The following is a 144,179-nucleotide window of genomic DNA, read 5'->3' as shown; positions in this document are numbered from 1 at the left end:
TATAGCATTGATACATTTTCCAGCTCCCCAATCACAGCCCAGTCCCTCTTCCAGCTCCGCTCCTCACGTCTGTCCCAAGCCTTCTGCCTGCACGAATGCCTCAGCCGCCTCCGCTGTCTCGAAATAAAAGTCTTTGGCATCATACGTCACCCTCAGCTTCGCACCGCCTTTTTGTACAGTGCCGCTTTCACTCGCCAGAACGCCGCTCGTCTTTTTGCCAACTCCACCGTCACGTCCTGGTAGATCCAAACTCCAGCAGCATCCCACTGCACCTTGCGCTTCTCCTTCGGCCAGCTTAACACCTTCTCCTTCATGCAGTACTTATGGAAGCAGATAATTACTGCTCTTGGCGGCTCATTCAGTTTGGGCTTCGGCCTTAATGACCGATGAGCTCGGTCCAGCTCGTACCGGGAGGGGTTCTCACCCTCCCCCATCAACTCCGCCAGCTTCTTAGTGAAGTACTCTGCTGGCCTTGGACCCTCTGTCCCTTCGGGCAAGCCCACAATTCTCAGATTGTGCCGCCTCGAGCGGTTCTCCAAGTCCTCGAGCTTTGCTCGGAGTCCTCTGTTGACCTCCACCACCCTCCGCAGCTCGTCCCCCATCGAGCTGAGCTGGTCGATGTGCTGCGACACGCCCTCCTCCACTTCCTTCATCTTCTCGCCCTGCTCTCTCACCTCGGCCGATGTCTTTGCCACAGCTACCCTCAATGACTTCAATGCGACCACCGTCTCCTTCCTCAACGCCTCCATGTGCCTCACAAACTGCTTTTCCAGCTCCACCACCATCACCTCGGTCATCTTCTCCACCGTAAGTAGTGCTGACCCACCACACGGTCCGGCATCCGCCATCTTGTCAGCACTTTTGCTCGTCTTCTCATTCAACGGCGAGCCATGTTTCCAACCTTTCTCAATGCTGCTTTTCACATCCTTTAATGGCTTATTATTTTTCCTTTTTTTTCCACCTTCTTCAATCCTTTCTTTTTTTTTTAATAGAAAAAACAAAAACATTTTCGTCCTTCAAAAAAAAAAAGGGAGAAAAAATTTTTCACCAAATTTCTTTAAAACATCTTTCTCTTCTTTTTTGTATTCCTCCAGAATTTCCCTGGGGCCGGGCTTCAGTCTTCTTACCACATTCTAGGCGGGACATCCGATGTGGGACATCTCACCGACATCACGCCCTGGCTTTGGGCCTGCCGCCTCGGCCTGTATGGCTCCGCCCCCGCTGCTCCTTTCAAATTTTCAGGTCCGGCTTTCAGGTTGTCCCATTCCTCCTCCATGTGCAGCCGCTCCACCGAACCCACCAAGACCAGTCTCTTCCCCCACCCCTCACCCTCCCAACCCTCCGGCTCCCTGAAACGGAGCTTTGACACTTGGGCGAGGGAGGCAGGGCTGACCCCGGAGAAGTTTAATTTTTTTTTTTTTTTTAAAAACAGCGGGGAGCCCCCCGAAAAAGACCGCGATATTGTGGACCAGCAGGAGCTTCTCCTCATCGCGGCCGCTCCGCTCGCGAACGCCACCGTCTCTCCCAGTATGAATTCGCTGGTGTTTCCGCAGGTTGGATGAATCACTGAATCCCTTCTCACACTCTGAGCAGGTGAATGGTCTCTCCCGTGTGAATTCGCTGGTGTGTGGACAGAGCGGATGACTGAGTGAATCTCTTCCCACACTTGGGGCAGGTGAATGGTCTCTCCCCTGTGTGAACTCGCTGGTGTGTGGACAGAGTGGATAACCGAGTGAATCCCTACCCACACTTGGAGCAGGTGAATGGTCTCTGCCCAGTGTGACTGCATTGATGAGTTTCCAGCTGGGATGGAGAAATGGCTGATGAAATTCAACGTGGGCAAGTGTGAGGTCTTGCACTTTGGAAAAAAGAATAGAGGCATGGACTATTTTCTAAACGGTGACAAAATTCATAATGCTGAAGTGCAAAGGGACTTGGGAGTCCTAGTCCAGGATTCTCTAAAGGTAAACTTGCAGGTTGAGTCCGTAATTAAGAAAGCAAATGCAATGTTGTCATTTATCTCAAGAGGCTTGGAATATAAAAGCAGGGATGTACTTCTGAAGCTTTATAAAGCATTAGTTCGGCCCCATTTAGAATACTGTGAGCAATTTTGGGCCCTACACCTCAGGAAGGACATACTGGCACTGGAGCGGGTCCAGCGGAGATTCACACGGATGATCCCAGGAATGGTAGGCCTAACATACGGTGAACGTCTGAGGATCCTGGGATTATATTCATTGGAGTTTAGGAGGTTGAGGGGAATCTAATAGAAACTTACAAGATAATGAATGGCTTAGATAGGGTGGACGGAGGGAAGTTGTTTCCATTAGCAGGGGAGACTAGGACCCGGGGGCACAGCCTTAGAATAAAAGGGAGTCACTTTAGAACAGAGATGAGGAGAAATTTCTTCAGCCAGAGAGTGGTGGGTCTGTGGAATTCATTTCCACAGAGGTCAGTGGAGGCCGGGACGTTGAGTGTCTTTAAGACAGAAGTTGATAATTCCTTGAGAAATCAAGAATTTAAGGGCTATGGAGAGAGAGCGGGTAAATGGAGTTGAAATCAGCCATGATTGAATGGTGGAGTTGACTCGATGGGCCGAATGGCCTTACTTCCGCTCCTATGTCTTATTGTCTTAAGTCAATTTATTTGACTTTCAGCCAGAATATTAGCCCCTGTAAATGGGCTGGAGTTTGTTATCAGCAGAAAGAGACCCAAATGAATATGGTTCAGTCCTGAATGTGAGAAACAGCAAAATCCAATCACTGTGGTTACTTGTGGCCTCGTTGTGTTGATCTCCTATTTTCTTTCTCTGTCAGTCTGGCCTCAATAAAAGTTGAGACGGATTCGCACGTAAACAGAAGTTATTTATTTAGCTTGCAAGCTTAATCATCTTACAGAATGTAACAGGACGTCCTGCCTCTTACACTCCAGAAAACGACTGACCTAACAGACAAAGGAATCTCTGCAAAATCAGTTCAAATGGTATCAAGTTTCACATACTCGACGGACATAGGTCAGCCTAGGTCCCTCCTGACCTGTTTAATCCATTCTGATTGGCTCACTTCCAATCCCTTTCTCTGGCCCTTATCAATGCATCCTCACTCTTATAGACACACCTCTTCCTGCTTTTTCCATGCGGTCCCAAATTCCTTTGTCCCTAACTAAAAGAATCAAAGTGGCTTATTTCTACATTACATTAACTAGTGTCTCTAAAGTAACTATTTTATATCACATTCGTCATTCCCTCCTTTTATCATTCCATGATAACCGAACTATCCAATCTATAGCTACGGTTCCTCATCTAAAAAGATTCGTCGCTGCATTTCCAATTCCTGTCTTAGCCCCCCTTCATCTGCTTCACCCTCATGGATTTTAACAGTTAAAATCTTTTTCTCGGTGATTGGGGCGGTGATCTGATCCAGTGCACCCCGCATTTTACCCATCACACATTTAAGGATGGCCAGGCCCACAAAGATGCAGCCGATAGCTACCACTAGATACATGGCCATATTTATCAACCAGTCCTTCCATCCCCCAAATCCCCAGTTACCCCAAGAGCCAGGATCCTGCATCCCGTCCAAGTGATCCCGTATGCGATCCATAAATTTAGTGATGTTAGCGGTCAAGTCTTGAACACCCCGACGACTTCCGGGTGCGGCTATGCAGAGCTAGGTCGCATATTCGGCAGCTCCTGCTTGGAACGGACTTTTGGGCTCTTTTACAGGGCCCCCACGGCATTTGTTTGACATTTCCCGGTGTGGGAAGAAGGCGGCAATATTCCCCCGACAGTGTCCCCCAGGAAGGGTATGTCTCTTGGTTGCCAGACACACGCAGAAACAGTGAAAGATTTGGCTGCAACTACAGGATAAACAGGGCCTCTTCCAGCATGCAGGCGGGGGAAGGGCAAGCTTAAAGCTGCAAGCTGACCTGAGGGCCTGTATCAAAGGTGAATTCTAGCAGCAGAGGGAACAACTGTGAAAAGACCTCATCAAGGCCACTGAAGGGACTTCCGGTTGCGGTGATGCCTAGCTAGCCGCACGCTTCGGCGGCTCCAGCTCCGACGGACCTTCGGGCTCTTTTAAGAGCCTCAACGGGGAATTTTTCGACGACGCAACCCGGTGTGGGGCGTGTGAGAAGGGAGTCCCCCCCAAACGAAGGAGGAAAAAACCGGCGGCGGCGGCTGCAGTGCGAGGAATCGTCGACCAAAGGGTCAGAAAGAGAGAAGTACAAGATGGCGGCGGAGAAAGCGCAGGCGACATGGGGGCCTGAGCATGAAATTGTGAGACGGTGCGTGGAGCTGCTGAAGAGGGAGGTGCTGACCCCGTTGCTACAGGCAATTGAGGGGCTCAAGGAGACATTAAAGACCCAGGAGACAGAGCTCCGTGTGGTGGAGCAGAAGGTGACAGATATTGAGGACGAGATCCTGGGCCTGGCGGTTAAGACACAGACGCACGAGGCACTTCATAAAAAGTGTACTGAAAGGATCGAAGCCCTAGAAAATGGAGCGCGAAGGAAGAACCTTCGGATACTGGGTCTCCCTGAGGGTGTGGAAGGAGTGGACTGTGGAGCGTACGCAAGTACGATGCTGAGCTCACTGATGGGTGCTGAGGCCCCTACGGGCCCCTTGGAGGTGGAGTGGGCAAATCGGATTCCGGCGAGAAGACCAAAAGCGGGAGAACCACCCAGGGCGATAATCGTGCGATTTTACCGCCTTAAGGATAGAGAAGAGGTCCTGAGATGGGCTAAAAAGGTGCGGAGTAGCAGATGGGAGAATGCAGTGGTACGGGTATACCAGGATTGGAGTGCGGAGGTGGCGAGAAGGAGGGCGAGCTTCAACCGAGCCAAAGAGGTGTTGCATAAAAGGAAGGTGAAGTTCGGGATGCTGCAGCCGGCAAGACTATGGGTCACGTATCAGGAGAGACACCATTATTTCGAGACGGCGGAGGAAGCATGGACCTTCATCAAAGAAGAGAAATTGGATCGGAACTGAGGGACTGATGCTGCAGGAAATGTTATTGTTAATGTTACGGTGGAAGTTAATTGAGAAGTAAACAGGGAAGGGGGGAGACATTGGGGAAATGTGGGCGCCGGTGAGGGGGGAAAGACGGGACATAGTTGGAGAATGGGGAAGGGGAGGGGGAGGGGAAAGGGAGCTGCGCCATAAGAGGCGGGTCAGGTAAAGGGATGTTCCCGCACCAGAAAGAATAAGGCGGGAAGACAGGCGCAAGGCGGATGGGAGTTCCCCACATGGGGGGGGTCGAGGAGTGAGCAGGAGTAGCCGGGGTCAGTTGAAGTCAGCTGACTTACGGAAGTAATATGGGGGGAGCAATCAAGCTAGAAAGAGATCTAGCGGGGAGGGGAGGAGGGAGGGAGAAGGGGGGGGGGACAACTGGGTTGCTGCTGCGGAAATCCAAAAGGAAATGGCTAAAGAGTGGGTGGGCGGGGATGGTGTGCGACGCTGGGGGAGCGAGCGGGAGCGTGGAGGCGGGATATGGGACTGGCCTAGAGAAGGTAATGGCTAGTCGACACGGGAGGGGGGCAGGTAGCCCCCTAGTGAGGCTGATCACGTGGAACGTGAGAGGCCTGAACGGACCGATAAAAAGGGCCCGAGTGCTCGCGCATTTGAAAGGACTAAGGGCAGACGTGGTTATGCTCCAAGAGACGCACCTAAAGGTGGCGGACCAAGTTAGGCTAAGGAAAGGATGGGTGGGACAGGTGTTCCACTCAGGACTGGACGCAAAGAATAGAGGGGTGGCCATTTTGGTGGGGAAACAGGTCGCATTTGAAGCAAAGAACATCGTAGCAGATAGCGGAGGTAGATATGTAATGGTGAGTGGCAGGCTGGAGGGAATGGAGGTCGTGTTGGTTAACGTGTATGCCCCAAACTGGGACGATGCGGGATTTATGAGACGGATGCTGGGGCGTATACCGGACCTGGAGGTAGGAAACTTGATTTTAGGAGGGGACTTTAATACGGTGCTGGACCCGGGGCTAGATAGATCCAGCTCAAGGACCGGAAGAAGGCCGGCAGCGGCCAAGGTACTTAAGGGGTTTATGGACCAAATGGGGGGAGTGGATCCATGGCGATTTCTTAGACCTAGGGCTAGGGAGTATTCCTTCTTCTCCCATGTCCATAAAGTGTACTCCCGGATAGATTTTTTTGTTTTGGGAAGGTCGTTGATCTCTAGGGTGGAAGAAGCTGAGTACTCAGCCATAGCGGTTTCGGATCATGCCCCACATTGGGTGGACCTGGAATTAGGAGAGGAAAGGGAGCAGAGAACACTCTGGCGATTAGATGTGGGACTGATGGCGGATGAGGGAGTGTGTGCAAGAGTGCGGGGGTGTATTGAGAGATACCTGGAGGTCAATGACGACGGCGAGGTCCCTGTGGGAGTGGTATGGGAAGCACTAAAAGCGGTGGTCAGAGGAGAGCTGATCTCCATTGGGGCCCACAAAAGGAAAACAGAGGCCAAGGAAAGGGAAAGATTACTGGGGGAGATTTTAAGGGTGGATAGGGAATTTGCAGAGACCCCGGAGGAGGAATTGTACAGGGAGAGGAGACGACTCCAGACGGAATTTGACCTTCTGACCACCAGAAAGGCGGAGGTACTGTGGAGGAAGGCACAGGGGAGGAGGTATGAATATGGGGAAAAGGCGAGTCGCCTGTTGGCTCATCAATTGCGAAAGAGGGCAGCAGCGAGGGAAATAGGAGGAATTAGAGACGAAAGGGGAGACACGGTGCGAAGGGCAGGAAAGATAAATGAGGTGTTCAAGACCTTCTATGAGGAACTGTATAGGTCTCAACCCCCAGAGGGAGAGGAGGGGATGCGGCAGTTCCTGGACCAATTGAGGTTCCCGAAAGTGGAGGAGCGGGGGGTGGTAGGCCTGGGGGCACCGATTGGGGTGGACGAGGTTATTAAGGGACTGGGAAGCATGCAAGCAGGGAAGGCCCCAGGACCAGACGGGTTCCCGGTGGAGTATTACAGAAAATATGTGGACTTGTTGGCCCCGTTGATGGTGAGGACGTTCAATGAGGCCAGGAAAGGGGGGACTCTACCCCCGACGATGTCGGAGGCGACGATATCGTTAATTTTGAAGAGGGATAAAGATCCGTTGCAGTGCGGGTCCTATAGACCCATTTCATTGTTGAACGTGGACGCCAAATTGTTGGCAAAGGTACTGGCATCGAGGATAGAGGACTGTGTCCCGGGGGTGGTGCACGAAGACCAGACAGGGTTCGTAAAAGGGAGACAACTGAATGTTAACGTGCGACGACTATTAGGGGTGATAATGATGCCCCCAGTGGAGGGGGAGGCAGAGATAGTGGCGGCAATGGACGCAGAGAAGGCATTTGATAGGGTGGAGTGGGAGTATTTATGGGAAGTGTTAAGGAGGTTTGGGTTTGGGAACGGGTTTATTAGCTGGGTTAGACTTCTTTATGGGGCTCCAACGGCAAGCGTAGTTACAGGTCGACATAGATCGGAGTATTTCCGACTATATAGGGGAACAAGACAGGGATGCCCGCTGTCTCCATTGTTGTTCGCGTTGGCAATTGAACCTCTGGCCATGGCGTTGAGAGACTCCAGGAAATGGAGAGGGGTGATTAGAGGGGGAGAAGAACACCGAGTCTCGTTATATGCGGATGACCTATTGTTATACGTGTCGGACCCAGCGGGGGGAATGATAGAGGTTATGCGAATTTTGAGGGGGTTCGGGGATTTCTCGGGGTATAGGCTAAACATGGGGAAGAGTGAATTATTTGTGATACATCCAGGGGACCAGAGTAGAGAGATAGAAGGCTTGCCTCTAAGGAAAGTGGAAAGAAACTTCCGATACCTGGGGATTCAGATCGCTAGGAGCTGGGGAACCTTGCACAGACTTAATCTGACACGGTTGGTAGAACAAATGGAGGAGGACTTCAAGAGGTGGGACATGCAGCCTCTTATCGCTGGCGGGCAGGGTGCAAGCAATTAAGATGATGGTCCTCCCGAGGTTCTTATTTGTATTTCAATGTCTCCCTATACTAATCACTAAGACCTTTTTTAATAAAATAGACAGGAGCATCACGAGCTTCGTGTGGGCAGGGAAAGTTCCGAGAGTAAGGAGGGGGTTCCTTCAGCGTAGTAGGGACAGAGGAGGATTGGCACTACCGAACTTGGGCGATTACTATTGGGCCGCCAATGTGGCAATGATACGTAAATGGATGATGGAGGGTGAGGGAGCGGCGTGGGAAAGACTGGAGAGAAAGTCCTGTAAAGGGACGAGTTTAGAGGCGCTGGTGACGGCGCCGCTACCGATCTCACCTAAAAAGTTTACCACGAACCCGGTGGTGGCGGCATCATTGAATATCTGGGGACAGTGGAGGCGACAGAGAGGGGTGCGGGGAGCCCTGGTGGGGTCCCCAATCAGGAACAACCATAGGTTCGCCCCAGGAAGAATGGATGGAGGATTTCAGAGCTGGTTCCAGTTGGGAATTAGGAGGGTGGGAGATTTATTTATAGATGGGACTTTTGCGAGCTTGGGAGCATTGGAGGAAAAGTATAAGTTGCCCCGGGGAAATTTCTTGAGATATATGCAGGTGAGGGCATTTACTAGACAACAGGTGAGGGAATTTCCATTGCTCCCGACACAGGGGATACAGGACAGGGTGCTTTCAGGGGTGTGGGTCGGAGAGGGCAAGGTGTCAGAGATTTACCGAGAGATGAGGGAAGAGGGGGAGGAGTCGGTGGGCGAACTAAAAGGAAAGTGGGAAGAAGAACTAGGGGAGGAGATAGAGGAGGGTATGTGGGCTGATGCCCTAAGCAGGGTAAATTCCTCTTCCTCATGCGCCAGGCTTAGCCTGATTCAATTTAAGGTGCTACATAGAGCACACATAACGGGAGCAAGATTGAACAGGTTCTTTGGAGTGGAGGACAAATGTGGGAGGTGTGGCGGGAGCCCGGCAAACCACGCACATATGTTTTGGGCATGCCCGGCACTGGAAGGGTATTGGGAGTGACGGGAGTGATTTCGCGGGTGGTGAGGGCCCGGGTCAAACCAGGCTGGGGGTTAGCTCTATTTGGAGTTGCGGAAGAGTCGGGAGTGCAGGAGGCGAAAGAGGCCGACGTTGTGGCCTTTGCGTCCCTAGTAGCCCGGCGCAGGATCCTACTCATGTGGAAGGAGGCGAAACCCCCCGGACTGGAGGCCTGGGTAAATGATATGGCGGGGTTCATTAAACTGGAGCAGATAAAGTTTGCCCTGAGAGGATCGGCTCAAGGGTTCACCAGGCGGTGGCAGCCATTTCTCGACTACCTAGGGGAACGTTAGAGGGAAGACAGATGACCAGCAGCAGCAACCCAGGGGGAGGGGGGGGGGGAGGGGGGGTTTAGTTTAGGTCAAAGATAAAGGGGTTTTGTTACTTGTGTATTGTTTAAAATTTCTGTATTGTTATTGTTGCGTTTGCTTTGTAAGAGGGGAAAAATTGTTGTTTGGGAAAAAAATTTCAATAAAACATTTATTAAAAAAAAAAATAAAAAAAAAAAAAGTCTTGAACACCCATAATACACTTGCCCTGTACTATGGCGCATACCCCACCCTCACGGGCCAGAAGATAGTCAAGAGCATACCGGTTCTGCATTGCAAACAACCGTAGCTGAGACAACTCCTTAGTTATTGCCCCGAGGGCTCCCAAGGTTTCATTTCCCAAAAGGGTAAGGCCGCAAATAAAATAATTCCGATCACTAACAGCCAAGGAACCCCCCACACCTCCCAGTGTCAATACGCTCAGAATGCCCCACCCGGCTGAGTGGCCCCGGTTGGGTGCAAGAACCTGAGGTTTTTTCCAGTTCTCGCAAAATTCAGCAGAGACTGCCCGGCGTGCTAACTGATTATGCAGGTTCCACGCCGAAGGGCAGGGGACTGTGGTAGGGACTAGAGTCCCTATAGCAATTCGGCGGGGAAATGGGGGTGACAAAACGTTGGTCGCCGTACCATTAAATAAAAAGTAGTATCCTTGTTCCGTGTGGAGACTAGCATCACAATCAGTATATCGGTTGCGTAAGGACCTCCCAGTAGCCCAGTTTATCCAATTTTGAAATGCCCATTCGGGCCGCCCAGCAATGCGGAAAGCCCTATTCCCGACAGTGATATGAGAGACATTCGCCCAGCCACAAAGGAGCTGGAGGCCAGCGTTCAATGGAACGCAAGTGGTGCTATAACAAACGCATTGGCCAGACGCCTGGGTGATATGGCACCTCCTGTCCGTACAGGTGGGAAACAGACATGTTATATTTGTGTCCACCTCTACCAGCAAACAGCCATATCCTTCACTGCTGAAGCAATTCTCGTACGACCGGGAATCCCTATTGGGAGTGAAGTGGCTAGGTATGTACGCCCTCCACCGTCGCAGCCTATCGTACTGTGAATGGGAATTATCCCGAGGGAGGGGAAGGCAAATAGCCGGTGGTGCTGAATCCGGATCGTAAGGAAGAGTGACGTGCTCGGGCAATGGCTCGGAACGCTGACAATGAACCACCGTTTGGGGAGTGCCCCAAAGCGGTGAAACAGAAAATAACCGAGACACCGCTGCGGGGTTTGGGTAGCAGACAACCCGTCCCTGGCCATACAGACGGTGGTAAATCTGGTAGAAGAGATTCATACTACCCGGGTTTTCCTCAGTTTGGCCTTTAATTAACTTAAGTGTATCTCCCGGTAACCTACGTTCTAGCTGTACTTCCCTTCTCACACGCCCCGCCCTCTCTCTAGTCCCTTTCTCTTTCTCATGATCTCTTCCTACACTCTTCTGACAGCTTGATGTTACCTTTATTGTACCACTTTTAACACATCCAAAATCAAATTTACATGTATTCCAAAAACAAGGCAATGTCCATATAATGTTCCCTTCCCATCGCCGGGACCGGTGCAGCTGCTTCATGACTCCCGCATTCTCCTTAACTTTGATGACCTTCCATGAGTCGATACCATGTCCTCGTATATGGGGGCAGTGAAGAACATCACCTGTGCATAGGTGATGTATCCTTGTAGATTGGTTGGGGCTACACAGATACATAATATTCCCCTTTTCCATGTCCATCGCCAATAACACGCCAAGCGAAGTGAGGCCAAATATCAGACAGACGATGCGTAGCCACTCCATCATGCTCCACACCTGTAAAATAGCACTGGAGAAGGGAGGCAGGTTAGTATCCGACCTTTTACAGTAGTGGAGATGGGCTCAATTTACAGTGATGTAGGTGGACCCAAGCACTTCGCCCCTCCACTTTAACTGCTGTGGGGGTGGCAAGGAGAACTTGGAAGGGCCCGTCCCATCGCGGCTCCGACCCCTTCCTAGTCCAATTTTTGACCATTACATAACTACCGGGCTGGACTGAAAGTGAGCTAGGTACTGGGGGCAATGGCTGGTGAGCCGCGCGGACCTGGCCATGGAGTTCCTTGAGCACTTGCGTAAGGGCCAGAACATAGGTGGTCATTTCCTCAGTCATCTGATGAAACTGAACCCGTCTGGGAACCTGCAGGCTCCAAGGAGTTCTAAGAGGCCTGCCATAAAGAATCTCGGCGGGAGAGAGCCGGGCTGGTCCCGCAGGTGTAACCCGCAGCTGGAAGAGGGCAACGGGGAGCAACTTAAGCCATGTCAGTCCCGTGTCTGCTCTTAATTTAGCCAATTTAGTTTTGAGGGTCTGATTGTGTCTTTCAACCAACCCGGCTGCCTGCGGTCTGTAAGCACAGTGTAACTGCTGGCGTATGCCCAACTGGGAGCAAAACTCCTTGTTAATTTGTCCAATAAAATGAGGCCCATTATCAGAACTTAACTGAGCTGGTATACCGTACCGGGGAATGATTTCCCTCATCAAGACTTTAACCACAGTAGCAGCTTTATTATCGATAGTCGGATACGCCTCGACCCATCTGCTGAACACATCCACAATGACCAAAACATATTTGTAACATTGACACCTTTCCAACTCAATGTAATCCATTTGGAGCGTCTCAAAGGGACCACTGGGCAACGGGGTTTGCCCCTTCCCACAAGGGATACCTTTTCCGGTGTTATATTGCTGACAAATCAAACACCGATTACTGATACTTTGGGCCAACCCCTGCATTTTAGGGTGCCACCAAGTGTCCAGCAACAAATCACTAGTCCCCCGAGCCCCACAATGAGTTGCAAAGTGTACACATTCGATGACCCATAAAGCCAGCACATCAGACATACAAGTCTGATGTGCAGGCGTGGTCCATAAAGAGGAAACAGAATCATATGTACAACCTAACCGTTTCCACATTTGTTTATCACTCTCAGGAGCGTCCTCCTGTAACCTTATGACGTCTTGGATGGTTGGCATTGGCTTGTCAGAAGCAGACACATTCATAGTAGATCGTTTAGTCTGACTTAACATTTTAGGCACCATCACTTGCTGAATTTGTGCGGCTGTGCGCGCTGCACGATCTGCTCGTTCATTACCAACGTCAACTGGGGTTGTACCATTCGTGTGGGCAGCGCATTTAATAACGGAAATCTGCGCTGGCTGAAGGAGGGCCTGCAGTAGGTCATTAACTAAACCCCGGTTGGATATTTCTGTACCAGCCGAGGTAAGGAATCCCCTATTCTTCCAGAGTTGTCCGAAGTCATGAACTACCCCGAAAGCATATCGGGAGTCAGTGTAGATATTTACCCGGCGATCTCCCCCAAGTATACATGCACGGGTGAGGGCAAAAAGTTCAGCTTGTTGTGCTGAGTAAGGGGTCTGGAAAGCTGCTGCTTCTAAAATCAGACCATCCTGATCTACGATTGCGTAACCGGACAGTCTCCGGCCAGTGGGGCTTACTAATGCACTGCCATCAACATACATAATCATGTCAGGTTGTTCTAACGGAATATCACTCAGATCGTCCCTTATTGTTGTAGTTTCCTGAATCAAGGCTAAACAGTCGTGACCAGGCGCATCCTCATGGACCGGGGGACCGCTAAGAAAACAGGCTGGATTGATAGTGGTACAATATTTAAATGTCAGACGTGGATTGTTCAAAAGGTATATTTCATACCTATTCTGACGAGCTGCGGTAAGATGCTGAGTCTGCAGTTGCCCCAATAGTGCGATTACCGAGTGGGAGCTATACACCATAATATCCTGTTGTAGAGTGATGTTGGCAGCAGCTTGCAAACTATTGTATATCGCTGCCAGGATCTGGGTGCAAACAGGGTGACCCAACGCCACTGGGTCGAGGTTGGAAGAGTAATATGCTACGGGCCGGTGCTTGTCCCCATGTTTCTGAGTGAGTACCGCTGTTGAACATCCTTCCAGAACGGTACAGTATATCTGGAATGGTCGGTCGTATAGGGGCCTACCGAGGGCCGGTGCTTGTAGCAAGGCCTGCTTCAGGCAACGGAAGGCCTCGACTGCCTCGGTGGTGAGAGTAAAGTTTCCCTCTTTACTCGTATAAGGTGTCAGCAGCTTTGTATAGACAGCGATGTTTGGTATCCACTGCCGACAATAATTCACCATACCCAGCCAATGACGAACCTCTTTGGCTATTGTAGGGGCAGGGAATTGGCATATTGGTTCAATCCTACTGGGGTCGAGACTTCTTTCTGTGGCTGTAAGTAAAACTCCTAAGAACTTAACTTTTCTCTGAGCCACCAAGACCTTTGCTTGTGAAACAACATAACCCAACGAGGATAGGTGGTTCAGTAATTGGATCACATCATCCCTGTTACTGGGCTCGTCAGGACTTGCCACCAATATGTCATCTACATACTGCACTAGAGTGGAACCATGCTCCAATGTCAAGGCCTGGAGTTGGGTCTGCAAACATCTGGAGAAGAGTGTAGGGGAATTGACAAACCCCTGTGGCAGTCGGGTCCAGGTATACTGCTGCCCATTGTAAGTGAAGGCAAACAAATATTGACTTTCAGTCGCAAGTGGGAGGGCAAAGAAGGCGTGCTGAAGGTCAATTACGGCGAAGACCCGGGCTTGTGCTGGAATTTGAGCCAGTATGTGGGCAGGGTTAGGGACGAGAGCATGTAACGGCTGTGCGATGGCATTGATTGAACGTAAATCCTGTACTAATCGGTACTGGTCTGGTTTGGCTGGTTTAGGCACAGCAAGTATGGGGGTGTTACATTCTGATTGGCAAGGGACCAAAATACCCTGTTTCAATAGTTCTTGAATTAATTTATCTATTGATGGAGCAGCTTGAGATTTGAGGGGGTATTGCCGAATGGAAGGTAGCTTTGCATGATCCTTAATCATTACCTTGATAGGTGTAACATTTGTCTTTCCCACTTGTGATGGGTATTCCGCCCAGACCTGTGGATTGACATATTCCAACACATCATGTCCCCTGTGATGCTGCAGTCGAGTGTTAATCGTTTCAGGGACCTCAAAATATTTTATGGTAGTGCCGTCTGGCATGGCTTGAAGTGCGTAGTCTGTTGGATCTGAATGATCCACTGCCCTCCTGACCATTCGTCCCATATCCCTGGCATGGTACGGGTCATAGACCTGACGTGTAATGTGAGGGCTTACCGAAGCTGACTGTGGCCATAAATGTGGTGATATTGTAACAAAATCGGCTGTACCTTCTTTTCCCGTGACTGTGGCTGTAACCTTGACTGGCCATTCGGTCTCAAGTAATGGCCGGTATTTGTCCTCCAACTCCCTGTTTCGTCCAGTTCTGTCATAGGCCAGGGTAACGTGATGCAGTGACTGTTCAATGTCTAACGTCCACCACTGGGGGGTGATAGAAATATAGCACTGTTGTCTCATCCTCCATGATGTAACCGTTACCCCCTCATCTCCGCATTCTAGCTGTAGCTGGAAGATACACAGTAAATCTCGGGCCAACAAGTTACAGTCCAATCCAGTAGTCACTACAAACTGATGTTCTGCAGACGTATTCTCGTAAGTGACTGTCACAGGTTCAGAAATAGGATACTCACACACCTGTCCTTGGAACCCTGATAATTGCTGCGTGTGGCCGGATATTGGTAATTTAAGTGTTGATTGCACAGAAGACATCGCTGCCCCTGTGTCGATGACAAATGAGTGATGTTGATCTCCTATCTGCAGAGAGATAATAGGTTCCCTGTCGGATTGGAGAGTCCTGATGGCTAAATTAGCTAGTCAATCCTGTGTTGGGAAAGGGTTTTCCTGGGAGAAGTCAGTGTATCTCATCTGTCCTCCCCTTTGTGGGTACCCTCTCCTTTGGGTCGGATAATCTCCTTCTACTGTCTGTCTTTTAAAGGGGCATTCCTGTTGCCAGTGATCTATACGGCCGCAATTAAAACATCCATTGTTCCCTCTATATCTGCCCCGGCCTCGTCTTCCAGTAGACCAATGGCCCCTCAGAGGGGGCTGCGGTTGTAGAGCTGTTGATTCATTCAGTGGACCATAAAAATGGGGTGAGGGTCCTTTTGGGTGGGTTTGGTATCCCCCTCTTCGCTGATCCGCCCACCCAAAGTCACTATATTGGGGCTCCTGCTGGTAAACTACCATTTCTGCCCCTTGTTGGGGTCGCAGATCATCCTTTTTCATTACATACTCAGTCTTAACCTTTGTAACTGAGCCTCCTTCTGGGCCTACACCCTCCTTCCAGTAAAATCTGACTGCCCTTGCCATCTGGGAAGGGTCGTTCTCCGTCCAATTCATGTTATTACATTTCACAGCAGTAACCACAGAAGGTGGTAGGCAATGCATTAACATAGCACAGTATTGAGGGGAATTCTGACCATTTTGATACAGCAAATCGCCTGACTGCCCCCGGTAGATTTCATTAAAACGCCCCAGAAATTCCTCTGGGTCTTCATTCTTCTTAGGTTTTAGGTCTAAGATAACAGAAAGATTTATGGGCCTTTGAAATGTGCTATTCAATGCATTTAAGATCTGTGTCCTTCTATCGTCGTCTAACGCATAGGCCTGCTGGAGTGCGGCATGACTAGCATAATTCAGGTGGTTAAGACAAGTGCGGTACTCTGCTGGGGTTAAAATCTGCTGAACTAGGGCCCAGAGGTCCCTTGAATCAGCTTGATAAATTGAGATAGTAGTTCTCAATGAATCCACAAAGGCAGCAGGAGATTTTTTTCTATCTGGGATTGTAGTCATAATAGCCATCATCTCACTGGGTGTCCATGGGAAGTAAACGTCTATTGTGGGGTTTGCAGCCGCCGTCCCTGGATCGGGGTTTCTCATCTTCCTAATCGGTAACTGTCTCCGAATGTCACCAGGGGGCACTCTAGGTATTTCCCCTGGTTGTTCCAAGACTTCAACGTCTCTCCCTGTCACTAGGGGGAGTTCTTTCTCTTCAACCGAAGTTGTTTCAGCTTTCTTTGTTCCCAACTCTTGTGATTTCTCCTTAGTTTGGGGAGACTGAGGTGATATGCTTAATTGTTTCTGGTGAGCTTCAAGCCCCTCTCTTGCTGTCCGAGATCTTGTCCTAGAGCTAACTGGGCTTGTGGGACAAAGTTCCTTTTGCTCTTTCGGTTGTGAAGTTGGTAAAACAGGACCCACACTATCACCCAAAAGGGCTTGAGTTTCTGGCATATTTGAAATCTGGGGAGCAATGGCTGGGTATATATTATTGTACTCTGGTGGTTCTGGAATGAGCGCAGACCATACTATGGGTGCAGACGGAATTTCTACTGACTTTTCCGACTTATTGAATTTTTCTTCTTCCGACAATTCAAGGCCAGCCATTGAACTACGTAGTTCACCTCTTGTGTGACCCGGGTCCTTCTTGTCTCTATTTGCTCTTTTTTTAAATGCACATTCCTTTTTCAAGATTTGTAATGTTTTTAGGTTACCCTGTTCACTAATTGAAATCCCCATTTTAAGTGCATTATCCTGCCAGCTGGACAACATAATCTTATCTTTTTCCTCTTGACAATATTGCCTCCATAATCCAATTAATTCTTTAGTTTTCATACTTTGATTTTTTTTCCATATCAGTCCCTGGATTTTCTTAACCATTTCTAGGTCTTTGGTTCCCCCTAGTGGCCATTCATCTCCCATTTTAGTTCTTAACTGTGCTGACAATTTTCTAAAGTCTTTAGCTTTGTCCGGATACTTATCACATAATATTTGCAGTGGCATGCCTGGATCATTTGTGCTATCCAAGGAATTTCCCATAATCTCAACTAGTCCTTGGAACTGCGTTTTTTCGCCACTACAGTCCAAGGAAAATTCTTTAACTTAATCAACTATATTTTTAACACACAGACATATAGAGGTGAACCATTTGTTTCAATTTCAAATGTTACATCTACCCCTCATAACATAACCCAGCCAAATTAACTCTCAATTAAAGTTGAACCATTTATCTTAAATGTTACATCAACAATATAGCCTTCCCCAGCCGAATTAACTCACAATTAAAGTTGAACCATTTATCTTAAATGTTACATCAACAATATAGCCTTCCCCAGCCGAATTAACTCACAATTAAAGTTGAACCATTTATCTTAAATGTTACATCAACAATATAGCCTTCCCCAGCCGAATTAACTCACAATTAAAGTGCTTATCCCCAGACTGACCTGTGATTTCGTCGAGGCGGTCTTTCTGTGCCAACCGCGAGTGACCAGACTAATCAGACGATGAGAAGAGGGGAACAATCAATGCTGGTCGTTTTCCATTTCTACATTGAGGGCCCTTTGTTCCCCGTCCTCCTGTTCATAATCAGTCTAATTCTGATTTCGCAGTTGGAACAGGATCGCCCTGAGAAATCCCGGGTTTCGGCACCAAATGTTGATCTCCTATTTTCTTTCTCTGTCAGTCTGGCCTCAATAAAAGTTGAGACGGATTCGCACGTAAACAGAAGTTATTTATTTAGCTTGCAAGCTTAATCATCTTACAGAATGTAACAGGACGTCCTGCCTCTTACACTCCAGAAAACGACTGACCTAACAGACAAAGGAATCTCTGCAAAATCAGTTCAAATGGTATCAAGTTTCACATACTCGACGGACATAGGTCAGCCTAGGTCCCTCCTGACCTGTTTAATCCATTCTGATTGGCTCACTTCCAATCCCTTTCTCTGGCCCTTATCAATGCATCCTCACTCTTATAGACACACCTCTTCCTGCTTTTTCCATGCGGTCCCAAATTCCTTTGTCCCTAACTAAAAGAATCAAAGTGGCTTATTTCTACATTACATTAACTAGTATCTCTAAAGTAACTATTTTATATCACATTCGTCATTTGGTGTCTCAGCAACTTGGGTGAAGTAGTGAATCCCTTCCCACACTCGGAGCAGGTGAATGGTCTCTCCCCCGTGTGAACTCGCTGGTGTGTGGACAGAGCGGATGACTGAGTGAATCCCTTCCCACACTCGGCGCAGGCGAATGGCGTCTCCCCAGTGTGAATTCTCTGGTGTGTGGACAGGTTGGATGACTGAGTGAATCCCTTCCCACACTCGGCGCAGGTGAATGGCCTCTCCTCAGTGTGAATTCGCTGATGTGCAGTGAGGTCACATGATCGTCTAAACCCAGTCCCGCAGTGAGAGCACCTGAACGGTCTCTCGTCAGTGTGAATACGTTGATGGCTCATCAGATTCCCAGAACTTTTATAGCACTTCCCGCAGTCTGGACATTTAAACGGTCTCTCATCAGTGTGAACTTTCTGGTGTCTCAGCAAGTGGTCTGAAATAGCAAATCCCTTCCCACACTGAGAGCAGGTGAACGGCCTCTCCCCAGTGTGAATTCGCTGGTGTTTCCGCAGGTTGGATGAATCACTGAATCCCTTCTCACACTCTGAGCAGGTGAATGGTCTCTCCCCAGTGTGAATTCGCTGGTGTCTGGACAGAGCGGATGACTCAGTGAATCCCTTCCCACACTTGGGGCAGGTGAATGGTCTCTCCCCAGTGTGAACTCGTTGGTGTGTGGACAGAGTGGATAACCGAGTGAATCCCTTCCCACACTCAGCGCAGGCGAATGGTCTCTGCCCAGTGTGACTGCGTCGATGAGTTTCCAGCTGGGATGGGGAAGTGAATCCTTTCCCACAGTCCGCACATTTCCATGGTTTCTCCTCAGTGTGACTGCATTTGTGGCTTGTGAGGCCTGATGATCGACTGAATCCTCGTCCACACACACAACACGTGTACGGTTTCTCCCCACTGTGAACGATGCTTTTTCCTTCCATGTTCAAAGTACGTTGATATTCAGGATATGATAAATTGAGGAGTCTGTCAGAGCCTTATGTGATGCTTGGTTTGAGTTTCCGGACTTCGAAGCCTCTCCTTCGAACACCCTGTGAAACTGATTGAAAACAGAAAATAGGGAGTGAGAGAGAACCCACAGAAACACAAAGGCAGGTTGTGAAATTGATCTGAATGAATCTGGTCATTTGTGGGGCCGACACTGGGAAAAAGTGAGCATGAAAACTGCTGGATTGTCATAAAAACCCAACTGGCCTCTTTGGGAGGAGAGAGAAAGAGGTGAAGAGGGATTTTGTATATCTACAGACACACTAAGAGAGCAGTTGGCAAAGCAAATTCGATCTTCAGCTTCATAAACAGTAATATTGATACCAAAACTATGCTTCTGGTGGCACAGTGGTTAGCACTGCTGCCTCACAGTGCCAGGGACCCGGGTTCAATTCCGGCCTTGGTGACGGTCTGAGGGGGGTCTGCACTTCCTCCCCGTGTCGGCGTGGGTTTCCACCCGGTGCTCAGGTTTCCTCCAACAGTCCAATGAAGGGAAAGTTAGGTGGATTGGCCTTGATAAATTGCCCCTTAGTGTCCAGGGATGCGCAGGTTATGTGGGGCTATGGAGTTACAGGGACAGGGTGGGGGTGTGGACCGAGGCAGGGTGTCCTTTCAGCGAATCAGTGCAGACTCGATGGGCTGAGTGGCCTCCTGCACTGTAGGAATTCTATGATTCCAATTCTATTCGATGAATCTTTCTAAAGCTCTGGTCACCACTTTTCAGGAAGGATCTGAAGGTTCTTGGAGAAGGTGCAGAGGAGATTTAGCAGAATGGTTCCAGCAAAGAAGGTTGAGGGGAGATTTGATTCAGGAACTCAAGATTATGCCAGGTTTCTATCAGGTGGATAAAGAAACTCTGTTTCCATTCACTAATCGTCCAGGGACAAAGATTAAAAGTTTTGGGTAAAACCTGGATTGATCTATATAAGATCCTGAGGGGTTTTGACAGGGTGGATGTGGAGAGGATGTTTCCTCTTGTGGGGGAATCGAGAACGAGGGCACCACTGTTGCAAAATAATGGGTCACCCATTTCAGATGGAGATGAGGATTTTGTATTCTTTTGAGGGCTGTAAGACTTTGGAACTCACGTCCTCAAAAGGCAGTGGAAGCAGAGACCTTGAATATTTTTAAGGCAGAGCTGGATAGATTCTTGATGAGCAAGGGGGTGAAAGGTCATCAGGGGTAGGCAGGAATGTGGAGTTAACGTTAGAATGAGATCAGCTGCAATCTTATTGAATGCTGAGCAGGCTCGAGGGGCCGAGTGGCCTGTTCTGAGTTTGTATGTCAAAGGTACAGGAGATATGAGGTGATATGAGATTTATGTTTTTACACAGCGAGCGGCAATGACCTGAAACTTGCTGCCTATGAGGGAGTTTGAAAATAGACACAATGAATGATTTGATTTCAAAAAGAAATTGGATAGACATCTGAGGGAAATAAAACTGTGAGGATACAGGGATAGAGCAGGAGAATGGCACTGACTGGATTGCCCCAGTGAGCTAGCATGGTCTCAATGGGCCGAATGCCCTTTGTGCCATAATGTCTCTGACTCCTTTGTGTAATCTAGTTTTGTAATTTAACCCCAGGGGGTTCAGATATCACTCAGGTAAATCTGTGCTACACTCCCTCCGAGGCCATTCTATCCTTCCTCAGGTTTATTGCCCAGAACTGAACACAGTTCTCCAGGTTTGGTCGAACCAGGGTTTGTGAATCTCGGGGCTTTTGCAGTCACACTGAGACCTGAAATCTTCCCTCACAGACAGAACAGACAAACCTTTTACCTTCCACACCCAGATGCTGCTGAAATTCAGTTTCTAATGAACCAAGTGACTCTGTCAGATCGCGATGTGACGTTTGGTTTGCAGTTCCCGTCTGTTAAACCTCTACTTCCAGTATCCTGTAAATTTACAGAAACCTCACTGTCAGTTTAGGATAGAAATTCACAACATTCTCTCCTTGCCAACTTTGATTAAATGTATTCCTGGAGGTTTGATCACATGACCTGCCCCCATCCTCCAGCCATTAATCGGTCAACACATCCATCCTTGTGACACACTGCCTTCCTCGGCCAATTGGGAAGCAAAATGACTCATTACCTTACAGGACAGTTACTGTCCTAACGATTTTCCAGACACCCAGGTGTGAACCTCGCCAACGCAGGGAGTGGAGTTGGTGCGAACTCAGGCAGGAGCAGCTTCGGAACAGTAAATATAAATAACTTACCTCAGGGATCCACGGCCTATTCGGCAGGGAGCGGATTTGGCCCGAATCCGGGGAGGAGAAGCTTTGAACAGTAAATATAAATAACTTACCTCAGAGTAAAGCTGATTGGCTGATTGGGAATCTGTTCTAAATTTGAGAAACTGGAGTAATTAACTAAATAGGGAGTAACTCGGAGATCAGTAACTAGGAGATTGCTGTTTATATCTATAATCAACGATTTGGATGAGAATGTACAAGACATGATCAGTAAGTTTGCAGATGACACTAAAATAGGTGGTCTTGGCGGCAGTGAGGAAGGTTATCAAAAATTGCAGCAGGCACTTGATCAGCTGGGGAAGTGGGCCGAGAAATGGCAAATGGAATTCAATACAGATAAGTGTGAGGAGTTGCATTTCAGAAATCAAGGTAGGACTTTCACAGTGAATGGTAAGGCCTGAGGGTGTATCATGGAACAGAAGGATCTTGGAGTTGAGGTGCACGGTTCTCTAAAGGTGGAGTCACAGGTAGATAGGGCAGCACGGTAGCACAGTGGTTAGCACAGTTGCTTCACAGCTCCAGGGACCCCCGTTCGATTCCCAGCTGGGTCACTGTCTGTGCGGAGTATGCACGTTCTCCCCGTGTCTGCGTGTGTTCCCTGGTTTCCTCCAACAGTCTAAAGATGTGCGGGTTCGGTGGACTGGCCATGCTAAATTGCCCTTAGTGTCCAAAAGAAAGGTTAAGTGGGAGTTACTGGGTTACGGGGATAGGGTAGATAAGTGGGCTTGAGTAGGGTGCTTTTTGTAAGGGCCGGTGCAGGCTCGATGGGCCGACTAGCCTCCTTCTGCACTATAAATTCTCTGAAGAAGGCTTTTGGAATGCTGACCTTCATCAGTCAGGGCACTGAGTATACAAGTTGGGAAATTATGTTGCAGTTGTACAGGACATTGGTGAGGTCGCACCTGGAGTATTGTGTTCAGTTTTGGCTGCTTTGCTATGGGAAAGATGTTATTAAACTGGAGAGAGTGAAGAAGAGATTTACAAGGATGTTGCCAGGACTCAAGAGACTGAGTGAAAGGGAGAGATTCGACAGGCCAGGACCTTTATCTTTGGAGCGTAGGAGACTGAGGGGTGATCTTATCGAGATGTATCAGATCATGAGAGGCGTGGACAGGGTGAATACACTCAGTCTTTTTCTCAGGGTTGGGGAATCGAGAACTAGAGGGCTTTGGTTTAAGTTCAGAGAGGAAAGAATTAATGGGAACCTAAGGAGCAATGGTTTTACACAGAGGATGGTACGGAATGAGCTGCCGGAGGAAGTAGTTGAGGCAGGGACATTGACAAGATTGTAAAGGCATTTGGACAGATACATGGTTAGGAAAGGTTCAGAGGGATATGGGCCAAATGCAGGCAAATGGGATTGACCTAGATGAGCTTTTTGGTTGGCATGGACCGGTTTGGGCCGAAGGGCCGGTCTCCGTGCCATAGATTCTATGAACCCCAAATCTCTTTGGACATCCACTGTACTTAACCTCTTTCCATTTAGAAAGTACTCAGTTCTATCCTTTTTTGGTTCCAAACAGATAACCTCACACATGTTTACATTACCACAATCTTGCCCATTGACCTTGTCTGTCAATATCTTCTTGCAATATAATGCAATCATCTATGCTGTCTGTGATGCCACCGAACCTTGTATCATCAGCAACACAGAGGGGCTGGTTTAGCACACTGGGCAGGCCAGCAGCACGGTTCAATTCCCGTACCAGCCTCCCCAAACAAGCGCCAGAATGTGGCGAATAGGGGCTTTTCACAGTAACTTCATTTGAAGCCTACTTGTGACAATCAGCAATTTTCATTTCATTTATTTCCCAGTACAGGAGAGGCCCTTCGGTCCATCGAGTTTGCACTAACACATGATAAACTTGACCCACCTACCTAATCCCATTTGCCAGCACTTGGCTCATAGCCTTTAATGTTAGGACGTGCCAGTCTTCATCCAGGTACTTTTTTAGAGGATGTGAGACAACCGTCTCTCCCACCCTCCTCGGCAGTGCATTCCAGACCCTCGCCACCCTCTGGGTAAAAACATTTTTCTTCAGTACATGTGTCAATAAATCTAACCCCACTCTCTGTTGTCTGTTGGTTAGCCAATCCTCTAACCAAGCTAATATCTCTCAACCCCGTGGGATTTTACCTTTATTATTACCTTTTATGTGACACTTTATCAAATGTATTCTGGGAGTCAAAATACATCGACAGGACCCCATTATCCACTTGGCTTGTTACATCTTCCAAGAACTGCAAGAAATGAGTCAAACACGATTTACCCTTCACAAAACCACGCTGACTCTGATGGATTGCAGTTTGACTTTCCAAATGTCCAGTTATTACTTCCTCAATCATGGATTCCAACAGTTTCCCAACAACAGGCTTTAAAATAACTAGTTTCCTCCGTTCTGCCTTTTTGACCTAATCCAATTACATTGCAGATTTTCTCAGTAACCCTCAGTCACCATCACTGAAACGAACTTTAAATTCCAGATTTTATTAATGTAATGTCCCCAGAACATTCTCCTGTCTCTCTGGGTGACTAATGCAGTGACATTGTCACTGGGTCAGTGTCTCCCCTCTGGTGTCTGTGAGGTTGTTTGTGGAGAGAAGCCGGAAGTGGCGGACAGTGAGAGTGGAGAATGTTCATTGTTCAGCTCTGGGGCCGCACTCGGGATTTGTAAACCCCACCCCCAACACTGACCTCTCACCTGACCCCTCATAATTCCCGGACAATGATTGACGGCATCGCGCGACCAATAGAAGAGTGGACGGGTCCTGGAAGGGGGGGGGGGGGGGGTTGGAAGTGACTGGTTCTCCAGCCAATCGGAGTGAATCAGGGGCGGGACTGGGCCGAGTGAAGCATGCGCAGTGTGATTAATGGCGACGCAGAAAAGTTTTTCTCGGATCCACAATCCGTGAAGGTGGGAATGGCGGGACGGAGGGAGAGCTGGATCATGCGGGTTGTTAGGCACGCTTCGTAAACATGTTATATGAACTGAACATCTGACAAAATAAACCACCGGTACCTGGGGATCTGGGCGGAGGCTGCAGCTTTGTTACAGACGAACCTGTGCACCCGCCATCTTTATTTGGTACTGGCAGCGGTGCGCATGCGCCCTCGTTATTTGGCTCACTGGCAGAAGTGCGCACGCGCACCCGCACCCACCATCTTTATTGGGGCACGAGCAGCAGAGCGCAGGCTCAGTCGCCATCATTGTTGGGGACAACATTTTTGTAATGTGTCTTCATGACAGACTTTCACTCGGAGTTACAAATTCTTATTTATGGGGCAGAATATATGCCGAGGGCAGTGACAATAACTCGAATTTATATTGTGACTTGAACAGAATATAACTTTTAAGACTTTCAGAGAAACGTTCCAAAATAACAATTGACACTGAGCCGCATGAGGAGATATTAGATTTGAAGGAGAATCTTAATGGAATAAATTGAGTCAGAGAGTCGGAGAGTTTTAAGGAGGAAATTCCTGAAATTGAGGCCTTGGCAACTCAGTAATGGTGGAGAGATTAAAATCAAGAATTCTCAAGTGGCTGGAATTAAATGAGTGCAGCGATCTCAAAGGGGTGTGTGTGGAGGAGATTACAGTGATCAGGATGATCATTATCATGGAGGAAAAGAATGAGAAATGTAAACTTCTGTGTGCCTTTTAAAAGGAAGCATTTGCAGACCAGTGGGCACAGGGGCTGGTGTGAGTAAGCACATGGGTAGCAGAGTTTGGGATGGGATGGAGGGGGTTGTTTAATGTTGCAGTCCGGCTGCGAGTGTGTTGGAATAATTTGGTTAAGTGGTAACAGAAGAATGGATGATGGTTTCTGCAGCAGATGAACAGAGACAAAGGTGGAGTCGAGCTGTGTTCCTGAGGTGGAAATCGGCAATCTTGGTGACGATGTAGATCTGTGGTCAAGAGCTCATCTAGGGGTGAAATATTTCACCATGGTTGTGAACAGTCCGCTTCAGCCTCAGACATTGGACAGGGATGGAATTAGTGGCAAGGGACTGGAGTTTGTAGCAGGGATGAAAGGGAATGGGTTCAGTCTTGTCAATATTTAAATGGAGGAAAGTTCTGCTCATCGAGCCCTGGATGTCAGACAAGTTCAACAGTGTGTGTCTTGGAAAGGAACTTGCAGGTGGTGATGTTCACATACATCTGCTGTCCTGCTCCATCCAGGTGGTGGAGGTTAAGGGTTCAGGAGATTCTGTCAAATTGTGATTCAGTTGTTGGTCCATTGCTTGCTGTTACCCTCACTCCTTTCTCACTCTCTCCCTTTCCATCAATCTTTTTGATTTTCTCTCTCCCCCACTACTCACTCTCTTTCTCTCTCACTCTCTTTCTCATATTAAATTCTCTAGCCCAGAGGGTTGAGGATGTTAATAATCATTATTGTCACAAGTAGGCTTACATTAACACTGCAATGAAGTTACTGTGACCATCAGTGAATATATATAAGGCTGAGATGGTGAGACTTTTGGTCTCTCAGGAAGTCAAAGGACATAGAGAGCTAACGGGAAAGTGGAATGGAAGACTGAGATCAGCCACAAATGTGTTCAATGGCAGAGCAGGTTCGAAGGGCCGAATGGTCTACTTCTGCTCCTATTTCTTGTGTTCTTGCAAAGGCCCGAGTCTTGTGTGGGCTCAGACCGGGTGGTAGGTTCCCTTCCCTGAAGGACATTAACAAACTAGTTCACTTTTCACAAAAGGTTCAACAGTTTTCGTGGTCACTTTTTCCCAGTGCCGGCCCCACAAGTTACCAGATTCATTCAGCTCCATTTCACAACCTGCCTTTGTGTTTTTGTGGGATCTCTCTCACTCCCTTTTTTCTGTTTTAACTCAATTTCACAGGGTATCAGCAGGGAAGGATGTGCAATTGGGAAACTCCAACCAAGCACCACATCAAAATCTGACAGTCATGTAACTGATCGTAACCTAAATATCATCAGATTTTGAACATGGAAGGAAAAAGCACAGTTCACAGTCAGGAGAAACCATGGAAATGTGGGGACTGTGGCAAAGCGTTCAATTACCCATCTGACCTGGCAACCCATCGACACATTCACACTGGGGAGAAGCCGGTCACCTGCCCCGAGTGTGGGAAGGGATTCACTCATTCATCCCAACTGCTGACACACCAGCAGATTCACAATGATGAGAGACCTTTAAAATGCAGGAAGTGCTTTAAATGTTCTCGGGATTAGGTGTCCCATCAAAGAGTTCACATTGACGCGAGACCGTTTAAATGCTGCCACAAGGTGACATCATCCAAAAGCACCGTGTTAGTTTTCACATGTACACTGACAACACTCAGCTCTACCTCACCCCTCTCCATTCCTCCACTGTTACTGAATGATCAAACTGCTTATTCCACATCCGGTACTGGATGAGCAGAAATTTCCTCCAATTAAAAATTGGGAAGACCAAAGCCATTGCCTTCAGTCACCATTAGAAATTCCGTTCCCGAACTCCCGAGTCCATCCCTCTCCCTGGGAACTGTCTGAGGCTGAAGCACACTCTGCACAATCTCCGTGTCAGATTTGACCCCAAGATGAGTTTCTGACCCCATATCCACACCATCACTAATACCAGATACTTCAGTCTCCATAATGTCACCTGTCCACTCCCACACCAGCTGCTGCTGAAACCTCATCCATGCCCCTGTTACCTTTAGACTTGATTCCAATACATTCCTGTCCAGCCTCTCCCATTCACCCCACATGGAAATGGGAGATCATCCAAAACTCTGCTGACTGTGTGTTTTCTCACACCAAGTCCTGTTCACCATCACCCCTGTGCTCACTGACCTACACTGGCTCTGACTGAGCAATGCCTCCATTATAAAATTTGCATTCATGTTGTCAAATCCCTCCATGGCCATGAACATCATCAGCCTTTAACCATGGAAGCAAAGAGCCCTGTTCAATGTGTGGAGAAATAGTTCACGTGGTCTGAATGTAGATGACGTTTTAGCTGATTATCTGACCTTTCGAACGATATGTAGTCACACTGGGGAGAAATCTTGGAAATCTGGGGATTGTGGAATGGATTTAATCAGACCTGGAGATTCATGAACCTGTTCACACTGAGGAGTGACCGTTAATGTTCTCCGTGTGTGGGAAGGGAGTCACTCAGTTCACCAGCCTCACTTCATCATGGTCAATCTGTACTGGACTGTTACCAAGTGCAATGTATCTTCCTGAGGTTTGGGGCCAGTACGGAACACAGTTGATGCAGCAAGTGAGGAAAAGACAGCAGGAATTTCTCTAATCTGTGATTTACAAGGACACATTCTCTGGTTCCCAGCAGTTAAGTTTCTTTAGTTATTTCCTCATTCTCCCTAAACTACCCTGCCTGTTAATTCTATTATTTCTGATAATTCCATTACTGAAGCTATAAACATCACACATTAGAATTTAATCTGTTCCATTATTCACTCTGGTTTAGGTTTATGGTGAGGTTAATAACAGACAACTCTGTCCTCCTCGCCGCCCCCCCCCCCCCCCCCCCCCCCCGCCCCCACCCGATCCGAGTTTCCAATGAGTCGATTCTGTGGAATGGAATGTCTGATCAGCATTTCCACGGTGACCTGTCTGCAGCGAAGAGCCTGCTTGAGTTTCTAATTCAGATTAAACTTCTCTGTCCCATAACACACATTATATCAGACATTGGATGTCAATGTATTTCAGCCATGTTATGTTAATGTCTCCAAAACCCTAAAAGGAGTTTCAGATACACAAACTTTCAAGTGTGGGAGGACAAATTGATAAAGTGTTTAAAATTCACAATGGATCCAAAGTTTTATAATTCTGGGTGTGGAGTACAAAAAGGACAGAGGTCATGTAAATCTGTACAAATCATTGGTGAGGCTGCAGTTGGAATATTAGGTCAGGTTTTGGGGATCTTACACCAGGAAGAATGTCAAGGCCATGGAGAGGTGTAGAAGAGATTCACTGAGATGATCCCAGGGAATAGAGGCTTTAGTTACCAGGAGAGATTAGAGAAACTGGGGCTCTTTCCATTCGAAGAGAGGCTGACTGGAGATCTAAGGGAGGGGGTTCGATTCCGGCCTTGGGTGACTGTGTGGAGTTTGCACTTCCTCCGCGTGTCTACGTGGGTTCCTTCCGGGTTCCGGTTTTCTCCCATAGTCCAAAGACGTCCAGGTTAGGTGGATTGGCCATTCTAAAAGATTTCCCCTGAGTGTCCAAACGTTAGATCGGGTTACGGGGATAGGGTGGAGGAGTGGTCCTGAGTGGGGTGCCGTTTTGGAGGGTCTGTGCAGACTCGATGGGCCGAATGGCCTCCTTCTGCACTGTAGGAATTCTATGGTTCTAATTCTATTCTACGAATCTTTATAAAGCTCTGGTCACCACTCTTCAGGAAGCAAAGGAGGTTGAGGGGAGATTTGATTCAGGGACACAGGATTATGCCAGGTTTCGATCAGGTGGACAAAGAAACTCTGTTTCCATTCACTGATCGTACAAGCAGTCGAGACACAGAATTAAAGTTTTGGGTAAAACCTGGATTGGACGATATAAGATCCTGAGGGGTTTTGACAGGGTGGATGTGGAGAGGATGTTTCCTCTTGTAGGAGAATCTGGAACAAGGGGGTCACTGTTGCAAAATAAGGGGTCACCCATTTCAGATGGGTGACAGTGCGGAGACTGCACGTTCTCCCCGTGTCTGTTTGGGTTTCCTCCGGGTGCTCCGGTTTCCTCACACAGTTCAAAGACGTGCAGGTTAGGTGGATCGGCCATGCTAAATTGCCCCTTCATCTCCAAGGATGTGCACGTTGGGTGGGGTGGAGCTGAGTGGGGTGTTCTTTCACAGGGTTGAGTCCGCTCCAGTCACAGCCGGACTCTGCGCATGTGCGAAGTTGTGTAATGTGGATCGCGCACATTCTCAGCTGCAGTGCATGTTGGGTGATTAACCCGTCATTGAAATCTATATTGGGATATAAATCATGCTTTGTGAACCGATTGTGACTGGTAATATTGGGCCAACGTAACAAATATATGAAGTCAATTGATACAGCACCTAAATAGTACGGGCCCTCCACCACAGTTCTGTCCTGGGTGTGATTGACAACAGTGACGACAGTGAGATGTGAACTCATTGGGGTCTCAACAGGTTAGGGTGAACAAGTGATTTTTGTCCCCATAGACCAAACTGTTCAAACCTGTTGGACTTTAACCTGGTGTCGTAAGATTTCTTACTGTGCTCACCCCAGTCCAACGCCGGCATCGCCACATCATTACTGCTTAACAGTTGACTTTTTCACTCTTAACCTGTCCGTGATGACATTAAGAATAATGTGTCAGAGAAAGACTGGATTTCAGCTCGGTGACACGAGACTAGACTAAAGTTTACTTCATAGGATTGTTGAGCTAATGTCTCCATATTATAAGATGGATCGAGAAGGCCCGGAGAAGCAGGAGAGTATGCCAGAATGATGTCTGAAAGGGCAGGTTACACCCAGCAAGAAATGCTGAGGCCTGATGAGCCAATCTAATCGGGATTTGATGAGAAACCTCTTCAGCCAGTGAGTGGTGAGAAGGTGGAACTCTGAGCCTGGCCAAATTGGCCATTAACAGGTTTAGGCAGGGGGGGGGGGGGGGGTGTCGCCGCTCTTCCACGGCTATGTTCACAGCCGGGTGTCCCTGGAGAGAGCACGTGGTGTCTCCCAGCACAACTGAGAATTTCCATGATCGGTGGGCACCGCGGGGGTTGCAGCTCTTCATTTCCCCCCAGAACCACAGCATGATTTGAAGTTTGTAACTATCCTTCGGGGGGTTTAGATTTTTGGTGTCCCTTTAAAGGGCTTCTCCAACTCACTTAATTCAATTGTTTGATTTGTTACTTTGACCCATAGTCTGTTGCTCAAAAGGGGAAATGTATTATGTATTGTTGACATTGTGTTGCATAAATACTGATACAGACCAATTGCTCTGACCAGCCTGGCCCTGTGCTGTAGACTCAATGGAACAGAGACAAATGTATTTATTTGAGATCTGCCTGTAATGGTAGAAACAGAGTCTACCAAATAAATTCAGGCCAGAACTAAGGGCCATGGTGTTATGATCTCATATAAAGAGTGTGGAGCAGTCGCAGCATCTGGGTTACAATGAACATTCATCTTCTGAAAGCCCTTGTGTGGCCTGTGACAATGTGCGGCTGTGAAAGCTTGAGTATAAGAATTGGCAAGTCATGTTGCAACTTTACAGAACCTTAGTTAGGCCACACTTGGAGTATCGTGTTCAATTCTGGTCGCCACACTACCAGAAGGATGTGGAGGCTTTAGAGAGGGTGCAGAAGAGATTTACCAGAATGTTGCCTGGTATGGAGGGCATTAGCTATGAGGAGAGGTTGAATAAACTCAGTTTGTTTTCACTGGAATGACAGAGGTTGAGGGGTGACCTGATAGAAGTATACAAAAGTATGAGGGGTATAGACAGAGTGGATAGTCAGAGGCTTTTTCCCCAGGGTAGAGGGGTCAATTACTAGGGGGCATAGGTTTAAAGTGCGAGGGGCAAGGTTTAGAGGAGATGTACGAGGCAAGTTTTTTTACGCAGAGGGTAGTGGGTGCCTGAAACTTGCTGCCGGAGGAGGTGGTGGAAACAGGGACGATAGTGACATTTAAGGGGCATCTTGACAAATACATGAATAGGATGGGAATAGAGGGATACGGACCCAGGAAGTGTAGAAGATTCTAGTTTAGTCGGGCAGCATGGTCGGCACAGGCTTGGAGGGCCGACGGGCCTGTTCCTGTGCTGTACATTTCTTTGTTCATTGAAATCTGCATCGTCAAGAAGAGCGATGAGGCTCCAATAAAAGTGTTTGAAATGTAAGGACTCAAACGGATATTCCGTGTGTCACGGACGGCAAAGTGGGCGAATGAGTGGGTGCTGGAGAAAGCTGGTGTTCAGAGGAACCTGTTTGAGGCAATGATATCGAGGAAGCTCACGGATTTTGGGCATGTGTTGTGAATAGGAAGGGAGTGTTTGGAAAAAGAGGTAATGCCAGGCACCTGGAAACTGTGTACAAGCAAGGCCCAAGATGGCCTGGGTGGATAATAGCAGAATGTGGACTGGCACCGAGGTCCCAGGTTCAATCCCGGCTCTGCGTCACTGTCCGTGTGGATGTTGCACATTCTCCTCGTGTCTGCGTGGGTTTCACCCCACAAGCCGAAGATGTGCAGGGTAGATGGATTGGCCATGCTAAATTGCCCCTTAATTGGAAAAAATTAATCGGGTACTCTAAATTTATTTTAAAAATTAAAAAAAAAAGAATGTAGACTGGCCTCTCGATGGGACAGGGAAGTGAGAGCAGCGGAGAAATCAGTGGAGAAAGATTGTTCAGTGTGTGACCAACACTCGGAATGAGGATGGATGAAAAACAAGACAAGGCACCTGTAGTGGTAGGAAAAAGACTATTTACTAAACAGGATAAAATTAATGTACCATATCTGCCTTTGCAGACCATTGCAGTGGAAATGTGCCTTCGCTCGAAGAGAATCAGTCCACTGGAATGGAAATTGGAAGACCGGCCAGTCCAGAGGGAAACCCTCCGACCTCCCACTTCACCCACTGTCAGACTGAACATGGTTCAGTAAAAACGGCAGAATCCAACCCCAACTTGTGAACTCGCTGGGGTCTCAGCAGGTGGGATGACTGAGTGAATCCCTTCCCACAGTTAGAACAGGTAAATGATCTCTCCCCATTGTGAACTCACCGGTGTGTGAGCAGGCTGGATGAATCTCTGAATCCTTTCCCACACACAGAGCACAGTAAATGGTCTCTCCCACGAGTGAACTCCCCTGTGAGTCAGCTGGTTGGATGAAGCTCTGATTCCTTTCCCAGACATGGAGCAGGTGCATGAAATTTCCCCGGTGTGAAATCACTGGTGAGAGAGCAGGTGGGATGAATCTCAGAATCCTTTCCCAGACATGGAGCAGTAAATGGCTTCTCCCCGATGTGAACTTGCTGGTGTGTTCGCAGGTCGGATGCATCTCCGAATCCTTTCCTACACACTGAACAGGTAAACGGCTTGTCCCCGGTGTGAACGCGCTGGTGAGTCAGCAGGCTGTATGAATCTCTGAATCCTTTCCCACACATGGAGCAGGTGAATGGCTTCTCTCCAGTGTGAACTCGCTGGTGTCTCAACAAGTCAGATGAAGTAGTGAATCCCTCCCCACACACACAGCAGGTAAACGGCTTCTCCCCGGTGTGAACTCGCTGGTGCCTCAGCAGGCAGAATGAATCTCTGAATCCTTTCCCACACTTGGAGCAGGTGAATGGTCTCTCCCCAGAGTGAACTCGCTGGTGTCTCAACAAGTCAGATGAATTAGTAAATCTCTTCCCACACACTGAGCAGGTAAATGGCTTCTCTCCGGTGTGAACGCGCTGGTGTGCCAGCAGGCAGGATGAATCTCTGAATCCTTTCTCACACTTGGAGCAGGTGAATGGTCTCTCCCCAGTGTGAACTTGCTGGTGTGTCTGCAGGTTGGATGAAGATCTAAATCTCTTCCCACACACTGAGCAGGTGAACGGTCTCTCCCCGGTGTGAGTGCGTCGATGAGTTTCCAGCGCAGATGGAAAAGTGAATTCCTTTCCACAATCCCCACATTTCCACGGTTTCCCCATGGTGCTGGTGTCCGTGACTCGGTGCTTTTCCCGTCACACTGATGGTAAAATAGCCAATGGTTTTCCCCGTCCTAACGAATCGAGTGACTGTCAGATCTCGATGTGAAATTTGGTTTGAGATTTCTTGCTGCAAGTCCTCCCCTTTGAATACCCTGTTAAAGGAGTTTACAAATCTCCTCACTGTCAGTACAGCTCAGAAATTCAGAACTAACAATTCTAGTTGCTGTGGAACATGCTTTCCTCTCTCGTTCCCCCAAAACTATACATTTCCTTTTTAAAAAAAATATCTTCATTGGAATTTTGCATTTAATATCAAAACATTGCAGAACAACATAAAAACAATAATACTAACCAAACCGATAACAATGTCAATACAGGTATCACATGCTGCCACCGTGTCTGTGACAGTCATCCCAGTGCTATCATTCCCTACCTTTGTTACATTAGTGTGTTTTAACCAGTTTTTTTTAAAGGTGTTCTTATTGGGACTTTTAGTGTTTAATAATAAGAATTATACACAACTTTACATCGGTATTTAAAGTTACTGCCAGGATTGTTTGCGTTATTTCCGATTACTTTCATTTTGCTGGGGGTGGAGGGACACGGGTGGAGGGAGTGGGTCCTATTTCTCCCCTTGAGTTTTGGACGGTCCACCTATCCGGTTTGACTTGTGTGAGAGGGATGTGTGACCCCTCCTGTGAGTGGCCTTCCTCCCCGTTTCTTACCTGCCCCACGCTTCCTGCCACCCCTTCCTATCCCCCCCCCCCCCCCCCCCCTCCCCCTCAAGTTAGTTGCTGGTTGTGAACAGGTCTGCGAAGAGGTTTGTGAACTTCTTCCACTTGTCGTGGAATCTCTCCTTGGACCCCCTTATCGAGAATATTTTTGTTCCAGTTTCAGGAACTCGATCAGGTCTGAGAGCCACTCGGAGGCCCTGGGCAGCATTGCCAACTTTCAGCCTCGCAGAAGTCTCCACCTGGCAGTCAGTGAGGCGTAGGCCAGTGTGTCCGACCACTTTCCTGTCCAAAGCTGTTCATTTCCACACATGCACACACTCACTCTACCTCCCTCCGTTCTCACTCTGCTCTATCTAATATACACACTCCCTATCCTTCTGAAGGTGCTAATTCATGCTGGTCGACAGATTAATACTCACTGTTTCCTGTTCTCAACCAAGAGATCATAACATCCGAAGAAATAGGAGAAGTAGGCCATTTGTCCCATCAATCCTGCTCTTCTATTTTATAAGATCATGGCTGATCGGATTGTGATCTTAACTTCATTTTCTTCCTGTCACCCATAACTCTCGACTCCCTTTTCGACCAAAAATCTAACTGGACCTTGTATATATTTAATGATGCAGCCTCCACTGCTCTCTTGGGAAGAGAATTGCAAAGACCAACAACCCTCTGAGGGAAGACATTTCTCATCATCTCCACCAGAAATGGGGACCCTTTATTTTGACAATCTGCCCACTCGCTCCTGAATCCCCCATCAGGGGAAACATCCTCTCTCCATCTCCCCAATCATGTTACCTCAGAATCTTATATGTTTCAATATGATCACCTCTAAACTCCAATGAGTCCAGACCCTTTCCTCACAACACAACACCTTCATCCCAGGAATCAGCCTGTGATCCTTCTCTGAACTGCTCCCAATGCAAGAATCACCCTCCTCAGTTAAGGAGACTAAAAGTGTGCACCGTACTCCAGGTACTGTGATGATAGCCATTACAGAGACACGGCTGCAAGATGACAAAGGCTGGGACCTGAAGATTTAAGATTCCATCACTTTTGAGAAGGACAGGAAGCTGGAAATATGTCAGAGGCTTTTTCCCCAGGGTAGAGGGGTCAATTACTAGGGGGCATAGGTTTAAAGTGCGAGGGGCAAGGTTTAGAGGAGATGTACGAGGCAAGTTTTTTTTACGCAGAGGGTAGTGGGTGCCTGAAACTTGCTGCCGGAGGAGGTGGTGGAAACAGGGACGATAGTGACATTTAAGGGGCATCTTGACAAATACATGAATAGGATGGGAATAGAGGGATACGGACCCAGGAAGTGTAGAAGATTCTAGTTTAGTCGGGCAGCATGGTCGGCACAGGCTTGGAGGGCCGACGGGCCTGTTCCTGTGCTGTACATTTCTTTGTTCATTGAAATCTGCATCATCAAGAAGAGCGATGAGGCTCCAATAAAAGTGTTTGAAATGTAAGGACTCAAACGGATATTCCGTGTGTCACGGACGGCAAAGTGGGCGAATGAGTGGGTGCTGGAGAAAGCTGGTGTTCAGAGGAACCTGTTTGAGGCAATGATATCGAGGAAGCTCACGGATTTTGGGCATGTGTTGTGAATAGGAAGGGAGTGTTTGGAAAAAGAGGTAATGCCAGGCACCTGGAAACTGTGTACAAGCAAGGCCCAAGATGGCCTGGGTGGATAATAGCAGAATGTGGACTGGCACCGAGGTCCCAGGTTCAATCCCGGCTCTGCGTCACTGTCCGTGTGGATGTTGCACATTCTCCTCGTGTCTGCGTGGGTTTCACCCCACAAGCCGAAGATGTGCAGGGTAGATGGATTGGCCATGCTAAATTGCCCCTTAATTGGAAAAAATTAATCGGGTACTCTAAATTTATTTTAAAAATTAAAAAAAAAAGAATGTAGACTGGCCTCTCGATGGGACAGGGAAGTGAGAGCAGCGGAGAAATCAGTGGAGAAAGATTGTTCAGTGTGTGACCAACACTCGGAATGAGGATGGATGAAAAACAAGACAAGGCACCTGTAGTGGTAGGAAAAAGACTATTTACTAAACAGGATAAAATTAATGTACCATATCTGCCTTTGCAGACCATTGCAGTGGAAATGTGCCTTCGCTCGAAGAGAATCAGTCCACTGGAATGGAAATTGGAAGACCGGCCAGTCCAGAGGGAAACCCTCCGACCTCCCACTTCACCCACTGTCAGACTGAACATGGTTCAGTAAAAACGGCAGAATCCAACCCCAACTTGTGAACTCGCTGGGGTCTCAGCAGGTGGGATGACTGAGTGAATCCCTTCCCACAGTTAGAACAGGTAAATGATCTCTCCCCATTGTGAACTCACCGGTGTGTGAGCAGGCTGGATGAATCTCTGAATCCTTTCCCACACACAGAGCACAGTAAATGGTCTCTCCCACGAGTGAACTCCCCTGTGAGTCAGCTGGTTGGATGAAGCTCTGATTCCTTTCCCAGACATGGAGCAGGTGCATGAAATTTCCCCGGTGTGAAATCACTGGTGAGAGAGCAGGTGGGATGAATCTCAGAATCCTTTCCCAGACATGGAGCAGTAAATGGCTTCTCCCCGATGTGAACTTGCTGGTGTGTTCGCAGGTCGGATGCATCTCCGAATCCTTTCCTACACACTGAACAGGTAAACGGCTTGTCCCCGGTGTGAACGCGCTGGTGAGTCAGCAGGCTGTATGAATCTCTGAATCCTTTCCCACACATGGAGCAGGTGAATGGCTTCTCTCCAGTGTGAACTCGCTGGTGTCTCAACAAGTCAGATGAAGTAGTGAATCCCTCCCCACACACACAGCAGGTAAACGGCTTCTCCCCGGTGTGAACTCGCTGGTGCCTCAGCAGGCAGAATGAATCTCTGAATCCTTTCCCACACTTGGAGCAGGTGAATGGTCTCTCCCCAGAGTGAACTCGCTGGTGTCTCAACAAGTCAGATGAATTAGTAAATCTCTTCCCACACACTGAGCAGGTAAATGGCTTCTCTCCGGTGTGAACGCGCTGGTGTGCCAGCAGGCAGGATGAATCTCTGAATCCTTTCTCACACTTGGAGCAGGTGAATGGTCTCTCCCCAGTGTGAACTTGCTGGTGTGTCTGCAGGTTGGATGAAGATCTAAATCTCTTCCCACACACTGAGCAGGTGAACGGTCTCTCCCCGGTGTGAGTGCGTCGATGAGTTTCCAGCGCAGATGGAAAAGTGAATTCCTTTCCACAATCCCCACATTTCCACGGTTTCCCCATGGTGCTGGTGTCCGTGACTCGGTGCTTTTCCCGTCACACTGATGGTAAAATAGCCAATGGTTTTCCCCGTCCTAACGAATCGAGTGACTGTCAGATCTCGATGTGAAATTTGGTTTGAGATTTCTTGCTGCAAGTCCTCCCCTTTGAATACCCTGTTAAAGGAGTTTACAAATCTCCTCACTGTCAGTACAGCTCAGAAATTCAGAACTAACAATTCTAGTTGCTGTGGAACATGCTTTCCTCTCTCGTTCCCCCAAAACTATACATTTCCTTTTTAAAAAAAATATCTTCATTGGAATTTTGCATTTAATATCAAAACATTGCAGAACAACATAAAAACAATAATACTAACCAAACCGATAACAATGTCAATACAGGTATCACATGCTGCCACCGTGTCTGTGACAGTCATCCCAGTGCTATCATTCCCTACCTTTGTTACATTAGTGTGTTTTAACCAGTTTTTTTTAAAGGTGTTCTTATTGGGACTTTTAGTGTTTAATAATAAGAATTATACACAACTTTACATCGGTATTTAAAGTTACTGCCAGGATTGTTTGCGTTATTTCCGATTACTTTCATTTTGCTGGGGGTGGAGGGACACGGGTGGAGGGAGTGGGTCCTATTTCTCCCCTTGAGTTTTGGACGGTCCACCTATCCGGTTTGACTTGTGTGAGAGGGATGTGTGACCCCTCCTGTGAGTGGCCTTCCTCCCCGTTTCTTACCTGCCCCACGCTTCCTGCCACCCCTTCCTATCCCCTCCCCCCCCCCCCTCCCCCTCAAGTTAGTTGCTGGTTGTGAACAGGTCTGCGAAGAGGTTTGTGAACTTCTTCCACTTGTCGTGGAATCTCTCCTTGGACCCCCTTATCGAGAATATTTTTGTTCCAGTTTCAGGAACTCGATCAGGTCTGAGAGCCACTCGGAGGCCCTGGGCAGCATTGCCAACTTTCAGCCTCGCAGAAGTCTCCACCTGGCAGTCAGTGAGGCGTAGGCCAGTGTGTCCGACCACTTTCCTGTCCAAAGCTGTTCATTTCCACACATGCACACACTCACTCTACCTCCCTCCGTTCTCACTCTGCTCTATCTAATATACACACTCCCTATCCTTCTGAAGGTGCTAATTCATGCTGGTCGACAGATTAATACTCACTGTTTCCTGTTCTCAACCAAGAGATCATAACATCCGAAGAAATAGGAGAAGTAGGCCATTTGTCCCATCAATCCTGCTCTTCTATTTTATAAGATCATGGCTGATCGGATTGTGATCTTAACTTCATTTTCTTCCTGTCACCCATAACTCTCGACTCCCTTTTCGACCAAAAATCTAACTGGACCTTGTATATATTTAATGATGCAGCCTCCACTGCTCTCTTGGGAAGAGAATTGCAAAGACCAACAACCCTCTGAGGGAAGACATTTCTCATCATCTCCACCAGAAATGGGGACCCTTTATTTTGACAATCTGCCCACTCGCTCCTGAATCCCCCATCAGGGGAAACATCCTCTCTTCATCTCCCCAATCATGTTACCTCAGAATCTTATATGTTTCAATATGATCACCTCTAAACTCCAATGAGTCCAGACCCTTTCCTCACAACACAACACCTTCATCCCAGGAATCAGCCTGTGATCCTTCTCTGAACTGCTCCCAATGCAAGAATCACCCTCCTCAGTTAAGGAGACTAAAAGTGTGCACCGTACTCCAGGTACTGTGATGATAGCCATTACAGAGACACGGCTGCAAGATGACAAAGGCTGGGACCTGAAGATTTAAGATTCCATCACTTTTGAGAAGGACAGGAAGCTGGAAATATGCAGAGGGGCAGTTCTGTTAATTAAGGATGACATTAGTACAATAGAGGCAGATGACAGTTATAGAGATCAAGATGTACAATCACATTGGGTAACGATAAGAAATGATAAAGATAGGAAGTCACTTGTGGGCGTAGATTCTAGGCCCCCCCTAACAGTAACTACTGTCATGGGAATGTCCCTTTAAGAACGGTTTGTCTTCTCAAATGGCTGCAGTGATGTCATTGCGTGGGTGGAGCTGGGCTGTGGCTCTAGTTTTTACTTTTGTTTTGAGCTGGAAGCTGTTTGTGGCTCTGAGTTTTACTTTCTTAGACAGTTGGAAGCTGCATTCAGACAAAAGAAGGCGTCTCTGGTCTCTCCATGTTAAAAATGAGTCTCCAGATCACTTGATAACTTCAAAGTAATAACTGTTCTGGAAGGAATTCAAACCTACTATTTTGTGGTGAAAGGGATTGTCTGATTTATGGAGGTTGTTACTTGAGTGAAACAGTAAAGGGAAATTATTAAGGTTAAATATAGAGTACTGTAGCTGTGTGGAGTATTTAGGTTTGATAAAAATGCTGACTATGTGTGTTTATAGAAATGTTAACTGATTTGCAGAATAAACTTTGTTTTTGATTTAAAGTGCTTAAGGCTGTTGCATAACACCTGAAATGTAGGCCCTTGTGCTCCTCATAACCAAAATCTATAAACAGTTGTAGGTCAGGTGAACTCCATGATATATTTTAGTGTTCTCTAGACTCTGCCCATAACACTACACTGTAGGATGGAGAGTACAGAGAGGAATAATGGCTCTGAGAAAAGTACGACAATATCATGGGTGATTTTAATCTACATGTAGATTGGGCAAATCAGATTGGCAAAGGTAGCCAGACAGATGAGCTCGCAGAGTCTTTTTGGGACAGTTTTTAACAGCAGCACATGCTAGAGCTGACCAGAGAGCTGACTATTCTAGATCACCCCAATTACTGAATTGTTAGGGTACAGAAGGCCCATCGTGTCTGCACCGACTCTCCAAACGAGGATGATGACTTAGTGCCATTCCCCGTACCTCCCTTGATAACTTCACATCTGAAATTATTGCTCAATACTGGGTTACAAAGTCCTCGGGGTTAAACCCAGCAGCTTCTCCTGCAATTCCACTCCAGTCAAACTGATACAACAAACCAAAGGGAATTGGACAAGACCTTGGAAAGAAAAATCGCTGGAAGGAAGTGAAGAAAGATCAGGGGAGTGGGATGAGCCAGTATGATGGGCTGAATGGCCTCCATCTGTATTGTAATCATTCAATGATTATGTGAAAAAGGACTGTAACTGGAGGCCAGAGACCAACCTCCACAACCAACACCCTCCACAATACAAATCCGTTCTTAATTGGTCTATCTCTGCTTCTAGACTCGCTTCTGTGAGAAACGCCTGCAACAAAATAATAGCAAAATACTGTGGTTACTGAAAATCTGAAATAAAAAGAGCAAATACTCAACATGTCAGCGAGTAACTGCGGCAAGAGAAACAGAGTTAACATCTCCGGGTGACAGAATCAATAAACATATGAACAAGGAGCAGGAGTCGCCATTCAGCCCCTCAAGCCTGCTCTACCATTTAATAAGGTCATGGCTGGTCTGATAGTAATCTGAAATCTTCAATTGCACGGAAAACATTTGGTGCAGAATTTGATGGTTAATATCAGCTGATGAACAGAAGAGAAATGATCTCTTGTGTAGGAAAAACAATTCCTGACCACGGGAAGATAAAGGTGGTATATCAGCAGCACACAGCCAAGGGATGGGCAGCAGTGAAATCTTCATTCAGACACATTGAAAGAAACAACAGTAAAATACCAAACCTGGTTAAAATAAATCCACTGTTAGGGGCAGAAGTTAAACAATGGCAGAGAGGTGATGAGAGAGGGCAGAGCGGAAACAGAGCAATGGGTGAAGATGGATTCAGATCCACAGTAAAGGAGCCAAATCTTCCCCAGAGCCCTGGAACCAGAGCACAGATAACAAAACACAACACTGAAAACTCTAAATTATAGATGAATGCTCAATAATACTCACCTCTGGAACTATTTCACTGTTTTCAAATTTCAAACCTTCTGCTGGAACTACAGCTTGAAATAATTCAGCAACACTCGAATCAGAGAAAAATTGCTGTCTTCAAATCTTCTAACTCACTGTCAAGGGCGATTACAAGAGCCATGTGTCAATAGTGGTTATAAATCAAGAGATGAACATTTTTTCTTGATTTACGATTGCTATGTAAATACTCTCCCTCTAACCTCCTGTAAAAGGAGTTTGCAAAATCCATCAGTCAGTCCAGGATGCAAATTTATAACATTCTCTCCTCTTTCCTGCTGTAGGATTACTTAAAATGGGATATACCTAATTGGAAGTAGTTCAGACAAAATTCACTGAGCTGATTCCTGGCTAGAAGGAGTTAGTTTCAAGAGCAAATGTTGGGCAAGGTGGTTAGCACTGTTGCTTCACAGCGCCAGGGTCCCATGTTTAATTCCAGGCTTGGGCCACTGTCTGTGCGGAGTCTGCATGTTCTCCCCGTGTCTGCGTGAGTTTCCTCCGGGTGCTCCGGTTTCCTCACAAGTCCCAAAAGACGAGTTTGTTAGGTGAATTGGGCACTCTGAATTCTCCCTCTGTGTACCTCGAACAGTTGCCGGAGTGTGGCGACAAGGGGATTTTCACAGTAACTTCATTGCAGTGTTAATGTAAGCCTACTTGTGACAAAAACAAATATTATTATTGTGTCCCCTGCAGCACCTTCTCCCTCTAAGGAGGGTGCCCGTAAACCGGACCTTTCAATCAATGAGTCATACATTTTCTCTCCTGGTTACTGGAACCCCGGCACAGTGGCAGAGTGGTTTGCATTGCTGCCACACAGCACCAGGGACCGCCGATCAATTACGGCCTTGGGTGACTGTGTGGAGTTTGCACATTCTCCCTGTTTCTGCGTGGGTTTCCTCCGGGTGCTCTGGTTTCTTTTCACAGGTCAGGTTGGGATAGGGTGAACAGTGGGCCGAGGTAGGGTGCTCTTTCGAAGGGTCGGTGGAGTCTTGATGGGGCCGAATGGCCTCCTTCTGCACTCCAGGGATTCTCTGATCAAAGATGCTAGGATAGCCGCGCATGCGCCCTACTCCCCGCTGAACGAAGATGGCGGCGGTGGAACTGGGCCCGATACGGATAAAAGCCTCGCAGTTGCAAACTCGGGACCTGAAGGGTTTTATTGCGGCTTTGGGCCTTCACAAGGTGTTGATCAAGCAGCCTCTCCCTACCCACCCCCCGGTTCCCGGCTATCGGCTCCGTTCCTCCCACCGACTCACCCGCCCAAAAAGCCGCTTCCGCACTCGCAGAGGTCCGAACGAAGTGGCACTGCGCATGCTCCAGATACAGCACAACGCCTGCGCACTGGGCTCATGTGGAGTGAATAGAGCACCTTCACAGCCGCGGGGGATGCTGGGTAATACCCGAACCATGAAAGGACAATACAATATAACTTTGTTACCATTTGAGATAAGTTAATCTAAAAATGTAATAAATTGTGAATTGGTGATCTGCTATGTTCCATTTCTCAAAGTTCTCCTGTGCGACCATGCAGAGTTTTTAAAGCTTTCGGACTATTTCCTCTCTCTCATCCCTCCTCTCATGTTGCTGACTCTGACTAGGATCAATCGCATCACTGGTTCTTCTCTCTTTCCTTCTCCAACCCTGATTCTGAATATTCACTGTTTTACAGAATAATACTGTACAAATAAAAGTTATTCGGTCCATTATACCTGTACTGGCTCTTTGGAAGATCTATCCAATTAATCCCATAGCCCTGCTGGCAGAGTCAGAACAATGTATAACTGCTGTAGTAATCCGAGTGATTAATGGAAATAGTTTTCCAGTTGGATAGTTCACAGTCATATTCACCACTGTGGAAAAATTGATTGTCCAATTTATTGTCCAATTAAGTGTCCACCGTTAGTTATGCACACAGCACATTATTGAATAATCCAACAATCGACAGACCGCACAAACCACAGTGACATTATTAACAAAGGGTCAAGTTAAGGGAGAATCCTGTTGTGATAGAGTAGATGAAACATGGGGTGACAAAATAAAGGCATTAATATCCTGCAACTTCACAATTGGCTGGAATGTTGCAGTATGAAAGGGCCCCACATTCCTGTCAGGGGGAAGAGGCCGAGTCCAATAAACCTATTAAAGCCACACCACTGTTAGACTGCCTGGGGTCTGTGAATAAATCTGGGTATTATGATCATTAGTATGGATGTGTATTTGATTCCCAACAACATATGTAGTATCCTCATTAAATACCCATGACAGTATTTAGCCCAGAAATCACAGGACATCATCATAATCACAGCCCTTGAAATCGTTCCTGATAAAATTACCAACTATTCTGAAATCTCCATTAGGTATAACTCCCTCACTGAAAACATACTTCTCTGGCAAAAAAAAAAACGCACACAGCTTCTGCACAGCAGAAAGGAAATCACTCATCCTGCACTCCAAACTCTGAATGATTTGGGATGTTGCTGATAAGAGTCCAGGACAAATTGTTATTTGTAAGGTGAAGGTACATCAGCAGCTGGAGTTAGTGAAGAGGGTAATGGTAATAACTAGACAGACTGACCCAAAGGATAAAACACAATCATTGGCATCGGTATGACAGACTCCAGTTAGACCTGATTTTAAAACTTTTCAGGACCCTGACCCTGATCTGATGGTGCAGAGGTGGGACACCATCGCAAAGACGTTTCCTCGTCCCTCACAGCAAATAATTATCATAGAATTTACAGTGCAGAAGGAGGCCACCCGGCCCATCGAGTCTGCACCGGCTCTTGGAAAGAGCACCCGACCCAAGGTCAACACCTCCACCCAATCCCCATAACCCAGTAACCCCACCCAACACTAAGGGCATATTTGGACACTAAGAGCAATTTATCACGGCCAATCCACCCAACCTGCACATCTTTGGACTGTGGGAGGAAACCGGAGCACGCGGAGGAAACCCACACGCACACAGGGAGGATGTGCAGACTCCGCACAGACAGTGACCCATGCTGGAATCGAACCTGGGACCCTGGAGCTGTGAAGCAATTGTGCTATCCACAATGCTACCATGCTGCCCCCTAAGTAAGGTCTCACCCATCCTACATGATGAGGTTTTCTATCACAAAGTGGCTCTAATTTGACATGCATTACATCTTGATGGCTTGCAAAAGAATTAATTTTGTTTAGGGATCAGATTGGGGGAGTGTTGCTCTTTCATGTCCTCCACATGATGATCTGGATAAATTGGGAGGAACAAGTCATTTATTGGCTATTCACAAATGAGTGAAGGAAGCACAGTATCTGTGTTACCATGGAGATAAATGTGTCAGGTACAAAATGAAAAGAAAAATGTCCGATAACTAGATTGTGAATAAATACTGTGCTTGATTTTTTTCCAACAGGGACGAGATGTAGATGTAGACGTGCTTGTGGACTGTGTCCAGGCTGAAATTCGGTTCTTGATCCCCACCCCCTGCCCCACCCACTCCAGCCAGGTAATATTAACATTTAATTGGGAAAGCCAAAGAGTATCAGGGGAAGGTGCTAGTCCAGAGCTTTCTCTATGATAGTTCTCTCAATGCTTGAATTATGATTAAACTGTTATTACCTATCCCTGGGTCTCCTCTCGTTAGTTGGAAGCGGTCAGGCGTCCAGAACTGTATACAATATTCCAGCTAAGGTCCAACTAGTGTCTTGTGCACGTTCAACACAATCAGCTTGTTCCTGTAGTCCATGGCTGTGAAAGGGAAATTAATGAGTTGCCAACTTAGAAGCATGCTGAGAAATGCTTGACTATAGTTCAACACTGCTTTTGAACGAAAATAAGTAAGACAGGTAACATAAACGAAATACTGCTTAATATTCTGGTCTCGGCCTTATTATGAAAACACATTGTCCTCCGAAAGATAACAAAATGTGTACTCGAGTTGTTTTTAGCCAAGGGCAAGAACATACGTACTACGTATTTCATCTTACGTACTACGTATTTCATCTTACGTACTTTCCAAGGTCTATTTAATATAAAGATGGCTGTTTACTTCAAGTTGTTATTTCAGACTATAAAAATATGCTTTCTTGGGTCGCATCTCAGAGTGCAGTGCCCTGGCTTTTCAGCTGGAACACTCTCTCTCCGCAAATATATTTGTGTAAATAAATTTCCTTAAATCGAACCTCAAGGAATTTGTCTTTATTATAATTTCCACGACAATGGCCTTATAAATCAATCTCAGAATATATTATGCTTTAACTGCTCTCTTCATCTATCCTGTCACATTTAATGACTTCTGCACATATACACCCAGGTCCCACTGCTTCTGCCCCTTAAGAATTTTATCCATTATTTTATATTGTCTCTCTATGTTCTTCCTTCCAAAATGTATCACCTCACACTTCTCCACATTGAATTCAATCTGTCGACCATCTGCTCAGTCCGCCAGCCTGTCTTTGTCCAATTTGAAGCTCTACACTATACTCTTCACAGTTTGTAACACTTCCAAGTTTTGTGTCATCTACAAACATTGAAATTGTCCCCTGCAAACCATCAATCTAGATCATTAATAAAAACCAGGAAAAGCAAGAGTCCAAATACAGACACTGGGGAACACCACTACAAACATTCCTCCAGCCTGAAAAATATTCATTGACTGTTACTCTCTGCTTCCTCGTATTCAACCACTTTTGTATCTACATTGCTACTGTCCCTTTCATTCCTCGCACTATAATTTTTCTCACAAGCCTGTTGTGTTGCATTATATTGAATGCCTACTGAAAGGCCGTGTACATGACATCAACAGAATTCCCTCATCAATCCTTTCGGTTACCTTCATAAAAACTCCAGCAAATTAATTAAACATAATTTTCTCTTTAGAAATCCATGCTGGTTCTTCCACATAAGCACTCATTTTTCATGTGGCGATTAATTCTATCTGGAATAATTGATTCATGAAGCATACCTAACAACTGGTGTTAAACTAACTGGTCTATATGCTGGAGCTATCATGACAACCCTTTTTGAATAAAGGTGTAAGATATGTAATTCTCCAGTCTGGCACCTCCTGGAAAGACTGGCGAATCATTTCAGCACCCCTGAAATATACATTTTCACTTCAACAGTTCCTCCTTATCAATTTTAAACCTATTTATGGACAGGGCTTTCTAGTCTGCCTACATGGCCTGGGTAGCGTCCATCTCCTTCGTAGAGACAACCAGTTATTTTTGTATCATTTTGAACAGGGTGGGATTCTCCGTTGGCCGACAGCAGAATCGCGAAACCCGATTGGGCGGAGAATCGGTTCCGCCTCTGAAATTGTGACAAGCACCGAATTCAAGGGAAATCGCAATTCTCAGGGTAGCACGGTGGCGCAGTGGTTAGCACTCCTGTCTCACGGCGCCGAGGTCCCAGGTTCGATCCCGGCTCTGGGTCTCTGTCCATATGGAGTTTGCCCGTGTCTGCGTGGGTTTTGCCCCACATCCCAAAGATGTGCAGGATAGGTGAATTGGCCATGCTAAATTGCTCCTTATTTGGAAAAAATGAATTGGGTACTCGAAATTTATATTTTTAAAAATTGCAATTCTCTGTCGCCTTGACAGTGGCGTCAATGCATTCCGAAATGCAGATACAGTTAAAATTGTTTGCAGATCATTAGCAGGGCCAACCCGGTATTCTCAGGGGCCTCCGTGATTCACCTCCAATGGGCTGAATTCTCGACGGTGAGGTTCATTTGTGCTTTTAAAAATCGTGAAACAGGCTCTATGGCTGATGAGCGAGAGGGGGTATGGAAAGTGTCCAACATCGCCATAGTTTGCTGACAGTTGTGTTGCTGGCCAGGGGACTTCTGCCAGAGTTGGGGGGAGTAGTAGGGGATGGCCAGGAGGTGCGCTGTGGGGTGAGGGTGGATGGGCACAGAGCACTATTGCTGCAGCCTGAAAAGTAACCATGCAGCTGCGCTCGCTGGTGACTGCCCACTGTGAAATTAAGGCCACAGATTGTATGGGTGTCCCCCAGGAGACTCCCATAGGTGCCCTCTGGACTTAGCTGACCCATCAGTGGGATGGGGGCACTCCAGTGCAACCAATGCCATCTTGTTGGCTGGGATGAGTGTGTATGGGGAGTGTAATGTGTATATGCGACCGCAGCTTGTCAGCCTCCCGTGAGTCAATCACAGACCCGGTGAATCCCGCACCGTTTTAATTCGAATTAATTGTGTTCCATGTGGCTCCGGTCCTAGCCCCTCCAAAGTCACTGAATCAGTACTCCCTCTCTGCCCTGTTCTTTTCTAAAGTCAGCCCTTGAATTGTGTGAATATAGTTTCATATTTCCACACTTCAGTAACAAATGTTGAAATGTTTGCTCCACACCCATAGGGTTTCATCTGTTTAAAGCCACAAACACAAAGGTCCAGTTTTCTCCTGGGGTTTGAGACATATCAGCTTTCAAAATGATGCAGAGTTTCAGCCAATAAGGGAGATCCGGGCTCAGCACCGCCCTCCATTCACTCCGATTGGTTGGAAGACCAGTGCCGCCCCGTCTTCCTATTGGTCCAGACCCTCCGTCAATCAGTTGGGCATTGTCATACAGAGCATGCGCAATCCATGCTGTAGTTGGACACCAGTGCGCAGGCGTAGAGACGGAGTTAGGAGCATGCGCAATTCCAGTGTTGGCCTGGGCAGCGGGTTTTTTGTCCTGGAGAAGCGGAGTCAGCGTCAGGCAGTGGGTGGGAGGATATGAAAACACTTTGTGGATCCGCAAACCCTTCACAATCATCGTCAGCTCCCTGGTTTGCAGCTGCGGTGCTTCTCCCTCCCTCCCGGGAACAGGCCCAGGTTAACGGGCACCATCCTGCTTCAGACACTGGAGGATGGTTCACATCAGAAGATGGGGGAAGGAGGGATAATAAATAAGAGCTTCCACGTTGCACACACTCTGATCTCTGGCAAGGAAGGAAACCCTGGCAGGTGGGCGGGAAGGATTCAAAAACAACCGTTGGAGGCCCCAAACCCCCAATAAGAACCTGCTGGTCCTGGGTTTCCAGCTCCGGGGGATTGTTGGCTTCAGATGCAGCCATCTTGGTGAAGGAACAGAGTGGGCGCGGCTTCAGGGTCCCAGTGATCAGGAGGAAAAATTATTGATTAATTGATTTTATTCTCACTTTGCACAGAGGGGCTTGAGAACTGAACCCAGCCAGAGGGGGGGGGGGGAGGGGGTAAACTGTAAGGAAAAGAATTGTGAAGGTGATGTGCAGAGTTTGCCGGGCTGACCAACTATCATGGTGAAAATTAAGGCACAGTCTGCACTGAAAGACTGGTGTTCTGCCAGAGCTGGGACCAGGCCACCTCGGGTAAGTATCTGTGTTTCTGGAACACAGAAACAGTAAGGAACATGATTCTGTGCATTGAGAAAGGTCCAATCTATGTGACAGAAAACATCTAGGCAGCATGCAGCCTGGGACAGTGGACTCAAATACAATCCAGTAAAATATGGGACTGTTCGTCAACCCGGGATTTGCATCCACCCCGGGAGGTGAGAGAGTGCATGGGATTATGATTTACTGCTTTACAGGTACAATTGAATAAAATATGCTTCATGCAAAATAGAATTGTATGTTCAGAATTTCACTCCTCTATTTAAAGTTTTGTAAACTCTTTTTCCAGGGCATTAGAATGGGTGGAATTACAAACAGGAAGCTCAAACTGAACATCTCAGCATGATCTGGCAGAGTTACTGAGTCACCACGGCCTGAATAGCATCAATCATTGAATTTGGAATGAGAAATGATTGCGTTCTGTCTGTGCGACACCATTTAAAACATCTGTGTGACTGGAAAAGCATCAAGACTCACACTGGAGTGAGAGGTTCCAGTACACTCAATGTAGAAAGAGCTTTAACCAGTTAAACAGCTTGTAAAAATCATCACACGATTCGCAGTGGGGAAAAAAGCGTACTCGTCTTCAACTGATTGTCCAAACTGGAAAGACACAAGGAAACTAGAATCATGGAGAATCCGTGGAAATGTGAGGACTGTGGTAAAGGATGCAATTCTTCATCCAGGCTGGAAATCCATCGACGCGTTCACACAGGGGAAAGGCCATTCATCTGTTCTGTGTGTGAGAGGAGATTCACTCCGTCATCTGGCCTTCGATTACACCAGCAGGTTCACACTGAGAAGACTCCATTCAGCAGCACAACCTGTGAAGAGAAATTCAAGTCCTTATCCATGCTCACTGAACACCAGCAAATTCACACGGAACAGAAACCATTGTTTCTCGTCTTTTCCTGCTGTCTCCCATCATGCTCTCTCAGCGCTCATCTTGTCTGTGAGACTTACCCTTTGCTCCTTTCACCCAATTCTCACTAAACTGTTTAGCATCGAACTTCCACAATCAAATAATTTACAGTGCAGAACAGGCCATTCGGCACATTGAGTTTGCACTGGCCCAAGGAAAGAGCACTCTTCTCAAGCCACACCTCCACCCTACCCCTGTAACCCAGTAACCCCACTTAATCCTTTTGGACACGAAGAGCAATTTAGCATGGCCACTCCACCAAACCTGCACATCTTTGGATTGGGGGAAAACCAGAGCACCCGGAGTAAACCCCCGCAGACACGAGGAGAACGTGCAGACTCCGCACAGAGTGACCTAAGCGGGAATCAAACCTGGGACAGTGGAGCTGTGAAGCGATTGTGCTAACCAGTGTGCTACTGTACTGCCCCTGATTTATTGGATTCAAGTTTGAATACCAGCTACGATGGAAGCATCTGCCATGGTGGGGTTTGAACCTGCATTCTCAGAGAATTGTGCTGGGTCTCAGGATTAACTCATCCAGTGACAATACCACTACACCATCACCTCCCCAGTCAAGCACTTTGCAGGGCTCATCCGGGATATGAACCCGGGACCTCTCGCATTTTGGAAACCCCCGAAGCGAAAATCATACCCTACGGTTTCGACGGTATCTCCATGGAATCAGTGTCTTTGTCGTTTCCTCTTTAGACAATCAAGTGAAGCTTGGTCCTCACACAGAACACGTGTATGGTTTCTCCCCTTAGCGAATGGTGTGGTGTTTTTTCAGGCTGTAACTGGTTAAAGCTCTTTCCACAGTCAGTTCACTGGAACACACTCACTTGGGTGCGTGTGTGTCTCAGTGCTTTTCCAGTCACACTGATGTTTGAAATATTTTCCCACAAACAGAACAAACATTTTTCACTCCACATTTATCGTCTGAGGATATTCAGGTACTGATCAATTGAGTGACACTGTCGGATCTTAATGTGATATTTGGTTTGTGTTTCCTGTCTGAAAATCCTCTCCTAATGCCCTGGAAAAGGAGTTTACAAAGGCCACACTATCAGTACAGGATAGAAATTCAGAACATACAATTCCAGTTTCTGCGGATCATTTTTTTCTCTCTTCTGTCCCCAATGCTGTAAATCCCCGTCCCACACACTCTCCCTCCTCCCTGGGCTGAAATCCAAATAAAGTATTCGATCATTATTTCTGTATCCTTTTAGCAAAGTTATATAATTAGAGGTAAGAATATGCTTTATAAGTCACTTCATTCATGACTTGTGACAGACATTCATCTGAATCATCCTGACTGACCAATTAGAATAACAGATGTTAACCTTGTGTCCAGAACTGACTGTGGAGATTTGATGAGCAATCGCGAAGGTCATTTCTCCAAATCGTCCAGGGTTTCCTTTGTTCTTCCTCTTGAACTAAGTTAGACCGGATATTAAACTCAGGGCTCATTCTGGTTCTCTTCCTGCTGACTAAATAACTTCAACCAAATATGGAGAAGACTAAATCCACTGCTCGGTCCCTGCTCCAATCTCCATTCCTGGAGATCCACTCTATCCCGCTCCCCGGCAACAGTCTGAGACTTAGCCAGTCTCTTTGTAAACTTGGTTTCACACTTGATCCAATATGATCTTCTGACCTCATAGAATTTACAGTGCAAAAGGAGGCCATTCTGCTCATCGAGTCTGCACCGGCCCTTGGAAAGAGCACCCTAGCTAAGCCTCCACCTATCCCCATAACCCCCCTAACCTTTTTAGATACTAAGGCAATTTACCATCGTCACCTCCCGATTCGACAATTCCATTACACACCTGGCTGCTCTCCCACATTCTACCTCTGTAAACCTAAAGCTATCCAAAAGTCTGCTACACATGTCTTAATTCACAGCAAGTTCCTTTCCCCTATGATCCCTGTGCTCCGAGACTTGCATTCACTCCCAGTCAATTCTCACCCTTGTTTTCAAATCCCTCCATGGCCTCGTCTCTCCCTGTGTCTGTCATCTCCTCCAGCCCCACAATCCCCTGAGATATCTGCACAGCTCTGATCCTGGACTTTAGTGCACTTCCAATTCTAATTACTCCGCCATGGTTTTAAGTTCCTTCGGCCCCAAGCACTGAATTCCCTCCCTAAACCTCCCCGTCTCCACCTCACTTACCTCCTTCCAGACTCTTTAAAACTGACCCCTTTGACCAAGTTTTTGATCACCTGTCCTAATATCTCCTTTTGTGTCTGGGTGCCTCACTTTGTTTTATAATGTTCCTGTGAAGTTGACTGGGATGATTTATGATGTTAATGGTGTTATATAAATAGAAGTTGTTGTTGTTGACTGTAACCCTGACCTCCTGCTTTACAATATCCCATTGGTTTCACAACAAACTCTATCTCTGATGTTTTGCCCCCTGCGGGTTTGCAGCCTCTATAAAGACGGCGGCCGTTAACTCAGGCCTGTCACCGGGAGCAGACCGCAGCTGTTCCCCGGCTCGATGCAAACCCGGGGCCGGAAACTTCTTATTGGGGTTTGGAGCCTCCACCGGGTTTCAGTGAAACCTCCCGGCCGAGTCCAGCATCGGCACTGCGCATGCTCCAACTCACAATGCCCTGGGAGTGATTGAGGGCAGCTCTGGACCAATGGCAAGACAGGGCTCCGCCTGGAGGACCGAGTGGTTGCAGCTGGTCCTCCAACCAATCGGAGTGAATGAGGGGCGGGGCTGAGCCCGGTCGCACACGTGCACTGGAGCATGCGTAGTGCTGATCACAGCTCAGGATTCGGGCGGCCGGGTGGAATTTCTCAGCCGGTCAAATCCCGGGCGGTGAGTCCTGCTGGAGGAATGGGGCCGGCGGGTGGGTCCGGAGACCTCATAAACACTCCGTGTAGGCCCCACACTCCAAACATGAAGGTCGGATACGGCAGTTCAATCGGCGAAAGCTGCTCGGGCTTTTCCCTGAGACAGGCCCGGGTGGGCGAAGAGAGCCTCGGCTTTGCTCCGCCTCCCATTCACTCTGATTGGCTGGAGGACCAGAAGCTCCTGATCGGTTACCCACTCTTCCTATTGGTCCGAACCCGCTGTCAATCAGTCCCCGGGCATTGTGACCTGGAGCAAACCCTTCACCATCATTGTCAGCTCCCTGGTTTGCAGCTGCGGAGCTTCTCCCTCCCGGGAACAGGCCCAGGTTAACGGGCACCATCCTGCTTCAGACACTGGAGGATGGTTCACATCAGAGGATGGGGGAGGGGCGATAAGAAATAAGAGCTGACACTTTGCACTCAAATCAATGAGGATACTGATCTCAGACAAGAAAGGAAACCCTGGCAGGTGGGCGGGGAGGATTCACAAACACCCGCTGGAGGCCCCAAATCCTCAATAAGACCCATTGATTTTGTCAGTCGGCAGGCAGGAGCTGGAGAACTGCACCCAGACAGAGGAGAGGGAGGGAGAAAACTGGGAGTGGAGGAAAGAAATGGTGAGATGGATTTGGATTTCAGCCCAGGGAGGAGGGAGAGTGTGTGGGACGGGGATTTACAGCTTTGGGGGAACATGAGAGGGTAAATGTTCCAGAGAAACTAGAATTGCCTGTTCAGAATTTCTATCCTGGACTGTCAGTGATGGCTTTTACAGGGGGTTAGAATTGGAGAATTTGCCCACAACAAACTGAACCCAACAGAAAGGTTTGTCTCTTTGCGAATTCTATCCTGCATTGACAGTGATGACTTTTGTAATATGAGAGATTACAGCTCTCAGGAAAGATTAAATGGAGAGGGGCAATGTGAGAGAGTGACCATCAATAAACAACAAGTCATAAATATAAGATAACTATGAATAAATCCAAGGGGACAAAACAGACAAAATTATTTATTACATGTTCAGAATGTGCAACTCATTACCATGGAAAGGAGTTGAGGAAAGTGCTGAGATGTTTTCAAAAGGAAATGGGACAAACACATGAGAGAAAAGTGAATCGAAAATCAGCTGAAAGGCTGATAGGTGTGACAGTCGGAGATGTGTGCCGAGTATGGACAGCAGCAGAATCTGTGACAGAATGGCCTGTTTGTATCTTATACATTCACAGTATTTCAATGTAATCTTTTACAGAATATTTGCAGATGCAAACATCGTGTTGAGATCTGACAGAGTCACTTGATTCATCAGGACCGGCCTTTCAACGTGGAAGGAAAAATGTTTGTCTGTTTTGTCTTTTGGAAAAAAATTCAAAAATCACTGTGATTGGAAAAGCAGCGAGACACAGACATCTAAGTAATTGTCCACAGTTAGCTGGAACTGAGCTTTAACCAATCACACAGCATGAAGTTAAATTGCAGCATTTACATCAGGGAGACACCGTACTCTGGCTTCAACTGATGATCCAAGTTGGAGAGACATAAGGACATTCGCACCAAAGGAATCAAGAAGCAGCAATAGGACATTCAGCCCCGTGAGCCTGTTCCACCATTTAATAACATCACGGCTGATCTGATAGTGACCTCAAATCTGCATCCCACCTACACCTGATAACCTGTCAATGACCATGGAGAAACCGTGGAAATGTGGGGACTGTGCGATGGGATTCAATTACCCGTCTGAATTGGAAACTCATCGACGTATTCACACTGGGGAAAGGCCGTTTACCTGCTCGGTGTGTGGGAAGGGATTCACTCGGTCATCAAACCTCCTGACACACCAACTTGTTCATACTGATCAGAGACCTTTTAAATGTGCTGACTGTGAAAAGAGCTTTAAAAGCAGAAATGATTTACTGACACATCAACGCACTCACACTGGGGAGAGGCCATTCACCTGCTTGGTGTGTGGGAAGGGATTCACTCGGTCATCCCACCTCCTGACACACCAACTTGTTCATACTGATGAGAGACCTTTTAAATGTGCTGACTGTGGAAAGAGCTATAAAAGCAGAAAGGATTTACTGTTACATCAACGCACTCACACTGGGGAGAGGCCATTCACCTGTTTGGAATGTGGGAAGGGATTTAATGATTTGTCAAACCTCCGGATTCACCATCAGATTCACTCTGACCAGAGACCGTTTAAATGTGCTGACTGTGAAAAGAGCTTTAAACACAGAAAGGATTTACTGACACATCAACGCACTCACACTGGAGAGAAGCCATTCACCTGCTCCGTGTGTGGGAAGGGATTCACTCGATCATCACTCCTCCTGAGCCACCAACTTGTTCATACTGATCAGAGACCTTTTAAATGTGCTGACTGTGAGAAGAGGTTTAAAAGGAAAAGCAATTTACTGAAACACCAATGCACTCACACTGGGGAGAGGTCATTCACCTGCTCCATGTGTGGGAAGGGATTCACCTGTTCATACCAGCTTCTGCAACACCAGCGAGTTCACACTGGACAGAGACCGTACACTTGACCCTTGTGTGACAAGAAATTCACTCAGTCATCCCACCTGACTTCAAACCAACTTGTTCACACTGATCAGAGACCTTTTAAATGTTCCGAGCAGCACGGTTCAATTCCCGTACCAGCCTCCCCGAACAGGCGCCGGAATGTGGCGACTAGGGGCTTTTCACTTCATTTGAAGCCTACTTGTGACAATAAGTGATTTTCATTTCATTTCATTTAAAAGTAAACTGAATCTGCTGAAACACCAGCGAGTTCACACTGAAACCGAATCATAGAATTTACAGTGCAGAAGGAGGGCATTCGGCCCATCGAGTGCACTGGCCCTTGCAAAGAGCACCTTACTTAAGCCCACACCACCAACCTAACCCATAACCCCACCTCACCTTTTTGGATACTAAGGGCAATTTATCATGGCCAATCCATCTAACCTGCACATCTTTGGACTGTGGGGGGAAACCGGAGCACCCGGAGGAAACCCATGCACACACTGGGACAACGCGCAGACTCCGCACAGACAGTGACCCAAGCCGGGAATCAAACCTGGGATCCTGGAGCTGTGAAGCAACAGTGCTAACCACTGTGTTACCGTGTCGCCCACATGTGGGAGCGGTACTGGGGAGAGGCTGTTTAACTGCCCCGTGTGTGGGAGGAGATTCACTCAGTCAAACAACCTGCACAGACATCAGCAAGTTCACAGGCAACAGCAGGGTTTGGATTCAGCTGTTGTTGCTGCTGTTAGTCACATCCAGGACTGAATGATGCCAGGACATCTATTTCCAGTGGGACTCCACAGTTTTCCGGTATTTATCAATGATTTAGACTTAAATGTACGCACCAGGATTACGCAAAAGTTGCTGATGTGTTTGAGACAATGAGGGAGAAAGCCATGGACTGGGTCAGGTGGACAGAAAAGTAGTAAATGGAACTTTGGGGTCTGTTTAGCACAGGGCTAAATCGCTGGCTTTGAAAGCAGGCCAGCAGCACGGTTAATTCCCGTACCAGCCTCCCCGAACAGACGCTGGAATGTGGCGACTAGGGGCTTTTCTCAGTAACTTCATTTGAAGCCTACTTGTGAAAATAAGCGATTTTTATTTCATTTTCATTTAGATAATGAGAGGTTAGGAACACACTTCAGTTAATTCCCGATAAAAATAAGGTCACTTGAGGAGAATGGAAAAAACGGATTGGTGGGGAAGCTACAAATAATCCCTTTAAAAAATAAATAAATACAGAGTACCCAATTATTATTAATTTTTTTTCCAATTAAGGGACAATTTAGACTGGCCAATCCACCTAACCTGCACATCTTTGGGTTGTGGGGGTGAAGCCCATGCAGACATGGGGAGAATGTGCAAACTCCACACGGACAGTGACCCAGGGCCGGGACTCAAACCCGGGTCCTCAGCGCTGTAGTCCCAGTGCTAACCACTGCTCCACGTGCTGCCCTAGCTACAAATAATTCTAATAACTTTATTGAACAGTTCTCAAATGGAAAGGCACTTGACCACATTAAAACTAAGGATCTGCAATAGACGCTTGATCTAGCAAGTCATATTTAGGGCAAGATTATAAACAGAGGGCATTCATTTAAAGTGATTAGAAAAAGAGGCAATGCTGAGCAAGGCTAGGAGAGTGGGCAAAGAAGTGGCAGATGGAATACAATGTGGAAAGGTGTGAGGTTATGCACTTTGGAAGGAGAAATGGAGGCATAGACTATTTTCTAAATGGGAAAATGCTGAGGAAATCACTAGCACAAAGGGACTTGGGAGTCCTTGTTCAAGATTCTCTTCAGGTTAACGTGCAGATGCACTGTCGCCTCACGGCGCCGAGGTCCCAGGTTCGATCCTGGCTCTGGGTCACTGCCCGGGTGGAGTTTGCACATTCTGCCCGTGTTTGCGTGGGTTTCGCCCCCACATCCCAAAGATGTGCAGGGTGGGTGGATTGGCCACGCTAAACATCACCTTAATTGGAAAAAATGAATTGGGTGCTCTACATTTTTTTAAAAAGGTTAACGTGCAGGTTCAGTCAGCAGTTCGGAAGGCAAATGCAATGTATTCAGATCGAGTGGGCTAGAATACAAGACCAGGGATGTAATTCTGAGGCTGTATAAGGCTCTGATCAGACCCCATTTGGAGTATTATGAGCAGTTTTGGGCCCCGTATCTAAGAAGTATGTGTTGGCCTTGGAAAGGTCCAGAGGAGGTTTACAAGAATGATCCCTGGAATGAAGAGCTTGTCGTATGAGGAACGGTTGAGGACTCTGGGTCTGTACTCGTTGGAGTTTGGAAGGATATGGGGGATCTTATTAAAACGTACAAGATACTGCGAGGCCTGGGTAGAGTGGACATGGAGAAGATGTTTCCACTTGTAGGAAATTATTCCTTTAAGCTCTCCAAAAAATGCTTTTGGCAGCAAAATCGGCAGGCATTGTAAAATAAACAGAAATCGCGGCAACGTGTTCATTTTAACCGACCCTCCAGTGACCCCCACCCCCCTCCAATCCCGAGCAACCGGCACACCCAGATATCTAAAGTGAACCACTGCCCAACGGAATGGCAGGCCCCCCACCCCTGCCCACCCCCCCGGCCGAAACACCACAAAATACTCACTCTTGTCTCGATTTAATTTGTACCCCGAGAAAGACCCAAACACCCGAAGCAGATCCAATATTCCCCCTCTTGACACACTCGGTTCCGACACATATAATAAGTTGTCGGCATACAAGGGCACCCTGTGCTCTATTCACCCCCCCGCACTATTCCTTTCCATACCACCAAACCTCTTGGCCAATGGCGATTTTGCGATGGCCAACGGCTCAATCGCTAGTGCAAACAGCAGGGGGGACATAGGACATCCCTGCCTAGTCCCACGGTGGAGAGAAAATTCTCTCGAGCTGATGTTTTTTGTGCGGACACTGGCCCCGGCTCCTTATACAGTAGCGTTACCCAGTCCACAAATTGTGGACCAATCCCAAACCGCGCCAGAACTGCTATCAAGTGTCCCCATTCTACTTGGTCAAATGCTTTCTCGGCGTCCAGTGCCACAACCACCTCTGTTTCCTTCCCCTCCGCTGGTGCCATAACCACGTTCAGTATCCTCCTAACGTTCGAAAAGAGCTGCCTCCCTCACACAAGCCCCGTCTGATCTTCACCTATCACCTTCTGGAGGCACTCGTCCTGCCTACCTGCCAGTACCTTCGCTAATAATACGTTTAAAAGTGATATGGGCCAAAACAACCCACACTCCGTCGGATCCTTATCGTTTTTAAGCAACAGGGAAACCGATGCCTGCCCCAAGGTTTGTGGTAACATCCCCTTCCCTCTCGCCTCCTCAAATATCTCCATCATCAGGGGTGCCAGCTTTTCCTGCAGACACACCAGCAAGTTCACACTGGGGAGAAGCCATTCACCTGCTCTCAGTGTGGGAAGGGATTACATAGAAACATAGAAAATAGGAGCAGGATGAGACCATTTGGCCCTTCGCGCCTGCTCTGCCGTCCATTATGATCATGGCTTATCATCCAACTCAATAGCTTAATCCCGATTTCTCCTCTACATCCTTTGATTCCCTTCGCTCTAAGTGCTATATCTAACTTTCCTGAAAACATACAATGTATTGGCCTCAACTATTTCCCGTGGTAACAAATTCCACAAGCTCACCACTCTCTGATGAAGAAATTACTCATCTCTGTCCTAAATGGTCTACCCCGTATCCTCAGACTGCGACCTCTCGTTCTGTACACTCCCACCATCGGGAAAATCTTTCCCGCATCTACCCTGTCAAGTCCTGTTGGAATATTATAGGTTTCTATGAGATCCCCCATTCTTCTGAACTCCAGCGAATACAATCCTAACTGATTCAATCTCTCATACGTCAGTCCCACCATCCCAGGAATCAGTCTGGTAAACCTGCTCTGCACTCCCTCGAGAGCAAGAACATCCTTCCTCAGATAAGGAGACCAAAACTGCACACAATATTCCTGGTATGGCCAAACCCCTGTATAATGACAGCAAGATATCCCTGCTCCTGTACTCTAATCCGCTCGCAATGAAGGCTAGCATATCATTTGCCTTCTTTACCGCCTGCTGTAGCTGCACGTTTACCTTCAGTGACTTGTGTACAAGGATACCCAGATCTCGTTGCACATCTCCCTCCTAATCTATGACAATTCAGATAATAGCCTGCCTTCTCGTTTTGCTACCAAACTGGATAACCTCGCATTTCTCCAAATTATATTGTATCTGTCATTCATTTGCCCACTCACTCAACTTGTGCAAATCACACTGAAGGATCTCTGCAAGCTCCTCACAGCTCACCCTCCCACGCAACTTGTGTCATCTGCAAATTTGGAGATATTGCATTTTGTTCCCTCATCTAAATCGTTAGGTAACACAGTAGTTAGCACTGCGGTCTCACAGAGCTGAGGACCAGTGTTCAATCCTGGCCCCATGCCACTGTCCGTGTGGAGACACGTTCTCCAAGTGTCTGCGTGGGTGTCACCCCCATAACTCAAAGATGTTTACCTCTATTTGCGCAATTTACGCGGGCAGGTTGTTTCCACTGGCGGGTGAAAGCAGAACTAGGGGGCATAGCCTCAAAATAAGGGGAAGTAGATTTAGGACTGAGTTTAGGAGGAACTTCTTCACCCAAAGGGTTGTGAATCTATGGAATTCCTTGCCCAGTGACGCAGTAGAGGCTCCTTCATTAAATGTTTTTAAGATAAAGATAGATAGTGTTTTGAAGAATAAAGGGATTAAGGGTAATGGTGTTCAGGCCGGAAGGTGGAGCTGAGTCCACAAAAGATCAGCCATGATCTCATTGAATGGTGGAGCAGGCTCGAGGGGGCCAGATGGCCTACTCCTGCTCCTAGTTCTTATGTTCTTATGTAATTCACTAGGTTATGCCGTCTGCAGTCACACCAGGGAGTTCATACTGGGGAGAAGCCGTTCACCTGCTCTCAATGTGCGAAGGGATTTTGTAATTCATCGCACTTTCTGAGACCAACAAGTTTATAACTGATTACAGGGATTGGATTCTGCTGTTATTGTTTCTGTTGTCAATTACATCCATTTTGTTTATTCTGTTGGTCAATGGGGATGGTCAGAGGGTTTCTTTCTGCTGGACTGGCCGATCTCATGGCTTCGTCGCTAATGGTCTGATTCTCTCTGAGCCTTCTTGTGAATATCTAGTTTTACATTTCACAAGGATCAAAGAGTGAAAGGGTTTTTGGAGCTTAGAAGATGTTTCATTACCATTTCTGTTTGGAAACCCCCAAAATCATGCCACATTGCCATGAAGATGGGCTGTAGTGGTTACACGGTTCGTTTGTTTAATTTATCTGGGTGCTTCTCACAGAAGAACATTATTAGGGTATGAGGGGCAAGTTGTCTGAGGTGTACTGGGAAACTACATTAAATAGTATGGTGGGAGACAGGCAATCACTAATATTTAAGGAATTATTACAGATTTACACGGGGATCAGTTAGCTCAGTTGGCTGGTTGGCTGGTTCGTGCTGAGTGACACCAACAGCACAGGTTAAATTCCTATACTGGCTGAGGTTAGCAATGGGCTGTGTCAGTATATATGCCCCACATGATCCTCCACCCACCCCTCTCCATCTCCCCCCCATCAGCATCTCCTTCTATTCCTTTTTCCCTCATGTATGTATCTAGCTTTACGTTCAATGGATTCATGTTCGGAGGCTGGGGATTGAGGGTGATTTAGAGATGTGGATCAGAAATTGGCTAGCTGAAAGAAGACAGAGGGTGGTGGTTGATGGGAAATGTTCAGAATGGAGTTCAGTTACAAGTGGCGTACCACAAGGATCTGTTCTGGGGCCGTTGCTGTTTGTCATTTTTATCAATGACCTAGAGGAGGGCGCAGAAGGGTGGGTGAATAAATTTGCAGATGACACTGAAGTCGGTGGTGTTGTCGACAGTGCGGAAGGATGGAGCAGGTTACAGAGGGACATAGATAAGCTGCAGAGCTGGGCTGAGAGGTGGCAAATGGAGTTTATTGTAGAGAAGTGTGAGGTGATTCACTTTGGAAGGAATAACAGGAATGCGGAATATTTGGCTAATGGGGGAAGTGTGGATGAGCAGAGGGATCGAGGTGTCCATGTACATAGATCCCTGAAAGTTGCCACCCAGGTTGATAGGGTTGTGAAGAAGGCCGATGGAGTGTTGGCCTTTATTGGTAGAGGGATTGAGTTCCGGAGTCATGAGGTCATGTTGCAGCTGGACAAAACTCTGGTACGGCCGCATTTGGAGTATTGCGTACAGTTCTGGTCACCGCATTATAGGAAGGACGTGGAAGCTTTGGAGCGGGTGCAGAGGAGATTTACCAGGATGTTGCCTGGTATGGAGGGAAAATCTTATGAGGCAAGGCTGATGGACTTGAGGTTGTTTTCGTTCGAGAGAAGAAGGTTAAGAGGAGACTTAATAGAGGCATACAAAATGATCAGGGGGTTAGATAGGGCGGACAGCGAGAGCCTTCTCCCGCGGATGGAAATGGCTAGCACGAGGGGACATAGCTTTAAACTGAGGGGTAATAGATATAGGACAGAGGTCAGAGGTAGGTTCTTTACGCAAAGAGTGGTGAGGCCGTGGAATGCCCTACCTGCAACAGTAGTGAACTCGCCAACATTGAGGGCATTTAAAAGTTTATTGGATAAACATATGGATGATAATAGCATAGTGTAGGTTAGATGGCTTTTGTTTCGGTGCAACATCGTGGGTCGAAGGGCCTGTACTGTGCTGTATCGTTCTATGTTCTATGTTGTTCATCTCAACCACCCGCTGTGGTAACGAGTTCCACATTCTCACCACTCGCTGGGTAAAGAGGTTTCTATTGAAATTCCTATTGAATTATTGAATCCCTTCACAGTCTGAAAGACTTCCATCAGGTCACCCATCAGTCTTCTCTTTTCCAGAAAAAAGCAGCCCCAGCCTTTCCTGAGTGTTAAATGCTCTCAGTTCTGTATATTATGAACCTTTGTTGCACCTTATCCAGTGCCTCTATATCCTTTTTCTAAATGGAGATCATCAATGTTGACAGAGCTCCCGGTGTTCAAATTGTTTAAAACAATGGCCGAGCGGCCTGCCCAATACGACGGGTTCCCACCGGCGCCATACACACCTGGTCGCTGCCGGCGAGAACAACGCAGGAATGCTGGGGAGACGGCGTGTGGGGGGGGGGGTTCCTGCACCGGGGGGGGGCCTCAAATGGGGTCTGGCCCACAATCGGTGCCCACCAATCGGCGGGCCGGCCTCTCTGAAGGAGGACCTCCTTTCTTCCGCAGCCCCGCAAGATCCATCCGACATCTTCTTGCGGGGTGGCCTCGGGGGGATGACAAACACACATGCGCGGGTGACGCCAGTTACGCGGCGCGGCTGCGTCATTTACGCGCCGCTGCTTTTACGCGGCACCAATGCCCGGCATGCGCTGACGGCGTTGCTTTCGCGACACGACCCCCGAGTTTCTCGCGGCCCAGATCCTAGCCCATTATCGGGCCCTGAATCGGTCGAGATTGGGGCCGTTTCGCGCCTTCGTGAACCTCAACGCCGTTCACGACGGCGTGGGCACTTAGTCGCGGGTGCAGAGAATCGTGCCCCCTATATATGTGCTCCACACTTTAGGAAAGATGTGAAGTTCTTGGAGAGGGTGTAGAGGACATTTACGAGAATGGCACCAGAGATGAGGGACTCCAGTTCGTTGGAATGACTGCAGCAGCTGAATTTCTCTCCTGAGATCACAGCATCTGGAGGGTGGGGAATGGGGCCATTCAGCCCTTTGGGACGGTGTCGGCTCCCTGTGGAGGAAGCCAGTCTGTCCATTGCCCCGTTCTTTCCCCGAATCCCTGTGGGTTTATTTCTCTCAGTGCCTGTCCAATTTCCTATTGAAATCCTTCCATCATCTCTGCATCTCCTCCCTCATAGGCAGTAGGTTCCAGGTTGTTACCACTCCCTTTACATGTACACAAAGCTTCTAGAGCACAGAGGAGTCTATTTGGCCCATTTTTCCCGTGCCAGCTCTTTGTACAGCGACCCATTTAATCCCAGAGTTCGACTATTTTGTTTTCTTTTTCAGAATGTACCAAATTCCCTTTTGGAAGTTGCAGTCCAATGAGATTCTGGCACCGTTTATGGACAGTGCATTCCAAATCACAACAACTCGCCGTGCTTTACAATAAATAATTGTGCCTATGGTGTGTCTGGAATTTCAGAGTATTGAAAATGGTGTCAATGACGTGGTTATTACACAAAATTAAGACTCAACCTTTATCAATAAATTGGTGAGGACACCGAGTGTAATATACCCTCGTTTGCAAACAATTAGAATAAATGTACATTTCTATAAAACCTCTCACTACCACTGGAGCTCCTAAAGTGTTTTAAAGCCAATGGAGTACTTTTGAAATATATTCACTGTTGTAATGTAGGAAACATTACATTACGCATGTGTCATCACATTTAGTTTTTAAATTGTTATTTTCATTATTAAAAATAAATTTAGAGTACCCAATTCATTTTTTCCAATTAAGGAACAATTTAGTGTGGCCAATCCACCCAACCTGCACATCTTTGGGTTGTGAGGGTGAAACCAACAAAACCACAGGACGAATGTGCAAACTCCACATGGCAGTGACCCAGGGTCGGGATCGAACCTGGGACCATGGCGCCATGAGGCAGCAGTGCTAACCATTGCGCCACCTTGCTGCCCATAAATTGTTATTTTCATAGTGTACTCACTGGCCTTAGTAATCAGGTCAAGAAGCCCTTTTACATCTCTAACATGTGCCTTTCTGCAGCCATTTCACCTTCTGTACCTTTTCTATATTAACTATGTATTGATTTCATCGCAAAAAACAATAATTACATTAATGATTATTCAGTAGTGAACATTGATTATCATTAATGAATTAGTGTATTAGGTAATTATATTGTAAAGACTAGATCTTTATTTTCAAAAATAACATTATCAACCAAAATGGTTCCAGAAACTGCAGAGCTATCAAAATTTGTTTGAAAAAATAAATGACTATAATTTTGCAAAGTTACTTGATGTGGTGATAAGCTTGTAGATAATATTACATGTACTCAGCAGTGTGACCTCCCACCAGGTGTTGTCAGACATCAGTCAGGGAACATCAGGCTACCAGCAGAAGGTTGTAAAGCGTACATGAGGACAGTCGCACGTCAGTGTCGTTCCAAGAGAGTCTAATGTAACTGTGATAACTTAGTCTGTATAGCATTCTGATCGTTACCTTACCACGTGTACATTAATAAATCATCATTCTGTCTAAGTCACCAGCAGTTCTGTAGAATCATTGCAAGACAAGATCACAGAACACAACACTAGACATCGAATTCTGCCAAGTGCATGTGGAATACGCAGTGGCGGAATGGTATTGTTACTGGGCTAGTAATCTAGAGACTCCGGTTAATGCTCTCGGGATCTGGGATCGAGTTTGCCGATGACAGACATTGAAATTGAAGTTCAATAAAAGCCTTGAATTAAAAGTCTAGTGTTGACACTGTCAATTGGGGGGGCCACAGTAGCACAGTGGTTAGCACAGTTACTTCACAGCTCCAGGGTCCCAGGTTCGATTCCTGGCTTAGTTCACTGCCTGTGCGGAGTTTGCACGTTCTCCCCGTTTCTGCATGGGTTTCCTCCGGATGCTCCGGTTTCCTCCCACAGTCCAAACATGCAGGTTAGGTGGATTGGCCAAGCTAAAGTTCCCTTTATGTCCAAAAAGGTTGGGTGGGGTTACAGGGATTAGGGTGGGAGTGTGGGTTTAGGTAGGGTGCTATTTCCAAGGGCCGGCGCAGACGCGATGGGCCGAATGGGCTCCTTCTGCACTGTAAATTCTATGATTCTATAATTTTTGTAAAACCCCATCTGGTTCACTAATGTCCCTTAGGAAATCTGCACTCCTTCTGTGGCCTGGCCTACACGTGACTCCAGATCCACAGCAATGTTGTGGTTGATTTGTAAGTGCCCTCTGAAATAGACTCACAAGACACGCAGTTCAAGGGCAATTGGAATGAGCAGTAAATGCTGGCCCAACCAGTGACGCCCACCTCCCATGAATGAATAATTTTTAAGGCGGCTCATTGTTCAATCTGAAAACTAGTAAGAAACTGTCCCTTTGATTGGATTGGATTTATTGTCACGTGTACCGAGCACAGTGAAAAGTATTGTTCTGCGTACAGTCCAGACAGATCGTTCCATACATGAAAAAACAAAGTGCGGATCTTGGCAGTTTGCTCAGTTCACAAAAGAATTTAATGGCTTTGTAGACGCAGATTAACATTTTAATCACTGTACAAAACTTATCTACTTGTAATGGGTGCTCATATAGACAGACACAAACGATACGGTAACTGAATTAGAGGAAATGGCAGAGATTTAACTGAACCACCTTTTTAAAAAATTTGGCGTTCATGATGGAGAAACAGGAAAAACCACTCAAGGAGATGAGGAAATCCAGGCTCAGTGCGGATTTGCTGTCACCCCTCCTTTCTTATACATGAACGGGATTTAGGCTGCAGAATGTTTCACACCAAAACACAGAGGGGTCAAATATAAGCAACTCATAATTCTCAATTCACTTCCATTTAACTATATTTGACTTTGTTTAAAAGCTGTCTGCGGTCAATCTCAACAAAGTAAAAATCTTACAACACCAGGTTAAAGTCAAACGGGTTTGTTAAGAATCACTAGCTTTCGGAGCACAGCTCCTTTCTCAGGTGAAGAGGAAGGAGCTACACTCTGAAAACTAGTGATTCAAAACAAACCTGTTGAACTTTAACCTGGTGTTGTAAGACTTCTTACGAAGCCCACCCCAGTCCAACGGCGGCATCTCCACATCATAGCTGCAATCTCAACAAAGATTCATGGGATTTGTATTACCCAGTGACCCACGCTTCCTTGGTCACTCATGTTTGCAATTCAATGGTGCATATTTCAGAGATATTCAGAGTGAAGTCTCGAGAACTATTCAATTCAAAATGAAGTCATATATAACAAATACATATTCTGATGTTCAACATTGAATAATGAAACAAATATTGAGTAAAATTGGTGGAAATTTTCTGTCGGAAGATAAGAATGATGCATTAATAATTGAACAGAGAGCACTGTTCCATTAGATATTTGCTGAACAAATGCTAAAGTTCAATATAAGTTCTATATGTTATGGTCTTACAAGTTGAGACACAGGTTTTAAAGAAACAGTTGTCTTCTTGTAATTAGTGACCTGGCTTCTCAGCCGAACCATTGAGAGCTGCAGCAAGACTGTGCAGTTGAACGTTGCACAGGGCCATTGGGTACTGTGCTGCCAGCTGTTTCTCTAGCATAGAGGTTATCAGAATCAGCTAACGTGTGAAAGGTGTCTGGTTCGAAACTTGCTAGAAGCATTAAATGCTTCTCATTTAGTCTGAGGAAAACTTTGCACAACATACGTTTGTCCCTGAATTAGTTGTATTCTCATTCACATACAATCAATCAACTATATTCGCGTCGTAATTCATTACATGCAGTCAATCAATTTTCTTAGCATCCAGTTATCACATATATGGTTAAACTGGGTGTTGGCTTACCCGCCCCTAACTTCATTCAGAAGTCATTCAAAGCAAACACAAAGATATGTCCTGTCCACAGCTGGAGACCTTGATCTATTATGGATACATTGCATTCCTTGTTCTATGAAGCTGTTATCAGCAGCTATTGAGACACTCCCCATAAGTACCCATGCTTGGCTCTCATGAGGCAATTTACACAGTTTGTAACTTATTGTTCAGGAATGTGGCTAGTTCGGCTATTTTGTGTCTTTAGTATTGCTTTAATAGCTAACAGCCATTTTGTATCCTTTTGATATTAACAAGCATTGTGTATACACTTTCTATTCCTACAAATTGCCTCTTATAAACAGGCATCTAAGCTATTGAGCACCTTTTGTCTCATCAGAACTATTCAAAAGTAATATAGGAGCACAAATGTAGTTACAGAGCCACCTATAATTTATATCATAGTCCAGTATCAGAAAATGTCCCCCAACAGGAAGGAATGAAAATGTTGCTTGAAATAAACAAGGTGGAGGAGAGTAATAAGTGACATGGCCTCTCAGCGTAACCATCAGAAGCTGCAGCAAGACACTGCAGTTGAACATAGCACAGGTCCATTGGCTGCTCCGCTGCTGCCTGTTTCTGTAGTGTAGTGGTTATCATGTTCATCTAACGCCGCGAAAGGTCCTCTGTGCAAAACTGGGCAGAAACATTGAAGACTTCTCGCTTAGTTTGAGGAAAATTTGCATAACACGCGTTTGTTTCTGCATGTCATCTGAATTCCATATATTAGATATATAGTTGGTCTCATCTCGGCCTCAAACTTCATTCGGAGAAGTCGGAGGTAGTGAATATTGAAGAAGCAAAGATCAGAAAAAGATGATCCCATTTTGACACAGTTCGGACATTCGCAGTGTGTTCAATCCACAACAGAATTTAATGGATTTACGGATGTAGATTAACATTTTTTTTTTTTAATAAATATTTTATTGAAAATTTTTGGTCAACCAACACAGTACATTGTGCATCCTTTACACAATATTATAACAACACAAATAACAATGACCTATTTTATAAACAAAAAATGAATAAATAACAAAAATGAAAACTAACCCTGATTGGCAACTGCCTTATCACAAGTAACACTCTCCAAAAATATAATTTAACAGTCCAATATATAATTATCTGTCGCAACGACCTATACATATTATACAGTATATATTAACAACCCTGAGAGTCCTTCTGGTTCCTCCTCCCCCCGCCCCCCCGATCCTGGGCTGCTGCTGCTGCCTTCTTTTTTCCATTCCATCTATCTTTCTGCGAGGTATTCGACGAACGGTTGCCACCGCCTGGTGAACCCTTGAGCCGCCCCCCTTAGAACGAACTTAATCCACTCTAGCTTTATAAACCCTGCCATGTCATTTATCCAGGTCTCCACCCCCGGGGACTTGGCTTTTTTCCACATTAACAATATCCTGCGCCGGGCTACTAGGGACGCAAAGGCCAAAACATAGGCCTCTCTCGCCTCCTGCACTCCCGGCTCTTGTGCAACCCCAAATATAGCCAACCCCCAGCTTGGTTCGACCCGGACCCCCACTACTTTTGAAAGCACCTTTGTCACCCCCATCCAAAGCCCCTGTAGTGCCGGGCATGACCAAAACATATGGGTATGATTCGCTGGGCTTCTCGAGCACCTCGCACACCTATCCTCCACCCCAAAAAATTTACTGAGCCGTGCTCCAGTCATATGCGCCCTGTGTAATACCTTAAACTGAATCAGGCTTAGCCTGGCACACGAGGACGACGAGTTTACCCTGCTTAGGGCATCTGCCCACAGCCCCTCCTCGATCTCCTCCCCCAGCTCTTCTTCCCATTTCCCTTTTAGTTCATCTACCATAGTCTCCCCTTCGTCCCTCATTTCCCAATATATATCTGACACCTTACCATCCCCCACCCATGTCTTTGAGATCACTCTGTCCTGCACCTCTTGTGTCGGGAGCTGCGGGAATTCCCTCACCTGTTGCCTCGCAAAAGCCCTCAGTTGCATATACCTGAATGCATTCCCTTGGGGCAACCCATATTTCTCGGTCAGCGCTCCCAGACTCGTGAACTTCCCATCCACAAACAGATCTTTCAGTTGCGTTATTCCTGCTCTTTGCCACATTCCATATCCCCCATCCATTCCCCCCGGGGCAAACCTATGGTTGTTTCTTATCGGGGACCCCCCCAAGGCGCCAGTCTTTCCCCTATGCCGTCTCCACTGTCCCCAAATCTTCAGTGTAGCCACCACCACCGGGCTTGTGGTGTAGTTCCTCGGTGAGAACGGCAATGGGGCTGTCACCATAGCCTGTAGGCTAGTCCCCCTACAGGACGCCCTCTCTAATCTCTTCCACGCCGCTCCCTCCTCCTCTCCCATCCACTTACTCACCATTGAAATATTAGCGGCCCAATAATACTCACTTAGGCTCGGTAGTGCCAGCACCCCCCTATCCCTGCTACGCTGTAAGAATCCCTTCCTCACTCTCGGGGTCTTCCCGGCCCACACAAAACCCATGATGCTCTTTTCAATCCTTTTAAAAAAAGCCTTCGTGATCACCACCGGGAGGCACTGAAACACAAAGAGGAATCTCGGGAGGACCACCATCTTAACCGCCTGCACCCTCCCTGCCAGTGACAGGGATACCATAATCCCATCTCTTGAAATCCTCCTCCATTTGTTCCACCAACCGCGTTAAATTTAACCTATGCAATGTGCCCCAATTCTTGGCTATCTGGATCCCCAGGTAACGAAAGTCCCTTGTTACCTTCCTCAACGGTAGGTCCTCTATTTCTCTACTCTGCTCCCCTGGATGCACCACAAACAACTCACTTTTCCCCATGTTCAATTTATACCCTGAAAAATCCCAAACTCCCCAAGTATCCGCATTATTTCTGGCATCCCCTCCGCCGGGTCTGCCACGTATAGTAGCAAATTGTCCGCATACAAAGATACCCGGTGTTCTTCTCCTCCTCTAAGTACTCCCCTCATCTTCTTGGAACCCCTCAACGCTATCGCCAGGGGCTCAATCGCCAGTGCAAACAATAATGGGGACAGAGGGCATCCCTGCCTTGTCCCTCTATGGAGCCGAAAATATGCAGATCCCCGTCCATTCGTGACCACGCTCGCCATCGGGGCCCGATACAACAGCTGCACCCATCTAACATACCCCTCTCCAAAACCAAATCTCCTCAACACCTCCCACAAATAATCCCACTCCACTCTATCAAATGCTTTCTCGGCATCCATCGCCACTACTATCTCCGTTTCCCCCTCTGGTGGGGCCATCATCATTACCCCTAACAGCCTCCGTATATTCGTGTTCAGCTGTCTCCCCTTCACAAACCCAGTTTGGTCCTCGTGGATCACCCCCGGGACACATTCCTCTATTCTCATTGCCATTACCTTGGCCAGGATCTTGGCATCTACATTTAGGAGGGAAATAGGTCTATAGAACCCGCATTGTAGCGGGTCCTTTTCCTTCTTTAAGAGAAGCGATATCGTTGCTTCAGACATAGTCGGGGGGAGTTGTCCCCTTTCCTTTGCCTCATTAAAGGTCCTCGTCAATACCAGGGCGAGCAAGTCCACATATTTTCTATAGAATTCGACTGGGAATCCATCCGGTCCCGGGGCCTTTCCCGCCTGCATGCTCCTAATTCCTTTCACCACTTCTTCTACCTCGATCTGTGCTCCCTGTCCCACCCTTTCCTGCTCTTCCACCTTGGGAAATTCCAGCCGATCCAAGAAGCCCATCATTCTCTCCCTCCCATCCGGGGGTTGAGCTTCATATAATTTTTTATAAAATGTCTTGAACACTCCATTCACTCTCTCCGCTCCATCTCTCCTTCCTCATCCCTCACTCCCCCTATTTCCCTCGCTGCTCCCCTTTTCCTCAATTGGTGTGCCAGCAACCTGCTCGCCTTCTCCCCATATTCGTACTGTACACCCTGTGCCTTCCTCCATTGTGCCTCTGCAGTGCCCGTAGTCAACAAGTCAAATTCTACATGTAGCCTTTGCCTTTCCCTGTACAGTCCCTCCTCCGGTGCTTCCGCATATTGTCTGTCCACCCTCAAAAGTTCTTGCAGCAACCGCTCCCGTTCCTTACTCTCCTGCTTCCCTTTATGTGCCCTTATTGATATCAGCTCCCCTCTAACCACCGCCTTCAGCGCCTCCCAGACCACTCCCACCTGGACCTCCCCATTATCATTGAGTTCCAAGTACTTTTCAATGCACCCCCTCACCCTTAGACACACCCCCTCATCTGCCATTAGTCCCATGTCCATTCTCCAGGGTGGGCGCCCTCCTGTTTCTCCCCTATCTCCAAGTCTACCCAGTGTGGAGCGTGATCCGAAATGGCTATAGCCATATACTCCGTTCCCCTCACCTTCGGGATCAACGCCCTTCCCAGCACAAAAAAGTCTATTCGCGAGTAGACTTTATGGACATAGGAGAAAAACGAGAACTCCTTACTCCTAGGTTTGCTAAATCTCCACGGGTCTACACCTCCCATCTGCTCCATAAAATCTTTAAGTACCTTGGCTGCTGCCGGCCTCCTTCCAGTCCTGGACTTCGACCTATCCAGCCCTGGTTCCAACACCGTATTAAAATCTCCCCCCATTATCAGCTTTCCCATCTCTAGGTCCGGAATGCGTCCTAGCATCCGCCTCATAAAATTGGCATCATCCCAGTTCGGGGCATATACGTTTACCAAACCCACCGTCTCCCCCTGTAGTTTGCCACTCACCATCACGTATCTGCCCCCGTTATCCGCCACTATAGTCTTTGCCTTGAACATTACCCGCTTCCCCACTAATATAGCCACCCCCCTGTTTTTCGCATCTAACCCCGAATGGAACACCTGCCCCACCATCCTTTGCGTAGCCTAACCTGGTCTATTAGTTTCAGGTGCGTTTCCTGTAACATAACCACACCTGCCTTAAGTTTCTTAAGGTGTGCGAGTACCCGTGCCCTCTTTATCGGCCCGTTCAGCCCTCTCACGTTCCACGTGATCAGCCGGGTTGGGGGGCTTCCTACCCCCCCCTTGTCGATTAGCCATCCCCTTTTTCCAGCTCCTCACCCGGTTCCCACGCAGCTGTATCTCCCCCAGGCGGTGCCCCCCCCCGCCCATCCCCTCCCATACCAGCTCCCCCCCTCTCCCCAGCAGCAGCAACCCAGTAATTCCCCCCCCGCTAGATACCCCGCTAGCGTAATTACTCCCCCCATGTTGCTCCCAGAAGTCAGCAAACTCTGGCTGACCTCGGCTTCCCCCTGTGACCTCGGCTCGCACCGTGCGACGCCCCCTCCTTCCTGCTTCTCTATTCCCGCCATGATTATCATAGCGCGGGAACCAAGCCTGCGCTTCTCCCTTGGCCCCGCCCCCAATGGCCAACGCCCCATCTCCTCCACCTCCCCCCTCCCCCCACCACCACCTGTGGAAGAGAGAAAAGTTACCACATCGCAGGATTAGTACATAAAACTCCTCTTTCCCCCCTTTTTAACCCCCCTCTTCGCCCCCCACATTCGCCCCACCACTTTGTTCAAACGTTCTTTTTAATAACCCGCTCATTCCAGTTTTTCTTACACAATAAAAGTCCACGCTTCATCCGCCGTCTCAAAGTAGTGGTGCCTCCCTCGATATGTGACCCACAGTCTTGCCGGTTGCAGCATTCCAAATTTTACCTTCTTTTTATGAAGCACGGCCTTGGCCCGATTAAAGCTCGCCCTCCTTCTCGCCACCTCTGCACTCCAGTCTTGAGAAACGCGGATCACCGCGTTCTCCCATTTACTGCTCCGAGTTTTCTTTGCCCATCTAAGGACCATTTCTCTATCCTTAAAACGGAGGAATCTCACCACTATGGCTCTGGGAATTTCTCCTGCTCTCGGTCCTCGCGCCATCACTCGGTATGCTCCCTCCACCTCCAACGGACCCGCCGGGGCCTCCGCTGCCATTAACGAGTGCAGCATCGGGCTCACATATGTCCCGACGTCCGCTCCCTCCTCACCTTCAGGAAGACCAAGAATCCTCAGGTTGTTCCTCCTTGCGTTGTTCTCCAGTGCCTCCAACCTTTCCACACATCGTTTCTGATGTGCCTCATGCGTCTCCGTCTTCACCACCAGGCCCTGTATGTCGTCCTCATTCTCGGCTGCCTTTGCCTTCACGACCCGAAACTCCTGCTCCTGGGTCTTTTGTTCCTCCTTTAGCCCTTCGATCGCCTGTAGTATCGGGGCCAACAGCTCTTTCTTCATTTCCTTTTTGAGCTCTTCCACACAGCATTTCGAGAGCTCTTGTTGTTCAGGGCCCCATGTTAAACTGCCACCTTCCGACACCATCTTGGTTTTTGCTTGCCTTCCTTGCCGCTGTTCTAAAGGATCCACTGCAATCCGGCCACTTTCTCCTCCTTTTTTCATCCTTATCCAGGGGGGATTCCCTTCTGGTTTACCGCACAGTGTTTTTAGCCGTCAAAATTGCCGTTGGGGCTCCTATCAAGAGCCCAAAAGTCCGTTTCACCGGGAGCTGCCGAAACGTGCGACTCAGCTGGTCATCGCCGCACCCGGAACGTAGATTAACATTTTTAATCACCATCTGAAAAATATCTAATGGTAATGTATGCTCATACAGACAGAGACAAACGATACTGTAACTGAATTAGAGGAAATAGCAGAGATTTAACTGAACCACCTTTTTGAAAATCGGGCTTTGCGGTAGAGAAACAGGAAAAGCCACTCAGAGAGATGAGGAAATCCAGGCTCAGTGCGTGTTTGCTGTCAACTCTCCTTTCATTAACATGAACGGGATTGAGGCTGCAGAATGTTTCATACCCAGAACAAAGGATCAAATATAATAAACTTATCATTCTTTAGTCTCCTACCTGTGAAGATATTTGATTGTGTTTAAAAACTGACGTGGCCAATCTCAAATGAACTCGACAGAACTGGTAGCATAGTGGTTAGCACGGTAGCAAAGTGGTTAGCACAATTGCTTCACAGCTCCAGGGTCCCAGTTTCGATTCCCGGCTTGTGACACTGTCTGTGCGGAGTCTGCACATTCTCCCCGTGTCTGCGTGGGTTTCCTCCAGGTGCTCCAGTTTCCTCCTCCAGTCCAAAGATGTGCAGGTTAGGTGGATTGGCCGTGCTAAATTGCCCTTAGTGTCCAAAATTGCCCTGAGTGTTGGGTGGGGTTATTGGGTTATGGGGATAGGGTGGAGGTGTGGGCTTGGGTAGGGTTCTCTTTCAAAGAGCCAGTGCAGACTCGATGGGCCGAATGGTCTCCTTCTGCACTGTAAATTCTATGATTCTATGAACTTGTATTACCCAGTGATTCGATTTATTTTCTTTGTCAGTCATGTTTGCAATTCAATGTTGTATATTTCAGAGAGTCTCAATTTCAGATGAGGACATAAATATCAAATAATATCAAGTTTTGAGTAATGGAACAAATACTGAGTAAAATTGTTTGATGTTTTTCGAATGAACATAAGAATGATGTTATTACTGAATGAGAGGAAATCATTTCACCCGGAGATATTTGCTGGACGGACATTTCTACATTTCAGAATTCATTTGAAATCTAATAAAGTAAACTACTTCAGCAAAGTGATCTCTAGAGGGCTTTGTTAAGCTTCACAAATCCTTTCCCTCTCTAATAGACAGACTCTGTAAACAGGATGGAGAGCAAATTAATTAGATTCTGTTATCAACTCAGAAATAATGACGATGCTTCAGCAGAAAAGTACACTTTTGTAAATTCAATATGAAACCAATTGCATGATTACATAATGTTTATATCGTAAACTACACCATCTTCATGTCCAAATCTTCTGGTCATTGGACCAGGGGAACGTTGTCATTAAATCAAACTGAGCAAGGATTCTGCAGAAACTCCTTTTTCAAAAGCAAATTGGAATAGAGAATCCTCAAGATCACAGAAAGAGAAACGGACATTGAGATTAATCGGTTTGCTCTTTTCAATGTCTGTATTTTTGTTAGAGTTTTATCACGTTTCCAGACAAGACAACACATTTTCCAAACACCAGTCCAATGGGCTCATTGGCAGTCAGCTGTTTTTCAGTGTACAGGTTAACACATTCCCCTCACACACCAAATGTCCCTTATTCGAAACTTTATTGACGTTACTCATCTAAGTTTGCAGATGAGTTGTATCCTTGCTATTTGTTGTTCAATAGTTAAGCGAATGCATTATCTTACACCCGCAAAGTTCCGAATGATATCCTGCAAAATACTCTGTGATGAAGACTGGCAGGAATCGCAGTCAGAGAGTTCACACGTGTTAAGTCTGAATGGTTTTCTAATGTGCTGTGATATTTGATGATTCTAATATCAGATCAACTTCTCCGCCACATGTCTAAGTTTTCAGTTGAATAGTACTCTGACAATAGAAGGTTCCTCAGTGCAATAAGGACGCACAGTTTACTATTCCCGGTCAGTGCGCTAAGCGCTGTTCCCCGTTTCTGCAGTGTAGTGATTATCATGTTTGCTTTACAGCATAAAGGCCCTCGGTTTAAAACCGCACAGACACATTGTCAAAACCCACATTCATTTCCGTGTGTGGAAAAGTTACATGATTGACATTTTCTTTATTCATTTACACTCATCCCGAATTGCCCTTGAATTGATGCTGAGTTAATCTGCCGCGTGGAACCCCGGTCCCCAGAGCTCCAGCCTGGTTCTCTGCTTCACTGGTCTAGAGACAATTACATTATTCAACCACCAGCCACTCCCCCAGTGAATCCACTATCCAATATTACCTGAATATAATAACTTTCAAGCATGTGTCATTCGCTCTGACATGTACCTCAAAATGCAATTAGGAGAAGCAGAAGTGTTGAAAATTGCCGGCACACTGAGCAGGGACATAGATGCTCCTATTTTGACTCGGCACAAATATTAACAGTTCCTTCAATGGGGACAAATGCAGGTCAGAGGCTGGGAATCCTGCAGCGAGTAGCTCACTCCTAACTCCACAAAACCTGTCCATCATCTACAAGGCACAAGTCAGGAGTGTGATGGAATACTCTCCACTTGTCTGGATGGGTGCAGGAATTCACCAAAGGCACCTTAGACAGCGCCTTCCAAACCCAAGACCCTGACACCCTGAAAGTTCCCTTCCCAGCCACTCCCCATCCTGACCATTTTCACAGTAACTTCATTGCATTGTTAATATAAGATTACTTGTGACAATAATTAAGATTATTGTTACTTGGAAATATATCGGCTGTGCCTTCACTGTCGCTGGGAAATAATCCTGGAACTCCCTCCCTAACAGCACTGTGGGTGTACCTACACCAATGGACTGCAGCGGTTCAAGAAGCAGCTCACCACCACCTTCTCAATAGGGAATAGTCCTGGGCAATAAATGCTGGAGCGGCCAGTGAGGTTCACATCCCCGAATGGATAAAATGAAACAGACAGAGAGCTGCCTGAATCCACCACCATGGAGTCACCTGGATTAGTGAATGGAGATAAGGGAATGTCCACTCACATAGTCAAGCTTTTCGAAATGTATCGATTTTCTCGGGAACGTATTGATTCCCTGCAGCGTGAGCTGAGCTTCTCAAAGCAAACGCAATGTGAACCAATCCCGCCGTCTGCACTGAAAGAAATGAACAAAACGTGTTGCTTGGACAATAAGAAACAACATCAGAGGGCTCACCCGGGATTTGAACCCGGGACCTCTCACATTTTCGTACAGCACAAACCACGAGCGAGAATCTTACCACTAGACCAACGAGCCGGTGAGAAGCATCTGATTGAACCAAAAGATACCTTCATTGTCATCCGCAGCCAATCATATCTGCGGAAAATGCTGGGAAAACTCAGGAAGTAAGGCAGCATTTGTGGACAGGGAAACAAAATTCATCTTTCACCTCCGTGACCTTTCATAGAAACCGGGAAAGGTTAGAAATGTAGAAAATTTTCTGACAGGTTGCAAGTCAGGAGAGATTAAATGAGAAAAGGCCTTGGGTCCCTGGCCACAGGCTGAGGTTAGCATCGAATCAGAGTATATTTACACCACAGAATGAGGCCATTCGGGCTGCCGTGTCTGTGCCAGGTCTCTGTCAGAACAATGGAAGAAACAAAATATGTGTCTGGAGGAGCTGTCAATGGCAGATTGCTCAACAACTGTCGCCCGGACACAAAGAACAAGTGGAAACAAGATTCAAACCCAAATCTGCGATGTAAGGGCACACAGAATGGGGGCAGCATTTACAGTGTGGGACTGTTGCACACACTATGAGTGTGAAAGCTGTATTGAGCCCAGTGGAAAGATGCGCTGCTGTTCCTCGAGTGTTTGTTGAGCTTCTTTCGAACTCTGCACATGTGCTGCATCATTCTAGAAAACAGAATATTCAGTATCACAGAATCTTATTTCGTATCTTTGCATGATGGGAATGTGGAATTCGAAACACAAACAGGTCAGACAGCTTATTGAATAGTAAGAAGTCTGACACCAGGTTAAAGTCCGACAGGTTTGTTTTGAATCAAGGTGATGCAAGATGATACTTTGAATGCAAGTCTTTGTATCATTGACTGTGTCTATATATATGATGTGGAAATGCCGGCGTTGGACTGGGGTGAACACAGTAAGAAGTCTTACAACACCAGGTTAAAGTCCAACATGTTTGTTTCAAACACTAGCTTTCGGAACACTGCTCCTTCCTCAGGTGAATGGAGGAAGGAGCCTGAGGAAGGAGCTGTGCTCCGAAAGCTAGTATTTGAAACAAACATGTTGGACTTTAACCTGGTGTTGTAAGCCTTCTTTCCATATATATGGTTGTGGAACCCACCTCTTTACACACCCAATGAAGGAGCAGTGCTCCGAAAGCAGGGACTCTCAGGTTCTGCTTCTCCTGAATACATTTCCGGCATATATGAGAGCAAATGACATTTGCTTTGTAAGATATTATATTCAGGTAATAATCGGTAGCGGATTCACTGGGGGTGTGGTTGGTGTTGAGTTGTGTTATTGAGGATTCACTGGGGGTGTGGTTGGTGTTGAGTTGTGTTATTGCGGATTCACTGGGGGAGTGGTTGGTGTTGACCAGATGTAACGATTGAGTTGTGTTATTGTCACTAAACTGGCAATGCAGAGAATCAGGCTGAAGCTCTGGGGACCGGGGTTTCACGCGGCAGATTAATTCAGTTCAAGGGTTATTCGGGATGAGTAACAATGGAAATGTCAATTATGCAACTTTTCCCAAACACTTAAACGAATGGGCCTCGACAATGTTTTTACGCGGTTTCCAATCCAGGATTTTTTGAGTGTAAAGTAACCATGACAACCACCACACCACAGAAACAGGCACCGAGTTTGACCCTCCGACCGAGAACAGGAAACCTGCATTCTTGTTACACTGAAGAACCTTCTTTTGAGGGAGTCCAATTCGGCTCAAAACTTAGACAAGCGGCAGATAAATTGATTTAACATTATTACTAGAATCAGAAAATGTCGCAGCACATTAGAAAAACCATTCACACTTAACACGCGTGAACTCTCTGACCGATTCCTCCCAGTCCCCATAATGGTGGATTTTGTAGGATATCATTTGAAACGGGTGTAACGTAACGGATTCGCTTAATGAGTAAACAGAAAACAGCAAGAATACAACTCATCGCCAAATGAGGAACGTCCATAATGTTTCTGCCCGGTTTCGAACCGGGGACTTTTCGCGTGTGAGGCGAACGTGATAACCACTACACTACAGAAACAGCTGGCTAATAGTCGCTCCAATGGGCCTGTCTGGAAAGCTGACACTGTTCTGTCACTCAGTCACACTTTGGAGCCTTTGTTTTTGAAAATTCGTCTGTCCTCATTAGGAATGCTGCAGCGAGATGTATACATACATGTGTATGAGATGTAACCGTAAAACGGCAAAACGCAATAAGTGGCACTTCTATCACCTCGACCAGCTTTTCAAAAGAACAATCTTTTGATTAATCTCAATGTTTTTCTCTGTTTCAATGATCTTGAGTTTTCTCCATTTCAGCTGATCGTCCAATTCGCTTTTGAAAAAGGAATTTCTGTCGAATCCATGCCCAGTTTGACTTAATGATCAAGTTTCACTGGACCAGGAGCTGTGAACACGGAAATTATGTAGTTTACGATATAAACAACATGTAATCATGCAATTGATTTCATACCGAATTTATGAAGGTGTTTTTTCCTGATCAAGCATCTCTTCATTATTTCTGAGTTAATATACGGAATCTAATTATATTTGATCTGTAGCCTGTTCACACAGTCTGTCTATTAGAGAGGGAATGGTTTTTAGAACTTCACAAAGCCCTGTTGAGATCACTTTGCTTAAGTAGTCCACTTTATTTGGTTTCAAATGAATTTTCAAATGGAGAAGCGTTCTCAGGGTGGAATGATTTCTGCTCATTCAGTAATAACATCATTCTCATGTTGCTTCTAAAAATGTCAATCAATTTACTCAGCATCTGTTCCGTTACTCAAAACTTAATCTTATCTGACATTTATGTCCTCATTTGAAAGTGAGACTCTGAAATATACAACACTGATTTGCAAACATGACTGGACAAAGAAAATATTTCGAGTCACTGGGAAATACAAACCCCATTGTGCTCATGTGAGATTGAGCACAGTCAGCATGGAAATGAAATGGGATAGTTTTACAGGTAGAGATTTGAGAATGATATTTTTATCATATTTGATTCCTTTTTGTTCTGTGTGTGAGACATTCTGGCGCCTTCATCCCGTTCGTGTTGAAGAAAGAGGGACGCCACAGGATCGGTACCGAGCCTCGTTTTCCTCATCTCCCCGAGTGGGTTTTCCTATTTCGCTATCATGAAGACAGATTTTTTAAAAGATGGCTCTATTAAATCTCTGCCATTTCCTCTAATTCAGTCACAGAATCGCTTGTTTCATTCAGTGATTAAACCTGCATCTGTAAACCAATTCAACTCTGTTGTGGACTGACAAACCGCTAATATGTGAACTTTGTCAAAATGCGGACATATTTTCCATCTCATTGCTTCAGGACAATTCAGCATTTCTGATTTTGCTGAATGCATTTTGAGGCCGGGGTAAAAGTAAATAGAATTGGCTGCAGCACCCGAGATCCCGATAACATCCAGCAACAAACTTAAATCATTCTAACTTGTCTCACGGTTAATGTGAAAGATTTGATAATGTTTCTGTCCGGTTTTCAATCGGCGAATGTGAGGACCAGGACACCACAGAAAGTGCGGCACAAAGCCCAGTGTGCTCGGTTGCAGCTTCACAACAGTCAGCTTTCAAATCAAATGAGAGAATGTTACTTCACAACAGATTTGAAATGGAGGTGCCAATTGTATTTGATCCTTCCTTGTACAAGATGTGAACAATTCCGTTGGTCAAATCCCGTCAGTGAAAAAGAAAGGCGGTTATCAGCAGACCCGCACAAAACCTTCTTTCCGTGTCTCTCTTTCTGCTTTGCCTCCACAGGAAGACCGAGAACAAGTGATTTGTAACCATCTCTGTCATTTCCTCTGCATCAATTACCATATTGCTGGCATCTGTCTTTATGGCAACATTACTGTCAGCATGAAATCAGACATTGCTGGATAAAGTTAGCTGGTCTGCCAACATCTGTGGAGAGAAACAGAGTTGAGCAGTACACTCGTTTAAATGATCCTTCACAGCAGTATAGGAGGGTAGGGTAGGAATGGACAGAATTATATAGTTGGAAAGTGGCACAGGAGGAGGGGCAGAATAGAAGACCAGGTAGAATAGAAAAGAATAGGATAGCATACCTACAATGCATAATGAGGCCATTCAGCACATCGAGCCTGCACCGATCCTCTGAAAGAGCACCCTAACCAGGCTCCTGTCCTATCCCTGAATCTCTGTAACTCAACCTAACCTGCACATCTTTGGACACTAAGGGCCAATGTAGCATGGCCAATCCACCTACAGATATGGAATCCCTACATTGCCGATGGAGGCCATTCGGCTCATCAATTCTGCACCGATCCTCTGAAAGACCTCCCAGTCCCAACCTAGGCCCACTACCACACCCAATTCCCGTAACGCCACGTAACCTGCACACTTTTGGACACGAAGAGGCAATTTAGCCCAGCCAATCCACCAAACCTGTATATCTTTGGACTGTGGGAGGAAACCGGAGCACTTGGAGGAAAACCATGCAGACAAGGGGAGAATGTGCAAATCCCAAGGCCGAATTGAACCCGGGTCGCAGATGCTGTGAGGCAACAGTGCTAACCACTGTGCCGCCGTGCCGCATGGACAAATTTGTCAAGAACATAAGACAAAGGGGTCATTGAGGAATGAAGAGTATTACCGGTGGCAAAATGATGAGACAGCCGAATATGAAATAGAAGCAACTGAACAGCGAAGGGCAGATGGGGGAGGCTGTAAAGTGCCTAATAGGAAGATGAGGTGTTGTTCTTCCAGTTTACATTGGGCATCACTGGAGCATTGCAGCTCGCCTTGGATAGACATGTGTGTTTATTTCAGATTCCAGCAGCTGCAGTATTTTGCATTATTAGTAGTAGACATTTTTGATAGAGTGACTATATTAATTGTCACCTGTAAACCCATTATATTAAGTTGTTGACTGAACAGACTTACTTTGTGTGCCGAGTCCAACTACAAACATCTTTTGCTGTCCTGTGTGTTCTGATTTCTGGAACCACCCAAAGGGAGGTACTAGACTTGATATTGTGCAATGAGATGGGATTAATTAGTAACTTCATGGTGAAGGCAGCCCTAGGTGGCCACAATCATACATGTTTGAATTTTACATTCAGTTTGAGGGAGAGAAGAGTGCGTCCAAGGCTAGTATTTTGAACTTGGGAAATTATGAACTTGAAGGACAATTATGAGGGCATGAGAGCTGAGCAAGCTGGACTGAACTGTAAGTAAAAGTACACATAAAGTACAAGTGCAGCCTATCACTGCTCAGAAATTATGTTTAAACATATTCTGACCTCGAGTCACTTCACTGAAAACCTGTTGTTCTCAGACACGCTATTCTTCATGTTATAATTGACAGATTAAGAGTAAAACAGCCTACTGTTTCACTGTCGGGAAAGGACACACCATTGTAGATGCCCCATAATGTTAGAGGTCGGCTTATTGAATCTGTTCATTCCATTCCATCTTATATTCAGCTAATGGTGGAAAAAAAAACTTAAGTTTAAGGCGTTTGGGGAGAATGGCCAGTTTGCTGCTCTGATTAGCTCAGATCTCCTTATTATAAAGTGTATTTAGAAGCACTGGAAAGGATGTAAGAAAGTTTTATTGGAGCAATTCTACACTGACAGGTTATACCCATCAAGATAGATTGAGCAGGCTAGGGATGTTTCCTTTGGAAAAGTGAATGGTTGAGAAATATAAACGTAGAGAAGTATTTTACAGGGTAGACAACTGGAAGATGTTTTCACTTGTATAAGGATGAAAATAAATATAACTTAATAATACATCTAATGAACAATTCTCTTTAACTAGACATTAAAATAGAAAATACTGGAAATACCCAGCATATCTGGCAACATCTGGGGATTGAGAAACAGTTGATCTTTCAGATCTGTGCTGCTGCAGTGTAGTTCTGACAAAAGATCTTAGACATGAAATGTAAACCATGTCTCCCTCTCCACAGACACTCCCAGATCTGCTGGGTATTTCGATTCTGTCTTGGGTCACTGTCTGTGCGGAGTCTGCACGTTCTCCCCGTGTCTGCGTGGGTTTCCTCTGAGTGCTCCGGTTTTCTCCCACATGTCCCAAAGGACGTGCTTGTTAGGTGAATTGGACATTCTAAATTCTCCCCCAGTGTATCCAAACAGGCGCCTTAGTGTGGTGACCAGGAGACTTTCACAGTAACTTCATTGCAGTGTTAATGTAAGCCTATTTGTGACACTAATAAAGAATATTATTCGATTATTATTTTTGTTGTTAATTCAGATTTCCATCATCTGTAGCTTTTTTGCTTTTCTTTAACTGAACAGTGCTCAGAATACGGAACTCATTAGAAGAAGGATTTAAAATCACTGACTGAGCTTCAATCTCAGGTGTAAAATCCCACCACAAAATTCTTTGGATTCTGAGGTACAGTGAAAAGTATTTTTCTACGAGCAGCTCAAACAGATCATTTAGTACATTAAAGAAAATAAAATAAAAAGAAAATACATAAAAGGGCAACACATGGTCCACAATGTAAATACATAGACACCAGCATCGGGTGATGTATGCAGGAGTAAAGGTTAGTGATAATGTTAGTGTTCAATTAGTTTCAAAAGATTAGTACGATTATAAAAGATGTAAAAAGAGGATCTGTTTGGTAGAGCTCACAGAGAGTCGCCTCACTCCGCAGAGCGGCATCCAAGGTGAATGTGCCTCCAGGCAAATGTGGAAATGAATTCACTCGGTCATCCTATTTGCTGACATAACAGCTCAGTCACACTGGAGGAAGAATCATAGAATCTACAGTGCAGCAGGAGGCCATTGGAGTCTGCACCAGCCCTTGGAAAGAGCACCCAAGTTAATCTCACGCCTTCACCCTATCCTGATGACCCACCTAACCTGTTGGACACCAATTTATCATGGCCAATCCACCTAACCTGCACATCTTTGGACTGTGGGAGGAAACCGGAGCACCCAGAGGAAACCCACACAGACTCAGGTAGAAACTGCAATCTTCCCACAGTTATCCGAGGCCGGAATTGAACCCGGGTCTCTGGCGCTGTGAAGTAGCAGTGCTAGCCACTATGCCATCGTGCCGCCCATTTAGTATCATTCAGATACTTCACATGCACTTTGGATGCTGTATCAATTAGTTTAATAATGTGACATCTTGGCATGTGGCTCCAATCGAAATCGGATCACAAATTAACAATTTTGATTGAGCAATATTGCGTCTCAATGGTTGGATATATACCCAGCATTCTCCGCGTGGAAGACTGTGTCCCATTCAGCCCGCAGGAGCTTCTTGCGCAGGCGCACCACCAAGCTGTAAGTGGAGAATGCGCAGTGCGGTCTCTGACTAGAGCATGCGCAGTGTGGTCTCTGACTGGGGCATGCGCAGTGCGGTACGTTCCTGGACTTGAGCGGCGAGCGAAAAAATGATCTGATGAACTGAGCAAGGTGTGGGGGAAGAGACAGCGAAGTGGCTGGGAGGGGGGGCTTTATAAACACAGAATGAATGCCTCAAACCCCGAATAAGAAGCTACTGATTCTGTGTTGGTTGGGCTGCTCTGTGTCACAGGCGCAGAATAACGGCAGCCATATTGCAGCAGGGCGCATGCGCAGTGCTCCCTGTCCTGTCAGCAGGAGGAGAGAATGTTGTGACTGATAGTGATGGATCCTGGAAACTCCTTTTACAGGGGGTTAGTAGGGGAGGATTTACACATAGCAAACTGAAACCAAGACAATTTATATCTTAGACTAACAGTTGAAGGGCTTTGTAATTTTCTTTTTCAGGAAGTTAGAAGTGGAGGATTGATCGATGGGAAACTTAAATCAAGCATCACATTGTGATCTGACAGAGTCAGCGATACATCCGAACCTGAATATCAGCAGCATCTGGGTGTGCAAGGTAAAATGTTTGTCTGTTCTGTCTGTGCGAGAAGATTACAGGTCCCAGAGTGACTGGAAAAGCCCCGAGATTCACAAACCCTGGTCCGACCATACCTTGAAAGCTCAGCTCCGGGCAACAAACCTTAGGAGAATAGAATGGCCTCAGAGGGGGTGCAGAGCACAGATTTCCTTGATAAGATCATCGAATCCCTGCAGTTCAGAGGGGGGCCATTCAGCCCATCAAGTCTGCACCAACCCTTCAAATGAGCACTCTATCCATTTATGCTTCCTCCATCCCACCCCAACTTATACCCATAACCCAGAACTTAACCTGCACATCTTTGGACATTAAGGGGCAATTTAGCATAGCCAATCCACTAACCTGCACATCTTTGGACGGTGGGAGGAAACCGGAGCACCCGGAGGAAACCCACGCAGACACGGGATAATGTACAAATACCACACAGAGACCGGAATTGAACCCGGGTCCCTGATGCTGTGAGACAGCAGTGCTAACCACTGTGCCACTGCTGAATCCCAAAGTTAAATTATACGGTGTGATCATAGAAAATAGCCAGAGGCCTAAGTGAGTACTACTGGGCCGCCAATGTTTCAATGGTGTGTAAGTGGATGGGAGAAGGGGAGGGAGCGGCGTGGAAGAGAATGGAGAGGGCGTCCTGCAAGGGGACTAGCCTGCAAGCAATGGTGACGGCGCCGTTGCCGTTCTCACCAAAGAAATACACCACAAGCCCGGTGGTGGTGGCTACATTGAGAATTTGGGGGCAGTGGAGACGGCATAGGGGAGGGACGGGAGCTTCGGTGCGGTCCCCGATAAGAAACAATCATAGGTTCGTTCCGGGGAGAATGGATGGGGGATTTGGAGCATGGCAAAGAGCTGGGGTAGTACAATTAAGAGTTCTATTTGTAGATGGGACGTTTGCGAGTTTGGGAGCGCTGATGGAGAAATATGGGTTGCCCCAAGGGAATGCATTTCGGTATATGCAATTGAGGGCTTTTGTGAGGCAACAGGTGAAGGAATTCCCGCAGCTCCCGATGCAGGAAGTGCAGGATAGAGTGATCTCAGAGACATGGGTGGGGGACGGTAAGGTAGCGGACATATACAGGGAGATGAGGGACGAGGGGGAGATCATGGTAGATGAGCTGAAAGGGAAATGGGAAGAAGAACTGGGGGAGGAGATTGAGGAGGGGCTGTGGGCGGATGCCCTACGTAGGGTAAACTCATCGTCCTCGTGTGCCAGGCTAAGCCTGATACAATTTAAGGTGCTACACAGGGCGCATATGACTGGAGCACGGCTTAGTACATTTTTTGGGGTAGAGGATAGGTGTGCGAGATGCTCGAGAGGCCCAGCGAATCACACCCACATGTTCTGGTCATGCCTGGTACTACAGGGGTTCTGGGTGGGGGTGGGAAAGGTGCTTTCGAAGGTGGTGGGGGTCCGGGTCGAACCAAGCTGGGGGATGGCTATATTTGGGGTTGCAGAAGAGCCGGGAGTGCAGGAGGCGAGAGAGGCTGACGTGTTGGCCTTTGCGTCCTTTGTAGCCCGGCGCAGGATATTGTTAATGTGGAAGGAAGCTAAGCCCCCGGGGGTGGAGACCTGGATAAACGATATGGCAGGGTTCATAAAGTTAGAACGGACTAAGTTTGTGTTAAGGGGTTCGGCTCAGAGGTTCACCAGGCGGTGGCAACCGTTCGTCGACTACCTCACAGAAAGATAGAGGGAATGGAAAAGAAGTAGATAACAGCAGCAACCCAGGGGGGCGGGGGTGGGGGGGGGGGGGTGGGGGGGAGGAATCGGATGGACTCTCAGGGATGTTATTGTACATGTATAGGTATTTGGTATATGTAATTGTATATTGGACTGTTGGATTGTAATTTTGGAGAGTATTTAATTTGGACAAGGCAGTTGCCATTTAGTTTTGTTTTTCTTTTGTTTTTGTTTATATATATTATTTATTTATTTGTTTAAAACTGGCCACGGCTATTTATATTGCTTTATTGTTGTGTAAAAGAAACACTACGTATTGTTATGTTTGGCCAAAAAACTCGAATAAAATATATTTTTTTAAAAAGAAAATAGCCAGAGAGTCATTGTGGCACAGCAGAGGCTATTCGGCCCAGTGAGGCTATGCGAGCTCTCTAGTGCAATCCAGTCAGTCCAATTCCCCTGTTCCATCCCTCAGTCCTCGCAGGTTTATTTCCATTAAATATTTATCCAATTTCCTTTTGAAAATATTCATCATGTCCATTTCTGCCCTCCCCTCAGCCGTAAATTTAGGGTCATTACCACTGACTGTAAAATCGGTCTGCTTCACATCTCCCATATCTTTTACCCACAACCTGGATGTGTCCCCCGAGTCCTCGTACGATCAGTGAATGGGAACAGATTTTCTTCGTCTATTTTACCTAAACCCATCAGAATTTTCTACACCTGAATCAAATCTCCCCTCAACCTACCTCCTTTGCCGGAACCATTATGCAAAATCTCTTCTGCACCTTCTCAAGAACCTTCACATTCTTCCTAAAGAGTGGTGACCAAAAATGGATGCAATACTCAAATTGTGGCTGAATCAGAGCTTTATAAAGCAGTAAAACTTCTATTTCATGCTCATTAACACCATTTATCAGCTCAAGAGGCAATTTAATAAAAGTAAAATACTGTGGGTTCTTGAAATAGAACACAGAACAGTACAGCACAGAACAGGCCCTTCGACACTCGATGTTGTGCCGAGCTTTGTCCGAAACCAAGATCAAGCTATCCCAGCTTGATCATTATGGTGTGTTCCATGTGCCGATCCAATAACGGCTTGAAAGTTCCTAAAGTGTCCGACTCCACTATCACAGCAGGCAGTCCATTCCACACCCTAACCACTCTCTGAGTAAAGAACCTACCTCGGACATCCCTCCTATATCTCCCACCCCGAACCTTACAGTTATGCCCCCTTGTAACACCTACATCCATCTGAGGAAATAGTCTCTGAACGTCCACTCTATCTATCCCCCTCATCATCTTATAAACCTCTATTAAGTCGCCTCTCATCCTCCTCTGCTCCAAAGAGAAAAGCCCTAGCTCCCTCAACCTTTCCTCATAAGACCTACCCCCCAAACCAGGCAGCATCCTGGTAAATCTCCTTTGCACCCTTTCCAATGCTTCCACATCCTTCCTATAGTGAGGTGACCAGAACTGCACACAATATTCCAAGTGTGGTCCCACCAGGGTCATGTACAGTTGCAGGATAACCCCACAGCTCTTAAACTCAAGCCCCCTGTTAATAAACGCTAACACACGAGAGGCCTTCTTCACAGCTCTATCCACTTGTGTGACAACCTTCAGAGGTCTCTCTGTTCCTCCTGCCGTTGACCCGGTAATCCGCATTCAAATTTTTCCTACCAAAATGAATCACCTCGCACTTATTAGGGTTAAACTCCTATCTGCCATTTTTCGGCCCAGCTCTGCATCCGATCAATGTCTCTTTGCAGCCTACAACAGCCCTCCACCTCATCTACTACTCTACCAATCTTGGTGTCAGCAGCAAATTTACTGACCCACCCTTCAGCCCCCTCCTCCAAGTCATTGATAAAAATCACAAATAGCAGAGGACCCAGCACTGATCCCTGTGGTGCACCGCTGGTAACTGGTCTCCTGTCTGAAAATTTTCCATCCACCACCACCCTCTGTCTTCTATGTGATAACCAGTTACTTATCCAATTGGCCAAATTTCCCTCTATCCCACACCTCCTTACTTTCTTCATGAGCCGACCATGGGGAACCTTATCAAACGCCTTACTAAAATCCATGTATACGACATCAACTGCTCTACCTTCATCTACACACTTTGTTACCTCCTCAAAGAATTCAATCAAATTTGTGAGGCAAGACTTACTCTTAACAAATCTGTGTTGACTATCCCGGATTAAGCTGCATCTTTCCAAATGGTCATAAATCCTATCCTTCAGAACTTTTTCCATTAACTTACCGACCACCGAAGTAAGACTAACTGGCCTATAATTACCAGGGTCATTCCTATTCCCTTTCTTGAACAGAGGAACAACATTCGCCACTCTTCAGTCCTCTGGCACTATCCCCGTGGACAGTGAGGACCCAAAGATCAAAGCCAAAGGCTCTGCAATCTCATCCCTTGCCTCCCAAAGAATCCTAGGATATATCCCATCTGGCCCAGGGGACTTGTCGACACTAAGGTTTTTCAAAATTGCTAATACATCCTCCCTCAGAACATCTACCTCCTCCAGCCTAGCCGCCTGTATCACACTCTCATCCTCAAAAACATGGCCCCTCTCCTTGGTGAACACTGAAGAAAAGTATTCATTCAACGCCTCTCCTATCTCTTCCGACTCCATATACAAGTTCCCACTACTGTCCTTGACCGGCCCTAACCTCACTCTGGTCATTCTTTTATTTCTGATATAAAAAGCCTTGGGAGTTTCCTTGATCCGACCCGCCAAGGACTTCTCATGCACCCCCTCCTAAGCCCTTTTGTTTTTAGCTCATTCCTTGCTACCTTGTAACCCTCAAGCAACCCAACTGAACCTTGTTTTCTCATCCTTACATAAGCTTCCTTTTTCCTCTTGACAAGACATTCAACCTCTTTTGTGAACCATGGTTCCCTCACACGCCATTTCCTCCCTGCCTGATAGGGACCTACCTATCAAGGACACGCAGTATTTGTTCCTTGAACAAGCTCCACTTTTCAAATCTGAGATAAAAACAGAAAATTCTGGATAAACTCAGCAGATCTGGCAGCATCTGTGAAGAGAGAATCAGTTAATTTTCAGATCTAAATGATCCTTCGACAGAACTGCTTTGCTAACTACTCTCTGAATATATACTGTCACTTCAGAGATAAAAGCAGAGATAAAAGTCCCCTGTGTCCCTGCACAATCTTTAGCACTATTCCATTAATTATATCTACCCTCTCCCTGTCCTGGGCAGCACGTTAGCACAAGTATCTAGCACTGTGTCTTCACAGCGCCAGCGTCCCAAGTTCGATTCCCCGCTGGGTCACTGTCTGTGCAGTCTGCACGTTCTCCACATGTCTGCGTGGGTTTCCTCCGGGTGTTCCGGTTTCCTCCCACAGTCCAAAGATGTGCAGGTTAGGTGGATTGGCCATGCTAAATTGCCCTTAGTGTCCAAAAAGGTTAGGAGGGGTTCTTGGGTTCCGGGGTTCCGGCACCTTTTCAGGGAGAGTTACAGATGCTGAAACCTCTGTTGCTGCAGAAACTGCTGAACTCACTGCAGAGTTCTGATGGTTGTAAAGTGTCAAAGGGAAAGATGAGTTGCTGTTCCCTGAGCTCCCTTTGAGCTTCATTGGAACAGTTCAGGAGGCCAAGGGCAGAGAGGTCAGAGTGGGAGGGGGGCAGACAATTAAAATATGATGCAATCGGGTCAGCACGGTGGCGCAGTGGATAGCATTGCTGCCTCACGGCGCTGAGGTCCCAGGTTCGATTCCGGCTCTGGGTCACTGTCCGTGCGGAGTTTGCACATTCTCCCCGTGTCTGCGTGGGTTTCACCCCCACAACCCAAAGATGTACCGGCTAGGTGGATTGGACACACTAAATTGCCCCTTAATTGGAAAAAATATTGGGTACTCTAAATCTAAAAAAAACAAATATATGACGCAATCGTCCAGCGTGCAATTAATGCAGCCAGATCCTTGATAAAAGTCGCACAGTATATCATCCTTCTTCTTGTGAAGTGATGAATCATTTCCACTTCCACCACCCTCCAGGGCTGTGAGATCCAGGTTATCACTCTGTGTAAAAAAAGGTCTTCTTCACATTTCCCACTGCATCTCAGGCACCATCAGCTAATGTGAACAGCTTTTCTTTATCGACCTGATCTATGCCTGTATTAATTTTGTACACCTCCATCAATCTCCCCTCAATCTCATTTGCTCTGTGTAGAACAACCCCAGTTTCTCCAACCTAACCTTGCCGCTAACGTCCCTCCTGGAACCATCCTGAATCTCCTCAGCACTCTGTAAGGATCCTCATATCCTTCATAAGGACTGGTGACCAGAGCTGGATGTAATCTTGTGATCTAACCAGGACTTTATAATTTCTTGTTTTTGTGCTCAACACCTCTATTTATGCAGCTCAGACCCCTGATGTATTAACTAACTCATGTGATAAGAAATAGGTCCCAATGAATGCTTTAGTCATGACCCGTAATTATAAAGTGCAAATGACGACATAAGTTTTAAAATAGTTCCTGTAATATTTGTCCTGAATACCAGACACCTTCCCCCAAGTTCTGGAAAGGGAGGGTTAATAAAGCCAGGTACTCACAGTCTGCACAAACTTCGAATGTGACTCCAGACCCATTTGTAAAACTGAACAAATAAATCCCTGAATTTATTCCAACTCTTTTCTGTATTCCAGCTCCAGTAATCACTGACTGGGAAGGGACCAGAATCTCAGGAGGCTTCACACTGCTGTCTTCTCGTGTGGAACTGATCTCCTATCAGATTAATGTGCTAATGCTGTGAGTATTCAGTACAATGTCTGAACCTCAGATTCTGCTTCCTGTCCACTATCCCCCTCATCCATGGATCTTCCCTTTTACCAACTGGGGAAAAGGTTTGCCTGTTCACTGTTTGATCTTGATGGCAGTGGGATTACACAGAATTCCCAATAGGTCAGAAAGTCCCCTGTCGGTGACTGAAGGAACCCAGGGTGAGGACGCAGGGCTGTACTGTGTTCTGCGCATGCTCAGTGTGGCTGGTGGAGACGGACTGAAGGGGATCAGGCAGATCAGGGAGGAGATTGTGAGCACAGGGGAGGAACTGGAGCCGGAGGAGGGTCACAATTCGATGAACCCAGAGGATTGTCGGACTGGCGATTACCACATTGTAGGTGAGGGAGCTCAGGGGTGATGTTGAACAAGACCTGGTGAGAGTGAGGGCAGGAGCAGCTGAACTGTGGATGATCTCCAGTTCCTGTGAAGTTGAAATGGGAGATCGACAAGACCCACATTAGAATAGTCCAGTTTAGAGGAAACAAAGGAATGGATGAGTTTCAGCAGCTCATGAACTAAGACAGGGACACAACTGGACAAAGTTACTGAGTGGCAATAGGCGGTGACAGTGATATGTGGACAGAAACACAGCTTGGGGTGAAATATGCTGGAGATTGTGAAGAGTCTGATTCAGTGTCAGACAGTTCCCAGGGAGAGAGATAGAGTTGGAGGTGAGGGATTGGAGTTTGTAACCAGGAATGAAGACAATGGCTTTGTTCATCTAGTAGTGTGTGTCTGATAAGTCAGGATGGTGTGCGAGATGGAGAGGAACTTGGAAATGATGGTGTTCACATATTCCTGCTACCCTGCTCCTTCCAGGTGGTGGAGGTCGATCGTTTGGGGGATTCTGTCAAAGTTCTGCTTGTTCTGAAGATATATTAAATACTTGCTTCTATCATTCAGCCTCTACTACTCCCTTTCTCTCTCCATCTTGCAGAGTGTCAGAGTCCTGTGTAGGTCCAGACCAGTTGGCAGCTTCCCTTCCCTGAAGGACATTAGTGAACCAGTTGGGTTTTTACAACAATCCAGCAGTTTTCATGGTCACTTTTTCCCAGTGCCGGCCCCACAAATGACCAGATTCATTCAGCTCAATTTCACAACCTGCCTTTGTGTTTTTGTGGGTTCTCCCTCACTCCCTGTTTTCTGTTTTAAATCAGTTTCACAGGGTGTTCGAAGGGGAGGATTTGCAGTCGGGAAACTTCATCACATCAGGATCAGCTCCAGTTGCTCCATTTACCGTAACCTGAATATCAGCGGATTTTGAACATGGAAGGAAACAGCACCATTCACAGTGGGGAGAAACCGTACACGTGTTGTGTGTGTGGACGAGGCTTCAGCCAAACATCAGGTCTGTCGAGACACAAGCTGGGGAGAAGCAGTGGAAATGTGGGGACTGTGGGAGGGGATTCATTTCCCCATCAGAGCTGGTAACACATCAACGCAGTTACACTGGAGAGAAACCGTTCTCCTGCTCCAAGTGTGGGAAGAGTTTTACTATTTCAGCCAACCTATTGAGACACCAGCGAGTTCACACAGATGACAGACTATTTCAATGCTCAGACTGCGGGAAGTGCTATAAAAGTTCCCAGGAACTGCTGCTCCATCAATGTGTTCACACTGACGAGAGACCGTTCAGGTGCACTCACTGCGGGACTGGGTTCTGTCGATTGTCCCAACTCATTGTGCACCAGAGGATTCACACCGGGGAGAGGCCGTTTATCTGCTCCAAGTGTGGAAGGGGATTCACTCAGTCATCTGACCTGCTGACGCACAAGAGAATTCACACTGGGGAGAAGCCTTTCACCTGCTCCGAGTGTGGGAAGGGATTCTCTACCTCATTCACCCTGCTGAGACACCACCGAGTTCACACAGACAAGAGACCTTTTAAATGTTCAGACTGTGGGAAGGGCTTTAAAAGTTCCTGGGAACTGATGTACCATCAACGTGTTCACACTGACGAGAAGCCATTCAGATGCTCTCGCTGTGGGACTGGGTTCAGACGATCATCACAACTCACCGACCACCGCCGAATTCACACAGGCACAAGACCTTTCATCTGCTCCGAGTGTGGGAAGGGATTCACTCAGTCATCCAACCTGCTGACCCACCAGGGAATTCACACTGGGGAGAGGCCGTTCACCTGCTCCCAGTGTGGGAACGCTTTCACAACCTCATCCAGCCTGCTTAGACATCAGCGAGTTCATAAATAACTACAGTGATTGGAATTTTCCGTTAATCACACCCAGGACTGAACCGTGTTCATTGGGGTCTGGTTCTGCTGATGGTAATGAACTGCAGCCCAGTTACAGGGACTCATATTCACGCTAAAAGTCAAATAAATTAGATTTGTGCAAAATACGCAGTGTGTTGAAACTTTTTAATATCTCTGACACAAGTTAGTTCCTTTTGAAGTACTCTCGCTCTCCCCTGTCTCTTCCATCCTCATCACCAACAAGAAGTGTGAGGAGCTTGTGGAGTTTCTTTGTGACTGAGATTGAGTAAATCCGATCAGCTCCCTCTGCTGCTTCCCTCCGTTCCACGAGCCCACCGGACCAAACTGTCTCTAAATGTCATCCTTTCCCGAGCCCTGAACCCACATCTTTCTCCCCCATCTCCCCTCATGCCCTCTCAGAGCTCATCTTGTCCATGAGACCCAGCTCCAGCTCCATCGACCCTATTCCCACAAAACTGATCACCCAACCTCCCCATGTTCACTGACTTTGTTGAATCTTTTCTCTATCAGGTACTGTCCCTCCCCTTCTGCTGTCATTCTACCCTTGTCAAAAAGCAAGCCCTTTACTCCACCATCCTTACAAATTACTGCCCCATCTCCAGCACCCCTCACCTCTCCCAAATCCCTGTCCATTTTTCCCAGAATGCCATGTTTGAATCCCTCCAATCAGGTTTCTGCTCTGTCACCGTGCTGAATCATCTCTTATCAAAGTTACAAATGACATCCTCTGTGACTGTGACAAAGATAAACCTCCCCTCTGTCCTCAGCCTGTCTGCAGCCTTTGACAAGGTCGACCACACCATTCTGCTCCGTCACCTCTCCACTGTCACCCAGCTGGGTGGGGCTGCTCTCTCCTGGTTCCATTCTTCTCCATTAGCGTCAGAGAATCACTTGTAATGTCTTCCCTTCCCACTCGCACAGTTACCTCTGGTGTTACCAAAGGACCCAGTCTTGTCTCCTCTTCTTTCTCGTCCACATGCTCCCACAATAACACCATCTGGACACAGTGTCAGTTGTCACATTTGCACTGACAGCTCTACATAACCACCATCTCTCTCCCCGTCTCCATTTCTGTTAAATTCTCAGCCTGTTTGTCTGATATCCAGTGGTGGATGTGCAGACATTTCCTCCAATTAAATATTGGGAAAACCAAAGTCATTGTTTTCATTCCCGAGCTACCAGCTCCATTCCTCTCCCTGGTAACGTCTGACACTAAACCAGAACTGCTGCACGTCTGATGACATGTTTGAATCCGAGATGCACTGCTGGACCTTGTGTCAGTGTGTCCCAGACTTTCTCAGTCAAAATTATTGTTTAAAACTTTCCTCACAGAGAGATCAATCATTCTCCTTTCATGATCAGATACATGAAATAAATCATTCTGAAAGATCTTGTCAAGATTATTACTTTGAATTTTCTGTCTGCAAATCCTCTCCCTCTAACTCCCAGTAAAAGGAGTTTACAGAGGTTTTCCGTGTAAATGCAGGATAGAAATTCAGACCAGACCATTCTAGTTTCTATGGTGCATTCTCTCAAATATATGAATCTCAGTCCCACACACACCCCTCTCTTTCTGCTCATTGTCCCAGATTCAGTCTCCAGTCTCCTCCTGATTCTTTTCTCCTCTCCAGATTCTCTCTCCCCCTGTCCTTAAACTGGTGACTCAGACTGTGGCTCAATCCCACTCCTTCATTCTCATTCTACCAAATATCCCAGCTCACAACAACAAATCATCTTTAACAACTTTATTAGTAATTTCTAACATTGGGAAAGAATCACCTTTTCCCAATTGTGGAGAACAGAAATCCAGCGGGCAGCTCAGAACTTCCTCCTCCCAGGACTGTTTTAACAAGCTGCATGTATCTGAGTTACATTTTTACAGACTCACTCAGTAAGTGATACGATCTCACTGAACTATGACACAAGCTGCATGTATCTGAGTTACATTTAGACAGACCCACTCACTCACTCAGTAAGTGATCAGATCTCACTGAACTATGACACAAGCTGTGTGTATCTGAGTTACATTTATACAGACTCACTCACTCAGTAAGTGATCAGATCTCACTGAGCTACAACAGCTCTATTTATAATGAGTTTTTAACATAATGAAATGTATCAAGCAGTTTCACAAGATCATGAGGACACATTGGGGTCGATGACCAAAGTCTTGGTCAAAGAGTTTGGTTATGAGGAGAGTTTTAAAGGTGGAAAATGAAGTGGGGAGGTTTCGGGATGAAATTCCAGAGATTAGTGTCCAGGCAGCTAATAGCCCTCAATTGGGATGTGATTAAAATCAGGGATGAAGGACATCCGGGAATGGCGCTCCATGTACGTGGGCCCCAGGCTCAAGGCCCAAATCTGAACTTTGGGACTGATTTTCACCATCCCTCGTCTCAGAGAAAATCAATTCTCCGATAAACATCTTATAAGATCTTGGTTTATTTCTAACATAAAAAGTTCGGACCAGTTGAGTCCTCCTGTGCACTCGATGGGGATTGACTTTAACAGATTTCAAATCCTCTGGATCTCAGCGTTACAACCAGAATATGTTTCAGTCGAGATTCAAATATATAAATATTGAAAAACTGAACAGAAATGGGGAAAGACAGCAGCTCGATCATCTCAAAGTGAGAAATGAATGGTCTCTGTTTCAGGTGGGACTCCTTCAGAATGAACACTTCCCACCAGCAGCACCAACCCCCCTCCCCCCCCCCCCCCCCCCCCTGTTCACTGAACATTCCTTCACCCACTCATCCTCCCATTGCACATCCACCCATGGCCCCCAGCCTGGATTCACATTCAGCATGAACTCAGTGAAAGGCTGAGCTGGCCCCGGGATGTAAGAACGGACAAGAGATGGAGGTGGTTCCAGTCAATACAGTTTGTGCATCATTGTTGAATAAAGAAACTTCATATCTTGTCAAACCCCCATTTCAGACACTTGGTGAATTACAATTTGGAGCCCAGACCCTTCCTGTTGCTTCGACTTGGTGCATCCTGTGTGGTTTCAGCAGAGGTAGGGACAGGCTGGTCACATCCCTGCTCTCACTGCCCAGAGGCTTGTGGTCTCCACCCTCTAGGTTTCAGAGCCCCCGAGGGTCCTGGGACAGACTGACCCATCTGTACCTGTGCCGGGCAGATTCAGCTGGAGACGGGGCGGCGTGTTGGGTACTGCCTGTGGGTTTGGGGACAATGGGTCTAAGGTGGGAGCTCTTTGAGTGAAGTTCCCAGTTCCATGTCTCCTTCCTCCACCACCCCTCTCCTGGACCAGCGTCACATCATTCCTCCCACTCTGCTGCTGACCAGCTTGGTGGAGATCAGTGACGTGTTGAAGTATCTGTCATCCTGTTCAAGGCAGCAGACATCACCTGCACAGCCGTCGTCATGACCTGTCTCCTTACCTTTTCCACCCAGCTTCTGTCCCTCTGTGAAGGGTCTCCGACATTTTAACCTGTTGATGGGTAAATGCCAGTTGTTGTTGTCGCTGCCTCACATTGGAAAACTCAGGAATGTCACAAAAACTCGGAAACTTCAGACCGAAGATTCTCAGCTGGAAACTTCACTTTCAGTCAGGAATAGATCACAGCTTTACACTAATCTCTGATTGGACAGCACATTTTGTAAAAAAATTCACCATCTCTTGTTCATAACTGTCAGAAATTCATTGAATGTGAATAGAATGAGCTCTCTCTGGCTCTCAGTAACAATGTTTCCACAGCAGCTTGCTGGGTGACACACACAGCACAGGCCTGTTCTCTCTGTCACAAACCCTGAAACCAGATTTCTAAACTGGAGAAGGTTGGATCTGACGACCCGAATATAAACCAACTGTCTGAGTAAAGGTTAAAAAGGTTCGACAGGAAAATCACTTTGGACAGGAAAGATTTTCAAAGTGATCGGTGCTGGATTCAGACTAACACCAAACACTCTGACTGGATCCAGAGGAAGGAGAACACAAGAGACTCCAGCCCCGGAGATCAGCTTCATCTGTCCGAGTGTCTGATCCGGGGTCAGTAAACCATTCCGAGGAGACTGTCACCTCCAGCCCCGGAGATCAGCTCCATCTGTCCCAGTGTCTGATCCGGGATCGGTAAACAATTCCGAGGAGACTGTCACCTCCAGCCCCGGAGATCAGCTCCATCTGTCCGAGTGTCTGATCCGGGATCAGTAAACCATTCTGAGGAGGCTGTCACCTCTGCCTGGAGATCAGCTCCATCTGTCCGAGTGTCTGATCCGGGATCAGTAAACCATTCCGAGGAGACTGTCACCTCCAGCCCCGGAGATCAACTCCATCTGTCCGAGTGTCTGATCCGGGATCAGTAAACTATTCCAAGGACACCGACACCTCCAGCCCCGGAGATCAGCAGCCCCCTGCTCCGGGATCAGTAAACCATTCCGAGGAGAATGTCACCTCCAGCCTCGGAGATCAGTATCTCCCTGATCCAGGACCAGTAAACCATTCTCACATGTTGTGGGTCACATCTATTTTCTGCCGATTTAGCTGATGTACCAATTCTAAACTGTTGTTTTTTCATAAACTGCTTTAAAATCACCAATGATATCGACCCCCTTTTTGGATAAACTCTGATTCCTGGACTAAAGTATTAGTTTCCAGCATTCATCATTAATCTTGTTGAGTCTAAACACAGTTGTAAAGGAGCCTTATGTCTGTATCTACGAGGTCTGAACCATGGAAGAGAGCGACTGAGGCACATTTCTTACACACCACAGGATTAACCCACACATTCAGTCCTGGATGTGATTGACAGCAGCAAAACAGCTGAATCCAATCCCTGCAGACACTCATGAAGTCGCTGGTGTTTCAGCATAAGTTGTCAGTCAGTGAATCCAATCCCTCACTCGGGGCAGGTGAACAATCTCTCTCCAGTGTGAATTTGCTGGTGTATCATTAGACTACTGTTGCTTCGAAAGCCCTGCTCACAGGCAAAACATCGAAGAGGTTTTATATCAGAGTGAATATGTTGGTGTTTCAGCAGCTTGTGTGACTGAGTGAATCGCTTCCCACACACCGAGCAGGTAAAGGGTCTCTCCCAAGTATGAATTCGCTGATACATCACTCGACCATTGCTGCTTCTAAAGCTCTGCTCACAGGCAAAACATTTAAAAGGTTTAATATCAGAGTGTATTTGTTGGTGTTTCAAGAGGTGGTATGACTGAATGAACCCCTTCCCACACACAGAGCAGGTGAATGGCCTCTCCCGAGTGGGAATTCTCTGATGGACAGTAAGTTCAGATGATCGCCTGAAGCCAGTCCCGCAGTGAGAGCATCTGAATGGTCTCTCGTCAGTGTGAACACGTTGATGACAGGTCACTTCCCCGGAAGTTGTAAAGCACTTCCCACAGTCTGGACATTTAAAAGGTCTTTCATCAGTGTGATCTCGCTGGTGTTTCTGCAGGTTTGATGTAGCAGTGAATCCCTTTCCACACAATGAGCAGGTGAATGGCTTCTCCTCACTGTGAATGTGTTGGTGTCTCAACAGATACTTTTTGCTTTTAAATTTCTTCTCACAGTCAGAACATTTGAAAGGTGTCTGATCAGTGTGAACATACTGGTGTGTCAGCAGGCTGGATGACTGAGTGAATCCCTTCCCACAGGTGGAGCAGGTGAACGGCCTCTCCCCAGTGTGACTGCGTTGATGCATTTCCAGTTCAGAAGGGTAACTGAATCCCTTCCAACAGTCCCCACATTTCCAGTTTCTCCATGGTGCCAGTGTCCTTGTGTCTCTCCAGATTGAATGACAAGTTGAACTATCGTCCACATGCAGAACACATGGACGGTTTCTCCCCACTGTGAATGGTGTGATGGTTTTTCTGTCTGTGTAACTGGTTAAATCACTTTCGACAGTCAGTTCACTGGAATACTCACTGTGTATGTGTGTCTCAGTGCTTTTCCAATCACACTTATGTTTAAAATCTTTTCCCACAAACTGAACAAACATTACTCCTTCCACATTCAAAGACCAATGATATTCAGGTTCTAAAGAATTGAGAGGTTATGTCAGATCTTGATGTTTGGTTTGAGTATTCTGTCAGTCAATCTTCTGCTTCTAATATCCCGGCCCTGGGTAACTGTTCATGTGGAGTTTGCACATTCTCCTCATGTCTGCATGGGTTTCACCTCCACAAACCAAAGATGTGCTGGTTAGGTGGATTGGCCACGCACAATTGCCCCTTAATTGGAAAAAAGAAAAATAATTAGCTGCTCAAAATTTTTATAGTGGGCAGCACAGTAGCACAAGTGGATAGCACTGTGGATTCACAGCACCAGTGTCCCAGGTTCGATTCCCCGCTGGGTCACTGTCTGTGCGGAGTCTGCATGTTCTCCCCGTGTCTGCGTGGGTTTCCTCCGGGTGCTCCGGTTTCCTCCCACAGTCCAAAGACGTGCAGGTTAGGTGGATTGGCCATGATAAATTGCCCTCAGTGACCAAAAAGGTTAGGAAGGATTATTGGGTTAGGGTGGAAATGAGGCCTTAAGTGGGTCGGTGCAGACTCGATGGGCCGAATGGCCTCCTTCTGCACTGTATGTTCTATGTTCTAATATCCTGTAAAAGAAGTTTACAAAAGCCATCACTGTCAGTCCAGGATAGAAATTCTGAACAGACAATTCTAGTTTCTCTGGAACATTTTTTCCTCTCTTGTTCCCCCAAAGCTGTAAATCCCCGTCCCACACACTCTCCCTCCTCCCTGGGATGAAATCCAAACCCATTCCACCATCTGCACCATTTATTTCCTCCACTCCCAGTTTCCTCCCTCCCTCCTTCTCTCCCTCCCTCTCCTCTGCCTGGGTTCAGTTCTCCAGCTCCTGTCTGCAGACTGACAAAAAAAAATCAATGGGTCTTATTGGGCGGTTTGGGGCCTCCACTCACCCGCCTGAGTTCAGCTTGATACCCGCACTGCGCATGCTCCAGCTCACAATGGCAGCGATTGATGGCAGGTGCCGACCAAGAGGAAGAGGGCATTCCAGGTCTGGTTTTACCAGGCCGACCGGACGCCATCTTGGGAAAGGAAGTCGGGTCTTTTGTGCTTGGAGCAGAGCGCTGCGGCGGCCATCTTTGTTAGGGATGAAGGATTGGGCGGGGCTTCCTGCCCGGTGACAGAACCCGGGTCACTCGGGCGACCGCCACCACCTTGGGAATGGTAGTCGGGTCTTTTGTTCGGGGAGCGGAGCGCTGGCGCGGCCATCTTAGTATGGGAAGAGGAAGTGGGTGGGGTTTCCATTCCGGTGACAAGGCCCCGGGTCACCCGGCGGCATCTTGTGGCGGGATTTTCTATCCGGGTCTTTCGTGAAGGACACTAAGCTGGAGCGGAGGTTGAAAAGTGTTCAGAGGAAGGTCTGAAATCAGATTTACAGCCAGATATCAGTAAGAACCACAAAGTTCACATTCAGTATGTTTGGAAAGTACAATCACAATGCTGCAAACACTCAGTTCTGAAGAATCAGATTGCATTGGAAATGTTAACTCTCTCTCTCTTCACAGAAGCTGCCAAACCTGCTGAGGATTTCCACAACTTTCTGTTTTCACTTCACATTTCCAGCTTCTGCAGTGTTTTACTCAAATTATTATGTTTCTGAAATTTTGTTACATAACCTGTTAAGAGTAAAACAATTGTCACCATTTAAATGTCCAAATCAGTGATATTTATTTATTTATTTAACTGAGCTTGGGCTATTTCGGAGCAATGTCAGAAATCGCTTCACAGAAAATATCGTGAAATCTGGAATTCTGTCAGTAGAAAATTTAAAAAACTGAGACTGATTGAAGTTTGTGAGGCGAGAGTATTAAGGGTTATAAAATGAAGGGAGCTGGGTGGGCTGAACAGACACATCAGGCATCTGCACGCTGTGGCTTAATGTCTGTGGTTGAACTGATTCTGGTTTTGTTTTAATAATCTTTATTGTCACAAGTAGTCTTACATTTGCACTGCAATGAAGTTAGTGTGAAAAGCCCCCAGTCGCCACATTCCGATGCCTGTTCGAGAACACTAAGGGAGAATTCAGAATGTCCAATTCACCTAACAGCATGTCTTTCGGGACTTGTGGGAGGAAACCGGAGCACACAGAGGAAACCCACGCAGACACAGGGAGAACGTGCAGACTCCGCACAGACAGTAACCCAAGCCGGGAATTGAACCTGGGACCCTGGCGCTGTGAAGCAACAGTGCTAACTGCTGTGCTACCCCTTAATTGGAAGAAAGGAAAGCTCCCTGATCAGTCCTGACTTCCTATTTCATTGGCAATCCATTGGGACCGTGAATAACTTGTTTCCGCTCCGAATCGATGAGTTCGGAGGTGGCTTGGCAGGGGATTTACCCTGGAAACCGGCTGCCATTGGTTGTGGAGTGAGATGCATGCAGATACGGAGAGAATGTTCAAACTCCACACAGACTGTGACTCGGGGCCGGGATCGAACCCGGGTCTTTGCCGCCTTGGAGCAGCAGTGCTAACCACTTGTGGTGCTTGGGGAGTCTTGTCCAGCCAGCAGGGTACATGTGTGGCTATCTTAGTGAAGGGATGTTGGGTAGGTGGGCTTCAGGCCCGTGACCTGGAGAGAAAATGATGGACTCATTGATTTTATTCTCAGTCTGCAAACAGAAGCTGGAGAACTAAACCAAGTCAGAGAAGTGGGAGATAGAAAACTGGGAGTGGAGGAAATAAACTTAACTGGATTCTGTATTGGGAAGAGGATTGGGGATCAAAAATGTTCCACTGAAACTGGAATTTCTGTTTCAAATTTCTATCCAGGACTTACAATAATGACATTTGTCAACTCCTTTTACAGGATAGAAGTGGATTCAAGATCTGACAGAGCCATTTGATGCATCAGGATTTTGATATGGAAGGAGAAATGTTTGTCTGTTCGGTGTGTGGGAAAAGATTTCAAACATCAGTGTGACTGGAAAAGCACTCAGAGACACATACCCGAGTGAGAGTGTGCCAGTAGGTGGACTGTGGAATGAGTTTTAACCAGTTGCAAAGCTTGAAAAATATTCACAGCGGGAGAAACATGTGTCTGTGTGGATGAAGATTTAACTGATCTTTCACCCTGGAGAGACACAAGGACTCTGGCACCATGGAGAAACGGTGGAAATGTGCGGACTGTGGGAAAGGGTTCAATTGGCCATCCCAGCTGGAAACTCATCGACGCAGTCACACTGGGGAGAGACCATTCACCTGTTCTATGTGTGGGAAGGGATTCAGAGAGTCATCCAACCTGCTGCAACACCAGCGAGTTCACAGTGACCTGAGACCTTTTAAATGCCCAGGCTGCGGGAAGTGCTATAAAAGTTCTGGGGACCTGATGTCCCATAAACGTGTTCACACTGACGAGAGACCATTCGAATGCTCTCACTGTGGGACTGGGTTCAGGAAATCATCTGAACTGACTGTACATCAGCGAATTCACACTGGGGAGAGGCCGTTCACCTGCTCCATGTGTGGGAAGGGATTCATTAATTCATCCAACCTGCTGAGACACCAGCGTATTCACTCCAATATGAGAACTTATAAATGTGCTGACTGTGAGGAGAGCTTTAAAAGCAGCGACAATCTGCTGAGACATCGACGCACTCACAGTGGAGAGAGGCCATTTATCTGCTCTGTGTGTGGGAAGGCATTCACTCGATCAGCCGCATTGCTGACACACCAGCGAGTTCACAGTGGAGAGAGGCCATTCTCGTGCTCTGTGTGTGGGAAGGGATTCACTTGTTCATCCCACCTGCTGAAACACCAACGCACTCACACTGGAGAGAGGCCGTTCACCTGCTCCGAGTGTGGGAAGAGATTCACTGCTTCATCCCACCTGCTGACACACCAACGTACTCACACTGGGGAGAGACTTTTCACCTGTCCAGTGTGTGGAAAAGGATTCACTCAGTCGTCTAACCTGCTGACACACCAACGGGTTCACAGGTGAAAGCAGAGATTGGATTCTTGTTTATTGCTGCTGTAATCACATTGAGGATTGAATGTGTGGGTTAATCCTGAGGTGTGTAAGAAATGTGTCCCAGCCGCTCTCTCTCGGGTTCAGAGCTCCGAGACACGGAACACAAGCTCCTTTACAACTGTGTTCAGAGTCAGGGAGAGCAATGGTGAATGCTGGAAACCTGCTGTCAGATCAGAGATTGGTGTAAAACTGGGATCTGTTCCTGACTGAAAGTGAAACAGCAGCTTCAAGTTTATAATCTGAAACTTTAACATCATAAAATGTCCCAAGCTGTTTCACAGGTTATTAAATGTTTGATCAGGTGGCATGTGGCACAGTGGTTAGCACTGGGACTACAGCACTGAGGAGCTGGGTTTGAATCCCAGCCCTGGGGTCACTGTCTATGTCGAGTTTGCACATTCTCCCCCCACAACCCAAAGATATGCAGGGTAGGTGGATTGGCTACGCTAAATTGTCCCTTAATTGGAAAAAAAATAATAATTGGGTGCTCTAAATTTATTTTATATAAATAAAACGTTTGATCAAAGGGATAGATTTTCAGAAGTATCTTAAAAGGAGGAGAGAAGTTTGGGGAAGGTATTCCGGATCTCGGCAGCTGAAAGCACGGCTGCCAATGGTGGAGGGATGGATGTGGGTGGGGGATGAGGAAGGTGTCAGTAATTGGAGCAAGTAATTAGAAAAGCTAATAAAATGTGATTGTTGTGATTATTGAGGTTAAGCTGCAGCTGAACAGGGCACAGAGAGACCCCAGCAGCAGCATTGTGAACAGCACTGAGAGACCCCAGCAGCAACATTGTGAACAGCACTGAGAGACCCCAGCAGCATCATTGTGAACAGCACTGAGAGACCCCAGCAGCAACATTGTGAACAGCACTGAGAGACCCCAGCAGCAACATTGTGAACAGCACTGAGAGACCCCAGCAGCATCATTGTGAACAGCACTGAGAGACCCCAGCAGCATCATTGTGAACAGCACTGTGAGACCCCAGCAGCAACATTGTGAACAGCACTGAGAGACACCAGCAGCAACATTGTGAACAGCACTGAGAGACCCCAGCAGCAGCATTGTGAACAGCACTGAGAGACCCCAGCAGCAGCATTGTGAACAGCACTGAGAGACCCCAGCAGCAACATTGTGAACAGCACTGAGAGACACCAGCAGCAGCATTGTGAACAGCACTGAGAGACCCCAGCAGCATCATTGTGAACAGCACTGTGAGACCCCAGCAGCAACATTGTGAACAGCACTGAGAGACCCCAGCAGCAGCATTGTGAACAGCACTGAGAGACCCCAGCAGCAGCATTGTGAACAGCACTGAGAGACCCCAGCAGCAGCATTGTGAACAGCACTGAGAGACCCCAGCAGCAACATTGTGAACAGCACTGAGAGACACCAGCAGCAGCATTGTGAACCGCACTGAGAGACCCCAGCAGCAGCATTGTGAACAGCACTGAGAGGCCCCAGCAGCAACATTGTGAACAGCACTGAGAGACCCCAGCAGCAGCATTGTGAACAGCACTGAGAGACCCCAGCAGCAGCATTGTGAACAGCACTGAGAGACCCCAGCAGCAACATTGTGAACAGCACTGAGAGACCCCAGCAGCAACATTGTGAACAGCACTGAGAGACCCCAGCAGCAACATTGTGAACAGCACTGAGAGACCCCAGCAGCAACATTGTGAACAGCACTGAGAGACCCCAGCAGCAGCATTGTGAACACCAATGAGAGACCCCAGCAGCAACATTGTGAACAGCACTGAGAGACCCCAGCAGCAGCATTGTGAACAGCACTGAGAGACCCTAGCAGCAGCATTGTGAACAGTATTGGTCTCCTTACTGAAGGAAATATGTAAATGCAGTAGAATCAGAATCAGTTCAGAGATGGTTCACGAGACGGATTCCAGGAATGGGCTGGTTGCCTTCTGAGGAAAGGTTGGAGAGGTTAGGTTTATATCTACTGGTGTTTAGAAGAGTAAATGGCAAATTGGTCGATCCTTTCAGATCCTGAGTTTTACTGGGTGGGTGTGGTGAGGATGTTTCTTGTCGGAGAATCGAACTCAGGGTCACTATTTAAAACAAAGGAGTCACTCATTTAAGATGGAGCTGAGGAGATTTTATTTCTCACCGTGGGTTGAGAGTCTCTGGAACCCTCGCCTTCAAAAGGCAATAAAAGCAGAATCTTTGAATATCTTTAAGATACAGTTAGATATGTTCTTGATCAACATGGAGATGAAAGTTTATCCAGGAGTGGGCAGGAATGTGGGGCTGAGGTTACAATCAGATCAGTCATTATCTTATTGAATGGCGGAGCAGACTCAAGGGGCCGAGTGGCCAACTCCTGCTCCTATTTCATATGTTTGAAGAATTGGAGGCTGAAGGAGTTTCCAGAGACTGTGTCATGGAGATTGGCTGCCTCCATGGTGTCCTCAAGCCCCATGTTTACCCTGCCTGCATACGATGACAGGCCCGGAGTAAGGGTTTCACCGGCCACTATCGTATGAGTGGGAGTCAGGGCAGATCATGAGGCAGGGCTTCTTCCCCAGTGCCAGGCCCAGGTTACCCAGCTAACCGGCTGCCATCTTGGCATGAGTGGCCATCTTTGTGAGGAAAGAGGGAGTGGGCGGGACTTCAGAAACACACTGGTCTGAGCAGCATTTTAAAACAGAATTCACTTCCCCAGAGAGCAGGGCGGCTGGGTCACCGGCTGAGTTAGTAACTCTGATATTTGATCCACTGGGCAGTCATAGGTTATGGGGACGGGGAGAGAAGTGGAATGAAGGGCAGAATCAGATCAGCCTGAGGGGCTGAATGGCCCACGCTGTTGCCATTTCATATGACCTTATAAAGCTGGCACTGTTCAGCGAGCGGGGCAAGTGTGTGACCATCTTGGTGAGGGAACAGAGTGGGTGGAGTTTCAACAACCCAGTGACCAGCGGAGAAAATGATTGAAGGAGAGTTTGTGAGACGGAGTTAAATGGGAATCAAGAGAGGAAAAAAATACCGAACAGAAACGAGAATTGTCTGCTCTGAATTGCTGCCCTCTACTGACAGTGGGAACTTCTGTAAACTCCTTTTACAGGGAAATGGAAATTGCTTATTGTCACGAGTAGGCTTCAAATGAAGTTACTGTGAAAAGACCCGCCACATTCCAGCGCCTGTTCGGGGAGGCTGGAACGGGAATTGAACCCGCGCTGCTGGCCTTGTTCTGCTTCACAAGCCAGCTGCTCAGCCCACTGTGCTAAACCAGCCCCATATCAGAAAGGTATCAGAAAGGGAGGATTTTAAGATCTTTAAGAGTCATGCTACTCATCAGGACTTGAATATCATCGACTTGCAATGTGGAAGGAGAAATATTTGTCTGTTCTGTCTGTGGGAAAGGATTTGAAACATCAGTGTGACTGGAAAAGCACCGAGACGCACATACCCGAGTGAGTGTTCCTGTGAACGGACTGTGGAAAGAGATTTAACCAATAACACAGCCTGAAAAACCATCACACCATTCACAGCAGGGAGTAATCCCAGGTTTCCTCCAACCAGGAGAGACACAAGGACACCGGGACCATGGAGAAACTCTGGAAATGTAGAGATTGTGGGAAGAGATTCAGTTACCATCACAGCTGGAAAACCATAGACAGTCACACCGGTAAAAGGAAAATTATCTGCTCCGTGTTTCTCAGTCATTCTCCCCCAGTCACACCAGCTAGTTCACGCTGAGGAGACCTTTCAGCTGAATTTCCTGTGAAAGAGGTTCAGGTGTTCATCTAACCTCACTGCACACCAGCGAATTCACACTGGGAAGAGACTGTTAAACTGCTGTGTGTGTGGGATGGGATTCACTCAGACAACTACTCTGCTGATACATCAGTGAGTTCACACTGGGGAGAGACCGTTAAACTGCTCCGTGTGTGGGAAGAGATTCACTCAGTTAAACAACATGCAGAGACATCAGTAAAGTCACTAGTGAGAAGACATTCATATGCTCGGTCTGTGGGAATGGATTCAGTCACTCATGTAACCTGCTGACACACCAGTGTATTCACACTGGAGAGAGGCCGTTCGCCTGCTGTGTGTGTGAAGGGATTCACTCAGTCACAACACCTGGTGACACACCAGAGAATTCACACCGGGGAGAGGCCGTTCACTTGCTCAGTGTGTGGGAAGGGATTCACTTGGTCACAATACCTGGTGGTACACCAGCAGGTACATAAGTGACTGCGGTGTTGGGATTCTGCTGTTAATCACATCCAGGATTGACAGTCTGACAATATTTACTTTCTTCCTTCTAATGTTATCTGGCTGGAGTTTAATATTCCAGATATATCGCTGCTTTTTGTAATGGCAGTGTCCATTTTAAAAGCATCATCTGTGATCTTACTCCTCAATTCAAGAACTTCCAAAGGAACAGTGAACAATAAAATTATTAATTTTTACTCCACTCCTGAATTAGTCTTTTGTATAAACTCTACAATTCAGTGGCTGAACGCTTCCTCTGATTAACATCTTCAATTAGAAAATGCTGTGGGAACGGTAGTACAGTGGTTAGCACAGTTGCTTCACAGCACCAGGGAGCCAGGTTAGATTCCTGGCTTGGGTCACTGTCCGTGCGGAGTCTGCATGTTGTCCCGTGTCTGCATGGGTTTCCTCCGGGTGCTCCGGTTTCCTCCCACAAGTCCTGAAAGACGTGCTGTTAGGTGAATTGGACATTCTGAATTCTCCCTCAGTGTACCCAAACAGGTGCCGGAATGTGGCGACGAGGGGCTTGTCACAGTAACTTCATTGCAGTGTTAATGTAAGCCTACTTGTGACAATAAAAGATTATTTTATTTTTAAATATTTTCCTGTTAAGAGTTCCTTGACAAAACAGAACATGGTAAAAAAAAACTCACAGAAAGTTACTTGAGGATCAAAGACAACCAGAGTAACAGGATGTTCACAATATTCTGGGTCCCAAATGGATTCCCTTCAGCTCCTCTCTACCCTGTTCCCGTGACTTCCCGCTTTGGATACAGGGGCGCTGAACCCTGGGGGGTCACATCACCATCAGCCCATCACCGTTCCAGCCCCTGCCCCTGATTGGCTGGAGGTCCAGTTCCGAGTCAGTCCTCCAGCATCTTCCTGTCTCTATTAGTGCGAATCCCATGGCAGTTTCCCACTGGGGTGCGGGCCCCGTTGTTATTCTCAGCTAAATTCAGCCCTCCGCTCCATCACTTCACTGTCATTGACATGAGCAATAGAGACAGAAAGATGCCCGAGGCTCGAATTGGAAGACAAAATTTGTGGATTAAGATCTCCATAAAGAACATAGAACATACAGTGCAGAAGGAGGCCATTTGGCCCATCGAGTCTGCACCGACCCACTTAAGCCCTCACTTCCACCCTATCCCTGTAACCCAATAAGCCCTCCTAACCTTTTTGGTCACGAAGGGCAATTTATCGTGGCCAATCCACCTAACCGGCACATCTTTGGACTGTGGGAGGAAACCGGAGCAAACCCACGCAGCCACGGGGAGAAGGTGCAGACTCCGCACAGACAGTGACCCAGCGGGGAATCGATCCTGGGACCTTGGCGCTGTGAAGCCACAGTGCTATCCACTTGTGCTACCGTGCTGCCCAAAGGTCAGCAACTTCTTAGAAAAAAAATCAAATTCTAAGTCAACACAACGGGACTTCAAGTTTTATGACTTTTAATGCAACAAACAAACTAGAAGCTACTTTAACTCGGAAACCTACTCAGTAAACTATAAAGTGGAACTTTGCCCTTTTACACAATCTAAAACGCATTTCCTGATTATAGTTTAGTCTGCCCTGGAAGTCGAAACTTAATTGTCTCAGAATCAGTCCAAAGTGATGATTCATTCCCGAGGATTTACTTCCGTTCTTTTCACAGTCTGGCAGCCTTTAATCCCAGAACTGTCTTTCACAGGGAAAGATTAGCCAGCTGCCAGAAAACCGAGTGTCGGCACAAATAGGCCATTTTCTGGTTGGCAAGATGTAATGAGCGGTGTGTCACAGGGATCAGTGCTGGAGCCTCAACGTTTCACAATTCATATCAATGACTTTGATGATGGGACCAAAGGTATGGTCACTGAGTTTGTTGATGATGCAGGAAAAAAGGAAAATGAGGTGGTGTTGCTCGGATAAGGGATGGCATCAAAACATTAGTAAAGGTGGATCTCAGATCAGGAATACAAAACGTGAAGGGCAGCACAGTGGCGGTGGTTAGCACTGCTGCCTCATGGCGCCGAGGTCCCAGGTTCGATCCCAGCTCTGGGTCATTGTCCGTGTGGAGTTTGCACATTCTCCCCGTATCTGCGTGAGTTTCGCCCCCACAAACCAAATATGTACAGGTCGGTAGATTGGCAACGCTAAATTGCCTCTTATTCCGGGAAAAAAAAAAGGAATACAAAATGTGGAATCTGTTTGGGTGGAGCCAAGAAACAGCAAGAGGCAGGAAATATTGGGAAGAACTGCTCATCAGATTGGATTTGGGTTTATCACGTACCGAGGTACAGTGAAAAGTATTGTTCTGCATACAGATCTTTCCATACATGTAAAACATAGGACATACAATAGATGCACAATGTAAATACGATAGATACACAATGTAAATACATAGACAGCAGATGAAGTGTAGTACTATTCAGTACAGAAGATGTATGAAGAGATCAGATCAGTCCATAAGAGGGTCATTCAGGAGTCTGGTAACAGCGGGGAAGAAGCTGTTTTTGAATCTGTTTGTGTGTGTTCTTAGGCATCTGTATCGCCTGCTCGATGGAAGAGGTTGGAAGAGCGAATAAACCAGATGGCAGGGGTCTGATTATGCTGCCCGCTTTCCCCAGGCAGTGGGAGGTGTAGATGGATCTATGGATGGGAGGCAGGTTTGTGTGATGGACAAGGCTGTGTTCACGACTCTCAAGTTTCTTACGGTCTTGGGCTGAGCAATTGCCATACCAGGCTGCGATGCAGCCAGGTAGGATGCTTTCTATACATCTGTAAAAATTGGTAATAGTCAATGTGGACATGTCGAATTTCCTTAGTTTCCTGAGGAAGAATAGGCGCTGTTGTGCTTTCTTGATCATAGCGTCGATGTGTGTGCACCAGGACAGATTGTTCGTGATGTGCACACCGAGAAATCTGAAGCTGTCAACCATCTCCATCTTGGCACCATTGATGCAGACGGGTCTGTGCGACACTTCCTGAAGTCAATGACCAGCTCCTTAGTTTTGCTGACGTTGAGGGAGAGATTGATGTCATTGCACCACTCCACTAGTTTGTCTGTCTCCCTCCTGTACTCTGACTCATCGTTGTTCAAGATCAAAACAGTAGGGGTAGTGTGGGACATGGTATTAATCAGGAGATTAGAGAAGCATGTAGCATGGGTAAAAAGGTAATGGGTGATTTCAATCTGCATATAGACTGGGTAAACCTAATGGGCACTGATGCTGTGGAGGACAAGTTTCTGGAGTGTGTTAGGGAAGGTTTTCTAGAGCAGTAAGTTGAGGAAATGACTAGAGAACAGGCTCTTGTTGATCTAATATTATGCAATGATAAAGGGCTAATTGATAATCGTGCTGGAAAACAACCTTTAGGGATGAGTGACCAGAATATTGAATATGAGGTATTCCAATCTGAAGCCAGGGTATTAAGTTTGAAGAAAATTATGAAGGTAGAAGGGGCAAATTAGCTGAGGTGGATTGGGGTAAATACATTAAAAGGTGTGACAGTCCACAGGCAATGGATAGACTTTCAATCATTATTACACAGTTTACATTCCTTCAAGGCACAAGAACCCCAAAACGACAGAGAACCATGACGACCAGAGGAAGTGAAGTTTTGTATAAGATTGAAAGAAAAGGCCGATAAAGTTATCTGAAATAGGAATAAACCTGAGGATTGGGAGGATTTTAGAATACAGCAAAGGACCAAGACACTGAGACAGCGAGGGAGAATAGAATATGAATATGAACTCGCAAAATACATAAAAATGGACTGTAAAAGTTTCTATAAGTACGTAAAAAGGCAACGTTTAGCTAAGACAAAGGATTGTCCGACACAGATAGAGTCAGGAGAATTTATCGGGCAGCACGGTAACACAGTGGATAGCACAGTTGCTTCACAGCACCAGGGTCCCAGGTTCGATCCCCTGCTGGGTCACTGTCTGCGCAGAGTCTGCACATTCTCCCCGTGTGTGCGTGGGTTTCTTCCGGGTGCTCCGGTTTCCTCCCACAGTCCAAAGACGTGCAGGTTAGGTGGATTGGCCACGTTAAATTGCCCTTAATGTCCAAAAAGGTTGGGAGGGGTTACTGGGTTAGGGTGGAAGTGAGGGCCTAAGTGGGTCAGTGCAGACTCGATGGGCCGAATGGTCTCCTTCTGCACTGTATGTTCTATAATGAGGAATAGAGATCTCTACAGCCACCTCGTTCAACGCTCTGGGATGTCGATCATTAGCTTTTGGGGATTTATTCACTTTCAGCCCCATTAATTTCTCCAGTACGACTTTTTCACCAATACTAATCTCTGCCAGTCCCTTGGTTCTCTGGTGTTTTGGGGACAATTTCTGTATCTTCCTCTGTGAAGTCAGACACACATTGTTTAGTTTCTCTGCCATTTCCTTACTCCCCATTATAAACTCTCCTGTCTCTGCCTGGAATGGACCCACATTGGTCTTTGCTAATCTTTTCCTTTTCACATTCCTGGAGAAACTTTTCCAGTGGGTTTTTATGTTTCTCACCAGTTTGCTCTCATATTCAATTTTCTCTCTCTCTTTATCAGTTTCTTGGTCCTCCTCTTCTGAATTCTGAAAAAGTTCCCAATCCTCAGGTTTACTACTATTTCGACCATGTTATGAGCCTCTTCCATTGATCGAATGGAACCTAACTTTTCTTGTTAGCCAAGGTTGCATCACTTTTACACAAAGGAATCTATATCTGTTGTATACATGTGAAATAAAAGTCACATACATCCCAGAGCACCATAGGCTGCTCTCCCCTTTGACAGAGAGAGAGCTGACTGGAGGTGATTTAACCCGAGGGTCAGCACACCTCAGGCGAGGGGCCTGGTTGAGAAGGCGGGGCTTTCATGAATAAACTCAGTACGGGAGTTGAATCCTCCCTGTTGGCCTTGCTCTGCATCACGAACCAGTCGTCCACTGAACTGAGCTAACCGACCCCTGATAAATATGTAATAATTCCTTAAATATTAGGTACTCCTTGTACCAATCAGTTTCCCAGTCCACCTCAGACAACTTGCCCCTCATATCAGAATAGTTTTCTTCTGTGAGGAACACCCAGATAAATTAAACAAAAGAACCATGTAACTGCCATGGTTCATCTCCATGGCAACGTGGCACACTTTTGGGGGGGTTGCAAACTAAAATGGGAACAAATATCTTCAAACTTCCAAACACCCTTTCACTCTGTGATCCTTGTGCAATTTGAAGTCAGGTATTAGCAACAAGGCTCAAAGAGCATCAGCCCACTGGAGGCAAAGTGGTGAGACCGGCCAGTCCAGCAGAAAGAAACCCTCCGACCATCCCCACTGACCACCTGTCAGAATGAACAAAATGCAGTCCTGGATGTAGAGCAGAAACAATAACCGCAGAATCCAACCCGTGTAATCGATTGTGGAATTGTTGGTGTCACAGCAGGTGTGGTGAAACATGCAATCCTGTCTCACATTGAGAAGTGGATGCTCTCTCCCCAGTGTGAACTCGCTGGTGTCTCCGCAGGTTGGATAACTGAGTAAATCCTTTCCCACACTGAGAGCAGGTGAATGGCCTCTCCCCCGTATGAACTCGCTGATGTGTCTGCAGGTTGGAGAACTGAGTAAATCCTTTCCCACATGGACAGCAAGTGAATGGCCGCTCCCCAGTGTGAACTCGCTGATGTTTCCTCAGGGTAGATGAATCACTTAATCCCTTCCCACACTGCGGGCAGGAAAGCCACCTCTCCCCAGTGTGAACTCGCTGATGTTTCCGCAGGTTGGATGAATCACTGAATCACTTCCCACACTGAGAGCAGGTTAATGGCCTCTCCCCAGTGTGAACTCGCTGATGTCTCTGCATGTTCGAAGAATCAATGAATCCCTTCCCACACTGAGAACAGGTGAACAGCTTCTCCCCAGTGTGAACTCGCTGGTGTGTCTGCAGGTTGGATGAACAACTGAATCCCTTCCCACACTGAGAGCAGGTGAATGGCCTCTCCCCAGTGTGAACTTGCTGATGTTTCCGCAGGGTTGATGAACCCCTGAATCCTTTCCCACACTGGGTGCAGGTGAACGGCTTCTACCCAGTGTGAACTCGTTGATGTCTCTCCATGTTGGAAAATTCACTGAATCCCTTCCCACACTGAGAGCAGGAGAATGGCCACTCCCCAGTATGAAGTTGCTGATGTGTCTTCAAGTGGGATAACCGAGTGAATCCCTTCCCACACTGAGAGCAAGTGAACGGCGTCTCCCCAGTGTGAACTTGCTAATGTCTCTGCAGGTGGTGCAACTGAGTGAATCCCTTCCCACACTGAGAGCAGGCGTACGGCCTCTCCCCAGTGTGACTGCGTCGATGAATTTCCAACACAGATGGGGAACAGTATCCCTTTCCACAGTCCCCACATTTCCACGGTTTCCCCATGTTTTGGGTCTCCTTGTGTCTCTCCAAGTTGGACAATCAGAGGAAGCCTCATCCATACACAGCACGGCACGGTAGCACAGTGATTATCACTGCTGCTTCAATAGTCCCGAAAGACGTGCTATCAGGTAATTTGGATGTTCTGATTTCTCATCTGTGTACCCGAACAGGCGCCAGAGTGTGGCGACCCAGGGCATTTAACAGTAACTTCATTGCAGTGTTAGTAAGCCTACTTGTGACAATAAAGATTATTATTAAATTAAAGTACAGCCTTGCCTCTTTGTGAGTTCCACAGTCAGTTCACTGGAACAATCTCACTCCGGTAAGTGTGTCTCGGTGCTTTTCCAGTCACAATGATGTTTGAAATCTTTTCCCACAGAGAGAACAGGAAACATTTCTCCTACATTGAAAGACCGATGATATTCAATTGAATTGAGTGATTCTGTTAAATCTTGATGTGATGTTTAGTTTGAGATTTCTTTCTGCAAATTCTCCTCTTCTAACACTGCAAAAAAAAATGGAGGAAAATGACACAATGTGATGTATGATTCTATAACTCTATACAATGAATGATGACATTTTGTTGATCACCATTACGGAGTTTAGATTTCAATTGCAATTAATGAACACTCATTAAATTTCAGCAGTTCTCCGCTGTTCCCAGAGTTTTCAAGAAATAGATATTTTATAGCAGCAGTTAGATGTCGCACTTGGATCAAAGGATATGGAGGGGAAGGCAGGATGAGGCTATTGATTTGGATGATCAGCCAGAATAATAATGAATGGTGCTGCAGGCTCGAAGGCCTTCCTACTGCTCCTATTTACTACATTTCGATTAGCCTGAGTTCCTGGGTGACACATTCAGCGCTATTACCACTGCTCCACCATCTCCCCCAGAGTGACTGCAGGGGTTTGGATTCTGCTGTCAGTCACATCCAGGACTAAACCATGCACATCCTGACAATGCCAGTTATTTCCACCGCATTTAATACTTCCAGTAATGAGTAAAATTTAATATTCTGTCATTGGTTTCTCTTTACTTTGTGACTTTTAATCTTCAAATAACGATTGTTTTTCGGAGATATTAAGATTTTAGGTGATGAACCAAATAGTGATTTACTTACAAAGGTGGATTCGTATTTGGGGTCCGAAGTCTCCACTGTGGCTTCCACTGGATGATTATGAGCTCTGGGTTATTAGGAGGCCTCCTCTGGGTGTTTGTGACGCCTCCCCGGTCACTCCGCCGCGTCCAGTCCTTCCCACCTCGCGGCTCCACTCACCTCCCTTCTGAACAAAAAAACGCCATCGCCATTACCCGCACTGCGCATGCTTCAGTCACAGTCTGGTCCCGCCTCTTATTCACTCTGATTGGTTGGAAGACCAGCTGCTCCCGCTCAGTCCTCCAGACACGCCCCCTCCTCCTATTGGTCTGGAGCTGCCGTCAATCACTCCCCGGGCATTGTGATGTGGGCCCTGCGTAGTGCAGCTCACATCCAGGGACAGACGCTTGTTTGTCTAGGCGGGAAAGAGGTGGATAAGCGGAGGCAGCGTTCGGGGCAGTGGGTGGGAGGGGAGGCTTCACAAACACCCAGTGGAGGCCTCAACATCCCCAATAACAAACTAGCGGCACCGCCTCAACACCCAACACAACGGCAGCTGCCGCTTTCTCCCGGTGCTGGGCCCCAGTGAACAAATGTAGCTTCAGGAAGGAAATGCAGCAATGGATTTCTTCAGGAGAAATTATCTTGAACTCACTTTACTGATGCTGGAGCAGGAGGAGAGAATGGGGGAAATGTCTATCCTACACTCACACTGATGGATTTGTTCATGAGAAATTATCTTGAACTCACTTTACTGATCCTGGAGCAGGCAGCAAGAGGAGAGAATGGTATTTGAAGATCTGTGTTACTGGAAATAGATTGGGAGACCAAAGAAGGATTTGAAAACAGGTATACAATTTTTAAATTGGAGCTTTTAATTTGGTAGTACCAGGTATTGCGGTACCTAAGAGGTGGATGACCATTGGTTAGACCCAGGAGTCTACCGTTGGCAGTTGTACATAGCTCCGCCCTGAGAGGCGGCGTATAAGAACCGGTGCCGTCCCAGCAGCCTTCACTTTCTGTATCAAAGCTGCTGGGGAAGAGTTCTAGCAGATTAAAGCCTTCAGTTATCATAGAATTTACAGTGCAGGAGGAGGCCATTCGGCCCATCGAGTCTGTACCGGCTCTTGGAAAGAGCACCCTACCCAAGGCCAACACCTCCACCCTATTCCCATAACCCAGTAACCCCACCCAACACTAAGGGCAATTTAGCATGGCCAATCCACCTAACCTGCACATCTTTGGACTGTGGGAGGAAACTGGAGCACCCGGCGGAAACCCACGCACACACTGGGAGGATGTGCAGACTCCGCACAGACAGTGACCCAAGCCGGAATCGAACCTGGGACCCTGGAGCTGTGAAGCAATTGTGCTATCCACAATGCTACCGTGCTGCCCTCAAGTTATGAATCACTTCGTCTTGGAGAGTAATTGATTGCGCATCACCATGTAAGTCAATAAGCAGAACATTGATGGGTAAAGGAGACATCGTTTGAGATTTGATAGAGGTATTTGAAACCAATAGCCTGTTCAGAGTAGATAGAGAGAAACTGTTTACATTCATGGAAGAATCAAGAATGGGAGGATATAGATCAGAGAGAATATAGATGGAGGCTATAGTTAATTGAGGAAAGAAGCAACAGAGACATGAAGAGAAACTTTCTCACACAGAACCGAGCGAGAGCGGCTGGCCCTCCAATCAATTGGAATGAACGAAGGGTGGGGTTTTGACTGACATGCACAGTGTGGATAACTTTTCATGGTAACTTCATTGCAGTGTTAATGTAAGCCGACGTGACAATAAAGATTATTATTATAATGACCACAGCGAAAGGCTTTTATCTCGGATCTCTCGGCCTAACCATCTTCAACTGCTTCACCAATGACCTTCCATGATAAGGTCAGAAGTGGGCATGTTTGCGGATGACTGCACAATGTTCAGCACCATTCGCGACTCCTCAGATTTTAAAGCAGTCCATGTCCAAATGCAACAAGACCTGGACAATATCCAGGCTTGAACTGACAAGTGGCAAGTTACATTGGCACCATACAAGTGCCAGGCAATCACCATCTCCTTCAAGAGAGGGTCTCACTGAGGAAATTAACAGAAAGGCATGATGGGTAGTTAGGCCAAGTTAGGAGTAAAATCTTAATGTACAGCCTGCAAGTGGGATTCAAGAGAGGAAGAAGGGGGGTGGGCATTAGGTCCATTAGGACTGGTTCTTTGTGCAGAGAATGCTGGGTGAAAGGGGCCCCAGGGTCAGCTTATATGGCCAGGTCAAGGAATGTGTGAGAAAGGCCTTTGAGAATCTTGCATTTGTTACCGTTACCTTATTTGGTCGTGGGTATGTGAAACCTGACGCTGAATCCATGTATGTGAAACCAGATGCTGTGCTCCCTTTGTCTCACTCACTCTGGAAGTTTCAAGAGACGTGTTGTCTCCTGCCTTTTTATCAGAGTGAGTGGAGTTTGCAAGCTATTTGAAATAAAATAAATCAATACCTACAATCTGACTCAGGGTTTGACTGAGACCAGACTGAGGGCAGAAAGAACTCAGTATCGTCATCACCACTGCCCCTTGACATTCAATGGCATTACCATCACAGAATCCCCCACAATCAACATCCTGGAGGTTACCATTGATCAGAAACTGGACTAGCCATATTAATACTGTAACTACAAGGGCAGGTCAAAGGCTAGGAATCCTATGGCGAGTAACTCACCTCCTGCCCCCCTAAAGACTGTCCACCATCTACAAGGCACAAGTCAAGAGTGTAATGGAATACTCTCCACTTGCCTGGATGAGTGCAGCGCCAACAACACTCAAGAACCTCGACACCATCCAGGGCAAAGCAGCCCACTTGATTGCACCTCCTTCCACAAACATTCAAACCCTCCACCACTGACGAACAGAGGCAGCCGTGTGTACCATCTACAAGATCTACAAGAGTAACTCACCAAGGTTCCTCAAACAGCACCTTTCAAACCCAGCACCACTGCCATCTAGAAGGACAAGAGCTGCAGATACCTGGGAACTCCACCACTTGGAGATCCCACTCCAAGTCACTGACCAGACTAATTTGGAAATATATTGCCGTTTCTTCACTGATGCTGAGGCAAAATCCTGGTCCTCCCGCCCTCTCAGCACAGTTGGTGTACCTACAGCTCAAGAACTGCAGTGGTTCAAGAAGGCAACTCACCACCACCTTCTGAAGGGGAACTCGGGATGGGCAAGAAATGCTGGTCTAACCAGCGACGACCACATTCCTGTAAATTAAGTTTTAAAAAGTTAACAAATCTTGTGAGGAACATTCAATCAAGACATTCAAAAGGGAATTGGATTATGGCTCGAAACGAAAGAATATGCAGGGTTTGGGGGAGGTGGAGAGCCAGTGCAGACACAATGGGCTGAATGGCCTCCTTCTGTGCTGTGACAAAGCGGTTAGGCTGTGATACCGATAGCAGAGTTTTGGATTATCTGAAGTGTGTGGAGGTTGAATGTGGGAGGCTGGATAGTAAAGTTATGGCATAGTCAAGTCCAGAAGGTAACAGAGAAATGGATGGGAATTTCAGGAATGTTTGAGCTGAAGGAGAGGCAAAGTTGTGCGAAGTTCTCAGGTGGAGACATCCTATCGCAGACCTTTTTTTTTTCTCCCCTTCCCCCCCCCCCCCCCCCCCCCACCACCATTTCACCGACTCCAAACCTATTACATTTCCATATTTCCTCCTTCTGGTGAGGGCCATCACAACCTGAATCATTAACTTTCTTTCTCTCTGAAGATGCTGCCTGAGCTGCTGAGTTTTTCGGATATCTTCTGTTTTTATTACTGAGGTGGAAATAGTGTGGTCTTGGTGATAAAGCTGATATGTTGTTGGAAGCTCAGCTGGGATGTAAACCCTGACATGAAGGTGGTAAACTGTCCAGTTCAGCCTAAGCCAGGGAGACAAAGTCAGTGGCGAGTTTGTAACAATGGGTGGAGATAATGGCTTCAGTTTTCCCAATATTTAAACAGAGGACATTTCTGTTCATTGAGTACTGGATGTCAGACAAGTCAGGATGATGTGTGACTTGGAGGAGAACTCGGTGGTGCTGATGTTTGCATACTCCTGCTACCATCATTCTTCAATGTGGTGAAATTAGGTGTCTGTGAAACTTTGTCAAAGTTCAGGTTGATTTATGGGTATGTAAAATCTCTCTCTCCCTGCTAATTTCACCTTTATCTCTCTCCTCCCATAGAGACCAAAGGCTTTTGTAGATCCAAACTGGGTTAGAACAAAGAACAATAAAGCACAGGAACAGACCCTCCAGCCCTCCAAGCCTGTACCAGTCATTATGCCAACTTTTGCCAAAACCCTCAGCACTTCCTTGTGCCATATCCCTCTATACCCATCCTATCCATGTGTTTGTCAAGATGTCTTTTGAACACCGTTAATGTATCTGCTTCCACAACCTCCCCTGGCAACGCATTCCAGGCACTCACCACACGCTGCGTAAAAAAACCTGCCTTGCACATCTCTAAACTTTGCCCCACGGACCTTAAACCTATGTCCCCTGGCGACTGACCCCTCCACCCTGGGAAAGAGTGCTTGCCCATCCACTCTATCCATGCCCCTCTTAATCTTGTAGACCTCTATCGGGTCGCCCTTCAACCTCCATCTTTCTAATGAAAACAATTGAGTCTATCCAGGCTCTCCACATAGCTAACACCCTCCAGACCAGGCAACATCCTGGTAAACCTCCTCTGCCCCCTCACCAAAGCCTCCACATCTTGCTGGTAGTGTGGCGGCCAGAATTGTGCGTAATATTCCAAGTGCAGCCTCACCAAGGTTCCATACAACTGTAGCATCACTTGCCAGTTTTAATACTCAATGCCCCGTCCAATGAAGGCAAGCATTCCGTATGCTTTTATGACTACCTTGTCCACTTGTGTTGCCACCTTCAAAGACCTGTGGACATGCACACCCAGATCTGTATAGGTTGTAGTTCCTTTCTCCGAAGGTCATTAGATAGGTCTTTCTCCGAAGGTCATTATATAGGGCAGCACGGTAGCATAGTGGTTAGCACAATTGCTTCACAGCTCCAGGGTTCCAGGTTTGATTCCCGGCTTAGGTCACTGTCTGTGTGGAGTCTGCACGTTCTCCCCGTGTCTGTGTGGGTTTCCTCCGGTTTCCTCCAACAGTCCAAAGATGTGCAGGTTAGGTGGATTAGCCATGCTAAAATTGCCCTTAGTGTCCAAAAATTGCCCTTAGTGTTGGGTGGGGTTACTGGGTTATGGGAATAGGGTGGGGGTGTGGGCTTTGGTAGGGGGCTCTTTCCAAGAGCCGGTGCAGACTCGATGGGCCGAATGGCCTCCTTCTGAACTTCTATGACTATAAACAGTTGGATTTTTACAACAGTCCAACAGATTTAAGAGTCACTGTTTCCTAGTGCTGGCCCACCTTGGCCTCTCCCCAGTGTGTGTGTGCTGGTGTGTCAGGGGCACTACCGACTGACACACCAGTTTACATGTGACTGCAGAGGTTAGTTTTGCTGTCATTACTGCTATCTGGGGGACTCTCCATTCTCCACTAATTCCCATTTTCTGTCTTTCTGGTGAATGCTAAAGGTCTGTGAACTTGGTTTCTGCATAAATTAGTTCCAAACTGTATTGGCCCTCCAAAATCCAGCCTCCATGTCTGCATAGTAAATAAAATCAACTGAAAAGGTATTTCTTTTCAGAAACATAAAATTAATCACCCAACACGCAATTCAAAATGATGATCCTGAGATTAAAGCCTCATTATCTACCCATTCAACTACATGGACTGTGACAAAACTTGCTTCACAAACGCTTACCTCACTATATCCAGCCTAAGGAGCTGGACGCACATAAAGTCTCATTGAGATTTCAGCCCTATCACAGTTGGGATTTGGGAAAATTGTTGTCATAGAATCAGAATTTACAGTGCAGAAGGAGGCCATTTGGCCCATCAAGTCTGCACCGGCCCTTGGAAAGAGCACCCCACTTAAATCCACGCTGTCGATGAATTATGTTTATTTCTGTATGTTACAGTGCCACACTGAAATGCTTCGGAGGCATTTCGATTACATTGCCACTTGGTGTGTTCTGGGCAACATTCAGACATGTTAAATGTTTAATTTTAGCATTGGAACGCCCAAGGGAAATGCTTATATTGCACGTTCCAATGCAGTATGTGAGACCACAGAGCTTTTGTTAGATTTAAACTCCCTGACCATAAAAGCTTGAAGAATAGTTGTACATATGTGGGTGAAGTACATATGCACAATTGCTTTCCGATCGGGTGTCGGGGTGACAATGAGCAAATATTAACTGATTGCACATATCCATGGCGGGTCATTTACCCATCATTCCTGGCAGTGGAGAAAGCCCCCAATCTGCAATACAGAGGACTGGGACGCATGCGCAGTTGCACACAGTGTGGAGCATGCGCAGAGGGATGACGCTGAACAGAGGGTTGTTTGTTGCTCGGCCGCCGGTGAGAAGGGGAAGCGGCGGGTGGGCGGAGCGGGTTCATTAACACTCAGTGTGGGCCACAAACCCCGAATAACAACCTGCAGGTCCCGCGGTTACAGCTCGAGACTTTTGACCGGAAACAGGCCCCGGTTAAAGGCCACCATCTTGGTTACGTGGCGAATACGGTGCCTGAGGGGCCATCGTGGTGGCACAGAGAGTGGGCGGGGCTTCTGGGCCCCAGTGACCAGGAGAGAAAATGATTGTATCGCTGATTTTTGTTCTCGCTCTGCCCAGAACTGCATCCAGGCAGAGGCGAGGAAGGGGGGAAATGTTGAAGTTGAGGAAATAAATGATGAGATGGGTATGAATTCAGTTCAGGGAGGAGAGAGAGAGAGTGCAAGGACAGGGATTTACAACATTTGGGGAAAAAGAGATAGAAATATTACATAGAATCTCGACTTGTCTATTCTGTGCTCTCCACTTGTGAAATGTTTTGTAATCTGCTTTTGCAGGCTATTAGAAGGGGAAGGTGACTGGAAGGAACATCATTGCAAGATCTGACAAGATTTATCCGGATCTGAATAATTTTTGAAGAAATAAGGATCTGAATATCACTGGCCTTTGAATGTGGACGGAGAAACGTTTGGTTGTTCTGTCCGTGGGAGAAGATTTCAAACACCAGTATTTGGAAAGGAACCGACACACGTACACCTGAGGGAGAGTGTTCCAGTGAACTGACTGTGGAAAGAGCTTTAACCAGTTCACAGTCTATAAAAAAAATCACACCATTCACAGTGAGGAGAAACTGTACATGTGTTCTCTGTTGATAAGACTTCAATTGATCATCTAACCTGGAAAGACACAAAGATACAGGCACTATGGAGAAACGGTGGAAATGCGACGACTGTGGGAAGGGATACAATTATCCATCCCGGCTGGAATTCCATCGACGCACTCACACTGGGGAGAAGCTGTGGAATTGTCGGGATTGTGGTAAACGATTCAATTCTCAATACCAGCTGGCAAACCATCAACGCAGTCACACTGGGGAGAGGCCATTCACCTGTTCTCTGTGTGGGAAGGGATTCACCCAGTCAGCCTGTCTCATGTCACACCAGCGGTTTCACACGGAGGAGAGGCCCTTCAGCTGCACTGACTGTGGACAGAGGTTCAGGCATTCATCCCACCTCAGTAAACACCAACGTGTTCACACAGCGGAGAGACTGTTCACCTGTTCAGATTGTGGGAAGCGATTCACCGTATCCTCTGACCTGCTGAAACACCAGCGAATACACACTGGGGAAAGGCCATTCACCTGCTCAGTATGTGGGAAGGGATTCACTCAGTCAGCCAACCTGGTGGTACACAAGCAAATTCATACTGGGGAAAGGCCATTTAGCTGCACTTCCTGTGGAAAGAGGTTAAGATCGTCATCTGAACTCACTGCACATCAGCGAGTTCACACAGGGGAGAAACCATTCACTTGCTCTGTGTGTGGGAAGAGATTCGCTCAGTCATCCCACTGCCTGACACACCAGCGAGTTCACACTGAGGAGAGGCCATTCACCTGCTCTTCCTGTGGAAAGAGGTTCAAGCATTCGGGCAACCTCAAAGCGCACCAGCGGGTTCACACTGGAGAGAGACCGTTCACCTGCTCCGTGTGTGGCAAAGGGTTCCATTGGCTATCCAGCCTGCTGACACATCAGCGAGTTCATAAATAACTGCAGGGGTTGGGTTCTGCTGTTATTACTGCTGTTAATCACATCCAGGATTGATAGTCTGACAATACTGTGTTTGTTTTTGCTGATGTTAACAACCCTTATAGCTAGATGGAGTTTCATATACTGGAGATGTTGTCACTGGTTTTCGAGACTTGCAGTGTCTCTTTTTAAAAACACCACCAGCTATCAGAGCTTTCAACAGGATCCTGTTTATAATGAAATTATAAACTTTTACGTCAACCTTAATTGATCTCTGATGTAAAATCTACAAATCAACATCTGAAAGGCTCCACTGACTAATATCTCCAGTTAGAAAGTGCTGATTAATTCATGCTGACAGTTCTTACTGACTTACACACAATGATACCTCTGTCATGAAATTAAATGATCAAGATATGGTAAACAAAACAGCAACGTTTTTCACAGATACATCAAAAAAGCTTCAATAATCAACATTGATATTGACGGTTTGGAAGTCGCTGAGTTGAATAATTTCTGACACAGCAGCAGCAACATTTGGTAAAGTTGGAACCCACAACAAAGACTGGTTTGAGCCCCACTCAGCAGAGATGTCATCTGTCATTGATGTCCGGCGAAGATGGAATTCCAGCTGAACTGATCAAACACGGAAAGTCCCATTGACTGTCACACTTACATGACCTCCTCCTCCTCTGTTGGACAGTAGAATTTGTTCCCCAGGATGTGTGATGCAAAAATCATCACAATGTACGCATACTGTACTCCCTGTACACACATGGCTGTGTGGCAAAATTTGGCTCCAACTCTATCTACAAGTTTGCTGATGACACAACCATAGTGGGTCGGATTTTGAACATCGATGAGCGCATGTCCACATTGACTCTTACTAATTTTTACAGATGCGCCGTAGAAAGCACGGATAGGAGGGAGATAGGAACCTAGAGGAGTGGTGTAATGACAACAATCTCTCCCTCAATGTCAGCAAAACTAAGGAGCTAGTTATTGACTTCAGGAAGCAAAGTATCGTATACACCCCGTCTGCATCAATGGTGCCGAGGTGGAGATGGTTGACAGCTTCAAATTCTTAGGTGTACACATCACCAACAATCTGTCCTGATTCACCTACGTCAATGCTATGGCTAACAAAGCACAACAGCGCCTATATTTTCTCAGTAAACTAAGGAATTTCGGCATGTCCACATTGACTCTTCCCAATATTTATAGATGCACCTTAGAGAGCATCCTATCTGGCTGCATCACAGCCTGGTATGGCAACTGCTCGGCCCAAGACAGTAAGAAACTACAGAGAGGCATGAACACGGCCCAGTCCACCACGGAAACCCACCTCCCATCCATTGATTCTGTCTACACCTCCCGTTGTCTTGGGAAAGCGGGCAGCAATATCAAGGAACATTCCCATCCAGGTTATTCTCTTTTCCAACTTATTGCATCGGGCAGGAGATACAAAAGTCTGAGAACGCGAACCAACAGATTCAAAAACAGCTTCTTACCCACTGTTACCAGACTCCTGAACGACTCTCTTATGGACTGAACTGATCTCTTCACGCATCTTTTCCACTGAGTAGGACTGCACTCTGTATGCTTCACCCGATGCCTATGTCTGTGTATTTACTTTGTGTATTTATCGTATCTGCTATGTTTTTCATGTATGGAATGATTTGTCTGGACTGTACGCAAAACAATACTTTTCATTGTACCTCGGTACACATGACACTAAATCCAAATCCAACAATATACAAAGGCACTCACAGCGCTGAGGACCCGGGTTCGATCCCAGCCCCGGGTCACTGTCCATGTGGAGTTTGCATATTCTCCCCGTGACTGCATGGATTTCACCTCCACAGCTAAAAGATGTGCAGGATAGGTGGATTGGCCACACTAAATTGCCCCTTAATTGGGCACTCTAAATTTATTTTTAAAATGTATATATAAAGACAATAGAGAAGACCATAGAAATTACATAAGCATCACATTCCATAGTGTCATAGGGAAGGACTTTGCTAGGGTCACGTTTGAAAGGCTCCATCTATTTGCAGACTGTTTATCCAGAAGCACAGTGCAGTTTCTGTGCTGGCGGATCTACAGTGAACATGATCTTACATAGAAACAAACATAGAAAATAGAAGCAGGTGGAGGCCATTCGGCCCTTCGAGTCATTCATTATGACCATGGCTGATCAATACCCTGATCCCGCCTTCCCCTCATATCCCTGGATCCCGTTGCCCCCAAGAACTGTATCTAATTCCTTCCTGAAATTACACAACGTGTTGGTCTCTCTCTGGGTGAAGAAATTTCTCACCTCAGTCCTGAAAGGTTTACCCTTATTGTCAAACTGCGACCCGGCGTTCTGGACTCCCCACCATGGTTGATTATTTACACAATAAGATCCTGATTGTTGATGCAATGGGCTTCAGACTGTTACTGTAATGGTATCTTGATTGTTAATGTGTGGGTATCCTGAATCTTAAAGAGATAGGAGTCTGATTATTAATGTAGCAGGATCCTCATTGTTGATGAAATAAGATTCTGATTATTAATGTGATAGTATCTTAATTATTTGTACATTATGATCCTGATTATTAATACTTTATCATTCTTATAATAAGTGCATTATGATCCAGATTCTGAATACACTATGATCCTGATTATTGAAGAAATCGACTTTCCAGATAAAAATGAACACTGACCTTTTATATAATTTTTTTTTGTTGCAGCAATTGGTCCCCAGAGAGTCCTCCAATTGGACACACCTCACCAACATCAAAAAAACTGAGAGGCTTTAAAGGAACCTCACGGCAGCCATTGCTATTTGAGAGCTCCCAAGGCCAAAATCCCATCTCGCCAACCACATTGGGGGTCATGACCCTCAGTTTGGGAAGCTCTGACTTGCACTGAGATTCTAAAATGGGGACAGGCTTTTAAAGCTTTTTAAATTCATTTACGGAATGTGGGTATCACTGGTTGGGCCAGCATGTATTACCCATTCCTGGTTGCCCTTCAGAAGGTGGTGGTGAGTGGCAGTCCTTGTGGTGTAGGTACACACACTGTGCTGCGAGGGAGGGAGTTCAAGGATGTTGCCCCAGCGTCAGTGAAGGAACGGCTGATATATTTCCAAGTCAGGGTGGTGAGTGACTTGGAGGGGAACCTCCAGGTGGTGGCATTCCCAGCTATCTGCTGCTCCTGTCCTTCGAGATGGTAGTGGTAGCGGGTTTGGAAGGTGCTGTCTATGGCAACTTGTTGAGTTACTGCAGTGCATCTTGTAGATGGTACACACGGCTGCCACTGTTCGTTGGTGGGGGAGGGTTTGATTGTTTGTGGAAGGAGGAGCAATCAAGTGGGCTGCTTTGTCCTGGATGCTGTTGAGCTTCTTGAGTGGTGTTGGAGCTGCACTCATGCAGGCAAGTGGATTGTATCCTATCACACTCCTGACTTGTGCCTTGTAGATAGTGGACAGGCTTTGGACGGTAAGGAAGTGAGTTATTCGCCATGGATTTCTAGCCTTTGACCTGCCCTGGTAGCCGCAGTATTAATGTGGCTCGTCCAGTTCAGTTTCTGATCAATGGCACCCCTCAGGATGTTCATTGTGGGAGTATCCGCAATTGTAATGCCATTGAATGTCAAGGGGCGATGGATAGATCCTCTCTTGGAGGAGATGGTCATTGCCTGACACTTGTGTGGCACGAATCTAACTTGCCACTTGTCAGCCCAAGCCTGGATATTGTCCAGGTCTTGCTGCATTTGGACGTGGACTGCTTCATTATCTAAGGAGTCGCGAATGGTGCTGAACATTGTGCAGTCACCCACAAACATCCCCACTTCTGACCTCATGACGAAGAATGTCATTGATGAAGCAGCTGAAGATGGTTGGGCCGAGGACACTACCCTGAGGAACACCTGCAGTGATGTCCTGGAGCTGAAATGATTGACCTCCAACCACCACAATCATCTTCCTTTGTGCCAGGTACGACTCCAACCAGTGGAGAGTGTTCCCCCTGATTGCCATTGACTCCAGATTAGCTAGGGCTCCTTGATGCCATACTCGGTCAAATGCTGCCTTGATCTCAAGGGCAGACACTCTCCCCTCACCTCTGATATTCAGCGCTTTTGTCCATGTTTGAACCAAGGCTGTAATGACTGCAGGAAGACATCCATAGACTGATCAGCGGGCCAGAAAAGTAGCAAACTGAGGTCAATCCAGAGAAGCGCGGGGTAATAAATACATTTGGGGAGGGTCAACACGGCAAAGGGAAAGAATATGAATGGTATGATAGATGTAGAGGGACCGAGGGGCATAAGAGTGCATGTCAACAGATCCCTGAAGGTGACAGGAGAGGTAGATACGGTGATTGTAAAGGCAGAGAGGATACTTTGTTATTCACGGGGACATAGAGTACTGGAGCAGGGAATATTCCCAGCAATTTCTCTTGGAGGAAAGACCTGAAACCCCTCTCTCCACAGATGCTGCCAGAGCTGCTGAGTATTTCCAGCATTTTCTGTTTTTATTATAAGACCAGGGAGGTTATACTGGAACTGTCCAAAACACTAGTTAAGCCACAGCTGCATTACTGAGTACAGTTCTGGTCACCACATTACAGGAAGGATGTGTTCATACCAGAGAGGATGCAGAGGAGATTGACCAGGATGTTGACGCAAATGGAGAATTTTAGCAATGAGGAAAGATTGGAGAGGCCGAGGTTGTTTTCTGTGGAACAGAGAACGCTGAGGAGAGATTAAATGATGTGTTTAATATTGTGAGGGGCCCGGATAGAATGGACAAGAAGGATTTATTTCATGAACAGATCAATAACCAAGGGGTTTAGATTTAAAGTAATTAGCAGAGGATTGGGAGTGGAAGGGGCATAATGGATCTCTGTGTCTATTCGGAACCCTGGATATGCGTTATCCCTTCTCAGTTCCCAAATAACAGAGGTCAAGTCTGTGCTTTTTGGCAAAGTCCAGTTGAACTTTATTTATCAGCTGTGCCACTTGTTTTTAATACAAAATTTAGAAAAAATCACCAACTAGCCCTGCAGTAAGCTAGTCAGATTAATTGTCTTTAGCGAATACAGAAGTTGAGTTTTCATTCAAATCATAATACACCAGATAAAGTAACTGGGTAATTTTGATTAGCAAAGCGAGCAGCAAAGGTTTCAGAAATATAGATGGAGTGAGCAAGAAGAGAAACAGAACAGAGCAACAGAAGCACTTTTCCATTCCGGTAAGTGATTCTTAAGAGAATTGTTATCTCAAAGTCTGGCCTTCTTTTTACTGCTGATTGGCTTTAACTAATTTATAATTCATCAATTTGACCAAAGTGTCTATCCATCAATTTAAGAGATATATGTATTTGAGTATGTTGGCGGAATTCTCCCATTCCATCGCTTGCCAATTTTCCAAATTATTGACACCTGCATCTCAACATTAATTAGAAAAAAAACAGCCTTCAGGACATTATGACCTCAGACTGTCTATTACCATGGAAACGAGACTGCCCATGCTGGAAAAGCAGCAGGAGACAATGGGGTCTTTTAGCTAGTTGGCGTGACTGACCTTGCTTGTCTCAAGCAATTTGCAAATGTTAAAATATAGGTTTAATGAACGAAAACTAAAGTGTATGATCTGGATTAACCCTTAATGGGTATCCAGCTATTGTTGCACTCAAATAATGCTTCATGCTTACCGAGTTCTCATTTAACTATTTTACCGTTATCATCTATAGGTAACTAGAAAGCCCATTTCTATCAGTTCCCCCCTTTTCATTCTTCTAAAGATTAATAAGATGAATCAAAATAATGAATAGAAGTTAGGGAAGAAATGTGATAGGATAGAATTAAGCGCGGGGAGGAACTCATTTGCATTGTCTTTAATGGTTCACTTGTTTGAGAACAGCCATCAACACTGGAGTGGGCAAAGCTTTGCAAGCGTTACAAGCATTCTGGACGTATTTTATTCAGAAAAGTGATTATATAGTACAATAACAATTCAGTAATAATGGAAGTTGATTCCATGATTGCAGTAATAATTGGGTAATAATGCAGTAATGACAGTTCAATAGTAGGAGCCTGGTTCAATGTCATGGGCTGGTGGTGCAGTTGGACCAATATGAACCATTTTGACTGTTGGGGCATTATGGGTAGCCATACATTGGCCAATGCATCTGATCGGCAAGATCACTAACTAAATGACAAGCCCAAAAATGAAAAATTAGAGAAGTCCCTGAATGATGGAAATTCCTGTGCTACCCACCCATCCAGAGAGCCATCCCCTAAGAGAGGTGTCAGAGAGTTGTTAAAGTTTCCCAACTTCTTCTGGAATATGTGCTGACAAGCTGTTGATTTCTTCCGAATTATCTGGGATGTAGGTGCAACACCCTGCACCAATCAGGGCACAGGTGCCACCTTTTTCGGCTAGCACATAGTCAAGTGCCATCCGATTCTGTAAAGCCACAGTTCGAATGGCTAGCATCTCGGCTGAAATGCTACTGAGGGCTCGGGCAGTGTCATTGGCTATTTCCTCAAAGGCTGCGGCCAATTTAATGTATTCTCTAGTCAATACGATGATGCCATAGGCAGGGATGAGAGCAGAAAAGAATTTCTCAGCCCCTGTGATCTCGCGTTTAGACCTCGTGATGATAGTGGTAGGTTGATATTTCTCAAACTGTGGGATGAAAGGTCCATGTTTTGAGTCTGCGTTTATAGCATCGGCTAGGGAAAGGGAATGGCAGATGAAGGGGACAATGAATCATAAATAGCACGCCCCTCTGCAGCTCACCGGGAGCCAAGGGTATGCAGTATTACTTTAATAGGTGCCATTATAGGTAGAATATTGGGCAACCACTTGTGGGTACCAATATTCTGTACAATTTGTCCCATCAGTGTGATTAGATATCCCTTTAAAGTCGATGGGGATTCCCTTAATGTCCAGAGACCACTACCTTTCTTGTGTCATGAGTGCACTGTGTACTAGCACTCACATCCAATAATATTCACATTTACTGTATCCCGCATTCCATGCTCTATGATTATAGCTGATTAAACATATTGTCCCAGTATGGTTATGACCAGTTGGGAAGGTTATTTCTGTTTCCGATCACAGACATGTTGATACCATCCCTTGAAAGTGTTTAATGGGCGGCCTGCAGATCGCCATCTCTTAACCTCATTGTTTATCATTTCTTTGGTTCTGGTGTCTCCACATTGGGGAAGGGAAGAGTCGGGATTTTGGAAAATGTACCATTCTTCCATTTGGGATAAAGTAAAAGGAACAGGCTGCAGTGGGATACCTGCTTGGGAATTGGTAGGGATAGAAGAACACACCCAGCAATTAGAGACGTTAAAGTCTCTGGCATAGGTATAGGACATGTAAAGGAACGTGTTAACATTGAACTCCTGGGTAAGGCCTGCTGGGCCAAACATGTAACTGAAAATCAATATTATGGCAAACATTTTTACAGATTCTGATTTTGGTAAGCACGCTTCACATATGATGTGTGAATCCTTGATTTCTTTCCTTGGAGTTTCACGGCTGACTGGGTTGAGAGTAATATCTGGTAGGGGCCTTCCCACTTGGCTCCTAATGGTTCGTGCTGAATTTGTTTTACGTAAGCGGATTCGACGGGCACCAAGTCGTGGCCCCCTCAGGAGGATCGCCCCACGCCATCGAGGCCTGAAAGCATTTGTTAAGTTTTGACAATAACTAAGTAAAGCATCCCTCATCAGATGACAGTCTGTCTTTCTTAAGTCAATAGTTCCTGGCAGGGACATGGGTCTACCAGTGATGACCTTAAATGGGCTTAGTTTGGGGTTGCTCTGATACTGCACAAAACGAGTGCCAAGGCCTGAATCCAATTCCTGCCTTCTTGGTTGTATTGGACAATCGTTCTTTTAAAGTCCGGTTCATGCGTTCCACTTGTCCTGATGATTCTGGATGATCAGGGCAGTGTAGATTCCAATCGATGTTCAGTAACCTGCACACCTGGCAAACAGCAACTGTAAAGTGGGTCCCATTGTCTGAGTCAATGCTAGCTGGTACTCCCCATCTGGGAATATAGGCTTTGCATAGAACTTTGGCTGTATGGTTGGCTGTAGCCCTACTGGCTGGCGCAGCCTCTTCCCATCTAGAGAGGCTATCCACTATTACAAGGACGTCAGTGTATCTTTGACATGTAGGAAGGGTGATGTAATCAACCTGTATATTCTGGAATGGAACTGCAGGGGCAGCTTTTAGCTGAGGCATTGATGTTATAGGTCGTAGGTTGTTCTTTTGACAGGTTACAGTGGTTGGATACCAATTGTGCATGTTTTTTGAATCCTTTGCCACACCAACTTTTCTGGAATCAAGCCATCATCTGTCCTGGGCCAGAAATGGCAAAATGGCATCAGTGCCTGTGGTGCAACTGGTTTATCAGTCTGAACTTGTCTCCAAATATCATCATCATACAACTGGATACCTGAGTCTAACCATGACCAGCACGGGGCAGCACGGTAGCATTGTGGATAGCACAATTGCTTCACAGCTCCAGGGTCCCAGGTTTGATTCTGGCTTGGGTCACTGTCTGTGGGGAGTCTGCACATCCTCCCCGTGTGTGCGTGGGTTTCCTCCGGGTGCTCCGGTTTCCTCCCACAGTCCAAAGATGTGCAGGTTAGGTGGATTGGCCATGATAAATTGCCCTTAGTGTCCAAAATTGCCCTTAGTGTTGGGTAGGGTTACTGCGTTATGGGGATAGGGTGGAGGTGTTAACCTTGGGTGGGGTGCTCTTTCCAAGAGCCGGTGCAGACTCGATGGGCCGAATGGCCTCCTTCAGCACTGTAAATTCTATGATTTCTCTTCTTGTGCCGAGTCATGTTGCATTTCACGCAGATCTTGTAATAAATCGGTCACTCCCAATTTGTAGATGTGTCTTGGTTCTGCTGAAGAATCCCACTGGGAGGCAGCTTCCTTTGCGACTCTGTCTGCAAGGGCGTTTCCTTGTGCTTCTATAGTGTTGTCTTGAGTAATGGCCATACCCTTTAGAATGGATACTTCTTTTGGCAAAGCTATGGCTTCTAGGAGTCATCATTTCAGTGGTGGGCATCCAGAACTCACTGTCTGATAGGGTCACAGAAGCAGAAATCCGGATCACTTTAAAATAAATGTCTTGGATATCCAACTGAAGGACTGGAACAGACAGGGCAATCGACTGAGATCTGCAAAATAGGATTAAGCCGAATAGTTCCACTTCAGCCAGCACTCACACAATGGGCCAAATGGCCTCTATCTGGACCAGAACTTTGAGATTTTTACTCTGATAGTTGGAGTTTGTTTCTGATGATAATAACCTCTGAGGGACTGGAGTTTAACATTCTCGATATTGGTGAAATAAATCAGCTGTTTTAAACACGTTGTAGATTTTTGTCTTTTGTCTTTCCCGCCTGAGTGTTTAACATCACCTGGCTGGAGCTCAGAAAGGACAATCTCACCTCATAGAATCAGAGAATGTACAGTGCAGGAGGCCATTTGGGCCATCGAGTCTGTACCAGCCCTCGGAAAGAGCATCCTACTTAAGCCCACACCGCCACCCTATCCCCGTAACCCCATCTAACCTTTTGGACACGAAGGGCAATTTAGCATAGTCAATCCACCTAACCTGCACATCTTTGGAGTGTGGGAGGAAACCGTAGCACCCGGAGGAAACCCACGCAGATACGGGGAGAACGTGCAGACTCCGCACAGACAGTGTCCCAAGCAGGAATCGAACCCGGGTCCCTGGCGCTGTGAAGCAACAGTGCTACCCACTGTGCTACCATGCCGCCCTTGCATCCAAGCTCCCGGATTGTCTGTCTTCTCTCCGGGTAAGATTGTGTTTGTCTCTTGTATTTCACTGTGACAGGGCGGAGACCTGATTGAAGGGATTCAAACATGGGAGTTCTGGGAAAGATGGGCAAGGATTTGGGAGGTGGCAACATGTTCAAAGAGTTTCGAGAGGAGACGGAGTTGAAGATGGGGCCGTAATTTGTAAGGGTGGCAGGGTCAAGGGTTTGTTTTATTGAGGGTGTGATGATGGCAGATTTGAAGGACAGAGGGACAGTTGCTGAAGAGAGAGAAATGTTGACAATATCCACGGACACAGGGTAGTTGGCTGATCAGTAGCTCAGTGGGAATAGGGTCGATGGAGCAGGAGCTGGGTCTCATGGACAAGATGAGCTCTGAGAGGGCATGAGAGGAGATGGGAGAGAAACTAGAGAAAGATGTGGGTTCAGGGCTCAGGAAGGGATGACATTCAGAGACAGTTTGGTCCGGTGGGCTCGTGGAAGGGAGGGAAGCAGGAGAGGCAGCTGATCGGATTTACTCAATCTCAGTCACAAAGAAGCTCCACAAGCTCCTCACACTTCTTTATGGAGGTGAGGATGGAAGAGACAGGGGAGAGCGAGAGTATTTCAAAAGGAACTAACTTGTGTCAGAGATATTGAAAAGTTTCAATACACTGAGGATTTAACTCAAAACTAATTTATTTGACTTTTAGCCAGAATATTAGCCCCTGTAAATGGGCTGACGTTTGTTATCAGCAGAAAGAGACCCAAATGAACATGGTTCAGTCCTGAATGTGAGTAACAGCAAAACCCAATCACTGTGGTTACTTGTGGCCTCGTTGGTGCTTCCGCAGGTCGGATGACTGAGTAAATCCCTTCCCACACTCGGAGCAGGTGAATGGCCTCTCCCCAGTGTGAATTCGCTTATGTACAGTGAGGTTAGATGATCGTCTGAACCCAGTCCCGCAGTGAGAGCACCGAAACGGTCTCTCGTCAGTGTGAATACGTTGATGGCTCATCAGTTCCCCAGAACCTTTATAGCACTTCCCGCAGTCTGGACATTGGAACGGTCTCTCATCAGTGTGAACTCGCTGGTGCTTCTGTAGGTTGGAAGACATTTTGAATCCCTTCCCACACTCTGAACAGATGAACGGTCTCTCTCCAGTGTGAACTCGCTGGTGACTCAGCAGGGCCGATGACTGAATGAATCCCTTCCCACACTCGGAGCAGGCAAATGGCCTCTCCCCAGTGTGAATTCGCTGATGTCCAGTGAGCTGAGATGAGTGTCTGAACCCAGTCCCGCAGTGAGAGCACCTGAACGGTTTCTCGTCAGTGTGAACACGTTGATGGCTCATGAGATTCCCAGAACTTTTACAGCACTTCCCGCAGTCAGGACATCGAAACGGTCTCTCCCTAGTGTGAACTCGCTGGTGCTTCTGCAGGGTGGATGACTGAGTAAATCCCTTCCCACACTTGGAGCAGGCGAATGGCCTCTCCCCAGTGTGAACTCGCTGATGTTCAGTGAGGTGAGATAATCGTCTGAATCCAGTCCCGCAGCAAGAGCACCTAAATGGTTTCTCGTCAGAGTGAACACGTTGATGGCTCATCAGTTCCACAGAACTTTTACAGCACTTGCCGCAGTCTGGACATTGAAACGGTCTCTCATCAGTGTGAACCCGCTGGTGACTCAACAGGTGGGATGACCGAGTGAATCCCTTCCCACACTTGGAGCAGGTGAATGGTCTCTCCCCAGTGTGACTGCGTCGATGAATTTCCAACTGGGATGGGGAAGTGAATCCTTTCCCACAGTCCCCACATTTCCACGATTTCTCCTCAGTGTGACTGCATTTGTGTCTCGTGAGGCCTGATGATCGAGCGAATCCTCGTCCACACACACAACACGTGTATCCTTTTGTCCCACTGTGAACGATGCTTTTTCCTTCCATGTTCAAAGTACGATGATGTTCAGGATATGATAAATTGGAAACTCTGTCAGATCCTGATGTGATATTTGGTTTGCATATCTGGACTTTGAAGCCTCCCCTTCGAACACCCTGTGAAACTGATTGAAAACAGAAAATAGGGAGTGAGAGAGAACCCACAAAAACACAAAGGCAGGTTGTGAAATTGAGCTGAATGAGTCTGGTCATTTGGGGGGCCGGCATTGGGAAAAAGTGACCATGAAAACTGCTGGATTGCTGTAAAAACACAACTGGCCTCTTTGGGAGGAGAGAGAAAGAGGTGAAGAGGGATTTTGTATATTTACAAGACATTATCGAGAGAGTAGTTGGCAAAGCAAATTCAATCTTGAGCTTTAGAAATAGAAATATTGATACTGAAACTATGCTTTTGGTGGCACGGTGGTTAGCACTGCTGCCTCACAGTGCCAGGGACTCAGGTTCAATTCCGGCCTTGGTGACTGTGTGTGTGGAGCTTGCACTTTCTCCCCCTGTCTGCGTAGGGTTCCACCCGGTGTTCAGGTTTCCTCCCACAGTCCAAAGAAGGGAACATTAGGTGGATTGGCCTTGATAAATTGCCCCTGAGTGTCCAGGGATGTGCAGGTTAGGTGGGGCTATGGGGTTACAGGGACAGGGTAGGGGTGTGGGCCGAGGCAGGGTGCCCTTTCAGAGAATCAGTGCAGCCTCGAATGGCCCCCTTCTGCTCTGTAGGAATTCTATGGCTCTAATTCTATTCTGTGAATCTTTATGAAGTTCTGGTCACCACTCTTCAGCAACAACAAGGAACAAAGAAAAATTACAGCACAGGAAAAGGCCCTTCGGCCCTCCCAGCCTGCGTCAATCCAGATTCTTTATCTAAACCTGTCGTCTCTTTCCAAGGATCTACTTCTCTCTGTTCCCCGCCCGTTCATATATCTGTCTAGATGCATCTTAAATGATGCTATCGTGCCCGCCTCTACCACCTCCGCTGGCAAAGCATTCCAGGCACCCACCACGCGCTGCGTAAAAAACTTTCCACGCACATCTCCCTTAAACTTTCCCCCTCTCACCTTGAAACCGTGACCCCTTGTAATTGACACCCACACGCTTGAAAAATCTTGTTGCTATCCACCCTGTCCATACCTCTCATAATTTTGTAGATCTAATCAGGTCCCCCCTCAACCTCCATCATTCCAACGAAAACAATCCTAATCTACTCAACCTTTCTTCATAGCTAGCAACCTCCATACCAGACAACATCCTGGTGAACCTCCTCTGCACCCTCTCTAAAACATCCACACCCTTCTGATAATGTGGCGACCAGAACTACACGCAGTACTCCAAATGTAGCCTAACCAAAGTCCTATACAACTGTAACATGACCTGCCGACTCTTGTACTCAATACCGCGTCCGATGAAGGCAAGCATGTTGTATGCCTTCTTGACCACTCTATCGACCTGCGTTGCCACCTTCACGGTACAATGGACCTGAACTCCCAGATCTCTCTGTATATCAATTTTCCCCAGGACTCTTCCATTGACCTTATAGTCCGCTCTTGAATTGGATCTTCCAAAATGCATCACCTTGCATTTGCCTGGATTGAACTCCAACTGCCATTTCTCTTCCCAACTCTCCAATCTATCTATATTTTGCTGTATTTTCTGACAGTCCTCTGCAACTCGCTATCTGCAACTCTATCTGAATGTGAAGGTTCTTGGGAGATGGTGCAGAGGAGATTTACCAGAATGGTTCCAGCAAAGGAGATTGAGGGGAGATTTGATTCAGGTACACAAGATTATGCCAGGTTTCCATCGGGTGGATAAAGAAACACTGTTTCTTTGGGGTAATTATAGGCCAGTGAGCTTAACTTCGGTAGTAGGGAAGATGCTGGAATCTATCATCAAGGAAGAAATAGCGAGGCATCTGGATGGAAATTGTCCCATTGGACAGACGCAGCATGGGTTCATAAAGGGCAGGTCGTGCCTAACTAATTTAGTGGAATTTTTTGAGGACATTAACAGTGCGGTAGATAACGGGGAGCCAATGGATGTGGTATATCTGGATTTCCAGAAAGCCTTTGACAAGGTGCCACACAAAAGGTTGTTGCATAAGATAAATATGCATGGCATTAAGGGGAAAGTAGGAGCATAGATAGAGGATTGGTTAATTAATAGAAAGCAAAGAGTGGGGATTAATGGGTGTTTCTCTGGTTGGCAATCAGTAGCTAGTGGTGTCCCTCAGGGATCAGTGTTGGGCCCACAACTGTTCACAATTTACATAGATGATTTGGAGTTGGGGACCAAGGGCAATGTGTCCAAGTTTGCAGACGACACTAAGATAAGTGGTAAAGCAAAAAGTGCAGAGGATACTGGAAGTCTGCAGAGGGATTTGGACAGGCTAAGTGAATGGGCTAGGTTCTGGCAGATGGAATACAATGTTGACAAATGTGAGGTTATCCATTTTGGTAAGAATAACGGCAAAAGGGATTATTATTTAAATGATAAAATATTAAAACATGCTGCTGTGCAGAGAGACCTGGGTGTGCTCGTGCATGAGTCGCAGAAAGTTGGTTTTCAGGTGCAACAGGTGATTAAGAAGGTAAATGGAATTTTGTCCTTCATTGCTAGAGGGATGGAGTTTAAGACTAGGGAGGTTATGCTGCAATTGTATAAGGTGTTAGTGAGGCCACACCTGGAGTATTGTGTTCAGTTTTGGTCTCCTTACTTGAGAAAGGACGTACTGGCACTGGAGGGTGTGCAGAGGAGATTCACTAGGTTAATCCCAGAGCTGAAGGGGTTGGATTACGAGGAGAGGTTGAGTAGACTGGGACTGTACTCGTTGGAATTTAGAAGGATGAGGGGGGATCTTATAGAAACATAGAAGATTATGAAGGGAATCGAGAGGATAGATGCGGGCAGGTTGTTTCCACTGGCGGGTGAAAGCAGAACTAGGGGGCATAGCCTCAAAGTAAGGGGAAGTAGATTTAGGACTGAGTTTAGGAGGAACTTCTTCACCCAAAGGGTTGTGAATCTATGGAATTCCTTGCCCAGTGAAGCAGTAGAGGCTCCTTCATTAAATGTTTTTAAGATAAAGATAGATAGTTTTTTGAAGAATAAAGGGATTAAGGGTTATGGTGTTCGGGCCGGAAAGTGGAGCTGAGTCCACAAAAGATCAGCCATGATCTCATTGAATGGCGGAGCAGGCTCGAGGGGCCAGATGGCCTACTCCTGCTCTTAGTTCTTATGTTCTTATTTCCATTCACTGATCGCACAAGCAGTCGGGACACAGATTTAAAGTTTTGGGTAAAACCTGGATTGAACGATATAAGATCCTGAGGGGTTTTGACAGGGTGGATGTGGAGAGGACGTTTCCGCTTGTGAGAGAATCTGGAACAAGGGGGTCACTGTTGCAAAGTGAGGGGTCACCCATTTCAGATGGAGATAAGGATAATTTTTCTCTTGAGGGTTGCAAGAGAAGGGATAGCATAGTGCTTGGCACTGCTTCCTCACAGCACCAGGGACCCGAGTTCAATTCCCACCCTGACTGTGTGGAGTTTGCACTTTCTCCCCGTGTCTACATTGGTTTCCTCCGGGTGCTCCGCTTTCCTCCCACAGTCCAAAGATGTGCAGGTTAGGTTGAATCGGTTAGGATTGTATTCGCTGGAGTTCAGAAGAATCAGGGGGGGATCTCATAGAACCCTATAAAATGTGGGTGGCATGGTGGCGCAGTGGTTGGCACTGCTGCCTCATGTCGCCGAGGACCCGGGTTCAATCCCGGTCCCGGGTCACTGTCTATGTGGAGTTTGCACATTCTCCCTGTGTTTGCGTGGGTCTCACCTCCACAAATCCAAAGATGTGCAGGGTAGGTAGATTGGCCATGCTAAAATTGCCCTTAATTGCAAAAAAAAGAATTGGGCACTCTCAATTTATGTTAAAAAAACAGGGCGAGACATAGAAGATTCAGGACGGATGTTCCCGATAGTGGGTGTCCAGAAATAGGGGTCACAGTCTGAGGGTACGGGGTAGACCATTTGGGAGAGAGGTGAGGAGAAATTCCTCCACCCAGAGAGTGGTGAGCCGATGGAATTCGTCGCCACAGGAACTAATTAAGGCCAAAACATTGCATGTTTTCAAGAAGCAGTTCGATACAGCACTTAGGGTGAAGGGGATCAAAGGATATGGGTGAAAGCGGGATTAGGCTATTGAGCCAAATCAGCTCTGATCGTAATGAATGGTGGAGCAGGTTCGAAGGGCCAAATGGTCTCCTCCTGCTCGTATTTTCTACGTTGCTCCGTATCCATGCATGTAAATGGTCCAGGAGGTATGAGGAAGAATGTTTTTACACAGCCAGTGGCAATGACCTTAAACTTGCTGCCTATGAAGGAGTTTGGAAATAGACACAATGAATGATTTTTTTTTTTTTAATTGGATAAATACCTGAGAGAAATTAAGCTGTAAGGATACAGAGACAGAGCAGGAGAATAACTCTGACTGGATTGCTCCAGATAATAATAATAATATTTATTGGTGTCACAAGTAGGCTTACATTAACACTGCAATGAAGTTACTGTGAAAATCCCCAGGTCGTCACACTCCGGCGCCTGTTCGGGTACACTGAAGGAGAATTCAGAATGTCCAATTCACCTAACAAGCACGTCTTTCGGGACTTGTGGGAGGAAATTGTAGCAGGAAACCCACGCAGACACGGGTAGAAGATGCAGACATCGCAGACAGTGACCCAAGCCGGGAATCGAACCCGGGTCCCTGGCACTGTGAAGCAACAGTGCTAACCAGCGTGCCGATTGGGAGCGCGCATGGACTCAATGGACCGATTGCCCTTCTCTGCCCATAATGTTAAAAAATAAAAATAATAAATTTAGAGTTCCCAATTAATTTTTTCCAATTAAGAGGCAATTTAGCGTGGTCACTCCACCTACCCTGCACATCTTTGGGTTGTGAGGGCGAAACCCACGCAAACATGGGGAGAATGTGCAAACTCCACATGGACAGTGACCCAGAGCCGGGATCAAACCTGGGACCTAAGCGCTGTGAGGCAGCAGGGCTAACTCACTGCGCCACCGTGCTGCCAGCTGACTCTGACATTTTTGTCTAATTTCGCCATGTAATTTAACCCTGGGGTGTTCAGATATCACTCAAGTAAATCTGTGCTACACTTCCTCCGAGGCCATTCTAACCTTCCTCAGGCCGAGGTTTGGCCTAACCAGGGTTTGTGAATCTCGGGGCTTTTCCAGTCACACTGAGACCTGAAATGTTCCCTCACAGACAGAACAGACAAACCTTTTACCTTCCACACCCAGATGCTGCTGAAATTCAGTTTCTAATGAACCGAGTGACTCTGTCAGATCGCGATGTGACGTTTGGTTTCCGTTCCCGTGTGTTAAACCTCCTCTTCCAGTATCCTGTAAATTTACAGAAACCTCACTGTCAGTTTCGGATAGAAATTCACAACATTCTCTCCTTACCAACTTTGATTAAATGTATTCCTGGAGGTTTGATCACATGACCTGCTCCCATCCTCCAGCCATTAATCGGTCAACACATCCATCCTTGTGACACACTGCCTTCCTCGGCCAATTGGGAAGCAAATGGACTCATTACCTTACAGGACAGTGATTGACTGTCAGCCAAACAACCTTTATCCCATTTTCAATATTTTTATATCCACTGAACAGAAATGTTCAAAAATCTTCTTTATTGTCCCAATGATTTTCCAGACACCCAGGTATGAATCTCACCAAGGCAGAAGATAAAATTTGAATTCATTGAAAGTCTACTGATGACCATGAAACCATTATTGGTTGTTGCAAAGACCCATCTGGTTTACTCCTGTCCTTCAGTGAAGGAAATTTTCTATCCTTACCTGGTCTGGCCTACATGTGATTCCAAATCCAGTCAGCTGGTTGACTCTTAAAATGCCCTGAGATGCACTCAGTTCTAGGGCAATTAGGGATGGGCAGTGAATGCTGGCCCAGCCAGCGACACCCACATCCCGTGAATGAACAGAAAAGAAAATCTGCCATCCTTACCTGGTCTGGCCGACGCGATTCCAAACCACAGCAATGTGGTTGACTCTTTAAATGTCCTCCAAGATGGCCGAGCAAGCCACTCGGTTCCAGGGAAATTAGGGATGGGCAATAAATGTTGGCCCAGCCAGTTACTCCCACAAATGATCTAAAATAAAATGCTGGAGACTCCAGTCAGTCAATCCGTGATAGTTGGCATCCGGTCCAGACTCGCAGCGCATAATAATAATCACTTATTGTCACAAGTAGTCTCCAATGACGTTCCTGTGAAAAGCCCATAGTCGCCCCATTCTGGCGCCTGTTCGGGGAGGCTGGAACGGGAATTGAACCCGCGATGCTGGTCTTGTTCTGCATTACAAGCCAGCTGTCTTAGCCCACTGTGCTAAACCAGTCCCTTCCCTGCGGCGCATTGTCCTCTGTAAAGATGGCGGGTGGAAATCGGGCCTGTCACCGCTCAGCTCTCACTCTGTTCGGTGCTGTTTAAGACGGGACCGTTAACATTTTACTCGGGAGTTACTCGGGGCTCACTCCGCAACTTCTATTGCTCCCCGGACACCCACCGGCTCCAATCCTGAAAGTTGCTCGATTGTTTCTTTCCCGCTCCTCGCACCGTCAGCGACAACCTGAACTGCGCATGCGCCGATCACAGCCCGAACGCCGCATGTTCTAGTCACAGCCGGACTCTGCGCATGTGCGAGAAACTTCTGTCATGTGGAACGAGCACATTCTCAGCTGCTACCCATGTTGGGTAATAAACCCGCCATTCAAATGGATATTTTTGATATAAATTATGCGAATTGATTACGATTATAACATTGGGCCAGGGCAACACCCACATCCCAATAACAAGTGAAGGAAAGTTGGCAGTTAGAAAGGAAAATGCATTCATAGAATTTACAGTGCAGAAGGAGGCCATTTGGCCCATCGAGTCTGCACCGGCTCTTGGAAAGAGCACCCTGCCCAAGGTCCACACCTCCACCCTTTCCCCATAACCCAGTAACCCCACCCAACACTAAGGGCAATTTTGGACACTAAGGGCAATTTAGTATGGCCAATCCACCTAACCTGCATGTCTTTGGACTGTGGGAGGAAATGGGAGCACCCGCAAGAAACCCACGCACACACGTGTAAATCCTCCCCTACTAATCCCCTGTAAAAGGTGTTTCCAAAATTAATCACCGTCAGTCCAGGATAGAAATTCACAACATTCTCCCCTCCTGCTTATGAGTTAAGGATGACCGCTCATGACCCCCGCTGCACACTGACCCTCTTGTCATCAGCAGTCCCTCGATTTGAGGGTGACGTCTACTCAGGGTTGTGAATTTCTCTCCTGGGTCTTCATGTGGTTGAACAGAGACTCAGAACTTTGGACACATGGGACAGAATGTCTAATAAGAGCAGGATTGGCTTCCTTTTCTTTCCATCTCTGCCACCGCTTTGCATCATCAATAAGACATTGGGAGTCAAAGACAAATGCAGTTTGATGGACAAGTTGTCTCCATTCTGAACAATGGGGAACAAGCTCCTCCCACTCATTGAAACATCGCCCTGGCAAAGATGACAAACGCGCATGCGCCCTGATGCACATCCAATAAAGATGGCGGCCGTTAACCCGAGCTGAACATGAGGAGCTGCAGCTCCGCTGGGTACAAACTGGGTCCCGTAAACTATTCCGAGGTTTCCGATTGTAACAGCTTTACACAACATTTCCGCCCACTCGCGCGATCTCTCGCTTCCTCCATATTGTTAAACGCCTATTACCGATTTCGAAAATGAAAAAGACGCCCTTCTGCACCGCCATTACCCACACTGCGCATGCTTCAATCACAGCCTGGCCCGCCCCTCACTCACTCCGATTGGTTGGAGGACCAGCCGCTCCCAGTCGGTCCTTCAGCCCCACCCTCCTCCTCCTCCTATTGGTCCGGAGCTACCGTCAATCACCCGGGCATTGTGACGGTTGCTGACGGTGAGACTCAGGCTGACGGGCTGATCGATCAATAATAACATTGTTTCACATTCTGCTCTGGGGTCGCATTCGGGATTTGTAAACCCCGCCTACGACCTCTCACCTGACACCTCACAATGCGCGGGCAATGATTGACGGCAGCTCCGGAACAATAGGAGGAAAAGAGGATTGGTTGGATGACCGAACTGGACTGGCTGGTCCTCCAACCAATCAGTGAATGAAGGGCGGGGCTCTGGGGGTGCCGGATCTTCACAGAAGAAGCAACCTCACAGGCGCCAACTTAAACAAAGAAGGTTCGTCTCCCCAATTTCTAACCTGGATGCATAGAGATGATCTTTGTAAACAGAGATTCCAACTATCGGGCAATTAATTAAACAGATTGGGCCTTATTTGCTTTAGAAATCAAGTGACTCAGTCGTGACCTGATGCAAAGTTTTAAAATGATCTGTGGGTTGGACAGGGGAGAGGTGGGGCGGATGCTGCCAATTATAAAGGAGTCGAAAACTAGGAGCCAGGAATAAACATGGGCGGCATAGTAGCACAGTGGTTAGCACTGAGAAACGGTGCGGGACTAGCTGGTTTCGCGCTTGACACGGAGGAGGCTGACAAGCACTGTTGCTTCACAGTGGCAGGGTTCCAGGTTCAATTCCCGCTTGGGTCACTGTCTATGCGGAGTCTGCATGTTCTCCCCGTGTCGGTGTGGGTTTCCTCTGAATGCTCGGGTTTCCTCCCACAGGTCCTGAAAGATGTGCTTGTTCGGTGAATTGGACATTCTGAATTCTCCCTCTGAACCCAAACAGTCACTGGAATGTGGCAACTGGGGGCTTGTCACAGTAACTTGATTGCAACGTTAATGTAAGCCTACTTGTGACAATAAAAAATATTATTATTAAGACCATAAGACATAGGAGCGGAAGTAAGGCCATTCGGCCCATCGAGTCCACTCCACCATTCAATCATGGCTGATTTCAACTCCATTTACCCGCTCTCTCTCCATTATTATAAACTAGGTCATAAATACAAGAGAGTTACTAATAAATCCAAGAGGGAGATATGGATACATTTCTTCATTCACTGGATTAGAATGTGCAACTTGTTACCAGGGAAGGAGTTGAGGAAAGTGCTGGGTTGTTTCCAAAAGGAAATGGGATAAGCACATGAGAAAAGGGAATGGAAAGATCAGCTGACAGGCTGAGGTGAGGTGGACGGGATGGAAGGAGATGTGTGTCGAGGATAATCAGCAGCAGAACAGTTGGAGCAACTGGCCTGTTTGTGCATTGTAGAATCTAAGTAAACTTCTTTTACAGAATATAAGGATTGCAGATGGGAAATTCAAACCAAACATCATGTCAAGTCCTAATAGAGTCTATTGATTCATCAGGAGTTGAAAATCATCAGTCTTTCAATGTGGAAGGAGAAATGTTTGTCCTGAGAGAAAAGATTGCAAATATCAGTGCAACTGGAAAAGCTCTGAGGCACATACACACTGACTGTGCAAAGAGCTTTAACCAGTCACAGTGTCTGAAACAATATTGCACCATTTACATCCGGAAGAGACCGTACTCAGGCTGTGTGTAGATGAGGCTTCAACTCATCGTCCAACCTGAACAGACATAAGGACCGGTACCGGCACCACTGAGAAACCGCGGAAATGTGGGGATTGTGGGAAGGGTTTCAATTATGCATCTGAAACCCCCAGGAAATGCCTTTAGATATATGCAGGTGAGGGCTTTTGTGAGGCGACAGGTGAGGGAATTCCCGTTGCTCCCGGCACAAGAAGTTCAAGATAGGGTGATCTCGGGTGTATGGGTCGGGGAGGGCAAGGTGTCGGAAATACACCAGGAGTTGAAAGAAGAGGGGGAAGTGCTGGTAGAAGAGTTGAAGGGTAAATGGGAGGAGGAGCTGGGGGAGGAGATCGAGGAAGGTCTGTGGGCTGATGCCCTAGGTAGG

The 144,179-nt window shown here is 46.8% G+C and overlaps 3 protein-coding genes, 4 long non-coding RNA genes, 1 other non-coding gene and 1 pseudogene across 9 annotated transcripts; 5 read left to right on the top strand and 4 right to left on the bottom strand.

Moving 5' to 3' along the window:
* Positions 1 to 55,325: 55,325 nt before the first annotated feature.
* On the top strand, positions 55,326 to 64,183 carry LOC140419435 (uncharacterized). Its single transcript, XR_011945788.1, has 2 exons — positions 55,326 to 55,462; positions 62,751 to 64,183. It is a non-coding gene; the product is annotated as an uncharacterized lncRNA (long non-coding RNA).
* Positions 64,184 to 77,920: 13,737 nt separating this feature from the next.
* trnav-cac (transfer RNA valine (anticodon CAC)) lies at positions 77,921 to 77,993 on the bottom strand. Its single transcript has one exon. It is a non-coding gene; the product is annotated as a tRNA-Val (tRNA).
* A 5,330-nt stretch (positions 77,994 to 83,323) lies between these two features.
* On the top strand, positions 83,324 to 90,516 carry LOC140419437 (uncharacterized). Its single transcript, XR_011945790.1, has 3 exons — positions 83,324 to 83,388; positions 83,725 to 83,839; positions 90,239 to 90,516. It is a non-coding gene; the product is annotated as an uncharacterized lncRNA (long non-coding RNA).
* A 48-nt stretch (positions 90,517 to 90,564) lies between these two features.
* On the top strand, positions 90,565 to 92,719 carry LOC140417863 (uncharacterized). Its single transcript, XM_072501304.1, has 2 exons — positions 90,565 to 90,712; positions 91,629 to 92,719. Exons 1-2 carry the CDS (start codon positions 90,565 to 90,567, stop codon positions 92,582 to 92,584), a joined length of 1,104 nt encoding a protein of 367 aa, XP_072357405.1. The 3' UTR covers positions 92,585 to 92,719.
* A 4,747-nt stretch (positions 92,720 to 97,466) lies between these two features.
* Positions 97,467 to 99,220, bottom strand: LOC140417862 (uncharacterized). The gene has a single exon (XM_072501303.1). The coding sequence runs from the start codon at positions 98,568 to 98,570 to the stop codon at positions 97,467 to 97,469; it is 1,104 nt and encodes a 367-aa protein (XP_072357404.1). The 5' UTR covers positions 98,571 to 99,220.
* A 648-nt stretch (positions 99,221 to 99,868) lies between these two features.
* Positions 99,869 to 107,011, top strand: LOC140419434 (uncharacterized). The gene is made up of 2 exons (XR_011945787.1): positions 99,869 to 99,992; positions 101,412 to 107,011. It is a non-coding gene; the product is annotated as an uncharacterized lncRNA (long non-coding RNA).
* A 1,232-nt stretch (positions 107,012 to 108,243) lies between these two features.
* LOC140417861 (uncharacterized) lies at positions 108,244 to 113,791 on the bottom strand (annotated as a pseudogene).
* Positions 113,792 to 114,565: 774 nt separating this feature from the next.
* LOC140419436 (uncharacterized) lies at positions 114,566 to 125,174 on the top strand. The gene is made up of 2 exons (XR_011945789.1): positions 114,566 to 115,746; positions 121,286 to 125,174. It is a non-coding gene; the product is annotated as an uncharacterized lncRNA (long non-coding RNA).
* A 2,262-nt stretch (positions 125,175 to 127,436) lies between these two features.
* On the bottom strand, positions 127,437 to 142,321 carry LOC140419433 (uncharacterized). Of its 2 annotated transcripts, none has more exons than XM_072503307.1 (3): positions 142,025 to 142,321; positions 139,525 to 139,639; positions 127,437 to 134,344 (listed from the first exon to the last, which is right to left on the bottom strand). In XM_072503307.1, exon 3 carries the CDS (start codon positions 134,226 to 134,228, stop codon positions 133,107 to 133,109), a length of 1,122 nt encoding a protein of 373 aa, XP_072359408.1. In that variant the 5' UTR covers positions 134,229 to 134,344; positions 139,525 to 139,639; positions 142,025 to 142,321; the 3' UTR covers positions 127,437 to 133,106. The 2 variants fall into 2 exon arrangements, with proteins under 2 accessions (XP_072359408.1, XP_072359409.1); XM_072503308.1 differs by lacking the exon at positions 142,025 to 142,321 and adding an exon at positions 140,267 to 140,420.
* Between the last annotated feature and the right edge of the window lie 1,858 nt (positions 142,322 to 144,179).

This window comes from Scyliorhinus torazame, chromosome 5 (assembly GCF_047496885.1).
Source record: "Scyliorhinus torazame isolate Kashiwa2021f chromosome 5, sScyTor2.1, whole genome shotgun sequence".
Taxonomy (NCBI): Eukaryota; Metazoa; Chordata; class Chondrichthyes; order Carcharhiniformes; family Scyliorhinidae; genus Scyliorhinus; species Scyliorhinus torazame.
The sequence above is the reverse complement of the archived record's forward strand: the minus strand, read 5'-3'. Positions and strand labels throughout refer to the sequence as shown.

What these genes read in the sequence shown, in the direction of transcription:
- LOC140417863 (XM_072501304.1), top strand. Translation starts at nt 90,565, where the DNA reads ATGCTCAGTGTGGCTGGTGGAGACGGACTGAAGGGGATCAGGCAGATC. An exon ending in TGGCGATTACCACATTGTAG is followed by an intron (nt 90,713 to 91,628) that starts GTGAGGGAGCTC and finishes CCTGAATATCAG; the next exon opens with CGGATTTTGAACATGGAAGG.
- LOC140417862 (XM_072501303.1), bottom strand. Translation starts at nt 98,570, where the DNA reads ATGTTTGTTCAGTTTGTGGGAAAAGATTTTAAACATAAGTGTGATTGG.
- LOC140419433 (XM_072503307.1), bottom strand. Translation starts at nt 134,228, where the DNA reads ATGGAAGGAAAAAGCATCGTTCACAGTGGGACAAAAGGATACACGTGT.